General features: G+C 43.7%; 2 protein-coding genes across 6 annotated transcripts; one reads left to right on the forward strand and one right to left on the reverse strand.

Moving 5' to 3' along the window:
* Positions 1-14,445: 14,445 nt before the first annotated feature.
* LOC308670761 (cytosolic beta-glucosidase-like) lies at positions 14,446-88,600 on the reverse strand. 5 transcript variants are annotated; one of them, XR_014027079.1, is made up of 8 exons: positions 88,380-88,600; positions 70,914-71,110; positions 62,676-62,903; positions 57,130-57,935; positions 55,559-55,682; positions 20,336-20,420; positions 19,011-19,114; positions 14,446-14,484 (listed from the first exon to the last, which is right to left on the reverse strand). XR_014027079.1 is itself a non-coding variant. In XM_081332483.1 (6 exons), the coding sequence occupies exons 2-6, from the start codon at positions 71,068-71,070 to the stop codon at positions 20,365-20,367; spliced, it is 1,371 nt and encodes a 456-aa protein (XP_081188609.1). In that variant the 5' UTR covers positions 71,071-71,110; positions 88,380-88,600; the 3' UTR covers positions 19,752-20,364. The 5 variants fall into 5 exon arrangements, 3 of the variants coding, with proteins under 3 accessions (XP_081188609.1, XP_081188608.1, XP_081188610.1); XR_014027080.1 differs by lacking the exon at positions 14,446-14,484 and adding an exon at positions 17,327-17,354; XM_081332483.1 differs by lacking the exons at positions 14,446-14,484; positions 19,011-19,114 and having other exon boundaries at positions 19,752-20,420.
* Positions 88,313-118,761, forward strand: ADGRA3 (adhesion G protein-coupled receptor A3). Its single transcript, XM_081332442.1, has 19 exons — positions 88,313-88,629; positions 95,190-95,261; positions 95,703-95,774; positions 96,753-96,824; positions 97,851-97,922; positions 98,249-98,409; positions 99,215-99,428; positions 100,102-100,266; positions 100,733-100,934; positions 102,205-102,354; positions 105,945-106,106; positions 106,793-106,996; positions 107,160-107,373; positions 107,728-107,936; positions 108,853-108,968; positions 110,796-110,919; positions 112,657-112,802; positions 116,949-117,044; positions 117,178-118,761. Exons 1-19 carry the CDS (start codon positions 88,394-88,396, stop codon positions 118,421-118,423), a joined length of 3,933 nt encoding a protein of 1,310 aa, XP_081188568.1. The 5' UTR covers positions 88,313-88,393; the 3' UTR covers positions 118,424-118,761.
* The last annotated feature ends 25,418 nt before the right edge of the window (positions 118,762-144,179 follow it).

Consider the following 144,179-nt stretch of genomic DNA (forward strand, 5'->3'; position numbering starts at 1 on the left):
GCCCGTCAGAGCATCCCGAACGCCAGCGTGCACCTGCTACTGGGAGGCAAGTTGCTGGATGAGCAATACACAGCGTTGTGCAGAGCTGGTGAAAATCTGAAGCCAATGGCAAACTGCTCTTTTCACAGCGCATGTGGAAATAAATAGCTCCGGCTGAAAATAACTCACAGCCTAATTTTAGATCAAACATGAATGGGAGGCAAAACAGAATGGAAGGGAAGGGACGGTGCCTCAAATTATGAGAGGTTACGCCAGTAATTCAGTTTCTGGTTGAGTCATACGCAGACCGCATTGGCTGAACGAGAGGCCTATTTGTAAGGCAATAGATCTATAAATAGCAAAATACTGGCTTCCCAACCTTGCACACAATTAAATGTAGTTAGGGGCAGGTAATAAATCCAAGCCATCCATGGGATTGTTAAGGAATTGCTGCAAAATGCATTTGAAAAGGGCTTTTCGCCGGCTGCAGCAACGCCGTTCTATTTCAAAATCAGCTCCACTAATGTAAAAACGGTGTTGCTTTTTTTGAGAATTCGGAGAGAAGAATGTCCTACAGCAGAGGGGATGGAGGAGGTTGCCACAATCTGCCGGCCCCCAGATAGGAGGGGAACAGCAGCTCCTAGATTTACAGCCAGCTGTTGTCCCAATTTATCTGGCTTTGGGATTAGAGAAGGCTGAGCTAAACCAAAGAGCTAATAAGTTGTACTCTGTTTGGAGACGATAAGATTGTTGTCTTTGTAGACCAAAACATATTCTGTGGGAAGGGCAGTCCTCTCAACCAAGGCTCCCCAAACTATCAATAAAGGAGAATGTTTGCAAGTCAGGGCTGAAGTGAGGTGTCTTTGCTGTTTGCTGAGTTTGCTTTTCTTTCGGGTGCTTCATTACCAAACTAGGTAACGTCATCAGTGCTAGCCCTGGTGACGTTACCTCGTCTGATTTCTTCCTCTCTTGAGGGCTTGCTTCTGGTGCTTAGTGGACCCAGCTGATGGGAATGGGTCACATTGACTGTGGGGTGGTGGTGGGAAAATGGAGGGCCGTCTGCCATGGTTTAGCGGGGCCATAAAAGACTGCATTGGTGCCTGCATCTGCCTACGCGATCTGGGCCAGAACGGCTAACTAGGACAATTGGGGGAATGGCGGAAACGGAAAAGGTAAAGGGGAAAGTTTCCCCCTGTCCAATCAAATCAGACTCTAGCGGGTGGTGCTCATCTACATTCCTTAGCTGATGGAGCCAGCGTTGTCTGAAGAAGCTTCATGTGACCCGCATGACTACACGCCAAAGCACACAGAATGCTGTTAACTTCCCGCCAAAGTGGTAGCTATTTATCTACTTGCAATGGCGTGCTTTCCAGCAACATGATAGCAGTATTCCAGCATTTGAGGAAAAGGAGGGTCAACCTATTCTCCAAAGCACCAGAAGAAGGCAAGGCAAGAAGCTATGAATGGAAACCCATCAAGGAGAGAAGCAACCTGAAATTAAGGAGAAGCTTCTTAACAGTGAGGACAATTAACCAGTGGAACAACCTCCCTCCAGAAGCTGTGGGTGCTCCATCACTGGAGGTTTTTAAGAAGAGACTGGACATCCACCTGTCTGAAATGGTCTAGGGTCTCCTGCTTGAACAGGGGGTTGGACTAGAAGACCTCCAAGGTCCCCTCCAGCTCTATTCTGATTGATAATACTAGCTTGGCAGGTCCCTTTCAAATCTAAAACCTGAAACCTGGAATACAGATCACTTCCAACTCCTTCTAGCCAGCAGACTGAAATGGTGATATTAGCATCTAAGAGCCCATCCATCTGGCATGCTTACACTATGAGCCAAGGTGTGCTTTAAAATAAGGATTTTTTAAAATTAGATTCGAAATCAATTAAAACCCCATTAGAAACATAATTTCAGTCATACAAATCATGAAATAATCTCTTTTGCTATAAGCTATAAAACCAAGGAAGCTTACCTAATTGATGATGTAAGTAACACAAGCAAATCCATACACCTCCACGCTTGAGGCATGGTGAAGAGATCCCCTTTTTCTTCTTCCAGCCTGGCAGATCCAAAATTTGACGGGAGCTTCGCCAGAATTCATATCACTGTGGACGCTCCACGCAAGGGACCCTTCAAAACATGCCGCGTGGCTCCCGTAGGAGAGAAGCTTCGCTTTTAATTTCAAGGAAAGTTCAGAGGCACCGCTTGCATCTCCAGCTAAGGCGGAGCTTGCTTAATTTTACTGCTTTATTGAAGGAGGCGGAGTCAAACTAAGTTTCGATAACTTTCTATAAGCTGTAAACCAGGAGCGACACCCGATTTCCATGGGCTCAAAGGTCCGCAACAGTCTTTGCGTCAGATGTCAAGGACCAAACTACAAGGGCCTAAGACAATTTTGGGAAGGTGGGATTAGCGCTCAGGAGCTGGGGGCTAAGGGGGTCCAAACTGTGTGGAGGCACCTCACACCTCACCTAAGTTGGAGCTATGGAACAGGGTAACTTTGCTCTCTCCCACCCCCTCTCTCCTCTCTCCTCTCTCTCTTGCTCTCTTTTTCTCTTCTCTTCTCTCTCTCTCCTTTCTCCTCTCTCTCTCTCCTCTCTCTCTCTCCCCCAATATACTGAGCTAAATTTAGTTCATCTCTCAAGTGGCCCGTGCTCCCTACAGAGAGGAGATGGATCTATAATACAGCCAAAATACTTCAAAGAATCTCAGTTTCTTCCCAGACGGAGAGACCTGGAGGTCTCCATAGATCTAGAAGGAAGGAGAAATCTCCTGACAGTGAGAACAATTAACCGGCGGACCAGCTTGCCTCTCAGAGTGCTCCATCACTGGAGGATTTCAAGAACAGATTGTCTCCCACCTTGAACAGGGGGCCGGACTAAAAGACCCCCGAGGTCCCTTCAAAAGCAAGGACTCTATGTTCCAAGTTGTCATTTATTATCTTACATATTTATGCCTCCGTAAGGAGATGCTTCTCTATAGTTAGCCGAAGATGGAACCAGAACAATATTATCCAAGTCCTTCTGTAAGACGAGATGAACGGATTCGATTACAGTGGCTACCATTGCACCACAGATAGTCCTCCACTTTTACAACCACTTGTTTAGTGATGGTTTGAAGCTACAACGGAAAAGTGACTTATTGTCTGGATTCATGGGTTTAAAAACCATCAATAATGATTAGTTTCTATATTTTCATAATCAATATGTTAGTTAATATTTTTTAAATCTTCTCTTCACCCAGTAGTCTTCTTCTTACTAATACATATTTGATGTTACATAGTGCATATTACGTTCCTTTCTCTCTAGCTCGTTTTTCTAGGCATTGATAAAAATTGTCCCATGTTCCAAAGTATACTGAATCTTTTTTTCTCTTTTATCTTCAATGTCAATCTGTCCATTTCTGCACAACCTAAAATTTTCTTAATTAATTCTTCCTCTGTGGGTAGACTTTCACGTTTTTCCAATATTGAGCAAATAATATTCTTGCTGCAGTTAATACGTGTAAAATTAAGTATATGCATTCTTTCTTATAGTTTCCTACTGTTATGCCTAACAAAAACAATTCTGGCTTAACGTCTTATGTGTTTTTAATCATTTTTTTCTAACCATATTTGTATTTTTGATCAAAATCTTTTAGCTTTAGGACATGTCCACCAGATATGATAGTTGTTCTGTACCAGCCTGCTACCGGCCTTGCAGAAAAGGCAACCCCTTTACAGACGGCAAGAGGCTGGAATACGTCTGCCAAATTTATTACAAAAACAAACAAAACACAAAACAAGATAACGGAGCTTTGAAACACTATCTGAGCGGTTGCTTTCAGCAAACCAGCCCTCCCCACACAAGTCCTTTATAAAGAGTTCAGGGCGTGGCTTCTCTCTCCCTCCTTCCGAGAAGCCCCATTGCCTTCCTCTGTTTACTCCTACTTGACTGCCTCCTGCGTCGGGCGTCCTTGAACAGGGCCAGCTGTGGGTCATCTTCATCCACGCTGTCAGGCTCACACAGCTGGGTCTCCACCAGGTGAGAGGGGCCTGGCTGGGGGCTCTGCGGAGCCTCAAAGCCATCATCAGCAAGTTCTTCAACACCCCCCTCCTCCCCCTCATCTGAGTCATCCAACCCAACTGCCGAACCCACAGGCTGACCCTGAATCACAACAATAGTAAGTACCTGTTTTGTTGTTGTTGTTGTTGTTAAGGATGACTTGATGGAGCATAATCAATCGGTCAATCCAACCTTCTTCATAAGTTAGCAAAGGAGAGTCTCTTTTAATGATTCCAGGATTCGTTGCTCTGCCTTCACTTGGATATATTTTATTATATGTTTTATTTTATTTTATGGATATGTTTTATTGCCTTTATTTGCTCTATTGCTATTATTGCCGAGTGATGCTATGAGATTTCATATCTGCTCTCCCCACGTTTTCATGGCACAGCAAATAATATTGAGGCAATTACCATGCTGTCCATCTTTAATTCCCAATCCACGCTTGTCAGGAATCCCTGACCGCAAGCTGAAACTACGAACAGAAAGTTCTTAATTAAGGTTACAAAAACTCTTTAAAATTTATGCACAGTAGGCAGGCTGGACAGAACCTCTGATTTCTCTTTGCTAAAGTTTTTCACATAAATGTCTCATAATATCTAGGTCCACGGTGACGAACCTATGGCACGGGTGCCACAGGTGGCACGCAGAGCCCTCTCTGTGGGCACACACGCCAGTCCTAGGCCTTCAGCTGGGTTTTATAAAACCTTTTCGCTTTAGGCCTCTGCCACCGTGTGCACACACACACAAAAGTTCAATCACTCAATTTCAACTTCTCATGGGAAAAAAAAAGATCTCACAAAGTTGGAATTGATTGATTGAACTTTTTAGTCCCACCCAGTCTGCCGTTACCACTGCAGCCACACTCACCCAATGGGCCACGCTTACCCAATTGGCCATACCCACCCAATGGGACACACCCACCCAATGGGACACACCCACTCAATGGGCCAGGCCCACCTGGCACCCGGCGATACATAAGTGGGTTTTGGGTTGGAGTTTGGGCACTCGGTCTCCGAAAGGTTCGCCATCACTGATCTAGATGATCGGTTGACTTGTTATCCAGACAAAATGGTTGGAAACTGCTGATCAAGGCTACAGATGAATTTATTTTAATTTGCTTTTTCTAGGATTTTGGTCCACCACCACCCCGGTAGCTCCACTGCCATTCATCTTTAATATCGCTTTTTCCATGCCTTGTATGTGTTTTGCTAGAAACATTTATTTCAAATGAAGCATGCTTTTCAATTTTTTTTGTCAATGATACTTGAAATCCCTGTAAAGATTAAGTACATAATTTAATTGTCCTTGTATCTAATGGGGGGGGGGGGAAGAGAAAAAAAATGCTTCCCCACAGCAGCCTATTGACTCTTTCAACCTTGCCTCTTGAATCCTTCCTGAATGTGGCCGCTGATACTGCAGGTTTTGTTTTTAGAAAGATTAATTAATTCTCCACTAAGCAATGTTCCTGGCTGCACGAACAAAATCCACTTTAGAAAACATAAATGACAGCCTGCCTAAAATAATTAACACCGCAGTGATAGAATTGGGGATGTTTCTCTCCTTGCTTTATGTTGGAGTGTTTCAAGAGACGGTAATTACAAAATATTTCTCCCAAGAAAAATGGTTAGCATTAAAAAAAAGAAGAAGAAGCATGATTCATGTAAAGAATATGTCACTGGAGAAAGAGCAGGAGAGAGAAAAAGATATTTTAAAGTGGAGATAAAACACAGTGATTTCCACAGGAGGGATCTGTGGATGTCTTATCATAATAGAAGTTCTCGCATCTGGACCCCAATACTAATGGTATTGAGTGACCTTCTCCAGTTCTGCTTGCTCTTCTCCTACACCAGTGTCCCTACTCATCTGGTCAGATGACCTTCCCCTCAGCCCACCTGAACTGGAGGTGGAGTTAAATGCATCATTAGCTTATAATTGCTGTGTTCCCACAAGTGTTCTAAGTCCGCCTTTGCTGAATTCGGTTGACTCTTATCTGGTGCCAATTTAGCGTTGAACTTGTCGACCAGTTTCTCGTGTATAGATTTGTGAACTTACTCTGAGAAGAGCAATTCAGGAGCCCCTCTGAATAACCCACCTTGGGTAGACACGGTAGGAAAACCTTGAATTAGAGACACTGACTGGGGCAAGAAAAAAGCATTTCAGCTCCTTTCGGCATGAAGAGTCAAAGTCGTTAAACTGAGACTTGGTCAGCCAACTTTGAGCTCTTCCACCCACTCCTTGTAAAATGTTCTTGCCCCAGAGAATTCTCCTCAAAACATCTGTATCCACGTCTCCCTAATGGAATGGACCTGAGCTGGGCTCTCAAGGAGCTGAAGGTAGCCAATCAGCACATTGCTAATCTATTGGAATGGGGAAATATTTTGTGTTGTATACAAATAGTCAGTCGAAACCCTGCAAGAGTGTGAAAGCTTTACTCCAAAAATGGTACTTTTAGCCCTGATCATCATCTGGTCAACGTCTGGTGTTAGGTTTCAGCAAATGGTTACAAATAGCTATTGGTCCTTCCCCATAGCTGCCCTGTTATGAAGGCTGTTCTTACCAGAATTTGGGGATGTCAAAGCTAAGAGTCGTGATTCAAATGAGGAGCTTAATTACACAGGCTTATCATTTCTACTTCTAGATCTCAAGAAATATCCTCCCTGGGATGTCATAATTCAAATAAACTATTTCTGAATTCAGGGAAAAATTGTATGATGAACTTGCTATGGGCCAGTTAAAAACAAGATCCAGTGATCTGAGTTTTAAATGCTCTGATTACCCAGCTCAGGGAAGTTAAATAAATGTGACAGGAGCTTGCAGTGTGAATGGTGCATTTCACCACAAACAGATTATATAAAATTACCCGACAAGTGGCTGTTGACAGCTGCAGAATATGCAACACACAAATGCTGTCATACGCTTCCTTTATAAAGCTTTGCTTTTCGGATATGCATTTATTTCATATTGTCACTGCAGGGTCTTCCATTTAAAACAAAAAAAACCCTGTCCACTAACATAACTTGATATTCAAAACTGTACATGCAAACACTCAGATCATGATTTACCTGAATTAATTTGACACAGGAATTCTATGCACTCCTTTCTATAACTATAAGGTGGTTTCATTCCAATAAAAAAAAACCCACTTCTGTAATTGTATTTGCAATTAAAATTAAAAGGAGCCCTGGTGGCTCAGTGGTCAGAATGCGGTATTGCAGGTCGACTCCGCATTCCACAGCCAGCAGTTTGATCCTGACCGGCTCAAGGCTGACTCAGCCTTCCATCCTTCTGAGGTCGGTAAAATGAGGACCCAGATTGTTGGGGGCAAGAGGCTGACTCTGTAAACCACTAAGAGAGGGCTGTGAAGCACTATGAAGCGGTATATAAGTCTAAGTGCTAAGAGCTATTGTTATTGCTATTACTTATAAGTTCTTTGATGGGGCCTAGTTACCCGATGGACCACCTGTCTCCCAAAGTCAGTCAAGTAGCCAATAGCCATACAAGTAGTCAATCAAGTAGAGGTCCCAGGTCAAACTGTAGATCACATCTAAGAGCCATGGTGGCCCAGTGGTTAGAATGCAGCATCGCAGGCAAACTCTGCCCACTGCCAGCAGTTCGATCCTGACCAGTTCAAGGTTGACTCGGCCTTCCATCCGTCCTTCCAAGGTGGGTAAAACGAGGGCCCAGATTGTTGGGGGGGGGGAAAGAGGCTGACTCTGTAAACCTCCCAGAGAGGGCTGTGAAGGCGGTGTATAAGTCTGAGTTCTACTGCTATGTGTTGAGCACGCAAGACGTGAGGGTCGGAGCCCTTCCCGCTTCCCACGAGAGGCCACCGAAACCTTCTTCTCCCAATGGCTTCTTCTCCCTTTTGCCAGCCTTCCAGGGGGGAGATCAGAAGGCCCCCTGCCCCAGCACAGAAGTGGGACCTTCTTTTCCTCCCACTGCTCTCGGGAGCGAGGCCGGCCTGCTAAAGGCTGGATCCCTCCCTCCACGAGGGACGGGAGCACCGCTGCCGGCTCAGGGAAGGATTGCAAATCTTTATTAGAGACCACTGGAGGACGACGGAGACTTAGCAGAAAGCTGAAGAGGGAAAGTAGTGGGAGAAGCAGAGAAACCAGTACTGATCTTTGTCAGTGGCGCCCTCAGCTCCGCCGTACGCAGACACAAGCACACACCCCCGAGCAATTTCACACAGACCAAATCTCCGTCCATAAAATAAAGCAAAATCTATACCGTGTCTGGCTTCGCTGACCCTAGTTTGCTCTTCCAATTTGCTAAGTCCAGCTATTTCTGCTGGCTGAGCTCTTTTCTCTCACCTGGCTCCCGGCCAACTTTTATCCAAGAGGATAAAGACAAAGGCACAATGGAGAATGTCCTTCCCCCAGGAGAAAGCCCGCCCCGTTGGCTGTCAGCCCTGGATTTTCCTGAGTTTTGTTTTTTTCTTCCACTCAACAAACACCAAGATTGACAGGTTGGCTCCCTTTATTCAGCTCTTCTTGTGTCCGAGGGAACTTTGGGAGATGGCTTTCTCCCACCTTCACTGTCCATCTCGAAGTAACCTAATTTGGAGGGCATGCAGGTGACTTTGCTCCTAACCCTAGCCCAGTTAGCCCGTTCAGGAGAAAAACATAGTTAGATTTGAGAGATGCCAACAACAACAACTTTAATGATTAGCCCTTGGGCCATATCAAAGTGCAAATTTCCAGCACAAATTGTTACTAAAATTTGATAAAAGCAGTTTAAAGTGGAATTTGATAAAATACGATTTAAGATGAAATAGTAATAAAATAGTATCTAAAATGAAATTGTAATAATGTACAATAATTTAAGATATAGATAAAATATGATAAAATTATATTTCGGAGTCGCCCTTGCAATCTACCCCAATCAGCCCCACATATGCAGATCTCAACCGGACCATTTTGTTTAGGTACTGGGCTACGTTAAATGTTATTTTCAAGTTCTGGCCAGACATAAGATAAGTTGCTTTGATATGGGGATCCCAATGGGTCATTCGTTTGGTATATAGACCAAGATACCTGTCTCTCACCCTCTTATACAGGCAACAGGCAACACCCTGGACGGTATCTCTTTACTCTCCTACCATCGAGTAGGAGATATAGGAGTATAGCCAGCCGCACCAACAGGCTGAAAAACAGCTTTTATCCATGGGCTGTTAGGCTTTTGAATGAGAAATAACTTTTGTGAATTTTATGCAGAATTGACTTGGGAGGCTGGTGTGTGGTGTAGTTGGTTCACATGGTGTAGTAAGATGGAGGGTTTGTTGTCACTGTGTGTTGAGGGGTGGGAGCACAAAGGGAGGCTCAGCTAATCTCAATGTACACATGGTTGTACTCTGACAATAAAGGTTCATTTCATTTCTGTCAAATAGGATGTGAGCCAGGTCTTCTACCTCAGCCGCTCCGCAAATGCAGAGATGTTCATTATAGGGTATAGCATGAAATCTATGCCTACTTATCTAGACCCTCTTTCACAAAATGCAATTCAGTGGGGAGAAAGGTTTCACACTTAGGCAAGAAAAAGCAAATGTACAGATAAAGAATAATCTTAACAGTTCTTTTCCAAAAGGCAACTGGACTTTGTTTTTGAACTTGAAGACGTTTCTCTTCTCATCCAAGAAGCTTCTTCAGTTCTCTTCCGTTCAGTTCTCTTCAGCTCTGAACCGAAGAAGCTTCTTGCGTGATGAGAAGGGAAACATCTTCAAGGAAAGACAAAGAAAGTCCAGCTGCCTTGCGAAAAAGCCTCTTTAGGACAACCGTGACCTGGGTGAGGGAGAACCTGCGTAGATAATTACAGACTCAACAGCAGTACGTGGGAAAGAGATTTAGGTATCTTGCTAGACAACCACTTAAATACGAGCCAGCAGTGTGTGCCGCAGCCATCAAAACAGCCAACACAGTCAGAGGCTGCAACAAAGGAGGAATAGCATCAAGATCACCAGAAGTGATAGTACCGCTTTATCCTGCTTTAATAAGTCCACACTTGGAAAACTGCATCCAGTTTTGGTCACCGTGACATAAAAAGGATATTGAGAGGCTAGAAAGAATGCAGAGAAGAGCAACAAAGGTGATTAGGCGACTGGAAGATAAAGCATACAACAAATGGGGGTGGGAACTGGGCCTGTCTAGTTTAATGAAGAGAAGGACGAGGGGAGACACGATAACAGTCTTCCAATATCTGAGGGGCTGCCACAAAGAGGAGGGGGGTCAATGTATTTTTCAAAGCACCTGAAGGCAAGACAAAAAACAAATGGATGGAAACTCAACAAGGAGAGAAGCAACCTGGAACTAAGGAGAAATTTCCTGACAGTGAGAACAATTAACCAGTTGGACAGGTTGCCATCAGAAGTTGTGGATGCTCCATCACTGGAGGTCTTGAAGAAGAGACTGGACAGCCACTTGTCTGAAATGGTATAGAGTCTCCTGCTTGAGCGGGGGGGGGGGTTGGACTAGAAGATCTCCAAAGTCCCTTCCAGCTTTATTCTGATTGATAGTGCAGATTGGGAAGAATAGAATAGAATAGAATAGAATAGAATAGAATAGAATAGAATAGAATAGAATAGAATAGAATAGAATAGAATAGAATAGAATAGAATAGAATAGAATAGAATAGAATAGAATAGAATAGAATATGGAAAGAATAGAATAGAATAGAATAGAATAGAATAGAATAGAATAGAATAGAATAGAATAGAATAGAATAGAATAGAATAGAATAGAATAGAATAGAATAATGGAAAGAATAGAATAGAATAGAAATAGAATAGAAGAGAAGAGAATAGAATAGAAGAATAGAATAGAATAGAATAGAATAGAATAGAATAGAATAGAATAGAATAGAATAGAATAGAATAGAATAGAATAGAATAGAATATGGAAAGAATAGAATAGAATAGAATAGAATAGAATAGAATAGAATAGAATAGAATAGAATAGAATAGAATAGAATAGAATAGAATAGAATAGAATATGGAAAGAATAGAATAGAATAGAAATAGAATAGAATAGAATAGAATAGAAGAATAGAATAGAATAGAATAGAATAGAATAGAATAGAATAGAATAGAATAGAATAGAATAGAATAGAATAGAATAGAATAGAATAGAATAGAATAGAATAGAATATGGAAAGAATAGGAATAGAATAGAATAGAATAGAATAGAATAGAATAGAATAGAATAGAATAGAATAGAATAGAATAGAATAGAATAGAATAGAATAGAATAGAATAGAATAGAATAGAATATGGAAAGAATAGAATAGAAATAGAATAGAATAGAATAGAATAGAATAGAATAGAATAGAATAGAATAGAATAGAATAGAATAGAATAGAATAGAATAGAATAGAATAGAATAGAAAATAGAATAGAAAATAGAATACAGAATAGAATAGAATAGAATAGAATAGAATAGAATAGAATAGAATAGAATAGAATAGAATAGAATAGAATAGAATAGAATAGAATAGAATAGAATAGAATAGAATAGAATAGAATCTGGAAGGGACCTTGGAGATCTTCTAGTCCAACCCCCTGCTCAAGCAGGAGAACCTAGACCATTTCAGACAGGTGACTGTCTAGTTTCTTCTGAAAGATCTCCAGTGATGGAGCCCACACAACTTCTGGTGGCAAACTGTCCGACTGATTAATTGTCCTCACTGCCAGGAAATCAGTGGAAGGGCTTTCCTTCATACGTTGTGGGTGTTCCATCACTGGAGGCTTTTAAGAAGATACTGGACAACCATTTGTCTGCAATGGAAGAGGGTCTCCTGCTTGAGCAGGGGGCTGGACTAGAAGACCTCCAAGGCCCCTTCGTATTCCGTTATTCTCTATTCTATCTTTTACAAAGGGCCTTTAGCACAAACCCCTGCAGTGCTGGATTTCCAATGAAAATGTTCTGGGGATGGTCACTGAGATCCCAAGTTGTCTCTTCCATACTTGCTGAGCATCAGGGTGGGACATACAGGACCATCAAGCTTCACCCTCAGCAAAGCTCCCAGAAATTTGTAGGAAAATGGCTAAGTGCTCTTAGCACAAAGCTGTTAAATTTGGCATCAGTGTGAGCAGTGAGAATCCACCGATATTAGACATTCCCCTTCAAAAAGTAGCTAAATACATGGAGTTTTTCATAGTTAATCTCAGGTCTCTGAGGAAAACTCTACAGAGGTCAGAAATTTAGTTGCGAGAAGTGGAGCTGGGGAGGCCTATTTTTAATATCAGCTGATTCCTCACAATTAGTTGAATAGTGCTTTTTAAAAAGCCATTTGAATTAAATCAAATGAAATCAATCTACATTACAGTCACAGCCTACCATAAATTTGGATTAAATTTTAATAGTTCCCTTTTTGGATTGTTGGAGCGTAAGATCTTGGAGCTGGAAAAAAAAAGGGGAGGGGCAAAGAAACAGAAATGAGGTGTTGGTGTCACAAGCAACAAAAAGTGTAGAGGGTGTGAATAGAATTGTTTCTTCCTCTTTTACAATAACAGGGATTGTCCAATGAAAATGAATCGTGCGAAGTACAGAGCAAATTCTTCAGGCAACACGTTGTTGATTTGTTGGTTCTATCAACCTAGAACCTAACAGCCTTAGTTCTAGAAAGCTCTAGAAAGAATACAGAGAAGAGCGACAAAGATGATCTGGGGACTGGAGGCTAAAACAAAGAAAGAACAGTTGCTGGAATTGGGTCTGTCTAGTTTAATGAAGAGAAGGACCAGGGGGGACATGATAAGCAATGTTCCAATATCTCAGGGGTTGCCCCAAAGAAGAGGGAGTCAAGCTATTCTCCAAAGCACCTGAAGGAGAAACTTCCTGACAGTGGGAACAATCAATCAGTGGAACAACTTCCCTTCAGAAGTTGTGGGTGCTCCAATACTGGAGACTTTTAAGAAAGGATTGGACAATGATTTGTTTAAAATGGTATAGGGCCTCCAGCTTGAGCAGGGAACTGGACCAGAAGTCCTTCAATGTCCCTTCCAACTCTTCTTCTTCTTCTTCCAACTATTTTTCATGACCCATGGACTAAAGCATGCCAGGCTCCCTATCCTCCCCTTTCTCCCAGGGTTTGCCCAAATTCATGTTCGTTGAGTCGTTGACCCTATCCAACCATCTCCTCCTCTGCCGTGTCCTTCTCCTTTTGCCTTCCATCTTTCCCAACATCTGGGTCTTTCCCAATGAGTCCTCTCTTCTCCTTTGGTGGCCAAAGTATTTGAGATTCACCTTCAGGAACTGTCTTCCTAAGGACACTCATGGTTGGGTTCCTTTAGGAAGACAGCACATTAGCCACATAACATAGGACCCTAAGATCATGCATGGTCCATGCTATATAGGAGATTCGGGATAGGCATTTGATTGAGCGCAGAGGAAACCAGAATGCTGGACTACATGTTTTTTTATCTCCTCCAAAGGATCTCTTCTTCATATAAAAACAAGCAATCTGAGGACCAAATGCAGGATGCCAAATGTGTAGAATAACAATATTCTGGTATTTGACGGGCTTCCATGAAGAAAATTAGGTCAGCTTATTTTCCAAAGCGCCCAAAGGCAGGACAAGAAACAACGGTTGGAAACTAATCAAGGAGAGAAGCAACCTGAAATTGAGGAGAAACTTCCTAAGAGTGAGGACGATTAACCAGTGGAACAGCTTGCCACCAGAAGTTGTGTCTGCTTCATCCCTGGAGCTTTTTTGCAGAAGAGATTGGACAGCCATTTGTAGGGTCTCCTGCTTGAGCAGGGGGTTGGACTGGAAGACCTCCAAGGTCCAGCTCTATTCTGATTGATTGATTGATTGATTCATCTTATAAAAAGGACTTGAATTCACCATGTTCCTGCATTTTCAATGGGGGGGAGTCACATGTTTATTGCTTTTATTGCAGAATCAAACTTCTCCCAGAGATCTTTATCCAGGTTCTGATGCTCTTATTAGATAGAGGAATAGAGGGATGGAGATAGAAAGTGATAAGAGAGATGGAGATAGTCATAGAGATATTTAACAAACCAAGAAGATCCCCTGTCCAGATAAGCTATCTGAACCCTTGGGAAGAAGATTTAAAACCGCGCAGTGAATTTGAATTCTTTGCATCCTATTCATCCCATACATCTTTCCATAATAAAGGGAACAATTAAGGGGGGAAAAATTGATCCACTAACTGGCATAGACTCCCTAATGGCTATAAAAACACATACAGCATCACTCACAGGCATTAACGGAGACAGCTAGGAGCAACATAACTCAGCTGGATTTCAATGATTTTTTTTAAAAAAATATGTAATTAACTTTCACATCCAAAGGAAACTCGTTTTCCATTGTAGCCTATAAAGTACAATCTGAAAGAAATCGCTAACTCACCAGCTAATAATCAGCTCCTCCTTAGCCCCGATACTAGCGGTTGGAGGAGAGAGATGGAGGGGGTACGCCGCTCCCTTAAAGCAATAGGAAGGCTGCGGAGAAAAAACAACAACCAGTTTCAATGATTTTTGGAGTTCAAAACAAGGGCCTGCTCTAGCATTTCGGAGGAAGCTAACCAGGCAAAATGAAATGATTTCCAAGCATTGGCTGACGCAACAATAAAGCCCATCATCAGGGAAAAACAATTGCTATAATTTTGTATGGTGATCTGCTCTCGTCCCATCATCAGAAATTTTCATTTGCGCAAGGGAAGTGAACTGGGGCATGGACAACCGACAATGGACAATCATCCTCTAATTTGCCATTTTCCCTTTCTCCTTCCACTCGCTCTTTCTGTCATTTTTACAAGAACCCGTGCTAACCTGTGGGGGGGGGAGTGGGGGCTCAGATCGCCTCTCCAGAAGGGAACTGGAGAGGTCAAGCCTTTATATGCCTGCAGGCCTTGAGCGTCTAGAGTGGAGGATGGGACAGAGCAACTGGGCCATTGGTCACATTTACGTCAAGTTAAGATGGTTTCTGGGCAGCTCCAAAGCTGTTCTGGCCTTTAGCAGTCAGCGACCGACAGCTCAAGAGCCAAAGGACCTATGCTGAAAGGATCTTTCTGGCCAGACTAGAAAAGAGAGTTGGAGGTCTTGAAGGTCTTCTAGTCCAACCCCCCTGCTCAAGTAGGAGATCCTACTTGATTCAAGGTGCTGGTGATGACCTATAGAGCCCTAAATGGCATGGGCCCGGATTATCTGAGGGAGCACCTGCTGCCAGCGTCAATTTCCCATCGTCCTGTGCGCTCCCACAGGGAGGGCCTCCTCAGGGTACCGCCGGTCAAGGATTGTCGACGGGCGATCCCCAGGGAATCAACTGCCAACGGAACTCCGGACTGCCCCCAACCTTCGTTCATTTCGCCAGGACCTAAAAACCTGGCTCTTTGAGCTATCTGGTCTGGACTGAGGGGTTTTAATGTTTTTAAATTGTGATTTTAATTTTTTGGGGCTAGACTTAATTTTATTTTAATTTTATATTGTGTTGTTTTTAAATTTTGCCTTGTCAACCGCCCTGAGTCCTTCGGGAGTAGGGCGGTATATAAACCAAATAAATAAATAAATAAATAAATAAATAAATAAATAAATAAATAAATAAATAAATAAATAAATAAATAAATAAATAAATCCTATACCATTCTGGACAAATGCCTGTCCAGCCTCTTCTTAAAAATCTCCAGTGATGGAGCACCCACAACTTCTGGAGGGAAGCTGTTCCCTGGTTAAGGGGAAGGGGAAGGGAAGGGAAGGGAAGGGAAGGGAAGGGAAGGGAAGGGAAGGGAAGGGAAGGGAAGGGAAGGGAAGGGAAGGGAAGGGAAAGGAGGATTTGGGGCCCAAAGCCGACTTATAGCTTATCTTCCATTTCTCAGTCAAATAATTTTTCTATCTTGCCTTCTGCAGAGTTGGTATTGGAACAATAAATTATACGTCTGAATTACCGCTTTTGGTTGTTCATGGGCAATTTACTTTTCTTTTTTGCCTTGAATGTTTTGACACCGGTCAAATTCTCACTGGCAATCGTTAAGCCAACAGGGAAGATTAATCTCAACATTTCAAGCATGGCCAGCATTCCAAAAGGTTGGGGGTTCCCTGCTGATAAATATTAAAGATTCCCTTAACCTGTAAAGAATCCAACCCTCCCAGGGCTCTCATTTATTAAGGCTGGCATTCAATTGAGGAGGGAGGGAAATCATGGTGGCGACTCCGGTATATTCACTGGATTTGATCATCTAAAGTAACCCTGAGCACGGGATCCATTTAGCACACGCCTGCCGCCCACAGGAGTGAAGACAAATTATGGGGGAGGGTACCTACATTGCAAATGTGGATCATTTTTATAGTAGCTTAAGTATTCTCTCAACCCTCAAAGGTTGTCAACAGACAAAAAAGCTAACACAATCCTGGCTTGTATAAACAGAGGCATAGAATCAAAATCACAGGAAGTCTTAGTACCGCTTTTGAAAGCCTGAGTAAGGCCACACCTGGAATATAGTGCATCCAGTTTTGGACACCACATGACAAAAAAGATGCTGAGACTTTGGGGCAAAGTGCAGAGAAGAGCAACTAAGATGATTCAAGGCCTGGAGAGTAAAACATATGAAGAGCAGTTGCAGGAAATGGGTTTGGCCAGTCTAGAGAAAAGAAGGACTAGGGGGTGACATGATAGCAGTCTTCCAATATCTCAGGGGCTGCCCACAAAGAAGAGGGAGTCAAGCTGTTCTCCAAAGCACCAGAAGGCAGGACAAGAAGCAACGGATGGAAACTCGTCAAGGAGAGAAGCAACCTAGAACTAAGGAGAAACTTCCTAACAGGGAGGACAATTAACCAGTGGAACCACCTGCCTCCAGAAGCGGTGAATGCTCCAACACTGGAGGTTTTTAAGAAGAGACTGTCTGAAATGATATGGGGTCTCCTGCTTGAGCAGAGGGCTGGACTAGAAGACCTCCAAGGTCCCTTCCAGCTCTATTTTGATTGTAATAACAGACTGGCGAGCTGCTAAAATTGAACTCAGGGTCTCTGCTTCCTTTCCAGACAACTACTAGGGTTGACTCCGAAGATCTTTGGTGGCTCTTTTTAAGATGTTGTGTAGGTATGCAGCCTTTACGTATCTTGCCAGAACGTTGCCAAGATAAAGAAACACCTAACTTATTTGTGAATAAGAGGATGGGGCACGGACTTTGTCTCCTCCTGCTTTAACAAGAAGCATCAAAAGCGATTTATTGCAGCTTTGGAAGGGTGGGTTAGGGACAGAAATGCGGTGATTTAATTCATGCCATACAAGAGGTTCCCTCCCATTCTGCTCCAGGTAATACATACTTCAAAGACAAACAGGGTAAAAGCAGCTGAATCCATTGATTGATTGTTGTCTGGAACATTTAAAAGAGAAACACGTTACCTTCCAGGTATTGACTTTGGAAAACAGCCTTCTGCTTATGTAAGCAGAAATACGCGGACAAGAATGATATTTCTCCAGCTACGTCAAACGCTTTGGAAAGCTTCGTGCGACTTTTAAATGAGGGGGTCTTCAGACTTGGCCCTTTTATGACTTGTGGACTTCAACTCCCAGAATTCCTCAGCCAGGCCAAAGGGCCAAGTTTGAAGACCCCTGATCTAAGCCAACAATCTAAACTGCATTATCCTTACGAAGAAAGCTCAGAAATAGGAACTGAATATTTGATTTTTTTTCATCCATGAATAATGACTCTATAATAACCCAGCAGTTTAAACGGGATTGAGATAACTTCTCGGCTGAAATTGTAGGAAGGAAATTCCATTTGATAAGAATTCTCCCTCATTGTAAAAGCTGCTCTAAGTGCAGTTACTGCCAGTAACTTTGAAATTGCCCTTTGAAAATGTCCAACTTACACTCAGAGACTTGTTCATTGTGAACAAATCACTCCCCACGTCCTTCATTACCGCTTTTCTCAGGGGAGGCTGTTAACACAATGATCTACAAGTTATTTAATGCTAGGGAACCAAGAGATATATATGGCTCTGTGGACCAACCTGGGCAGTTTAAAAGGTGGCCAGACAAGACAGCTAAAGGGGCACAGCAGGAAAGTTCTCCGGTAGAACTTTTTTTTAATTTTATTTTACTGTAAATTGTAGATTCCACTTCTGTCTACAACATGCATGAAATCTATTCAGGTATAATTTGTCTGAATTTTCTCTCTAAAAAAGCATTTTGCTCGGGTGCTTTTCAAAGTTAAGAATGGAGTGGAGTGGAGTGGAGTGGAGTGGAGTGGAGTGGAGTGGGGTGGGGTGGGGTGGGGTGGGGTGGGGTGGGGTGGGGTGGGGTGGGGTAGGGTAGAGTAGAGTAGAGTAGAATAGAATAGAATAGAATAGAATAGAATAGAATAGAATAGAATAGAATAGAATAGAATAGAATAGAATAGAATAGAATAGAATAGAATAGAATAGAATAGAATAGAATAGAATAGAATAGAATAGAATACTTTATTGGCCAAGTGTGATTGAACACACACAAGGAATTTCTCTCCAGTGCAGAATTTCTCAGTGTACAGTACATACAAGCATCAAGTGATAAATCATAATCATAAAATACAATCATCAGAAATCATAAGATACAACACTCAGTGATAGTCATAAGTTACTAAATAAAAGCAATCAACATAAACTATAAGATACAACCAACAAAGTAATAGTCATAGGATACCAATAGGAGAAGGTAATAGGAAAGGTGAGAAGAATAGTAATACGGCCCTACTACAAGGTTTGACGTCCTAGGACATGAGATAGTTTTTTTGGAAATTAGTTGTTTAGCAGATCTCAAACTCTTTGCAAGACCTCATCTTTCAACGTTGACATCTTTAGTTCTGGACCACAAATTAGTTTACAAAGTGCCGTTTTAGCAACGGGTGAGCATCCCTGGCTTCACATCCTAAACAATGTTTAGCAATGCTGGTCTAATGGTGAGTTTCTTAACCAGTCATCTTCCCAAGCAGAGGCATTCCGAGGTTGTAAATGAAAAGCCAGGAGTTTTGGAAAAGAGGAATTCTTACCTTTTAGTCAGAGCACGTTGCTGAAGGAACCAAGCTCATATCAAAGCAGAAAATCCAACATGTCTCCTAACTGGAGGTTCACAGAGTCCACTCCAGGATGGTGCCTGAAGATTCAAGCAAGAGTTGTTTCCACCAAAAGATAAAGAATCTTAAAGAGCCCGGTTAAGGAAGCTGCCATCTCATCTTCTCAAAGAGATAGGCTGACCATCTCTGCTTTACTCTTGGTAGCTCCGGTGTGCTGTTGCACAAGGCAACCTCCCAAGAGCTGCTGCTCCCAACTGCTCAGGTTCATGAACGTCTGCTGTTTGATGTCACCTCCCCAAGCTGACCTCCGTCGGTCTTCCACCCCAGCCTTGGTTTGACAGGAGGCCATAACAAAATGACACCATGTGAGAATTTTTAGAATTTGAAACTTTGGTTTTCAAGCCTTGTCTAGCTGGAAAGGTCAACACCTTTGGATGTCCTACAACTATAAGGTGGCAATGGGACCAAGCTTCTTCATCCATTTATTGTCCACAGGTGATGAATGACCCAAAGGCAAATAGAACTGGACTACTTAGCAATGTTCATATGGGCTGTTCTAGGATTCTCCCAGTTAACTCTATCTCCACTTGTTTTTAAATATTTTTTATTTTTTTAATCCCATTTATATCCCGCCCTTCTCCGAAGACTCAGGGCGGCTTACAATCTAAGCACAAATCAAATGTGCTTAGCAATAGCCTTCATTCTACGTATATGCCTGCTTATTAGGGCTCTCGCCCCCCCCCCAGCAGCATTATTACAAAGTCAGCTTATTGCCCCCAACAATGGTCTCCCTATTCCTTACTTATGGATTTCCGATGAAACAATAACAGAGTCTTCTAGTCCAGCCCCCCACTCAAGCAGGAGACCTATACCATCCCAGAGAAATGGCTGTCCATTCTCTTCTTAAAAACCTCCAGTGATTGAGCATCCACAACTTCTGAAGGCAAAGCTCTTCCACTGGTTAATTGTTGTCACTGTTAGGAAATTTCTCCTTAGTTCCAGGTTGCTTCACTCCTTGATTAGTTTCCATCTGTTGCTTCTTGTCCTTCCTTCAGGTGCTTTGGAGAATAGCTTGACTCCCTCTTCTTTGGGGCAGCCCCTGAACTCTGCTATCATGTCATCCCTCATCCTTCTCTTCATTAAACTAGACATACCCAATTCCTTCAACTGTTCTTCATACATTTTAGCCTCCAGCTCCCTAATCATCTTTGTTGCTCTTCTTTGCACTCTTACTAGATTCTCAATATCTTTTTATATCGTGGTGGCCAAAACTGGACAAAATAGTCCAAGTGTGGTCTTACCAAGGCCTTATAAAGTGATAGCTAACACTTCACATGATCTTGAACACATCGGATATTTTGCCTAGAAGTCTCAGTGCTGTATATTCTGAAAAAGAGGAAAGGAAAATGTAAATGTATCAAGCAAAAATGCATGTTTTTAACAACACGCAGCGAATATATCTTGCTTTCCATCTACTTTCAGCATTGGCATTGAATGTTGCAAACGTGATGCTGCTCCAGTAAATTAACCATTTAAATTTCACATTTAATCATTCAATTAACCATTTAAATGTCACATTTGATGCTGGGCGGTGCCTTTTTGTCTGTTTCCCTCTCAGCTTGTTCTTGTGGTTACCATATTGCAGTTCTTGTCTTGGCTTCCATTGTCCACAATTTAGTTTTTGAGCATGTCATTGATAAACATCAAAACAGAAGTCACTGATAAACATCAAATGGACCATTAGAATTAATGGCTGGGTAGGCAAATAAGTGGCATCGAAGAGAACAGCCGCAAAGCAATGCAAATAATTTTTCAATTAGAGTAGGGGGGAAAAAATATAAATGGAATAAAAATAAAAATAAAATAAAAAGAAGCACTGGAAAATAGTGATCTGTATTAACATTCTAAGGAAGGAAAGCAGAACGAGTTAAGTTCTTACCGATGTTTGCAGTCTGGATTATTAGCCAGCGACAACATATTTGCAGAAAAACTGATGATTATACAAAATTATTATATGGAACATTATATTCTACATCAGCCTTTCCCCCATCTGGCATGTCTGACAAGATAAAATGAAACATATACTATAGGAACCTAGCATAAAACTGTGCCACAAAATTACCAGTAAGAGTTCTTGTTTTCTTCTTGACATGAGGTTGAATATATTCAACTTCATTAACATCATTAGCACATTACGTGCAACTGCTCAGTCGCCGTAACATCAAAATTAAACACGTAGACGGAGCAAACTTCTAACGCTGCTAAATGGCAAGAAATCTTTAAACTATTGTAATAGTCTGAGCTGGGAAAAGCTACAACACGATTCCAATGAGTATAAAATTATTATAAAACTGTCACATTTCTAATATTTCATATCATTCCTGACCGTAAGCTCTACAGCTCTAAAAGATGAGTCTTTTGTCTGTTCAATATACGGAAAGGATGATTTTGCTCAAAATGCCTTTAATTATGTTTCAGACGAACTCTTAGCAAGGAATTCTTAAAACGCCCGTCAAGGTCATTGCATTACTTTTCTTGCTGATCTCAAGATCATCCATCTGTGATTGCTGTTTCACTGACATAATATCTGTATTATGCTTCGGAAACACTATATGAGGGGCGAGTTCTCGGCAGCATCGGATAACATAAATTGTCCCTAAAGGTTTGGGTGTGATCAACTGACATCGCTTTCTCCTTTACCTCTCTTTAAAGGTCAACTACAAAAGAAAATCAGTCTGAAAACTAATATATCTGCTTATTTCATAGGTGAAGAGATAGTAATATCACGGCGTTATATGGCAGGGAGGAGATGCATGGGGACAGGGGCTATGAATTCCAGGGAGATGCTGAGTGGGAGCAAAATCTTACAATGTCTTTTTCCAGCATCCCTTTTTAATCCCAAAAATGAGCCGTGCGTGGCTGTGTCCATAAGGATCCACTCCCTTTACCCTGTTTGGTGGGGAGAGATGGAATTGAAACAATTGCCAGCTATTTGTCCCCCCCAAACCTTTAAACTCTTAAGACACCAAAAACGGCAAGGAGAAGAATCGTCTTCATGGATCACCGATCTTGTTAACAAGCATCAAATGGAATAAATTGTCTCCAAGTGATGCCACTAACAGAACACAGTCTGTTCACCTAATTCCAATATTATAAAGTTGCAGTTTAATGATAGCAGCTTGAGAACACCGTGGCTTTGTGCTTTGAGGGGCTAATTGCTCTATTTCCAATATAGGGCATTGGCTTAGTTTGGGGGTATTTGGAGACGACAACAGTCCACAAATAGGAATGACAGAGTTGGAAGGGACCTTGGAGGTCTTCTAGTCCTACCCCCTGCTCAGGCAGGAAGCCCTAGAGCAGGGGTGTCAAACTCAATTTCATTGAGGGCCGCATCAGCATTGCGGTTGCCCTCAGGGGGCTGGGTGGGTGTGGCCTGGGTGGGTGTGGCCTATTGGGTGGGCGTGGCTAGAGTGCATATGGCCTACTGGGTGGGCGTGGCCAAGGGTGCCTATGGGGGCCTGGGCAGGAGTGGGACGGATCTGAGGGTCTCTGGCAGGAGGAGGGTCTCTGGGCCAGGGCCAAGGAAGGGGGGGCCATTCCCTCACTGTTTCCAGGATGGCTTTGTGGGCCGCATGAAACCACTTTGCGGGCCGGATCCGGCCCCCGGGCCTTGTGTTTGACATGTCTGCCCTAGACCATTTCAGATAAATGGTTGTCCAATCTCTTCTTAAAAACTTCCACTGTTGGACTATCCACAACTTCTGAAGGCAAACCAATTAGATACTAATTACTAATTCAAATTACTAAATACTAATTAGTATTCATATTACTAATTTGAATACTATTCAAAGAGAGAAGCAACCTAGAACTAAGGAGAAATTCCCGGATAGAACAATTAATCAGTAGAACAACTTGCCTGCAAAAGTTGTGAATGCTCCAAAAACTGGAGGCTTTTAAGAAGACACTGGACAACCATTTGTCTGAAATGCTTTGGGGTTTCCTGCCTGAGTGGGGGATTGGACTAGAAGACCTCCAAGGTCCCTTCCAATGTTATTCTATTCTATTCTATTCTATTCTATTCTATTCTATTCTATTCTATGCTATGCTATGCTATGCTATGCTATGCTATGCTATGCTATGCTATGCTATGCTATGCTATGCTATGCTATGCTATGCTATGCTATATTCTATACTCTATTCTATTCTATTCTATTCTATTCTATTCTATTCTATTCTATTCTATTCTATTCTATTCTATTCTATTCTATGCTATATTCTATACTATACTATACTATACTCTATTCTATTCTATTCTATTCTATTCTATTCTATTCTATTCTATTCTATTCTATTCTATTCTATTCTATTCTATTCTATTCTATTCTATTCTATTTTCTGTTCTATTCTATATTCTGTTCTATTCAAACTGTTCTGGTGATTAATTGTTCTCACTGTCAGGAAGCTTCTCCTTAATTCCAGGTTGCTTCTCTCCTTGATGAATTTCCATCTGTTGCTTCTCGTCCTGCCCTCGGGTGCTTTGGAGAATAGGTGGACCCCCTCTTCTTTGTGGCACAAGTCCCTTTTTTCTGTGCTGTTGTAACTCTGAACAGCCACTCAATGAAGTGTTGTATCCACATTCCTCCACACTCTGTGCACGTTCACAGATCCATCCCACCCAAGACAATTTTTTCCCTCTGCTTTTCAGCTCCACTTCATTTTTCCTCACAATTTCCAACTTGGCTGGCTCCTTTTGTTTTTTATGTTCTGAACCATCTCCAGCCTCGCACCCTCTGCTGTGTTTTAACACGTTTTAACAATTCCTGTCATATTAGCACTAGCAACATCCAATACTTCGGAGTTCCACCTCTTCAGTCACAGACACTTATTTAGATTGCATTTGTGTTGCGTTATTTGTGCCGCTTTCAAAAATGTATATTTTTACTCTTGATTGAAACATTCAATAGTATGAGCACCCCGTAGGTACCTGTTGTTTTTTTTAATATCAGTTCAGTAGCAAAATCTTTTAGAAATTTCACGCCACGGTGACTTCATTCCAGAGTTAGTTGGCACGTCAGTTTTACTCATTTAGCAAAACACACAAATATAATTATTTTCTGTTAGCGTCGCTGCTTATGCTGCCTTACCCACCGTGCTTACAACGCGACGTACAGGGCTTTTTTTTCTCATAGAATGCCCAGAACGGAGTTCCGGCACCTTTTTTGGATAGAACCTTGTAGGGTTGTATGACGTGTGTGAGTTCTGGCACCTTTTTTTTATTTTTACAAAAAAAGCACTGGTGACATACATGCATATCTCTCCTGGAGATACATCAAATCTTCTAGTAATTGTTAAATAACAATTTAATAAATAAATAAACCTGGTGGATATTATCTCAGGCCATTGTGGGAAGGAAGCATCAACTGCCAGAAAGATTCAACTTAGCTACGTGAAATATAAAACCCTCGCAAGTAGGGCATATATTTCGCGACAAACAATAAGGAGGGCTAAAGTTTTGACGTGAGAAGCCACGGAAGGGTTCAACTTCCTATTTGCCAACATTTATTTGAAAAACAGTGGGACCAGCTTTGATCTGAGCTGTATCTCGCCTCCGAGCATCCTGCAAACTGTTTTGTATGGTTACCACTGCAGAAAGAGAACAGCTTAGGCCAAGGCTCCTAAACTCTTTTTATTGCTAATTTGAGCTGTAAACCTGTTAATTAGTTACTAGTAAAACCTTAGTGAATGAAGCAAGAAAGGCCCATCTGTTTAACATTATCAAACGGTCTTCTGAGCATCACATTTTAAAACAATGGTAGCAATCATCTGAGCGCCTATTCAGTGAAAAAAATACTCCCACGGGCATGGCTTTCCTTCCGGATTCTTTTTTTAAAATCATCTTAAATATAATGGGGATACCTTTATTTCCCCGTAGTTTTTGGTGGGACCCAGGGAAGGAGGCAAATGTAAATCCCTAAATCCAGACCTGGTTGATCTCCAGGTAAGACGGTCCAAGGAAACCAACAGGAGAAGCACTTACTAAAAGTCCAGCCCCATAACAGAATGACGCCAGGGATCCTAGGGCAGCAGTCAAGACCGAGAAGCAGTTGAAAAGAGGAGCTTCTAAGAAGGTCCAAAGGTGTCAGGCACCTAGTTTTGAAGAAAACGCACTTTTTTTTTTGAGGGGCTCATAGAAAGACAAGTGGGCCGAACTCTTCTCATAGGCAAGACAAGAAACAAAGGTTGCAAACTCATCAAGGAGAGAAGCAACCTAGAACAAAGGAGGAATTTCCTGACAGTGAGAACAATCAACCAGGGGAACTACTTGCCTCCAGAAGCTGTGAAGGCTCCATCAAGGAAGGCTTTCCAAAAGAGATTGGACAACCATTTGTCTGAAATGATGCAGGGTCTCCTGCTCTCAAACAGGGGGTTGGGCTAGAAGACCTCTGAGGGCCCTTCCAACTCTACTATTCCACGTTCTAAGAAACATGGTGAAGATTAAAGATGCGCAAGGCAAGATTTTCAAATAGACAGGAAGCTAAACTCAAGCTACCAGGCATGCGACTGGTCCTCAGAGGCTGCTTATAAACGTCCAGGTGGGTCAAGGTCTGTTCCTGGTAGCACTTAGTCTCATCTTCGCCTCCCTCCCTCCTTTTATTGATTGATTGATTTAGAAAATTCACATTGCCGCCTACTCGCACAGATATAGAACACCGTATGAAGAGAATTTTTTTAAAATAACAAGAAGATAAGAAAATCACAGACTGAATTGTTTTGGCTCTCTAAAATTGGGGAGGATTTTTCTGGCACAAGTTGTCCCCAGTCTTGGTTTGATGAAGTAGGCAAACTATCGGCCAACAGCTTCCGTGCATCCAGCCTTTCATTGAGTTTGGCTGCTTATCTGATCCAAGAATTTCCGGACCCATTTGGGCCTGGGAAATGATTCTGCCCATGTTCTTTGCTGATGAGACCAAGAGGTACCAGCCCATCTGATAAGACAGACCGATAGAATTGACCAACCACATTCATCTCTAAACCTCACCCCTCCAGCTTTGGAAAACAACCATCAGCTGCAATATACTTTTCATAGGTATTGTATTGTATTGTATTGTATTGTATTGTATTGTATTGTATTGTATTGTATTGTATTGTATTGTATTGTAGTATTATATTATATTATATTATATTATATTATATTATATTATATTATATTATATTATATTATATTATATTATATTATTATATTATATTATATTATATTATATTATATTATATTATATTATATTATATTTATTATATTATTATATTATATTATATTTATTATATTATATTATATTATATTATATTATATTATATTATATTATATTATATTATATTATATTATATTATATTATATTATATTATATTATATTATATTATATTATATTAATAGAATAGAAGCTGGAAGGGACCTTGGAGGTCTTCTAGTCCAGCCCCCTGCTCAAGCAGGAGAACCTATACCGTCTCAGACAAGTGACTGTCCAGCCTCTTCTTAAAAACCTCCAGTGATGGAGCACCCACAACTTCTGGAGGCAACTTCTGTTCCACTGATTAACTCACCTCACCTCCTTAATTCCTGGTTGCTTCTCTCTTTGGTCAATTTCCATCCATTGTTTCTCGTCCTTCCCTCTGGTGCTTTGGAGAATAGTTTGACCCCCTCTTCTCTGTGGCAGCCTCTCAAATACTGGAACATTGCTATCATGTTGTCCCTGTTTCTTCTTTTCTTTCACTAGCCAAGCCCAAACCCATATATATCAAAATGTATATGACTTTTTCATAAATGTATAGCAAAATGCAATATTCTTTCAATATGATTCACGGGGAAGCTGTCTTCAAACTGCCGAGTCAGCATCTCTCCATGGCTGAGCTGTAAAATTAAGCGGTCAGCCCATCAACATACAGAGCTTAGCCTTTGGTTCAGCTGCTGGAACTGGAAATGACAAAAGAGAAAGGAAAGGCCTTGGCAATATCTTTGAGTGATAAATATTAAAAGGTGCTCTGCTACAAAACGACAATGAAGTGAAGATTAATGTCACAAAAATTTTGGGAGCGATTCTTTTTTTTCTTTCTTTTTTCCATTGCCTAACCTTGAAATATTTGCAGGGAAACATTGCTGAAAAGTAGAGGTGTTGGCTGGAGCTGCAATATTTCATAGGATTGCTAGATGGCAGCAAGGGGTTACAGTTTCCATAGATCTGTGCTGCCATCTAGTGATGATAGGAAGTGTCACAGTTGAATGGCTGCAGGGTCCCAGTTTGATGTCACAGGAAAGAAGGAGAACTCGGAAGAACTAATTTGACGGCAGGGTAGCAGGGATAAAGTAGGTATGGCAACAATTCTACAAGCATCTTTCTCTACCGTTCATATTTTGCATCTCAGAAGGGGAGATGGGAGAGATGCAGCTTCATGCCAGTATTTGAGCTGAACGTGCACACATAGTTTCAGCCTTAGCAAGTGTTTGGCTGGATTGCTCAAAAGGGGGAGAAAAAAAATAAGATTGCTAAGTACCTCATAGAGAATAAAAGTATCTAGGGAACGCAGACCTAATGCCTTCGTGTTATGCTCACATGCTTCTTAAAAGCACATTTAAGTCTTGGCTCCAGCAGTTTTCTGTTACAGTCTTCTAACAAATGTACAGATAGATCCTTAGGTTGTATACATGTACAGTACAAATGCTCTACGGCGCATTTGTACATATGTGCAGCAGATGCAATCCTTGGTTGTATAAACAGAGGCACAGAACCAAAATCACGTGAGGTACGAGCGAGCACAGCTTTATAAAGCCTTTCTAGGCCCTCTTTGCCTTTTCCAAACTTAGCAGGTCCTTTTGGTGCAAAGAGTAACGAGGGTAAGGATGTGATTCCTAAAGTTCTATGCCTTTCATTCGTATCTTAGTGCCAGCATGTAATCAGACTGCCTTAGAAAGAAAAAATGATGGACACAGGACACACTATAACATTTGCAAACACTTATTTCTTGCCTCTTTTCAAAGCTTTGAATAAGCAAAGCATTTTTGCATTCTGAGAAAAGTGCAAAGAAGAGCAATTAAGATGATTAACAGCCTGGAGACTAAAACCTATGAAGAAGAGTTGCAGGAATTGGTTGTGGCCAGTCTAGAGAAAAAAAGGTCAAGGGGGTGACATGATATCAGTCTTCCAATATTTGAGGGGCTGCCACAAAGAAAAGGTGAGCCGACCTATTTTTCAAAGCACCAGAAGGCAAGACAAGAAGCCACGGATGGAAACTCATCAAGGAGAGAAGCGACCTGGAATTAAGGAGAAACTTCCTGACAGGGAGGACAATCAACCAGTGGAACGGCTTTGCCTTCAGAAGTTGTGGGTGCTCCAACACTGGAGGTTCTTAAAGAAGAGACTGGGCAACCACTTGTCTGAAGTGGTATAGGGTCTCCTGCTTGAGCATGGAACCATTCTTCATACATTTTAGTCTCCAGGCCTGTAAACCTCTTAGTTGCTCTTCTCTGCGCTTTTCCCAAAGTCTCAACATCATTTCTTTGTAATGTGGTGATCAAAACTGGATGCAACCAATTCAGTCTAGCATTGTGGGCAATGCAGTTGGAAATGTCTGGAAAAGTAAGTAATTCTGCCTTGTGTCCTTTTGCCCCAAAGGAAGAAAAGAAAAGGGGAGATTAATATATATATATTTGCATCGCATTCCTTGTCTGGATTCCAGTCATGTCATCTGGCAGATATGAAGCCATGAGCATATTGCTTTCGTGCTGTAACTACAACTCCTTTCAGAGCAGAGAATGTGGCCTTTCTTTTATTACTGCTTAATTCCAGAATAAATGTTGCCGTCACTCTTTTATAGAGTTATGAACAGTGCATTTATTTACTTGGAGAAGAATGCAATTTTCTCATATTTGACACTCCATTGCTCATGCTTTCCATTGTCACGGCGTTAGTGAAATGTAGCATAAGCTTTAAATTTTCAACCAGCACCCAATCAATACGAAGAGCCTGCTGTCCGAATAACGCCTATGCGGGTTGACCAAAAGCTATTCTACGGGTTCAAATCCCTTGCAACTTGCAAATGTCATCACCCTCAAAACGAACTGATCTTTGCCCTCCCCTTCCCCCCTCCCCATCCAGCTTTGATCTAATGGATATATTTCAAAATGAGGGAGCTGATTAAATAAATTTTATGTGCTGTATCAAAACAGTCATATTAACATTATTTGCGACAGCCACAAGTCCCGAGTAAATTACAAGGAACTTGCATATGCAGTACATTTAGCGAGAACAGGGGGGTTTTCATACAGCATAAATCTTGCAAGGTGTCAAAGTGCCACAAAAATGATATGTACATTTTTTCCCCCTCCATATTTCCATGACAGGAACAAAACGTATTTGTTGGCCTGGTTTTCGAATGCATCAAATTAGTATCCAAACCAGGATTTATTGCTAATACGATAGCTAAGGAAAGTGGGCCCCGTAAACTGCAATAATCGCTCCTTTATCTTCGCATCTCTAGATGCCGAATATGACAAGATCATGATTACGCATTCTCTTCTCCGTGGTAGCTATTCTTCCTTCAGCCATATTGTTTAATATGCAGCCTGGCTTTGGCAATGATATGTTCCCTCCTGCACAATCTTTTCATTAATAATAATAATAATAATAATAATAATAATAATAATAATAATAATAATAATAATAATAATAATAATAATAATAATAATAATAATAATAAACGCAGGCATCCGGCAAGAGGCGCAGGCGTCCAGCTTTCTGGGGAAATTGAATGCTACCCGATAATAACGAGATGATAGGGGTCCAGCCTCTCTTCAGAAGGATGCGGAGCAATTCAAGAAAGGAAGCTAGTCAGACCCACTGGTCCTCCTAGCCCTCTAAAACATTATTCAAAAATTGTGTTCCTCTCCAATTTCCCAATTGGTTTGATTATATTGTAGATTCTTTGCAAATTGCCAAACCTACTCTCTGCATTTATCCATGGTCAGGGGTAGGCAACCTTGGCTCTTTTATGACTCGTGGACTTCAACTCCCAGAATTCCCGAGCCAGCCATGCTGAGGGGAAAGGGAGAGGTTTCCAAGCTGAGCCATGCTGGCTCAGGAATTCTGGGAGTTGAAGTCCACGAGTCATAAAAGAGCCAAGGCTGCCTACCCCTGGCCATGGTGGTGCAGTTCGTAGAATGAGCATTGCAGGCTGACTCTGCCCACTGCCAGGAAGTTCGATCCTGACCGGCTCAAGGTTGACTCAGGCTTCCGTCCTTCCGAGGTGGGTAAAATGAGGACCCAGATTGTTGCGGGGGGGGGGGCAAATAGGCTGGCTCTGCAAGCTGCTTAGAGAGGGCTGTAAAGCATAGTGAAGCGGTGTATAAGTCTAAGTGCGATGTCTATTGCTCGCGGTCTTTGAGGAAATGTCTTGGATGAATGTAGAATATCTGCAGATGATATCAAAAATGATGCACAAATCAAAGTTGCTTTCCTTTCTCTGGTCCTGTCATGTTCCCCGGTCCCTTGTAGCAGATTAACAATTCAAAAAAACAAAAGGGCTCAGCTTATATATGTCCTCTGTTGAGCGTTGAAAAATCTGTTCAGATGTATCCTTTCGTATTCTTTATCCTGCTCCAGATGTCCAATTGTGTTTCTTGGCTATTACTGAATTCTTGCCAGGGGCAAGGAGTCAGGAAAGAGTTCAAAAGTACTACAAGTTTATTTCATGCTACCTCTACGCAAGAATCTGAACTATTAACGGTCAAGGCAAATGGGCGCCAGAGAAGAGTCAGTGGACTTCAAGGGAGGGGCTGAATTTAGGTCTCTTACGGGAACACAGAGATTCAAAACTGATGATGCATTTAACTCCTCCTGTCTTGGCTCGGCCTGCTCATCTCCTACAATTTCTTCCTTTAAAAGGCACAACTGAAGAGCTCAGGCACTCATTTTCCTTCCTGCCATTGGTCGAGTCTCTCATTTTTTTTATCATACTCCCATTGGTTTCCCAAGCCATCCATTTTCATGACCAGGATAGCGTCCCTCAATGTAGAAACAACAACAAAAACAACAACAACCAAAAAGCTATTGTCCCTGCTTAAAAGAAATCTCCTGTTTTGAAACTTTCTACCATCACTGTAAAGAATCCATTGTGCTTTAGGAAAGAGAATCCTACCAAGGTTAGATCCAATAGATCCAATCCAATTGGAAATGGGGGAATAGCTAAGAGTAGAGACTGGGGTAAAAAAGTCTTTATTAAAACATGGAAGGGACGCGGTGGCTCAGTGGGTTAGGACGCTGAGCTTGTCGATCAGAAGGTCGGCAGTTTGGCGGGTCGAATCCCGAGTGCCGCGTAGCAGAGTGAGCGCCCGTTACGCGTCCCAGCTTCTGCCAACCTAGCAGTTCGAAAGCACGTAAAAAATGCAAGTATTAAAATAGGGACCACTCCGGTGGGAAGGTAACAGCGTTCCGTGCGCCTCTGGCGTCTAGTCATGCCGGCCACATGACCACGGAGACGTCCTCGGACAAGCGCTGGCTCTTCGGCTTTGAAACGGAGATGAGCACCGGCCCCTAGAGTCAGAAACGACTAGCACGCATGTGCGGGGGAACCTTTACCTTTACCTTAAAACATGGAAGCAGTGGAAGCTTCCACGAGGCCAGCTTTATCCTCTTTCCTTTTTTAAAAAGAAATGCATGAAATAGAAGCAGAGGCAGAGCCAGCGTCTATGGTTTTTAGAGCACAAGCAATTCCCTTCACAGACCATTAAATTAATAAGAACCTTATAATACATTTAATGAGTAAATATGTGTTTAGAAGAAGACAAAAGGCTGCGGAAATATTTCCAGCATATTTTAACGCTGCAACAAGCAGCTTTGATGCAGTTAGTCCACTTGGCACTTGATTTAAAGGCTATCAGAACTGGGCTGCAAATGTCTAGAACAGAGATGCCCAAACTTGGCAATTTTAAGACTTGTGGACTTCAACTCCCAGAATTCCCCAGCCAGCCTGGTCTAACAAAAGATGTCCAATCTTGGCATCTTCAAGGCTTGGGGAACTACAACTCCCAGAATTCCCCAGCCAGCCATGCTGACTAGGGAATTCCTGGAGATACGTCCACAAGTCTTGGAAGTTATCAAGGTTGGACATCCCTGCTCTACAGAGTTGATGCTCTCTGTGGCTCTAGTTGTGGTTCTCCACATTCTTCCAGCCCAGATGTGGGTAGCCCTAAGTTGATTCCATCTACAACTCCAGGTGAAAGTTTTTTCCAAGACAAGTAAAGAAGCCGTAGAAACAATCGTGCTTGCATTTCTGGGGGTGGAGGAGAGGGATGGGGAAAGGAAGCTTTTTAAAGCAAGGTGGTTGTGATTGAGGTCTATCCGGCTAGTCCAAACAACTTGGAGAAAGATAGTAGAAACTTCTGCAGATGTTGTGGTAGGAGAAATTGGTGGCCAGTTCCAATTGCAATACGGGAAATGGATCTTTTAAGTGCACGTATCTGCAGGTTTAAGGTCTTCTACAAGGAATATTATAAACTCAGGAATACAATGGTGGCGGAACCGCTTCCGTGGAGAGAGGTTTCTGTGTGGACCGGAGGGTGCCTGGTTGGTTTTGTGTGCTGCCTGCATCCCGCGGATGGGGCTTTGCTTGTTTGTGCAGACCGGTTGCTGGCATCTTGCGGCCCGGTACCGGTCTACAGACCGGGGGTTTGGGACCCCTGCCCTAAACTCCGCTGAAGATGTTATCTAGGCTGGTAGTGAAACGTTTGGAAACCAACCCACAACCCACGAGAACAAACGTTTGCCCTCAAGCTTAGGAGTCTAGTGAACTCACTGGGGCTGTAACCCAAAGTAGAAGCGTGGATATCTAGAATTGGCAGAGGGGTCAACAGGCTTGCTGGCCATCCTGCATTCGTGTAGACCTATTTTCCTTCTCAGAATGTACCTGGAGCTGCGCAAATTGATTTTCCCACAAGGCCTGCTGGAGAGAGTCCAGTATGGATTGCCACAAGATGATGTTTATACGCCATCAAAAGTACATTATTGCTAACCTAGGACAGAAGGCTGGGAGACAGCAGGTAAAACAAACAACAGATTTATTTTCAGTTCGTGCACATATGGAACGTAGAAAAGCTTTGTTCCCAATCGTGTCTCCTTTAGCATCGATTATTCAAGACTTGGGATTTGACTTCAATTGGCTCTGCTTTAAGGAGGGTTTTTTTTAAAGCACAATGTAAGTAAGATGATGTTTCATTTGATGTTTTGCAGGAGGGCGAGGGAGTGGGGAGAAGAAGGTGCATATTGCAAAGATATTTGTTGTCTCCGTTTTGCAGAGGGGGCACTTTTAATGCAAGACTTTTCATTAAAAATTCAAAAATGGAACAAATGTACTACTTAGCAGTGGATCAAAACAGTATGTAAACATCAGTTCTAATTCTTATATTAAAGAGAACAGAACAGAATAGAATAGAAAGGGACCTTGGAGGTCTTCTAGTCCAGCCCCCTGCTCAAGCAGGAGAACCTATACCATTTCAGACAAGTGACTGCCTAGCCTCTTCTTAAAAATCTCCAGAGATGGAGCACCCATAATTTCTGGAGGCAAGCAGTTCCACTGGTTGATTGTCCTCACTGTCAGGAAGTTTCTCCTTAGTTCCAGGTTGCTTCTCTTCTTGATGAGTTTCCATCCGTTGCTTCTTGTCCTGCCTTCAGGTGCTTTGGAGAATAAGTGGACACCCTCCTCTTCCTTGGGGCAACCCCTCAAATCCTGGAATACTGGGTTTGTTCCCCAAGCTGGTTTCCGAACATTTTGTTACCAGGCTAGGTAACATCTTCAGCAGAGTTTAGGGGAAATAATATGATGGAGACACTTCGTCCATAAATGGAGAGATGGCAGAGAAGGTGACATATACATCCCAGAAAGGTAAGGAATGGTGATGAGAGAACAGAGGAAGATTTTACTTCTCAGCCACAAAGCTTCCTGAACTTCTTCCTCAAGGCAGATGGACATCCTGTGTTTCTGTAGTTGCCGTAGGCACCGTACGGCTTCCTCAGGATGCTTCCAAGTCTTCCAAAGAAAGTTAAAACTTGGTCCAAGTAAATAATCACGGAGAAAGTGGCTTTTTTGATTACCTGAGCAAAGCTTTGGCCGCCCTTCAAAAATCCGAATGCTGATGGCCTTAGGCTGCCTTCACTCCACGGGCCTAAAAGGACATTTCCCATCATCAGAAGACTCTACCTGTTGGTTTAAGGACTCAGCTGGAGAGCCCAATTCCATCTTTTTCTCTGTGGGCCTCCATCTGCCCACTTCTTCACCTTCTGGATATACCTGAATAATTTTACCGCAGTAAAAGAAGAAGAACAAAGACATCCCAAGATGTCAGAGCTTATGCCGCTGGTACAAAATGCAGCATGGTGGACGTAAGATACAGAGCGGATGAGCAAGTAGTTGGGAGGTCTCTGGTTTATTTAGAGAGACCAATTTACCTGGTAATACTGTCACTTCTATCCACCTGGAAGGTGGATAATCTAAGCAGCTTCCTATATGAATTGGTCTTGGGGATTCTATCCACCACTGCTGCTTTAATCACAGTTTTAAGAGAAGCCAATTGCTCAGACCAAGGGGCTTCTAAAATGCAATTAAGAGTACACCCCAAGCCAATTCATGGGCCTGCTCCCACATCGCCGGGCACTTACTACAGCTCACCATTACTCTCTTAATGGGCACTGCAACTAGGAAAGGTCAGGTGTAGGATATGAGCTAGGTTGCCTGCCCTCCAAAATGTCCGGAATGTGGCAGGATAATTGCACAATAAAAGATTTGCCCGGAAGCGTGTTCCATCAACGAGGGCAGAATTGGTTGTGCCTTTTTGGTGGTGGCAAATGCGACGATCAGATGAGAAGGGGAGTGAGTCCTCCTGTCCTCAGCGTTCAATAGAAGCCAAACGTTGCAGTCACTGTACTCTATTTTGTTGACCTTTTAGCTGGGTATGTATCATATTGACAGATTCTAAACATAATTAAGAATTTCCAGCCCAGACTTCAACCCTTTGTTTGATGGTCCAAAGCTAATCAATCTTGATCTTAAATGCTAATACAAGCAATTAAAAAAATAACATTAATTGAAATACTGCAGGGATTTGGTCTCTTGTTTTTTTCCCCTTCTATATAACCGCACAGCAATACTAATTTTCAGGAGTAATTAGTGAATTGCCCTTTGTCTTATAAAACTTTGAAAGAGAAAGAGGAGGGAGAGGAGAGGGAGAGGAGAGAGAGGAGAGGAGATAGACAGAGGGAGAGACAGAGATAGGAGAGAGAGGAGAGAGGAGGAGGGAGAGAGAGAGGAGAGGGAGAGGAGAGGAGAGGGAGAGAGAGGGAGGGAGAGAGGTACAGAGACAAGAGAGAGAGGGAGAGGACAGGGAGAGAGGGGAGAGAGGGAGGGAGAGAGGAACAGAGACAGGAGAGAGAGAGGGAGAGGAGAGGGGAGAGGAGAGGGAGGGAGAAAGAGAGAGAGATGTCTTTTCAACCCCAACACCGAAATTCAGAGGGATGCAGCACTTTCAGTGAGTTTGAATTTCAGTATCTGGCATATTTATTTCAGCCGATAACGCAAGTGAGTTGGAAGATGTAATTTATTAATGCAGAAACAATACCCCTTTTTGGTGGAAAATAAAATCTATCATCCATTTATTCCAAAATAGAATGTATAAATATGTCCATCAGGATAAATTTCTACCTGGTGTCCTAATTAAAGAGAGCTCTTCTTTCTTGAATAATAACATAAAATCTGAAGGGAATATAACATACAACCACTTGTAAAATCCAAGGCACGGGAATATTTAAAATCACAAACGAAACACAGGACAAAGAGAACAGAATATTACTCCAAGCCAGTCTGGCCTGGCAGCTGGGAAGGTTGCTGATGTCCATCTGATTTTGTTTAGAAGATATTCCCCATTTAAAGATGCCAGTTTGGTCTGATTTTAAACCATTTTGAAAGTCAGGTTCACGAGTACAACCTCAACACAATGAAAAACATTGTGATTTAAAGCGCATTCTGCTTGGAAGAAATAAGAAGAAAAAATGGATGCCTTATCTTCTAAAAAAATAAACCAGCAACAATAGTCAGTGAGGCTTTAGTCTGGCAGAATGGAGTGGAGTGGAGTGGAGTGGAATAGAGTAGAGTAGAGTAAAGTATAATAGAATAGAATAGAGTAGAGTAGAGTAGAGTAGAGTAGACTAGAATAGAAGAAATGTAGAATAGAATAGAATAGAATAGAATAGAATAGAATAGAATAGAATAGAATAGAATAGAATAGAATAGAATAGAATAGAATAGAATAGAATAGAATAGAATAGAATAGAATAGAATAGAATAGAATTACAGGATAGGATAGGATAGGATAGGATAGGATAGGATAGGATAGGATAGGATAGGATAGGATAGGATAGGATAGGATAGGATAGAATAGAATATGGAACACAACAGAATAGAATAGAATGGAATAGGATAGGATAGGATAGGATAGGATAGGATAGAAGCTTGAAGGGACCTTGGAGGTCTTCTAGTCCAGCCCCCTGCTTGAGCAGGAGAAACTATACCGTCTCAAGGCAAATGGCTGTCCAGTCTCTTCTTTAAAATCTCCAGGGATGATTACCTGGCTGGGACCAAGAAAGAAGAATCCCCTTCATTTTGGACGGAGTCCTGAGAGGTCTTCAGCTACACCTGGAAGCCCAAGAGAATTAAAATAGACAGCAAAATGTTGGCGCGCATAATTTTCTGCAAGACCAGGATAATAATCTCGTCTCTCTCTCTTTATGGATCGATTACACTCATTAAATTTGGGCTTGGAAGATTAAAGTGGCCGATTTTGAAAGAGTTCACTGAACACTCGGTAAAAGGCAAATGGAATGAGATGCTTTTGAAGAACGTCACGGTTTTGTTGTGGTTGTTCTTTTAATTAAAAGAACAGACCACGACTCCCTTTTCAAGCAAACCAACAAAAATGATCGAAAAGGTTTGGTCTACGTGTGTGTGTTTTCACCAACTTAGCTGTAGCTTTGCAGATCTACATATAATCTCACTCATAAGAGTGCGCAAGATAGTCCTCCACTTACAACTGTTTAGTGACTGTTCAAAGTTACAACGGCACTGAAAAACGTGACTTACAACCATGTTTTCACAGTTACCACCTTTGTAGCATCACTCAGGGTCATGTGATCCAAATTCGGATGTTTGGCAACTGACTCACATTTACGACGGTCGCAGTGTCCGGGGGGGGGGGTGTCACGTGACCCCCTTTTGCGGCCTTCTGACAAATCGATGGGGAAGCCAGACTAACTTAACAACCGGATTGCTACCTTACGAGCTGCAGGGATTCGCTTCACAATTGTGGCAAGAAAATGGGACAAAACTCATTTAACAAATGTCTCGCTTAGCATCGGAAACCTGGAGCGCCACTGTGGCCGTTGAGTCGAGGATTATCTGTATACAGAGACACACTTTTGTAATTCGACTCTGCTATTTGAAAACGTCACGCCCCAATATAGTTCTTGGAAAGTCAGATTTCGTAATAAACGTCGCAATGTCTTTGAAGATCTGAGGGGTCAGTTTGCCCATCCGCCTTACTTTAGGACTTATTTTTTTTTTCTCAAGCCAGAGTGAAAGCACACTCCTCAGATTTTATTTTGTGTTTGGGGGGGGGGGTATTTTTTCTTCCTTCCGTGAAAGATGCTAACTGGGGTTAATCTTTTCAAGAGCGCTGCTGTACTTTCTCCTAAAAACAAAATAAAAAAAGGAGAAAGTAAATGTAAAGCAACTTTGATGACTAATTTGAGAATTCGGTCACTTAACATTAATGGCTTAGAAAGTTAAGTGACTGAATCATTACTTCTCATAAGCAAGAGAAGCCTGAGACCATTTTTATTATTATTATTATTATTATTATTATTATTATTATTATTATTATTATTGTTGTTGTTGTTGTTGTTGTTGTTGTTGTTGTTGTTGTTGTTGTTATTGATCCTCGCACAGTCAGCCAGATGTTCAGACTGGATTTAGCATTTTTGTCTACCTGTCGAGTCCTTACCAAGGACCTGGGATAGGCAGATGTGGATGTTTGATGGTGTTACAGATCTCGTCGCAGGATGGAAGCAGTTCCTAGTAAGGCCGCCTTCTGCAATTGACTGATGGCGAATTTGTCAATGCCAATTATTACTATTACTACTACTAATAATAATAATATCTATAATACCATCAAATCCACATCTGCCTATCCCAGCTCCTTGGTAAGGACTCGACAGGTAGACAAAAATGCCAGATCCAGTCTGTGCGATGATCAATAATAATAATAATATTGAAGAGCAAGTTCTCATTTACAGATTCCTGGATCAGAGATTAATTTTTAATCCCAGGCTCTTTCCAATATAGGAAGGTAGCACTGTTACAGCATAAAGCTAACTGCTTTGTTTTGAAGAGAAACCCCAGAATTTTTAGAAGAATTTTAATTTTCACATCAATTGAACAAAGGGTGCATGTGAAACGGAAACATGTTTTAAGTCCAAAACAACTGGATAACATTGGGAAGTGGCTAAGATAGAGGCTTCCCTGAATAATAATAAAATAATAGAATAACAGAGTGGGGAAGGGACCTTGGAGGTCTTCTAGTCCAACCCCTTGTTCAAGCAGCAGGCCTTACCCTCTCAGACAAGTGAGACTGTCCAGCCTCTTCTTAAAAACCTCCAGTGATGGAGCACCCACGATTTCTGGTGGCAAGCTGTTCCACTGGTTAATTGTCCTCCCCGTTAGGAAGTTTCTCCTTAATTCCAGGTTGCTTCTCTCCTTCTCTCCTTGTCTTGCAGGGCAAGAAACAACAGGTGGAAACTAATCAAGGAGAGAAGCAACCTGGAATTAGGGAGAAACTTCCTAACGGGGAGGACAATTAACCAGTGGAACAGAAATTGCCTCCAGAAATCGTGGGTGCCTCATCACTGGAGGATGGCAGCCGCTCCCCTTGTCTGAAATGGCATAGAATCCCCAGTTTGAGTGGGGGGCTGGAATAAAAGACCTCCAAGGCCCCTTCCAGCTCCATTTCTATTTCCATGCCATTCCATTCTTCATTCTTCTGATTCTCTTCTCTCTTCCCTTCCCTTCTCAACTCCTCTTCTCCTCTTCTTCTCTTCTCTTGCTTTCCCATCCCATCCCTTCTTTCTCTTGTCTTCTCATTTCCAATTCCAATTCCATTCCGGAACAATAGCTGTCCAAGCTTTGGAAGCATGTTGCCTTTTTCTAATCTTTTTGCGCCCAGAAGAGTGGCTCTTTTTTCCTAATCCAACAGGTGTCCATCCATCCATCCCTGCAGGCCTTATTCTGCAATTGCTATGAGTGAAAAGCCGCCAGGAGGAGGTTTGGAGAAGGCTGCACACACACACATTCTTCCTTGTTCCTGCCCCACAATGGGCCACTTAGCCAAAGCCTTCACTTTGTCACAGAAAAAGAGTCCTTTCGTGAGCCTTTTAGACAGGCAAAGCTTCAAAAATGCCTCTCTGAGGACTAGTTTGTTTCTTTCCTCTACCTCAATCTTTATCGGCAAACACATTTCGCATTCCTTTCAGTTCTAACTAGCTTTGCAAAAGACAAACTAACGTACAATGGGGAAAAAAATACGGCAAATATGTCTAATTAGTGCAGGTCACAGCATTCATCCATTCTTGGCACAGAATTTGAATTGCCCGTATGCAGTTGTTGTTGTCGTTGTTTTTTTAAAAGTAAAAATAAAAGAGTACCGAACCACCGATGTACTACCTATTTAATCAATGCGGTTTAATTACTTTCGTTTATCCAATGAATTTCTGCCCGGTCTAATAATAAACATTGTGGAAGTACATAATAGCCACCCGGCATTTCGACTTTATTTTTTGAAAAGCCACGTCTTGCAGTATGTAGGCTTTACATCCCTTGCGTGGCTATTGTTCTGATACCCGCATTTTGCTGATCGTGCCTTTGACGGACATTTATTAAAAACCAACGTTTTGTTTTAAAAAGGGCGCCCCGTGCAGTCCGTTGATGTTCATCTGTTATCTAGGTGACTTCATCAGCCCGTTGTTGGCAATGACTTTTGCGTATTCAATTGCAGATTTATAAGGGACTCGGGGCAATGCCGAATTTTCAAAATCTACGTGGAAGAGTCCAAATCGAGAGCTGTATCCGCAAACCCATTCGAAGTTGTCCAGGAGAGACCAGACAAAGTAGCCTTTCACTTGGACGCCGTCAGCGTAAATCGCTAGAAAGAAAAAGGAAAGCAACCACTTCGTTTTAATGACATTTATATATCTCCCTTCTGTTACGCAGAACAAAACCTGAAACAGCTTCCCCATTTAAAAATTGACCGGACCTTTAATTAAAACTCCTAGTCGAGTTTTATAGACTATAGACCTCTTACACCCAAAGTGAGAAAATTAGTTATTCTGCTTTATTCCGAGCTACCAGGGTCACGTCTCTGCTTAATCGTGGTTGTCCCCAAGGTGCTTTTTCGTGGTTTCACAACCGTGGCCCGGCTGACTGAGAATCTCCAATAAATCGTGGGTTAAAGTAGTCAACTGTGCCCTCGTCAATCTTCTCGGCCTTCTCACAAGTATGGATGAAGCGAGAGGAAGTTCCTCGCGGAAGTTATCTTGAACTTCTGGAAGGGAAGAGACGTAGCTGGCTCCACCACCCACTTCCGTATCCCTGCGGTTGACCTTCTTGATTTAAGAGGAAGGCGCGAGCTCCAGTTAGGAAAGAAAAGTAATTACAATTCAGTCAATCCCGTTCCCCGAAGCTGAGAGGCTCACCAAGCAGATGAGTAGAAGACAAGCTTGACCCCTGCAAAGGCAGCCCGGTCAGGCTCTCCTTGGACGCCTCTAGCTTGTTGGAAAGTTCAAGAAACTCAGCATGACGTCAACCGGTAAAGTCAACTTTCTACGCAAGGACCGAATCGCTTAAAAGAACTGACTATTTAGTGACGAAAAAAGACTCTCCCCGAAAAGTTACAACTCTTAGAATTTTAACCTCACTATTTCTCCTTTCCATTTATTTATTTATTTATTTTGGTGGCCTAATGGAAACTCAGCTTTATGCTTCTCGTGATCTGGGCAAAATAGCAGTTGATCATTTACATTTTCAGTAGCCCTGCCCTGGGAAATTTTTAGTCAGCGTCTCTTCCTCCTCCTTATTCATCAACATAATCATCAGCCTAACCCTTTTTTTCTTTATATATATAAAAAAACATTAGCCACATTTTCCTCTGAAAAAAGTGGCTGAAGTACAGGTAATGTACAACAGTTCACTTACTGACCGTCCAAAGTTGCAACGGCCCTGAAAAAAGTGACTTATTACTGCTTTTCACAGTAGAATAGACCATTGCAGCGTCCCCATGATCACATGATCAGAATTCAGACGCTTGGCAACTGACTCGTATTTACGACGGCTGCCATGTCCCGGGGTCACGAGATTTCCTTTTGCGACCGTGTTACCAACTGAACAACTGCAGTGATTCACTTAACAAATGTAGCAAGAAAGGAAATCATAAAATGGGGCAAAAGCCACTTAATAAATGTCTCACTTAGCAACAGAACTGTTGGGGTCAATTGTGGTCCTAATTCAAGGATTACCTGTATACGTTCTGGAGATCTGCGTAGGAAAAAGGGGTGAGGCATTAGGGAATTTAAGAGTTTCAGCAAAATATAATTTTAGGTCCAACACACACACACACACACACACACACACACACACAAACAGCCAGAGAGATAAGAGTGGGCAATTTTGGTGTGGGTTTGCTGAGTCACTGCTACAACATCCCACGGGGCTCTTTCCTCACAACACAAGTGAGCCAGCCATCCCACAGTAACGGGACACTCATTTCTAGATAAAATTATCAAAAATAATCCTAAAATCCTAGCTGACATTTCACTTTGTGTGGGTTTAAAGGCTAATCCAATGGCTAAAACTTCTTAAGAGATGTTGAGTCATACGTTTATATTCAGAGAGGTGTGTGTCCATTGTAGAACTGCCAACAGAATTTTTTTTTCTTCATATAATTTACCCATAAAAAAAATCCTGGTTCATGTTGATCAATTATCCTACTAAGCATCACCCAGAATTGAATCACCATCGGGAATTAGAGTCAATGGTAATATTTGGATGGAGACTGAGTCTAGGCTTCTAAACCCCGCTTCCTTCACCATCTTGAGCCAAGAGCTTCTTTCTGTTCAGTTTCTCAGTTCAAACTGGAAGATGGATCCAAGCTACCCAACGCAACCTCCTAGTTGCTGCTATTGGTTTGCACCAGGCGCTTACTATTTTCCTTGAATGGACGTTGTTTATCATCAAATTGAGTTAGGCCTTCACGTTCTGCATATCATGCTTAGAAGCCTACAGGATGAGCCTGTAAGAGTTTATCCAAGTGCAGATCATGTGATGACATACTTAAGCAATCCGTCTCAACGGAAATGTAACTGGGCATGCAATCGATTCCAGAATAAAGGGACATTTTAGTAACATTGTGATAACAAAGTGGGGGGGGGGCTAAATTCACACTAGTGTGAAATCAGGAACTAGGATAGAATTCAAAAATGCTACAAGGTTTGGTCCCCACAATGTAAAAAAGAGGTTGAGACTCTAGAAAGAGTGCAGAGAAGAGCAAAGATGATTAAAGGTCTGGAGACTAAAACATATGAAGAACTGTTGCAGGATTTGGGTATCTCTACTTTAATGAAGAGAAGGACCAGGGGTGACATGATAACAGTCTTCCAGTATCTCAGGGGCTGCCCCAAAGAAGAGGGGGTCAAGCTATTCTCCAAAGCAACTGAAGGCAGGACAAGAAGCAACAGTTGGAAACTCATCAAGGAGAGAAGCAACCCAGAACTAAGGAGTAATTTACCAACAGTGAGAACAATTAACCTGTGGAACTCCTTGCCTTCCGAAGTTGTGGGTGCTCCATCATTGGAAATTTTGGTCTAGGTCTTTCCCCCTGCACAGAGGAAGGGTCTCACAAGTAAAGGGAGGGGGGAAATGATGGACGGATGGATTCATCATAAACACACTAACATGAGTTTTGTTTTTTGTTTTTTTAAAATGAACAATTTAAGCTACGACATTCTGGGAAACATCCGTTATGCACTGATCTTTCACTGTAGCAGAGTTATATGTGGAGAAATGTAGTTCCGGAAATCCGTCTCCCTTTCCTCACACACTACATGGGCACCACATGAACATTCAGAAAAAGAATTGTCTAGGCTGAGTCTAATACAGCGTGAGAGGAACACAACCCTCTGACATTATTAGACAATAAGCCGCGGAGAACGCCACCGTCTTGTCCGTGCGCACACCCGAGACAAAGCAGCCGAGAGAAACTGGCCACGTGACTTGTCAGCTTGATTTATGAGGTACCTAAATCTTGAGGGAAACAATCTTTTGTGTATTAAACCTCTGCTCAAAACAGTGCTGTGTAGAAAGATAACTGAGGACGACAGGGATGGCTTTGGGTCTACCGGAGCTGGAACAGATGTGATAAGAACCCGTGTTCCTACAATTCTTCTCCTTTCAAACCATCGCAAGTGGGAAGGGGGTCCAAGGAAGCCAAATGTAAAGAGAAAGGTGAGGCGCAAAAGAATACCCCACGATGAACTTTTGATGGACTGCTTCCTTGATGATAGGACTTTGGCTAAACAGAGGGGCTTCACGCCGATACGTTGATGAGAAAAACGCATCGGGAGCTCATTATTTCCCAGCCAAAGGCACGTTTTCCCCAACATCCTTGGTTTAATTTGCAGATGGCTGTCGTAGCGCATCAGTTATTCAAACTCATTTTCTCCTATCCCTTTTTCTTTCTTTTTTTGAGGGCTAGTAGAAGACTATTTAACTACATTTTGCCCTGGAAGCAGACTGTCTAATTTAGAAATACAGAGATTTCTCTTGGAGAAGTGGAGTGACTCAAGTCTTCTCAGACGGGGAGCACATGGCTCCGTTGAACATACGGGCTTGTTGAAGCAGGTGTGTTAGGACAAACACACACACACACACACACACAGACACACGAACCAGATGGCTGATGAGATTCCTATGAGGTGAAATGCTATAAGGAGAAACAGTCTATAAGACTTCACATTGTACTTTTAGTTCTTCCTGGATGTTGCTCTCAATTCCACTACAGGCTCCCTGTGCTAAAAGGTAGAAGACCAATCAAGAATCTACAGAATCTTATTTTCCTTTCCAAAGCACCAGAAGGCAGGACAAAGAACAATGGATGGAAACTAATTAAGGAGAAAAGCAACCTGGAATTAAGGAGAAATTTCCTAACAGTGAGAACAATTAACCCGGTGTTTTCAAGAAGAGACTGGACAGTCACTTGTCTGAAAGAGTCTCCTGCTTGGACTAGAAGACCTCCGAGGTCCCTTCCAGCTCTACTCTGAATTGAAATTGAATCTAATCGTTGGGATGAAACCCAGACTGAACAATCAGTAGAAAACCACATGGAAGCAATGCTGCTTAAAATCAGCAAACGGCCCACCATCGGTACAAACCAATGTTAATTGACCATGTTTCTTAGTAGGCCGTATCTTGTTATGTTCGGCTGGATATACCTAGATAAGAATGCCTTAAGATTTAAATCTGAAATCTATGCTTCCGGTGTCTAAAAGACCTAGGAGATTAAAAAGGTTGCCCAGCACTGGAGCCATTAGCAGAAGCCGATGCCAAGCCATCTTCCTGGGAGAGAAAGTTCCACCAATGGTTTCTTCTGCTCACCACCTGGCTCAGCTGTTCTTGAAGAGAAGGACCCATGAAGGCCCTCTGCAGATTAACGACTCCTGGGCCAGCAGATGTTGCCTCGGACCCCTGGGACAGAATTTTATTGGCAAGTGCCAGCATTTTGCAGTCAGCTCGGAAGCTAATGGAGCTCCTTCAACACCTGTTCTCGGCGATTAGTTCCCCCGTTGGAATTCGGTCACCTGCATTCTAGGATTATCTCAATTTTTTGAGTTGTCTTCAACAGCAGTTCCGTGTCAACCCTACTCTCTCCTGACAGGAATGAAAGACCAGTTTGATGAAAAGTGCTTGTGCAGGCACTAACTGAGAGGGGGGGGGAGGGAGAGGAGAGAGGAGAGGAATGGAGGGGAGAGGGAGAAAAGAGAGAGAGGAGAGAGGAGGTGGAGACAAGGGAGAGTGGAGGAAGAGAGGGAGAGACAAGGAAGGGAGAGAGGAGAGAGAAAGGAGAGGGAGAGGAGAGAGCGAGAGAGGAGGGAGGGAGAGGAGAGAGGAAATGGGAGAGAGAGAAGGGAGAGAGAGAGAGAAAGAGAGAAGAGGCAGAAGAGGAAGAGGGGAGAGGGAAAGGAGAGAGAGAAAGAGGAGATGGAGAGAGGGGAGAGAGAGAGAGAGGAGGGAGAAGAGGAAGAGAGGGGCGATGGAGAGGGAGAAGGGAGAGAGAGAGAGAAGGGAGAAGAGGGAAAGAGGGAGAGGAGAGGAGGGGAGAGGGAGAAAAGAGAGAGAGGAGAGAGGAGGTGGAGACAAGGGAGAGAGTGGAGGAAGAGAGGGAGAGGAGAGAGGGAGGGAGAGAGAGAAGGAAGGGAGAGAGGAGAGGGAAAGAAGGGGAGAGAGAAAGGAGAGGGAGAGGAGAGAGCGAGAGAGGAGGGAGGGAGAGGAGAGAGGAAATGGGAGAGAGAGAAGGGAGAGAGAGAGAGAAAGAGAGAAGAGGCAGAAGAGGAAGAGGGGAGAGGGAAAGGAGAGAGAGAAAGAGGAGATGGAGAGAAGGGATAAGAGGGAAAGAGGGAGAGGAGAAAAGGGAGAGAGAGAGAGAGGAGAAGGGAGAGAGAGAGAGAGAGAGAAAGAGACGAGACAGAGAGAGATGCAATCAATCATTTGTTATGCAACTCTAACTGCCATGGGAGGAGAAGGACGTGCTCTATCACCCATGTGATCGCCCTGCGTAATGTGTCCCCAGGAACTGTTGCACAGAAAGTTAGTTCTCACTCCCTAATCCTGTGGCCAGGTTCTCTGGTGACAGCTATATTATTAATTAGCGTAGATCTGTTTACATCCAGCCTGCCCATTAATCACCCTATCAGGAAGGTTGTCTAATTAATTAACCACCATAGGTGGTCACAACAGCCAAAAGAACCATTTCAGGTACAGCAAAGCACATCATTTGTCTTGTCCTACACATTAGCCACCTCCTCCTTGTAGCTCTTTCTTCCATGCTTTCTTCTCTCCTTGATCTCTGTATTAGCTCTGCCCCTGAGGACACTCCTGCTCGGCAAGGACTTTTCATTCTTGGAGAGTTACGACAACAATTTATGGGTCTTCACATCCCTTTGACGGCTCCTTTGGTCCCTTCATTGAAATAACTTTCCTTTTCAATTGTGTGGAGGTATTTTCTCAAGTAAGTTTACATATTCATACCTTTTTTGGGGAGAGAGGGGGTTGGACATTATAATATGTGATGTCTCTATGCCCAGTTTATTCATCCAAAACTTCCTTTTTACCCTTCCTTCCTTCTTCTCTTCTTCTCCTGCTTCCTCCTCTCTCCTCCTCCTCCTCCTCCTCCTTCCTCTTCTCCTGCTGATTCCCAATTGCCAGCAATTTGGCAGTTCGATTCTCACCAGCTCCTGGTTGACTCAGCCTTCCATCCTTCCCAGGTTGGTAAAATGAGGAGCCAGATTGTTGGGAGGGGGGGGCAAGAGGCTGACTCTGTAAACCACTTAGAGGGGGCTGTCTTAAAGCACTGTGGAGCGGTATAGAAGTCTAAGGGCTATTTAAGATGGGCAGATGCTTAGACAGGCCCGTGGCTAAAGCTGCCACTGAAGGACCAACCTCTTCCTGTTTCTTTGCTGTCTTCTGATTAAAAAAAAGACTTTGGTTGAGTTATACAATCATAAGGTTGGAAGGGACCTTGAAGGTCTTCTAGTCTAACCCGATCAGCAAGTTTGCATTCGAGACCTGAGTCCTGCTGTGTGGCGGGTGAGCTCCCGGCATTCGCTCCAGCTCCTGCCCACCTGGCAGTTCGAAAGCGTGCATTTGCAAGTAGATAAATAGGTACCACTTCGGTGGGCACATTAACGGGGACATGAAAGGAGATCCCAACCCGGTGCCTCCCAGGGAACACTGATATCACCAGCTAATCTGTCAAGATAATGATTGAACAGCTAACCAGTTTATGTAATCTAAGATATAAGATGTAATGATGGGAATGACTCAGCAGGATCTGTGTCTCTTTAAGAGCCTTGTGTAAAGGGAAGGCTCTGCTGATGTGTTCTCTCTCTTCCGTTTCCTGCTGTAACTGTGGTTTGTTTGATCCTGTATTAGCATGTGTATGTATATTGTTCCTGGTGTATGATATTGTAGATAGTGTAAGATAAACCACCATTTAATATAGACCACTGTTTACTGTATTTACTCCTGGGTTATCTCACGCAATAATCGGTGCTCTGACATAATCCTTTCGACCCAGAAGTGACTCAGTGCTCCCAAGGTGAACGGGGTTGGACCTTTAACCAAGGGAAGAAATCTTGTCCCTTTTCCTCGTGGTCAAGAGATGCTTCCTTATATCGAATTTGAATCTTCCTAGGCTTCAATATACAAACAATCACAGTGTCATGCTGGATTTTGTGTAGCTTTGGTTTTTTTTTAAAAAAAAAAAACTTTCCGTGTGCATTTTTTAAAAAAAACCAATCTATACATCTGGCTGCACAGTGAAACTGTCGCTGTGCAAAAGCTTTTTTGTTTAAATAAAAGACATTTTTCATATCACATTAAACCTTCCTTTCCCGCTACAAGCCAGCAACAGGTGCATATCCCAAGCTTATTTAACACCAACAGATTAGAGATGAAAGAATTGAAGGAGATTTTTCTGTATCTGAAAGAGAATACGAAAACGGACGTAGCAAAACACTGCCACCTCCAGTTGCACAGAAGGCACAGTTACAATCTCTACAACATAAGACTCCTCACTGCTGAAAAATATAGAAGGCATATAAAACCCAAATGTATTCAGAGGCTGCAAGAAGTAGAGTAGAGTAGAGTAGAGTAGAGTAGAGTAGAGTAGAGTAGAGTAGAGTAGATGAGAAATAGAATAGAATAGAATAGAATAGAATAGAATAGAATAGAATAGAATAGAATAGAATAGAATAGAATAGAATAGAATAGAATAGAATAGAATAGAATAGAATAGAATAGAATAGAATAGAATAGAATAGAATAGAATAGAATAGAATAGAACGGAATAGGATAGGATAGGATAGGATAGGATAGGATAGGATAGGATAGGATAGGATAGGATAGGATAGGATAGGATAGGATAGGATAGGATAGGATAGGATAGATGAGAAACAGAATAAAATGGGGCAAACACACATCTTGCTTAACAACAGAAAGTTTAGGCTCAGTTGTGCTGGTAAGTTGAGAACTATTCTGCAAAATTATTTGCATTTCGTACGAATATGCCATTAGTAGCCCCAAATCTATGCCTCTATTTTATCCACTCTCCTCCTGTGCTGCATTCTATTAATCAGTATTTTTGCTTTGTGACCGTAGAAAGGCAGTTGCACAGCAAATATTGTAATATGTTTTCTCTAGAACTACATTTGCATTATGTGGAAACGACTGGGACGGACAAGATACCTCTTTACGGAGACAAAAAACTGAGGAGCTCAAAATAATCATCATTAATAAAGAAGCAACTTACAGCCCACAAAAATCAAGGCCTTTAATGGCATCGAACAACATATGCCCATCCCAGGTTCTGGGGAAGAACTCAACAGGTGGACAAAAATGCCAGATCCAGTCTAAACATCTGGCTGGCTGTGCAAAATAATAACAAATGGGGGGGGAGCAAAAGAGGTACTCCTTTCCAAGTAAAATTGGTTATTTGTGCAAATTTGCCCTTTCTTCGCCTCCACAAAAGGTGCTAATTAATGTTTTACTTTAAACCAGGAACAAGATAGTGGACTCTTAGAAATGGATGATAGCTCAATATGCTAAAAAAAAAGAAGTATCATTCAAATAGGATCATCTGACAGTGGCCCCCGACCTTCGCTCCTTCTGGCGCGATCTTAAAACCTTCTTTTTTGAACAAGCTGGCCTGGTCTGACGGGATGGGGTTGGGTTTTTTATAATTAGTTTTAATTTTTAATATGTATTAATTATGGGCATAGTTGTTTAATCACTTTTTAATTTTTGTATCCTGTTTTTTATTATGTATTGCCCTGTTTACCGCCCTGAGTCCTTCGGGAGAAGGGCGGTATACAAATTAAATTATTAAATTAAATTAAATTATTAAACTTATCTCTAATAATGACTTCACAGGGCATGACTTCAAGCAAACATCCAGGTCGTGGTTAATCCCACGGTTTTTGGTTTTTCCTTGAAGACATTTCACTTCTCATCCAAGAAGCTTCTTCGGTTCTTGGATGAGAAGCGAAACATCTTCAAAGAAAAACAAAGAAAATCCAGCTGCCTCTTGGAAAAAGCATCTTTGGGTTGACTTCATTCATTTTATCATATCTACCAAAGGCCGACAGCATTATATGAAACACATGAGTCCTTCGGGAAAGGGCGGTATATAAATCTAAATAATAATAATAATAATAATAATAATAATAATAATAATAATAATAATAATAATAATAATAATAATAATAATAATAATAATAATAATACCAAAGCAAGCTAAGGCACATATTGATATCCAGGACTATCAAATTTTAGTAGAGATGTATGGTTGGGGTTGCTCTCTATGCCAAACTTGCTACACGTTCTATCTTTAAAGTTAGGCCATTTCCAATAAAAGTTGAACAACGTACGCTTGCTAAATATATAAATATACCCTAAGCAACTTAAGTAGACACACATACGGAGAAAATTCTGAAGTGGAGTCAGAGCCAAGCAAAGGAACAGATAGAACGAAGAAGTTGTAGGAAAACTTTCCACTGTAAAAGAATAATTCAGGAAATACAAGCCAGTATAAGGAGTTACATTAAATAAGATTTCAGGTTTATAGTTTGTGAAATAATCATCGCCGCAATTGAAAAGGCCTGACACACATTTCTTGACTAAATCTCTTTGTTATTTATTCTCCTTGAAAATATTTGTTCCATTATACGTTAGCTGCAGAAATTAGATTCATAAATTGGTGACTGGTTGTTTCATCCTTTTCCCCCCTTTTAAAAACAATACAGCCTGTAATATTTAAATGTGGTTCCTAATGGTTTTTGGGGTTGTTGTTGCTTTTGGAAACATTCAGGAGTGGCCAAGATTTTGAATCCACATAGATGAGAACAAGTTATCTCTTTAGAATGAACATCACAACACTCGATTTAGGAATAGCAATGGAAGATTTAAAAAAAACCTATCCTTTTAATCTGTCACTTGATTAAAGGAATTTAAATAGTGAAGTACCAAAATTAGACTGTGTTTTGTGTGTTTGGCCTTTGCAAATAGCTTGGACTCAACTCCCCATTTTCTAATGTAGGAGCTCCCAAAGCGCAGAGTTAATGGGATTTGCACAACTGCTTCGCTTCCCCCATTGTGTCCTTTTCAGCGTAAGTTTTTTTTGTCCAGATTTGGGAGGGGAAACTTCCAACTTTGAACTCCTGTAGGTTGAGATATATCAGCCTGCCCCTCTGCACACACCTTGACAATTTTTTTACTGAAGTCTTCAATAAATATCATGGCGCCTTTCCACGCATAAAGTGGTCATTAAGAACCCAGAGCTGCCCATCTCGGCACTTTGGAACCGCTGCGCTAACTCGGGCATAATTCTGCATCTAAAAAGTTGGATTTTGTTAGGAAAGTTGATAAAAATGTGGCTTGAAACCTTGCTCGCTCCTAAATTGATTGAGAGGGATGTGTGTGAAGGAAAAAAAACCCAATGGATCTGTCTTTACACAGCTTGATTTTGATGTTATTCCCACAGACACGACTGCTGAGCGTTTTTTAACATCTGAATGGGTAATAGAAAAAAATAATAACCTGACAGCGGTTCGAACTTTTGCACATTTAAAACCAGGCATCCTGGAAGACGTGGATATTATTACTTTAGCAACAAGGACACCGTTTAAGGTTTCGGTGAAAAAAGATTGAATGTTGGGGCCGGTGAGCAAATTCCCAGGTAAGATTTAAGAGGCCTGCTGTTGGATATTAAGGACTAAATTATAAAACGGTAATACTGTTTAAGAGCATTCGTCATAGGAATTTTAGTTTTATGCCTCAATAAGTAAGAGTTTTATACCTTATAATCACTGCAGCTGGAGTTTCAATAGAGGGAAAAAGTATTCATTTCCCATTTCAGCCCTCCTGACATTTTAAAAGCAAGGGGTTTTTGGTCTTCCCAATGCTTCTCTGCTTTATTGTCAATTGTAAAATAAAGGGATGGAATACATGTAATTGTTCGCCTGCAATTAATATTTACTTATTTATATCCCACTGTAATAATAATAATAATAATAATAATAATAATAATAATAATAATAATAATAATAATAATAATAATAATAATAATAATAATAATAATAATAATAATAATTTATCGAGAATGAGAGGGTGAAGATCTTGTGGGACTTCCGAATACAGACAGATCGCCATTTGGAACACAACACCCCAGATATCGCAGTTGTAGAGAACCGAAGCATATCGCTGTACCGGAAGATGCCAGAGTCGAAGAAAAAGAACTGGAAGAAATTACGAAATACCGCGACCTGGCCATTGAAACTGCGCAATTATGGATGAAACGTGGAACAGTGATACCCATTGTCATTGGGGCGCTGGGAACTATGTCCAAAAACTTTGCAAAATACATCAAGAAATTGCAACTTCCTGCAATAACTCCAGCAAAGCTACAAAAAAAACTGTGCTACTCAGAACATCTTATATTTTAAGGAGGTACCTGGTTGATACCTAGGATGCTGGCAGCAGCCCGTGTCAACCACTAGTGCCAGTCAGTCTGAATGTTCAGTTGACTGAGTTTCATGTTTTATGAATAAAAGTGCTGTAATAATAATAATAATAGTAATAATAATAGTAATAATAATAGTAATAATAATAGTAATAATAGTAATAATAATAATAATAATAATAATAATAATAATAATAATAATAATAATAATAATAATAATAATACTGTGTTAAGTATTTCAGAGAACCTATTTTCCAAGAAGCAAAGGCATGAGAGAGGCCTTGAGAGAGACCACACCCCAGACTTGGTGTTCTTGTCTGGACGGTGGTGCGATGATATCGGTGGGGGTGCCACGACTGTTATGCCCCTGTCATGGACCGATCATCACCTCGTGCGGCTAGACTTCCCCTTTGCCACCCCCCGCCGTGGGTGCGCGGTGCCAACCAGATGGTACCGCCCTAGGCGCCTAATGGACCCTGATAGGTTCCAGGCAGCGCTTGGGGACGCACATGCACTCCCTGCTCACAGCTCGGCGGATGCCTTAGTGGAAGCCTGGGAAAAGGCAGCCACGGAGGCTCTGGACCGAGTTGTACCCTTGCGGCCTCTGACCCGACGCAGATCCCAGCGAGCCCCATGGTTCACCGCGGAGCTCCGGGAGATGAAGCGTCGGAGACGGGGCCTAGAGAGCCGTTGGAGATCCAGTCGATCCGAATCCGACCGATTGCGATTAAGAATCCTCACCAGGTCTTATCTCGCTGCGATAAGGGTGGCAAAATCCAACTACTTTTCCACCCTCATCGCGTCCGCAGATAATCGCCCGGCTGCCTTGTTCAGGGTGACTCGCTCCCTACTGAACCAAGAGGTGAGGGAGGAACCCTTGCAGGGTCGAGCCGAGGAATTCGGTCAATATCTGCTGGATAAAATTGCTCGGATCCGAACCGGCCTGGACTCCAACTGGGCTGAGCTGGAAGAACAAGGCATGGACAGTCTTGTCGACGTCATCTGGGAGGAATTTGATCCTGTGACTCCTAAGGAAGTGGACAGGATTATGAGGAGGTTGAGCTCCTCCACATGCTTACTGGACCCGTGCCCTTCCTGGCTGGCATATGCAGCTCGAGAGGGGACACGAGGCTGGTTCCTGGCGGTCATCTCCGCTTCTCTGAGTGAGGGTCACTTCCCCACCGCCTTGAAGGAGGCGGTGGTGAGACCTCTCCTCAAGAAGCCCACCTTGGACCCATCCTCATTGAATAACTTTCGTCCAGTCTCCAATCTTCGCTTCCTTGCGAAGGTTGTTGAGAGCGTGGTGGCGCACCAACTCCCTCAGATCCTGGATGAAGCGGTTTATCTAGACCCGTACCAATCGGGCTTCAGGCCGGGCTACAGCACGGAGACGGCATTGGTCGCTCTGATAAATGATCTCTGGAGAGCCCGGGACAGGGGCCATTCCTCTGTCCTAGTCTTATTAGACCTCTCGGCGGCTTTCGATACCATCGACCATGGTATCTTACTGCGACGCCTCAGGGGACTGGGAGTGGGAGGCACGGTTCTGCGTTGGTTCTCCTCCTTTCTCCAGGGTCGCTCGCAGTCGGTGTTGGCAGGGGGACAGAGGTCGACCCCGAGGCCTCTCGCTTGCGGAGTCCCTCAGGGGTCGGTCCTCTCGCCTCTCCTGTTCAACATCTACATGAAACCGCTGGGCGAGATCATTCGCAGCTTTGGAGTAGGGTACCATCAGTATGCTGATGACACCCAGCTTTTCATCTCAACTCCAAACAACATCAGTGATGCCCTCGACGTGATGTCCCGCTGCCTGAAAGCGGTCCGGGAATGGATGGGGAGGAACAGGCTTCAACTGAACCCGGACAAGACTGAATGGCTGTACGTACCGGCAAGCCAGGATACTCAGAACATCCCATCCCTTAACATCGGAGACAAGTTACTACCCCCTGTTGATAGGGCCCGCAACCTGGGTGTCCTCCTTGACTCGCAGCTCTCCCTGGAAGATCACATAGGAACTGTGACCAAGGGGGCCTTCTCACGGGTTCGACTAGTTCGCCAATTACGGCCTTATCTGGACCTGGATGCCTTACGTACAGTCACCCATGCTCTTGTGACCTCTCGCCTAGACTATTGTAACGCTCTCTACATGGGGCTGCCCTTGAGATCCACTCGGAAGCTTCAACTGGTGCAAAGTGCAGCGGCACGGACACTCTTGGGAGCCTCCCGATACTCCCATATCACACCTCTCCTCCGTGCGCTGCACTGGCTTCCAGTTGCCTTCCGTGTGAAGTTCAAGGTGCTAACAATGACATACAAAGCCCTACATGGCATGGGTCCGGACTACCTACGGGAGCACCTTCTGCCAATGTCAGCACCCCACCGTCCTGTGCGCTCCCACAGAGAGGGCCTCCTCAGGGTGCCACCGCTCAAGGAATGTCGGCTGGTGGCCCCCAGGGGGAGGGCATTCTCAGTGGGTGCGCCAGCCCTCTGGAACAGCTTACCAACCGAAATCCGGATGGCCCCCGACCTCCGCACCTTCCGGCGCGAATTAAAAACTTACCTGTTCCAGCAGTCCGGCCTGGCCTGATAGCTCTAATTGGGGTCCCAGTTTGTATTTTACTATTGTTTTGTTCACTATTGTTCATTCTGTATGCCTACCTTATTCTGTACACCGCCCCGAGTCCCTCGGGAGAAGGGCGGTTTATAAAAACAAATAAATAAATAAATAAATAAATAAATAAATTTGGGGGGGGGCAAGAAAAATTCTAAAAGATCCTTTCACAACAGGATCGCCTTTAAAACCAAAGCAATCCAATCACGGATTACCAAAACGAGGCGCAAACCTGGGAGCCTTGGCCCCATCCCTTGAATTGTCTTCTGACCTTTCAACTTCCTAGCTATGGAAAAACCCCAAATCCCTTTAATTTCAGGCGGAGCCTTATCGCCGCTTCTCCCGGGAAGTCAATATTTGTGAAATCAATATTGCAGTGTTCAACTCTGTTTTCTTCCCTTGGGTAAATTCTTCCAATTAATACGACTTTTGAGCACCGTGAATTCATGAAAAGGTGCCTCCCCAACGTCACGGTACAGGGGATCTAAGCTAGATTCTCTTTCCTAAAGGTAAAGGTAAAGGTAAAGGTTCCCCCGCACATGCGTGCTAGTCGTTTCCGACTCTAGGGGCCGGTGCTCATCTCCGTTTCAAAGCCGAAGAGCCAGCGCTTGTCCGAGGATGTCTCCGTGGTCATGTGGCCGGCATGACTAGACGCCAAAGGTGCACGGAACGCTGTTACCTTCCCAGCGTAGTGGTCCCTATTTTTCTACTTGCATTTTTACATGCTTTCGAGCTGCTAGGTTGGCAGAAGCTGGGACGAGTAACAGGCGCTCACTCTGCTACGCGGCACTCGGGATTCGACCCGCCAAACTGCCGACCTTCTGATCGACAAGCTCAGCGTCCTAACCCACTGAGCCTTCTCCTTCCAAAACTTTCCCTTCCTAATTGCCATGCCGCCCTCCGGATGCACATTAACTTGAAGAACCAAACAGGCATCTAGGAAAAATTGTATTAAGTTTGCGCAATTGATCTTCCGTCCTTCTTAAACTGTACCTTTTAAAATCTCCTGTAAAGTCAGCCTAAAATACTCCCAGCGCTGGCCGTCGTCCGTGGGAGCCGGGTCACTTTGGGAGAAGCCGTTCTCGGTGATGTAAATTATGGGGTGATTATATGTGTCCTGGAATAAGGGAGCAGACATTTCCTTCAGAGCAGATGTCAAGAAAAGCCCATAAAACAAGGTGCCTTAGCCTCCATCTACTTGAAGCTACAACTGCAAAGTACTTTTCATCAAATTGCACTGACCCTATTAACTTAATTTTCCACAAGCTGACCTTTTATGATTAACAGCAGAAAAGCAAAACTGTGCAAACATCCATGAAGGAGGAGAAATTACTTACTTTAATGAGAATACTGAAATTTCTTTTTCTTTTTTCCCCCCTGCATTAGCATCTGCTTCGCTGGCATGGCGTTTTAACCCCCCTCCATCCTTGCAAGGCACAACAAACACCCCACAGCCCCTCGGACAAACCCGGCCATCCTGTGCTGTGTGACTTCCTGGGGATTTGAGCAAAAATGGCCGTGCTTATGGAGAAGCAGTTCACAGCTAGGATGGGGATCAACTGCTAAGAGTGAATGAGGCTGACCACAAGATGAATTTGGACCCAGAACTAGACATTTGCCTTATGTTTTATATATATTAATAGAAGGGCTCAACTTATTTTCCAAAGCAGGAGAAGGCAGGACAAGAAACAATGGATGGAAACTAATCAAGCAGAGAAGCAACCTGGAACTAAGGAGAAACTTCCTGACAGTGAGGACAATTAACCGGTGGAACTCCTTGCCTCCAGAAGTTGTGGGTCCTTCATCACTGGAGGTTTTTAAGAAGAGACTGCACAGCACTTGTCTGAAATGGTATAGGGCAGGGGTAGGCAACCTTGGCTCTTTGATGACTCGTGGACTTCAACTCCCAGAATTCCTGAGCCAGCCATGCTGAGGGGAAAGGGAGAGGTTTCCAAGCTGAGCCATGCTGGCTCAGGAATTCTGGGAATTGAAGTCCACGAGTCATAAAAGAGCCAAGGTTGCCTACCCCTGGTATAAGATCTCCTGCTTGAGCAGGGGGCTGGAGTAGAAGACCTCCAAGGTCCCGTCCAGCTCTATTCTGACTGATTTTCATGAAGGAAATTTTTGGGTTCAGCTGCCTTTCTTACTACAGGTAGTTCTCGACTTATAACAATTTGTTTCATGACCGTCTGAAGTTACAACAGCACTGAGAAAAGAGATGTTGTATAACTGTTTTTCACCCATACAACCGTCACCTGATCAAAATTCAGATTTGGTTGCTTGGTGACTGGCATGTACACATTAACCCTGACCCTTTGGCGACCTTCTGACTAGCAAAGTCAATGGAGAAGCCAGATTCACTTAACAACCATGTTATTCGCTTAACAACGGGCCAAGGGAGGGTGTTAAATGGGGCAAAACTCACTTAACCATCTTGCTTAGCAGCAGAAATTTTGGGGTCAGCTGAGGTCGTAAGTGGGGGCCGATCTGAATTCCCTCTGAGTCTGTTTCTCCACGCAAAGGGAAGTGGTTAGTGAGAGAAAAGCAAGAGTAGAATTCGTCACCTTGATGTAGGTCAACAGTCGCCGTAAACCCCAGGGAACGACCGCCAGCCAGGAATTCCCGGTGGCCACAGGCCAGGATGGATCTACAATTTGTTCGGCTTCTTTGTCTGCACAGAAACTCGGCTGGCCGGGCTTGTGATCTGGGTGCTTAACTTTGCGGGCGGTGTAATAATTGAGGGCAAAGAAATCGGCCGTGCCTTTAATCCTCGCCTTTTCCCGTTCGGTAAATTCGGGAAGCCGTGAGGACAGAGAGCCTGGCTCCATGCACATGGCGGAAATCTTCGATTTCATCGCAGCAGGATAGTCGCCGTGGAGGAAGATCGGGGTGGCGAACCAGTCCAAGGAAAACACGATGTGCCTCTTGGCAGCTTCCCGGTCAGCGAGGGAATTCGGATCGAAGGGTTCAGCCCAATCAGAGTTGAGGGCTACAGACACAAGTCCACCCTGTTGTTCCCGAAAGAGTTGGTGGTAACTATGCCAAGCTTCGGCATGGGCCTTGATCATGTGGTGGGCTGCCAGATAGGCACCGACACCGGGCATTGAGACACCCGGCGCTATAATTCCCTTTTCATAGCCGTAGACAGCAACGACGTGCGGTTCGTTAATGGTGATCCACAGCTTCACTCGGTCCCCAAAGGTTTGGAAACAGAACTGGGCGTAAGCGTTGAACGCCTCCACCGTGGCCTCGGATCTCCAGCCACCTTGGTCTTCCAAACGCTGAGGTAAGTCAAAGTGATACAGTGTCACCACTGGGATGACGCCAATGGAGAGCAGCCCATCGATCACTTGGTTGTAATAATGAACTCCTGAGGAAGAGAAGGCCAAAAGGTTAGTGAAATTGGCGTTTGCTTCTTTCACGTTGCTCGTCCTCACTGTTCTCTCTTGCACTGAGCCATCCTTCCTTCGGCCTCACTCTCTTTCCCAAATTGAGCCATTTAAAAACAGGCAGGCCAACCTTATTGTTGATCTATTAGGAAGGTGGAAATAGAGCCAGCGATGTGCTTAACGTGAGCGCACAGAGACTTGCAGTGATGAGCCCTGAAGGATCTGGTCAAGAGTTTATCATATTCTATAATATGGACATAATACAGAAAAAAGACTTAACTCTATGGAGAGTCTCAGTCATCCGGGTCATGGTTGTCCCAACGGTGCTTTTTCAAGAGGCAACTGGACTTTCTTGTTTTTCTTTGAAGACCTTTCGCTTCTCATCCAAGAAGCTTCTTCGGCTCTGACTGAATTGGTGGGGAATTGAAGGATTTATACTCCTTACAGACGGCTGGTCATTTGCTTCCTTTTAGAGTTGTTGAGGTCACTTGGAGGTTTGTCTGTGTTCTCAGGATCCAAGTGGCCTCAACGACTCTCTAAAAGGAGGCAAATGACCAGCCGTCTGCAAGGAGTATAAATCCTTCCATTCCCCACCATCCAGTCAGAGCTGAAGAAGCTTCTGGGATAAGGAGCGAAACGTCTTCCAAGGAGAAACAAGAAAGCCCAGTTGCTTCTTGAAAAAGCACCTTTGGGACTTATCTCCATGGCATTTAGAGCTGTTTTGGCTTTGATTCCCAAAAGTTGGTACTCTAAGCATAAAAAGTGTCCACAATGCTTTAAAGCAGCTACCTCATTCCCTAGAGACATGGGGCTACTGCAAGGACAGCCATGTGATCCCAGGAAGACATAGCTGCTTTAAAGGGTTGTGCTCTGTTGCTTTATTCATCCCTGGTACCTTTTTTTGGAATCAAAGCCAAAACCTCACCCAGCCCAAGTCTGTTTTATTTAATTATCAGCCTATTTCCAAGCAATATCTCCCGCATGTGAAAGCACCTGGTGATTAACACCAATTAACACAGAACTATTTTTGTTTTAATTTTTCCAGCTTTCTGTTCACCCGCATTAAACATTTAAACACACACATGCGCACACAGAGACAACCACACAAGGGCCAGATGTCTTGTTCTGCATTATCTTTATCCAGGCAGTGTTGGGCATTTAGATAATTCTGCTCTCACAGCTATACCATATGGCTGGCCTTACTTCAAGCCTGCCAGCTGTCCTGTTTTTCATCTACCTTCGGATGCAACAAGATGCCACCAGTGTCCCATGGGCTTCCGGAGAAGCCTTCCAGAGGCACACTTTCCTTCCTACTTTGCAACCAATCAGTTGAGTTCCTTACGGACCCCTTGCTATTGTCCCACACTTTGCCAAGCTCACTTTCCCACAAAACCTCAATATTGGCAGAAACACAGCCGCACCCACCTACTGACCCTCTAAACCGCTTAGAGAGGGCTGTAAAGCAGCACTGTGAAGCGGTATATAAGTCTAAGTGCGATTGCTATTACCATTGCTAAAATCCAACCCATGGATTTGTCAACTTGTCACAAGGATAGCTTGAGAAACTTCATCACTAGCTTTGCTGAAACGAAGATATACTGTATCTACAGCATTCCCCGTCTACTAGAATGCAAGGGACTAAAGTACCAAAGTATTAAAGGAGTCGTGGTGGCATCATGGCTGGAATGTGCAGTAATGCAGGCTAACTCTGCCCACAGTCTGGAGTTTGATCCTGACCGGCACAAGGTTGACTCAGCCTTCCATCCTTCCCAGGTTGGTACAACGAGGACCCAGATTGTTGGGGTCAAGAGGCTGACTCTGTAAACCACATAGGAGGGCTGTAAAGCACTGGGAAGTGGTATATAAGTCTAAGGGCTATTGCTATTGTCCTTCCTTCCTTCCCTCCTTTCTTTCCTTTCTTGATGGTGCAATGGTTAGAATTCAGTATTGCAGGCTGACTCTGCCCACAGTCTGGAGTTCGATCCTAATGGCTCAAGATTGACTCAGCGTTCCATCCTTCCCAGGTCGGTAAAATGAGGACCACAATTGTTGCGGGTGATATGCTAACTCTGTAAACAGCTTAGAGAGGGCTGTAAAGCATTATAAAGCAGTGTATAAGTCTAAGTGCTATTGCTATCTTCCTTCCTTCCTTCCCTCCTTCCTTCCTTGATGGTGCAATGGTTAAAATTCAGTATTGCAGGCCGACTCTACCCACAGCCAGAAGTTTGATGCTGACCAGCTCAAGGTTGACTCAGCCTTCTGTCCTTCCGAGGTCAGTAAAACGAGGACCCAGATTTTGGGGGGGCAAACATGCTGACTCTGCAAACTGCTCAGAGAGGGCTGTAAAGTACTGTGAAGTGGTATATAAGTCTAAGGGCTATGGCTAAGTGCTAAAGATGATGGCCATCACGGATAATAACATCTCCAGCATTTTTTCATAGAGGATTACCTTTGCAAAAGATAGGTTAAACTTGGCTCAATTAAAGTTTTAATTTAAAATATTCTCAGTGACGTTTAAAAATAAACACGACACTTTTAATAAAGTGTTGGAAGACAACTGGGGGGGGGAAGACACTCCAGCGAGATGTCTTTCATTTTAGATGCCAAATAGGTAATGAATCAGCTCATGTGATGCTTAAAAAAGGACACTGCGCCGAGATTTTTAATTCTCTTCCTGCTCTTTGCAAAAGAAAAAAAGAAAAAAAAACAACCCCACCAAATGCAGATGGGAGCGTGGCCTTTCCAAACTTGGCGGCTGCAATTGTTTCAACAGATCACTGCTCAGGAGAAGCGAGATCTTGGGTAATGAAAACCAGCCTCCCTCGAAGAGTTCCCGGCGCCCTTTTGATAAATTTAAAGTTCATAATATTAATCAGAATGTTTACAATGAGAACCAAAAAGCAAGAGGATATTTTTCTTTTTCTGTTTTTGCTCCAAAAAAAGGATGGACGACCGGATTGGTAAACAGGACGATGTTGCTGGCGGTGGCCTTAGAGATGTCTGTTCTATTAAACGTGTCCCGTTGCTCCAGCGTCAAAAAACCCCCAAAACAAATGTATCTCCTCTTTTGGACTGAAGTGCTGTCAACCGGCAAAAGTTATCTTGATTTCTATCTGCAAAGCGCTGCCATTTATTGAGGTTTTCTACGGATAAAAGCAAAACAAAAAGTTCCCTAAGCAGAGAGCTGCACGGATGGCAAGTATTCTTCGGCCCCACCGTTGAAATCTCTCTCACACACACGCACCCCACTGACACAGTGCCTTGTCTGTTCTTCCATCCCACGAGGCCTTTTAGCAAGTAAAGAGCAGACCTTTCCAGAAAAAAGGACTTTCGTAAAAGGATTGGCAAACCCTTCAGCACATTGGGCTTTCAAGGGGGACGAGGCAAGTGGGCGGACAGTCCAGCCAGCTGCGATTCCTCATTCTGATGGCTGCCGACTCCGTCTGCCGTCCGGCAGAAGGCCTTACAACTGGCTGCCAGAAGGCAACAAGATCTCTGGTCAAGGCCGGGGGGCTTCCAGACGCATCCGGTTTTGGCCACGGGGTGACTCCAAATGCTAGCTACGATAAAGCGGGGACTTGATCCAGCTCCAGGGCTCTTCTGGTGTTTTCTGAAGAGGCAGGTGGGGTAGAAATATTGTTTCACCCGTGCTAACTCTCGCGGAAACCACCGCAATAGGTATTGCTACCACCCAGGTTAACAGAAATGAGAGTTTGAAAACATGTAACCCAACCCCCATCTAGTCTCTCAGGAGACCTATACCACGTCTGACAGACGGCTGTCTGGTCTCTTCTTAAAAGCCTCCAGTGATGGAGCACCCACAACTCCCGGAGGCAAGTCCTCCCACTGCTTAAGCGAATCACAGAGTTGGGAGGGACCTTGGAGGTCTTCTAGTCCAACCCTCTGCTCAAGCAGGAAAACCTATACTCTTTTGGACAAATGGTGGTCCAGTCTCTTCTTAAAAACCTCCAGTGATGGAACACCCAGAACCTCTGGTGGCAAGCCGTTCCACTGGTTGATTGCTCTCACTGTCACTAAGTTTCTCCTTAGGTCTAATTTGCTTCTCTCCTTGACTGGTTTCCATCCGTTGCTTCTTCTCCTGCCTTCCGCTGCTTTGGAGAAAAGCTTGGCCCCCCTCCTCATCTTTGTGGCAGCCCCTCAGATATCGGGAGGCTGGTATCATGTCCTCCCTAGTTCTCCTTTTGTCTAGACTGATTCTGGAAACCTCCTCAGTGAAGGATTAGCAATCACATTTGTAGAACGTGGCGGATCCAAGCCAGCCTTGCACTTTGATACTTGGCCATTTTTCCTTCCTCCCTCCCCGTCTCAGGACACCCATTGCCACTTCCTTCTTTCTTTGTCCTGTGCTGTCTTTATGTTTAACTTAGGAATTTCTGCACAACGCTACTAGCATCCTCGGGGCAGAAAAGAAATGGCATCTATTGATGGCCGGTACTAAAAAAAACCCCAAAGCAAACAGTAAAGCAATAATATCCTAACTCTAACCTCATCTCTAAAGATCCCATCACCGGAAGTACGCTGGAATATTAATTAGGCCAGGATCATGATTATTTTTTAACATATAAATCCCATAATTACTGCGAACGAAGTTGCCATTTCAAATCTGCACTGCAGACTCGAACACTGGCTTAATTGTGCCAGACTGCGGCAATAACCTTGAATTAAGGCAGCACAAGTTTCTATTTTAAAGGAACAATTGCCTTTCTGGTTGATGAAACCTGTCGTCCCATCAGGTAACAGACGTGACCAGGAAAGAGAAAAACGATAATGAGTCAGCCCAAGCTGTTTGATACATTTCAAATCTTCCTCCCACAGAGAGTAGCTGCCACAAGCTACGTCGCCGGTCTGGTTCTTGAAAACTCGATCTCCTCCCTGGTGGGTGAACGTGTCCCAGACGCTGGGGCCTTTCTCATCTGCATCCCAGCCTCCTGGTTAAAGACAAAGCGATCATTACACTTTTGATGTGCGGAGAAGGCACGCAGTGAATACATACAAGCAAGCACTTCGCGTGGTTAGTTCAAAGAATGTACTGCCCCACTCGCTCGCTCGCTCACACATATCTGTGTGGCTTAGTGAGCTTTATTAATATTCCCCAGCAATTCCCTTCGCCCAAATCTCAAGAGCTGTCCCAGTTAAGTCCGGCCATGAGCAAGCCAAGGTTATTCCACAGAGCAATGGCCTGCTAGTAGACAAGGCACTTGAAAGTTCCTCAAGCAAAATAACTCCAGCGGGCAAAACGTAAAGCCACCCCCAGGACAGCTCAGGGGGCAAGAAAAGTTTGGAGGCTACAAGGCACAATTCCAAACACAGGGTCCATCTGGAGCGAAGCAGGGAAGACCACAATAGAGCAAAATATCTGGAAAAGCAACCCATTGTTCCCGGCAACGCCTCCCTCTGTCTGCTGGGATAAATAGCCAATTTCCAGTGCAGAGCCTTAAGGAGGGTGAGGCTTTCTCCTCTTGAGTAGTCTGACTGGCCTCCTCTGCTCCTGCCTTTTCTCTGCTCCGGTTTTCTTGGATCAGGTGCAGAACGCAGCTCCTTCACTGGCCATCTGCAACTGCCTGCTTTGCCCAGCTGGAACCTCCTCCAAGTCTCTTTCATACAGATGGCCGTTCAGAGCCATCAATCAACTCCATTCCTGACATGTCAGGAACGGGCTCGACCTCCCCTGAGCTGATATGTGGGGAGTTTGCCCAAAGGAGACGTCACAAACGAACAGGCCCGCTCAAAAAAAACCTTCTACGTAAGAGAGCTAATGTGTGATCTTCTCCATTCTGTACTTAGGTCTTCCCTACGTTTACAGCAAAAAGTCACGTGAAGAACTACTCAAAGTATAGGTAACCCTTGACCATAGCTGAGCCCAACATTTATGTGGCTAAGCAAAAGAGCCCCATTTGAAGACCTTTCTTGGCCGTTCAGTGAATCGCTGAACTTGTTAAGTTAGCAGGTGGATCTGGCTTCCCCATTGACTTTGCTTTTCAGGAGGTGGCAAAAGGGGATCGCGTGACACCCCCGGGACACCGTGGCCGTCATAAATAAGGGCCAGTTGCCAAGCGTCCGGATTTTGATCACGTGAACATGGGGGCATGCTGTTGCAACGGTCATAAGTGTGAAAAAAAAGGGTCCTGAGTCATTTTTTTCAGTGCCATTGCAACTTTGTACAGAAGCCAGGTTCACTTAATAACCGTGTTACTAACTTTATGACGGTTTGCAGGATCCTGGGGGGGGTCACGTGACCCCCTTTTGGGTGAAATTCTGACCAGCAAAGTCAATGAGGGGAAGCTGTATTTGCTTAACAACCGCGTTACTAACTGAACAACTGCAGTGATTTACTTAACAACGGTGGAAAGAAAAGGCCGTAAAATGGGGCAAAACTCACTTAACAACTATCTCGTAGCAACAGAAAGTTTGGGCCCAGTCGTGGTCATAAACTGAGAAACTGCCTCTAAGCTGGGATTTTTTTTTAAAGTTTCGTAGAAAAATCTCTTTCAACCGTGCTTATTTCAAACTGGGACGTGCAACGTGGTTGAAGGCTAAATTCTGTTTTACCCTAGTTGGCTGGTGCTGTTCTGGGGGGGGGGGGATGTTTTGCATGAAAAAAACAGCTTAAAAAATAGGAGCCAGGGGGACCTTATGCACAGCCTGCAAGGACACGAAGAGCCGCTGCAGGACTTTACGTATCGGCGAAGGCCACATTATGCACAATAAGACACAATAAATAAAAGATCCGATTCATGTCAAGTTATCTTCCAAATTGTGTCTGCACGGGTCATCCATGATGTTGTCAGACGTCACTTATTTTCTCCCCATCTGCTGGGATAAATAACAGCAGAGCGCAAGGATGTGAGGGACTGAGAAACTGTAATATATTCTGCAGAGAGCAAAGAAGGGGGAAACGGAGGATTTTGACACAAGGCTGATATTTATTGGGGCAGCTCCAGATTTCCCAGAATGGGCAGATCTGTCCTCAGATAACAAAATATATTAATGGCCCCCATTTTCCTCATTCACACATTCAGATGGTTGCAAACTGGAAGAAACGTCCAAATAAATGTGGAGAAAATAAAAAAACCTACAAGGCCTGAAAGGATTGATCATTTAATAATAATAATTTAAAAAATAAAAGTTGGAAGGGACCTTGGAGGTCATCTAGTCCAACCCCCTGCTCAGGCAGGAAAGCCTATACCATTTCAGACAAATGGCTGTCCAGTCGCTTCTTAAAAACTCCCTGTATTGGAGCATTCACCGCTTCTGGAGGCAGGTCGTTCCGCTGGTTAATTGTTCTAATTCAGGATCAGCACGACTCATAGTTCCTTTCCCCCATGTAATTGGAGAATTTATGAAGATGAAAAGTCTTAATACAAAAACATGGAATTGGAGTTATTATTTTTTTTAAAAAAAGTCTATGTATTAATTGTGTGTGTGTGTGTGTGTGTGTGTGTGTGTGTTCTCTCTGAATCCAGTTGCAGGTTACTAAAGTGACTTCCAAAAGTGTACAATAGGTTAAATGTTGCGTTGTTGTTTCTTTCTTTCTTTCTTTTTTTAAAAAAAGACACTCATTCAGACAAGGTGGATTCCTCCAGAAAACATCTTGGCTTGTCTGCCGTGTCCTTTAAAAGTCTTGAGTGCGTCTCCGAAGGGAAAGGGACGCCATTCTAAACCGTGGCCTCGGGCATGTATAGGAGATGGGAATTAATCTAACAGCATCCCTGCAAAATCCCCGTTTTTCAGTTAGAAGGGTGTCTGCAAGGAGAGGGGTGGGGGGGGCCATTTGGAGAAACAGCAAAGGTTTCCACAAATTAAATTTTACACTAGGTTTCTGCAACCTCCACATATATTTTTTTTGCATCCTGAGAGTTTAAAGATATTTCCTAGTGATTTCAACGTCTTTGGTAGAGGTCACTCTTTAAAATGTCATTATGGGCTGCAATGATGCATACCACGCTTTTTCCCTTCCCTTCCCCCTGATTCTCTTAAGAGCATTGCCAGCGAAACGCGTCAGAAGGAGCTGCAGTCCAGGACCTTGGCCGTTGCATGAACTGGCAAGCTAGTCCTTGAGGACCCTTGTGGTTTTCTTGGCCGCAGGTTGCTCTGCGGCGGGGAGAGGATCCTGCTGAAGGACCCCCAGAAGAGGCTTGAAGGATAGGGGGTGGGGGAAACTGACGGTCCTTTCGGGCACTTGGGCTCAGCTGCTGGGGGGGGGGTGCAGGGACGAGGGGGAAGGCTGGTTTGGAGAAGGAGGGATGTGAAGAAGAGGAAGAGCAAGGGGCAACCTTGACTGGGAGGCCCTGCTCGGCACTGGTTGAGCCTTTCTGGACCTGGAGACCCTACTCAACATCACCCACGCTCTCACCACCTTCCCCATGGAGGACTTCCATGTGTTTCACCTGGGGCGCCTTTGAGGAGCATTCAGAACTTCAACTGGTGCAGAATGTGGCAGCAGAAGGGACAGGTACAGAATAGGTGGCACCTGGCTCGGCAGTAGCAACTGTGAGGGGGATCTCGGAGTCCTAGTGGACAATCACTTCAATACGAGCCAGCCGTGTGTGGCAGCAGCCAAAAAAAGCCGACCCAGTGCTAGGCTGCGTTAACAGAGGGATAGAATCAAGATCACCTGAAGTGTTAGTACCGCTTTACGATGCCTTGGTAAGGCCACACCTGGAGTCCTGCATCCAGTTTTGGTCGCCACGATATAAAAAAGATGTTGAGACTCTGGAAAGACTGCAGAGAAGAGCAGCTAAGATGATTAAAGGTCTGGAGACTAAAAGATACGAAGAATGTTTGCAAGATTTGGGTTTGGCCAGTCTAGAAAAAAGAAGGACTAGGACCATATTGATTTAATCCAGACTTGGAAGTTAATCAGGAGTCAAATATGCCAGAACACCAGACTGTACTGCTACTCTAAAATATCCTAAAATAAATACCAGCAAATTACTTTGGCATTACGCTCAAGAAAGCCACATGGAGTTTGCTATATAATAATAATAATAATTTAATTTCTATACCGCCCTTCTCCCGAAGGACTCAGGGCGGTGTACAGGGCAATACAATAAAAAATACAATGTACAAAATTTAAGAAAGAATTAGTGTAGCCCAAATTACAATAAAAATTAATAAAATTAATATTAAAATACCCCACTCCCATCAGACCAGGCCGGCTTGTTCAAATAAGTAAGTTTTTAGGTCACGGCGGAAGGAGCGAAGGTCGGGAGCCATCCGGAGCTCAACCGGTAAATGGTTCCAATGGTCTGGCACGCCCACAGAGAACGCCCTCCCCCTGGGGGCCGCCAGTCGACACTCTTTGACCGCCGGCACCCTGAGGAGGCCCTCTCTGTGGGAGCGCACTGGGCGGAGGGAAGTTGATGCCGGCCGCAGGTGCTCCCGTAGGTAGTCCGGACCCATGCCATTTAGGGCTTTATAGGTCATTACCAGCACCTTGAATCTCACCCGGAGGGCAACCGGAAGCCAATGCAGCTCGCGGAGTAGAGGTGTTACATGGGAGTATTGGGAAGCCCCCACCACCACTCGCGCGGCCGCATTCTGCACCAGCTGAAGCCTCCGAGTAGTCCTCAAGGGCAGCCCCATGTAGAGAGCATTGCAGTAGTCTAAACGAGAGGTCACGAGCGCATGAGTGACCGTACGCAAGGCATCCCGGTCCTGATAGGGCCGCAACTGGCGCACCAGGTGAACCTGGGCGAACGCCCCCCTAGTCACAGCTCCTATATGATCTTCCAAGGAGAGCTGTGAATCTAGGAGGACACCCAAGTTGCGAGCCCTATCTATATGCATCAGTTGAGCTTCACATGTAGGCTTAGCAATTCCAGTCCTAAGATAAAACTCTTTGTGGAAATGTATCCATGCACATAGGTGTTTTTTTTCCACATGCAAGAGGCTTAACTGCATTCTAAATTTGGTGTATTCGAACAATGACCCCGAAAGAAGATATAAAGAATGCAATTATTGGCTCTAGGACCAAATGACTCATGAAAGGAGAAAACAAGAACTACATTCTTCAGACTTTTCCTCAAAGTAAACCATATAAGTGTAATAGGAATACTTTAAGGTGGTAGAAGGCCTTGGGTATAATGGTGTGCAGACGTGTGTTTGTAGTGAAGCCAGCTCTGGCTATTTCCTAGCAGTGAGCAAAGAACAAAGGGGGAAAAAACCTGAGCTAAAATTCTGCTCATATTTTATGTTCAATCCTCCTTGTCTGAAAAGTTAGAGGGCCTTTTTATGGCTTAGAATCATTTATAAATTAAATATCAGCTAATCTCCAAGATGAATATCTATGCAACACTTTTACATCAGACCTCAATAAAAATGCATTTTAATAACCAATCACTATTACAAAGATTAAAGATGGAAAAGATGTATTAGGGAAAGATCCAGCCTTGCTTCTTGGAATACATTCATCTGAAGACTAAGTTTAATGGAAGGTCAAATATATCGGAAACGGCTCAAGGGTTCCTAGAATGTGAGATTTCTCTCTTCCTCACGGATATTGAGACAGGGCTGGGCTTCCAGAGGAAGAAACGGTGGATGGAAGACATCTCCGCAAAAAGAAGAGAGAACAACCGTGGGGGAATGAAGAATCAGCCCGGAGACCGGCTCTTCATGTTTCCTCTCTGGACAAGGAAAAGACTTGAGATTACCCATAAGCGTTCCAGACAGCTGCTCTTCATGAGAAGATTGGCAGACAGTGGTCTCTGACGAGTTTAGGATGGCGATCTTATTCAACCCATGGTCAGTGTCTTCAAAAGGACACTGGGTTCACATACTTCCTGTTCTAACTACTTTCAGAAATTGCTTCTTAAAAGCCTTTCAATTACTAGGAAGCTTTGGAATGACAATTTTTAAAGCTTCCCCCCCCCCACAATCTTTACTGAAAGAAGTTTTAAAATCCAAGTTTAATGACTTGAGATTATTTTTTAATAAATAAATATTTTTAATGAATTGTAAAAGCTTTAAAACTTTGATATTTTTTTTAAAAGTTACCAATAGACTAAAGGTCCAGATAAATCTGAAATATGATTTTGGAATTGCAAGAATCGTTCCTGTGGGAAAATGCTTTAGTTTTGAAACCTTCTTAAAAAAAATATAATAAGACTTTAAATATTGGATACCAGAGGGATACTAGAAGGAACCAAATGTTGCAATTAAAAGAGAATAACATTTAAACTGGGCTTACGGAATGAAGCAAGATACTCTAACATTGGACATATGCAAGGATAATTTTGAACAAAGGACTCAGAAATGAATTTTAATAGTGTCAGAGCCCTCTGTCACTAGTGACAGAAACATCTGCTTCTGGAAAAATGGTGTCTAGAAGATATTATGGAACAAGGTTTACTTGATAAAATTGAGACCGAGTTGCAAGCAGAATTACAAATGACAGACTATAAGGATGACATGGAAATATATGTCGCAAAATGTATGTTACACTGGACAGATAAAAGAAACCAGATGTTGTCTTAACTATGAAAAGGGATATACAAACAGTAAACTAAGAGAACAACCATGGTAATCTTCTTACATTAGATTTACTAAAGACAATTATTATTATTATTATTATTATTATTATTATTATTATTATTATTATTATTATTATTTGCAAAGTCTTGTGAGAAGGAAGTAAGAAAAAAGAAATCAAGTTTTACAATACTATTTGATTAAAGATTAAGTTAAAAATAAAAGGAAGAAATATAAACTTGTTTTGTTTGAACAAGGTTAAAAATATGTATGTATTTGTACGTAACCCTTAATGGGCTTTTGCTGGCGCCGGGATTGAAATGGTGGTGCTTTATGGATTAGTTTATAGATACGGAAAAGTGTGTTTTTGTTGTATTTTAAGAGGAGGTCATAGCTAACTGAAAAACTGTATACTTGTGACGAAGGTTGAAAGTCACTTATTGATAACCTAACCCTTTTATTTTGCTTTACTGTAGTTTAACTTTTCATTCTTTTCTCTTTCTCTTTTTTCCCCTTTCTTTCCTGCACCTTCTTCACTTTCTTTGTTATTCTTCGGCATTTTTCCAGTTTGCATTTGTTTTTGTTGTGCTAACACTAATCTTTAACACAATTACAGTAAAAAAAAAAGACATCGAGCGATGTCCCATGTGCTTCCAGCAATGTCTTATGGCATTGGTAGATCTATCCAGGTTTATCTCACATATTGAACTTTAATGTATGATCATCCTCACAGGAAGATAAAGGATGTCAATTAATCAGCTCAATATTTGCCATTTTCTTTTAATTCAATAATTCACGGCAAGCCTGTTTTATCAGTGGAAACGTTTCCTAACGTATCAAGTTTGATATCAATTCAATTTCTTCCCAAAGTGTTAGCTATTTGATGCTTCTAACTTTTACTTACCTGCGATCAACTAAATTAAAAATTTTTAAAAAAAGATAAAGCAGGACTATTTGGCTTATTTTAGAAATATAATTCTTGGGATCTATTTTACTTTAGCAGCCAATGCTTCCATGTTTTTTTTATAAGATATCATGGGGAAGTCTATAATGCAATGTTTTGCAGAAGGGCGAGAATGAGGAATCCCAAGTTCCAGTAAAATATTTACTCAGCCTGGGACATTTCAGAAAATGTTCCTTACTGAAAGACACTTAAGAACAATCTTTTTAAAACAGTAGTGCAAAAAGACGTGAATTGTAACACTAAAAGGCCATTCAAAACAATTCATTAGGTCTCTAACAGAACAGTCTCAGGTTAACAGATCCAAAGATTAACAATATGTCTGTAGGTACCAGAAACAAGAATTTTAATACAAGGAGCACAAAATGAATTGTTTACAAGAAACACAAACATATCTTACACCATGAAGCATATGGTTTCCTCTCTTGTAACTGGAAGTAAAAAATGAAAGAGAACGCCAAATAAAAAAAGTTATTTTTTTTCTTTTTTTAAAAAAAAAATCATTTACCTTCAATCTGATACGCTGCTGTAGCTGAGCCCCACGCAAATTTTTCTGGGAAAGTCATACTTTCCAGACTGGAGATGTCATCATTTGGAGAGGAGACAAGATCGTCAGAAACTGCAGGAGGAGCAGAATCCATGGGAAGGTTGGCTGTTGTGTCCATCAGTAAGGTTAATTCTACTTTTTCATCCCCCAAACAGTATCTGGAATTAAAGGATCAGAAGCGCAAGGAGAGTTTTAGCCATTAGGAACAAATCTTGCTTGACCCATAATCCGAAGGGCCTACATGCAGATTGTAGGATTGTCTCTCAAGAGCTATGCGGGAAGATAGTTGGGTTTTGTGTCCAAGGAACCTCTTAATCCAACATTTCTTATCTATGCTCACCTCCCCAAAGGAAGAATCCTGACCAACACAGAACAGGATCTGTTCTTTTAAAGAGATCCAAGTATCGAATGAAGGAAACGCCACGCACCAGTTCTAGAGAATCTCAAAAATAAAGCACTGGGGTTTCCCCGAAGAGAAGCAATTTTTAAAATGAAGGCTACCCCTTTTAGTCACAAACCTGTAGGCAGTTTGCCAACAGAACGGAGCGAATAGGCACCAAGGGGATTATTGCAGCTAAAACGTGAGGGGACCAAAACCCCCCAGCGAGGTTGCATTGTTGAAGGGGTCCCAAAGGTGCTTTTTCAAAAGGCCGCTGGACTTTATTCTTCCTTGAAGGCATTTCCCTTCTCATCCAAAAAGCTCCTTCGGTTCTGACTCAACGGCGGACCACCCTTCAGTCAGAACTAAAGAAGCTTCTGGGATGAGAAGCGAAACGTCTTCCAAGGGAAAACAAAGGAAGTCCAGTTGCCTTTGGCACAAGCTTGACCTGGATGGGGGAGAATCTCCGTAGACATTGTTGAAGGTGGGCTGAAAATCTGGATCCCCAATCCAGAGAAACCACAACTGGTTTCTCCAGGGGAGAGTTTTGAAAAACTTGCTTGTGTAGGTCTTCCCTTTGATGTGTAGACTTCTATGGTGCGCCGTGATGCCGACAAATTCTATCTGTAGTAGAATTCAACCCACATAGAATATTGGATGCTTAGAGGGATAGAAAATCAGTTTCCTAACTTGCGGAAGCTGGTGCCAGAAATGTCCACGGGGATCAGTTCTGCCTCAGGAACCCAAGTTAATACGGTTATCAGTTTCCTACTTTTTAGGGAAAACTCAAGAATATTAGCTTGAATGTGTTAGCGCACAGCCCAAAGCCCTGCAACAGCTTGGCTAGCAAATATTTTGTGACTGAAAGGGGAACGCGGGCAGGACGGCTCTCAACTTACAACCGCAATGAAATCCAACATTTCTGTTGTAAAGTGAGACATCTGTTAAGTGAGTTTTGCTCTGCTTTATGACCTTTCTTGCCGCAATTGTTAAGTGGAAGACTGCCGTTGTTAAACTAGTAACGCGGTTCTTAAGTGAATCTGGCTTTCCCCATTGACCTAACTGCAAAAAGGTCGTAAAAGGGGATCGTGTGACCCTGGGACACCGCAACTGTCGTAAATATGAGTCAGTTGACAAGTGTCCCGGATTTTGATCACGTGACCACGGGGAGGCTGCAACAGTCGTTAAGTGAGAAAAACGGTCAGCGCTGCTGTAACTTTGAGCGGTCGCTAAATGAACCGTTGTACGTCGAGGGTCATGTATTTGAGATGGGTGGCTGTATAAATGGAATAAGTAAGTAAATGAAGTAGTGAGCAATATCTCGGGAGAATTATCTGCTAATCGTGGGAATCCTCCACAGTCACACAGCATTACCGTCACCCCGAAAAGGCACCGTATTCCCTACCTTTGGTTCTAACACATCTGTTTGCAGAGAAGAAAAGAGAGGGGAAACTGCTGGATGGAAGGGCCAGCAGTCCTGGCCTCCAAAGAGAGAGAAATGTTTCTTCCTTCAAGTCGAAACTCAAAAGCCGAGATATGTTTTTAAAATACGCAGCAGAGGGCGCCCTCGCAATTGCATTCTTTGGAGACTGGAAATAATATTCCTCTTCTGTTAGTATAAAAACACACCCCTACAGATTGATGCTCAGGTCATTTATTTATATTCATTAAGCCACTCTCTCTCTGTGTGTATGTGTGTGTGTGTGTGTATCCCACGGCTTAATGATTTTCTTTCTTTCTCTCCTTCCTATTTCTCTTCCTCCCTGTTCTTTCTTTCTTTCCCTCCTTCCTTCCTTCTTTTTTCCTTTCTTTCTCTCCTTCCTTTCTTTCTTTTTCTCTCCTTCCTTCCTCTCCTTCCTTTTCTTTTCTTTCTTTCTTTCTTTCTTTCTTTCTCTCTCTCTTTCTTTCTGTTTCATCCCATAGTTTATCCTCTGTTTTGTTCTCTGCAAACAGATGTGCCAGAACTAAAGGTTAAGAAATATCTAAAAGTGTGTAGAGAGGAGAGCAAAGTCTTGCGTGCACTGTGGACATCGGCTCTTCTTGCTTTCCTTTCATGGAAGCCTAAAAAAATTGTCTTCCCAGAAAGCTGATTTAAAATGGCATTAAGACTGATTTGGGCCAGAGCTTAATGCATAGATAAGTTTAGCTAACTACTTCCAAAAGATTAAAACGAAAGGCTTCAAGAATGGCTGCGTAGGAATTTTAAAACAAACAGATCCATAGGAACAACTTTTACTCAGCTCTGCGTCAGGACTATTAATTACGTTTATCTGTTACTCCTTTTGCAAGGAGTTGTTATGACTTATTGCCACTGTGAAGGTCAACACAGAGGCAGAACGTGAGCAGAAATCTCCGTGACCCAACTCTTAAGTCAACACATGAGCTTAAGATAAGCCTATGGGCCTTGGAAACTAGATTTTAGTTTGCAGTGGGGGGGAAAAATAAATACTTGGGATAGTTTTCATATCTAATCAGGGAGTTAAGTTTCCAATAGTTTGCAGCAGTAACCAAGGGAACTTTGTGAAAGCCAGCCAGAAAAATCAGTGTAGTTTTTATTGTCAATTTACACCCACCGTTGTTGATTTAGGTGATGATAAAAATTGAGCCCCCTGAGACTTCACTGGAACAAAATAAATGAGTCTAGAGGGCGTTACATTTTCTTATGCAAATATTAAATAGAGAAGTGGAAACAGTAAAAACAACGGGGTACCCATAGCACTGTTTTAATGAACACGCTGATTAGAATGTCTTCCTAAAATTGCATTAAATGGTTCGTAAACGGGTTTGCTGACTTGAGATCAAGGTGAACAAAAACAACAGATTTGAGGCGGGTGCAGAAATCATTAATCCGTGGCGGAGAAGATGGCACCTATTTAGCACCTTCATTAAAGGAGGAGGAGCAGCCAGATTAATTAGATCTGCAGCTATGAAGGGTGGGAGGGGGGTGGGAAAATTAGCAAAGCCAGGAAGGATTTAATAGAGCCAATCACCTTGCAGAGTGATAAATGACGGCGCAGAGAAAGATCACCGTGGCAAACAGAGAAATGTCCCGAGAGTTCACCATCCCACTTAGCTGAAAATATTTTAAACAAATATATGAGATGGATGGGACCTTGGAGGTCATCTAGTCCAACCCCCTGCTCAGGCAGGAAACCCTACACCATTTCAGACAAATGGTTGTGCAATCTCTTCTCAAAAACTTCCAGTGTTGGAGCATTCACAGCTCCTGGAGGCAGGTTGTTCCACTGGTTGATTGTCCTCACCGTCAGGAAGTTTCTCCTTAGTTCCAGGTTGCTTCTCTCTTCGATTAGTTTCCATCCGTTGCTTCTTGTCCAGGGACTTTGGAGAATAGCTTGACTCCCTCTTCTTTGGGGCATCCCCTGAGATATCGGAACACTGCTATCATGTCCTTCTCTTCATTCAATTAGACATACCCAATTCCTTCAACCGTTCTTCGTATGTTTTAGCCCCCTAGTCATCTTGGTTGCTCTTCTCTGTACTCTTTCTAGAGTCTCAACATCTTTTTTACATCGTGGTGACCAAAACTGGATGCAGGATTCCAAGTGTGGCCTTACCAAGGCGTTGTAAAGTGGTATTAACACTTCACGTGATCTACCACCTTCATTTCTTGACTATCTACTGTGATTTTACTGATCAAACTAGTTGCTTTAAAAAAAAAACACCCTGACAAATATTTAAAATTCCGCAGCCCAAGGTCCCCTTCCAATAAAATTTTCTCCCAAATCTTCCCTTCTACTGTAGTCTTTCCTGGTTCATTGTAACCTCTACTCCTCTCTTTAATTCTTAAGTCTTATTTGGTCTTCTGTAAACCTTCAGATGGAGAGCAACGGAAGCTACAAATCTTATCTTGTGTTCTTCATTGCTAAGACACTGAGTCAACTTAGCTGATACAAGACAAAGTCTTTCCTCTCTTGAAAAAAATGACTCCTTTGTAAGCTTTGTGCAAGACAGTGTAAAATTACACCAACAAAGCATTCATTCTATATTTGGAGCTACTCTCTGAAACTTTAAAGATCGCATGCAGAGATGACCCAGCATTCAGTAATGGGAAAATATTTCAGCCGGAAATGCAACGTTCTCAAGTCTACCCCTGCCAAAAAAGTAGAAAAATTAAGAAAATCCTTAACGTTCAATCCCTTACTGAAATGACCCGTAACCTATTGAATCATTACGTTCTAAAAAACTAATTTTACTGGCCAATTATTCAGCAAAACATGACACGATTGATCATGCTGAAGGATTCCAGCAAGATGTATTGATCAGTTGTGTGTGTGTGTGTGTGTGTGTGTGTAGGTGTGTACAAAAACTGTCAGCTCATTGGAATTCATGGCTGATAAAGTGATGTAAAAACAGTTAATGAGGTAATTCTTTGAAGACGGTGGGCAAATGTGCTAATTGATATTTTAAAAAGTCATAACACTAAAGGGTTCAATTAAGTAATCCATCTTCCTTACAAGTTGGTTTATGGCAGGATTTATCATAATGGTCTTTCTACAACAGTTTGGCATTTGACACTTTTCTAAAAGGAAGCCAAAGCGCCGTTAGTTCTTCCCACCCATTTCTATCTTTTAAGAGATGTTGGGTAAATAAGAAAATGCAACCTCAGTATATTGTTTGAACTGTTAGGTTTCCGATACTTTTTAGAAATAGGCAATGTAGGTGACAGAGGAGGGGAAGACCCAGCATTGCAAATCTTCAGAGAATCTTCAGCTTTGCAAGAGGTACTTACTGGAATTCGATGTAAAGAAATCCATAAGGTGCTTTTAAACTGCTACAGGGACTTATAGATCCTAGTATTTCTTATATAATTATCTGCAGTTATCTAGCTTAACTACTTTTGGATGTTAGACCACAGATTATAGTTCTACTGACTCCTCCCCTCATATTTTATCATTTTAAACTCAGATTACCTCTATTTTACCTTACTAATAGGATATCTGATTTCTTTCGCTTCTATTTTTTCCCCCAAAATGATTTCAACGTTGTGTGCTTTATGCTGGAGTCGTAATAGAAGCAAGCAAACCAAACCATAATATGGATGACACGGAATGAAATGACTCGATTTGGCTACCAGCCTTAATTTTTCAATCTGCAACAAGACACTGGAAAGAGAAGCCAAAACTGTTTCATGTGCCCTTTCTGTTCTTTCCAAACTATCATTCATCCCAAAATGTTTGTTTGCTGGGCAATATCTCCCTTCTTGAGACTCAAGCCTTTTCCCCACCGCCTTGTTCCTTTGTTGTTGTTAGCTGCGAAGTCGTGTCCGACCCATCGCGGCCCCACGGACAACGTTCCTCCAGGCCTTCCTGTCCTCCACCATCTTCTGGAGTCCATTTAAGCTCAGGCCTCCCGCTTCAGTGACTCCATCCAGCCACCTCCTTCTCTGTCGTCCTTTAGGGTGTTTTTCTTTCCAATTTAAATTGGGATTTGATCATGCCCTCTTAACTAAGTAGCATCCAGATCCGCCAGTAGCAGGTTATGGATGTCCCTCCCATCTCCATTCTTGGATGAGAATGTACAGAAACGTTTTCTTGTTCTACCCTAAATTTGAGTTTAATTGGAACATATTCACAATTCACTTGGGGACTAAGCACAGCCTGATTCAACTTCCTCAATTTCACAATTTCTTCCTCTTGTGACTATCTCTGGAGATCCTCCCTCATCCGGGTCATGGCTGTCCCAAAGGCGTTTTTTCAAAAGGCAACTGGACTTTCTTTCTTTTTCCCTGAAGACGTTTCGCTTCTCATCCAAGAAGCTTCTTCAGTTCTGACTGGAGTTTTTGTTTTTCCCTGAAGACGTTTTCATTTGTCATCCAAGAAGCTTCCTCGGTTCTCGGATGAGAAGCGAAACGTCTTCAAGGAAAAACAAAGAAGGCCCCGTTGCCTTTTAAGAAAAAGCACCTTTGGGACTTCCTCCCAGGAGGATCCATAGAGAAAATATCCAATAGCTTGCTAAGGATAACAAAAAATATCAAGTTAAAATAGTCCATTTCTCTCTCTCTCTCTCTCTCTCTCTCTCTCTCTCTCCCGGCATTAAAAAGAAATATCTCCTTCCAGCTGAGATTCATTGCTGAGGTCTTTATAGTCACGTTGTTGGCATTTTCACGGAAAGGGTTTGTCGTGTTATATTTTTTAAAACCTCACATCCGAGATTACTGATTTTTCTCGGTGCCATCAAGATGAAACGTCGCTTGGATTTTTAATATTTTTTTTAAGTTCAAAGAGTCCACCCCAAAGGGCCGATTTAGCTGCTTTTGAGAACCACCGTGCTATTAACAAATGGTTTTAAATCCCGTACACTTTTTACACACAACGCTATTGCTAATCAGAATCTAAAACCTGGGCCAAGAGGCTGTGAGAAGGTGGCCTTGCCCTCCTGACCGGAGGATCCCGTCAAGATGAATGGGCATTCAGCAGATTTGCCCTTGCCAAAATAGCTCTCGGGCTGCGACTGGTTCAGTCACCCGTCCTTCTTGGGTGCCTTTTAGGATTTCCAAAGCAAAAAGCAAACCAATACGAGGGATTAACGGTCGTGTTGTGAAAAATCCATTTAATCAGCGTGGCTACTTTTAGCTTTAACTAAACCTAGGCATTACGTGCCAGGCTTTCCTTTTAGAGAGAGAGAAGTGATCGAAGGCACTTTTAAAAAAGTAAATTTATCTTAACAGGGAGCCTACCTAACGCCCTTAATTGGGAAAGAAATGGTTTGAAGAGCATCGGTGTGAAGGGAAAAAGGGAAAATCCTTGAGACAGGCCATTTCAGGAGAGTCAGCTAAGCAGTTTGCTTCGTTGCCGTTCAATAATTTTCTGATTGACTACTCAAATATCGTAAAGCGCTGACTTAAACTCCCCTTCGGGGACCAGTTAGAAAAATTATTTGTTCTCCTTTAAAACGTCTTGGGGAATAAGGGAAACACAGAATGATTTTCTTTTTTCCCCATTCAAGCATTTAGGAATGCTTTCAAAATGGGGTTTTCTGCGTGTTTTTTTCCCCCTGGTGTGTTTTTATTTAAAGGAAGAATCAGCTCTTGGGATATGTTTATTCTAACACTGAATCAAGCATGAAGTTAGTACATTCTAACCCTATTATAAGCTGACCATTCGGAGGCCCAGCAAGAATCGAAAGCTGTGTTCCTGTTGTATTTATTTGTTTGATTGACTGATTGATTTCTAGAGCCATCCATCTCAACGGATGACCTTAGGCAGCTTACAATTCAAAACGTGTGTTAAAAAGTTTTTAAAAAGTTTTTTTAAAAATGTTTAAAGCAATAAAAGCGTTAAAAACAGCAGGGAACATTAAAACATCTAATTCGAAGTACGCTCAAGAACAAGGTATGTGGCCTGTCACCCTATGCGGCTTTTTTTGGCACCTGACTGAACTCCTTTGACTCTCCCTTGAAACGAATTAATGCCAGCCTGTTGGGCGCAATGCAGTGAAAGATATGGCTTTCTTCACCTATTAAATTAAATTGTAACACGGCTGTATGGCACCGGCTCAGCACGCTGCTGTTCCCTGTTCCTGCAAGCCATGAATTATTGTTTAACATTATGTGTGAACCCAGCCAGCTGGAAAAATAACCAAGGCTTAGAGCAAAATGTAAACTGATTTCACTCTGAAAGGACAGAAGCTCAAAAATAAAATAAGGACTACTTTATTGGTTTAATAGCGTTTGGGTAATGGAAGATTGATGGGAGCCAGCAAGCCAAGACCAGACGACTCCTGACGCTCTTTAACCGATGCTCCTTTTTCTAAACTTTTCACTTGCCTTGAACCAAGTCGGACGCATCTCTTTTTTTGAGCCGCGGCGTTTCCAAAATGAAAAATGTGGCTCTCCATTCAATTTAGCCTTCCATACTACAGGCACATAAATCAAATCCCCGGGTGTGCGTGTGAATCAAGGGAGAGCCACAGTGGGTTTACAAATCGGAACCCGGACAGGCGCAAAATGGTTCTTACCAAAAAAGGGGTGCCTTCATTGCCACCTCGCTTGGCAGAGAGAAACAGAGAAAGCCATCATTCTTCAGGCAGTGCTCAACTTACAACAGATCATTTAGTGACGGTTCAAAGTTACCACGGCGTTCAAAAGAGGGACTTATAATCGTTTTTCACACTTACCACCGCTGCAAGCACCGCCAGGGCCACATGATCAAAATTCACCACGACGCAAAAAAGATGCAGAGACTCTGGAAAGAGTGCAGAGAAGAGCAACAAAGAGGATCAGGGGACCGGAGGCTAAAACCTATAAGGAACGGTGGCTGGAATTGGGGATGTCTAGTTTAACGAAGAGAAGGACCAGGGGGGACAGGATAGCAAACGTTCCAATATCTCAGGGGCTGCCCCAGAGAAGAGGGAGTCAAGCTCTTCTCCAGAGCGCCCGAACGCAGGAGAAGAAGCAACGGAGGGAAACTAATCAAGGAGAGAAGCAATTGAGGAGAAACTTCCCGACGGTGAGCCCTTCTTTTTTGTAGGAGCCCTTCAAATACTGGAAGGCTGCTATCCTGCCCCCCCCCTGGTCCTTCTTTTCTAGCCAAACCCAAGTCCTACAGCCGTTCTTTGTACGTTTTAGTCTCCGGGCCTTGGATCATCTTAGTTGCTCTTCTTTGCACTTTTTCCAAGGTCTCCACATCTTTTTTGTGATACGGTGACCAAAATGGGCTGCGGTATTCCAGGTGTGGGTCTCACTGGGGTTTTATAAAGCGGTACTGATGCCTCGCGTGATCTTGATTCTGTGCCTCGGTTTATGCAACCCAGGATTTTTATCCCACTTTTTTTTTCATAGGCAGCTCAAAATGGCAAGGGTATCCAGAACGTCTCCCTTCCCCACAAGAAGTGAGTTGGGCCGAGGGGCAGGAATTGGCCCAGAGTCAGCCAGTTGGTTTCCATGACTAAGGTGGGACTAGAACTCCCACTCTCCTGGTATTCTGGGCCAGCACCCTAACCACTATAGCACAGCTAAACTGAACTTTAAACCAACAATGGAACAAAAACAAAAAAGTGCCCATATCTCAAAAATCAATTAGATGCTTGAAAGCATTCCTTAAGATCTTTACTCTTCTCTAGCAATTCCCAGGATCACAAAGAAAGAAATCCTTAAACGCTAAGCAGACAAAAATAGTGTTGCGGTCTGGAAATTAAACTTGAAATGAAATAGCCCCTGTGGATTTAGCTGTCATCAGTTAATGAACGCAGAGGGAAGTCAGGCGTTATAGTAGCTGGGCTTTTAAGAGATCAAAGCAGGATCCAACTGCCCCAGCCCTACTTAGCCAGTGTGATTTATTAACAAAGCATCCAGAAGATGGCACTGTCAATTCTTACCAACAAGAAAAGTGGGTTTGGAAGTTGCCCTAATTATAAAGCTAAAAGAAATGAAGAGGCCGCTAAAACATACAAAGGAGGGTTGGAGGAAGTGGGTGTCTACTTTAATGAAGCGAAGGACGGGGGGGGGGGCATGATGGCAGTGCTCCAAAGAAGGAGGAGGGGTCAGGCTCTTCTCCAAAGCGCCTGAAGAAGAAGCCGCGGATGGAAACTAATCAAGGAGAGAAGCAACCTAGAACTTAAGGAGGAATTATGGCAAAAGCGGGTCAGACTAGAAGACCGTGTTGTTCTATTATAAACAATGGAGGGGGGGAGGTATTCTGTTATTGAACATAAAAGTCAAACAGACCCTTGATTCTTGGAACCGTTTCATAGTGTTATATCCATCAACTTCATTTAAAGACCCCTTATACACCACTTGTTAAAATAATAAAAGTACGTCCTTCCTTCCTCATCTATCTATCTATCCATCCTTCCTTCCTTCCCTCCCTTCCTCTCTCCCTTTCTCTATTTATTGCTTTTTCCTTCCTTCCTTCCTTCCTTTCTCCCTATTGATTTTTCCTTCCTTCCTTCCTCTATTTGATTTTTCCTTCCTTCCTTCCTTCCTTCCTTCCTTCCTTCCGTCCTTCCTTCCTTCCTTCCTTCCTTCCTTCCTTCCTTCCCATTATCTCTCAATCTAGAAACGCCAATGATAGAACCAAAATATTTCAATATATATTACTGAATTTTTCCTAGAAACATCATTAAAAGATACAAATGAACAGATCAGTGTAAATACTTGAGTCATGTTTACAAAGTACTTTGCAAGATTACTGCCAAAAGTAACACTTGTTAATATTAGATGACAGTAGGTAGAACCAGCTCTATTCCACAAATGTGATTTCTTTTTCTCTCCTAGGGCTCAGAATGGGCTATGTACCGTATTCATTCCAAAAACCACATTTATTGAATCTAACACTAATTTTGTGTACAAAGGCACACAAGAGAAAGATCAGTTCTCTGGGGAAATAGCATTATTATAGGAAATTAGTATTCTCCATTCCCGGTTTATCTTGATTTAAAAGGATAGTTCGTGTCTTTATTTGGATAGTAACTATTAGTAGAACTATTAAGCATCTTATGATTAAGAATTTTAATACAGCTATTACTGAAAGTGTATATCAAGAGATGCAGTAGCTTTTAATGTACTGCAAATATGTGGAGCTGGTATTTATTTAATTTGCATGGAAATTAATTAACACGCAATAACGTTTTATGAAGCCTAAATTAAATAGACATCTAATAGAGAAGCTGTCCAGAAGACGTGAGATTAAACAAACGGCTGTTTCATCACATTCCAGAGAAGATCATCCAGGTAGAAGGGAAGAATCCAAATTCAAGGATCTTCTGTCTTAAACCCTGGTATGAAATTTCGCACAACGCGAGTGCAGCACATAAGCCATGATCAAAGGCAAGTAGTACTTTGAAACCTGACTCACTTCCCCCAAGATTAACACTTACGAAGGCAGGAGAAATTCTGTTCTTCCAGCTGCTAACAAACCCAGTCTTAAAATCCTGCATCCTGTAAGTTGGATATCTCAGAAAAGGATTTCGGTCAGAGCCCAGGAATTAGACTATTGAGGATTAAGGGCCAAGTTCAACAGGACTCTTGATGGGACACTGGATGGATGGATGGATGAGTAGATGGGTGGATGGATGGATGGGTGAGTGAGTAGATGGGTGGGTGAGTGAGTGAATGGATGGCTGGGTGAGTGAATGGATGGATGGATGGATAGATGGATGGGTGGGTGGGTAGATGGATTTTGATTTCCAGAACTAGATGAAAATCCAGATCTGGAATTGGGCTCCTTCACCCTTTTGCTTCTAAACATTTTTTAGTTTGGCTTTTCTAGCCCAGGTGCTCTTAAGAGCTATAATCAAGGAAATCGTAGCTGCTTTGGAGAATCAGGTGTTGTTCCAAAACGGAGGCACCGCGTTTGCTTCCCAATACTTCACAACCAGGCAACCGAAAGAAAAAGAACTGTGCTTCTGGCATGCCGATGATCTGGTAACAGACCCATTTAATTGCTAGCCCAACAGCTGGCTTGTGGCTCTGCAGGAGCGGAGAGAGAGAGAGAGAGAAATGCTCCTGAAGGAAAGCCACATGGGGCCTGTAATACATGGCCAGACCCTTCAAGCTATGGAAAAGGCTTGCAAATCCCATGTCATGCTCAGGACCTGTTTGGGCCTTAATAAAAGGTTTTCTTGAAAAGCCGTCTCGTACATCATGGTACGATTTGCATAGTTCTTCATTCAAGGCATTTGGCCATTAGGGTCGAAGAAAGTTCTTCTTTAAATGTGTGGTGACTCCCCAGACGCTTCCCCAGGTACCTCTCCAGACGTCTCCTGGAGGAGGAGGAGGAGGAGGAGGAGGAGGAGCCAACCCCAGGCACACCTGAAGGGGCGTTGGTCAATGGCTCTCAGCAGGGATTTGGCTGAAGCGCAGCTGCCACAGGACAGCCCCGAGGCTTCAGGTGGGGAAAACACACAGCTGCAGCGGCTCACAGATGAGGAAGTGGAACTGCCTCCCCCGCCTGATCCCAGGACACGTAGGAGAAAAGGCAGGCGCAGAGGTGGTCAGCCAGATTACTCACGAGGAGGCAGCCTTGCCCGTCTTGATGGTCTGCACCAGAAACTGGCTGTTCAGCACAGCAGACAGATGGAGGCGATGCTGGGAACAAGGTGTTTGTTTCCTAGCTGTGTGGTTTTGGGTCGTTGTGATTCCTGCCTCGCTTTGGATTCACACAGTGCCTTGCCTTGGATCGTGCCTTGTGAACTCTGGACTTTTCTTGCCTCTTGGCTGTGGATTTTATTTTGCCTGGTGGGTTTATCTTGTTTGGGGAACTTTCAAGGGCCTTGTGGACTCTTTGGCCATTGCTCCATTGATTGGCATCGGTCAGCTTGTGCCTGGACTTAACTGGGACAGTTCTGGGGTTTTGGTGAAGGGAATTGCAGGGGAATATTAATAAAACCACCAAACCATGCGTGTGTGTGTGTGTGTGTGTGTGTGTGTGTGTGTGTGAGAGAGAGAGAGAGAGAGAGAGAGAGAGAGACAGAGAGACAGACAGACAGACAGTGGGATAGCACAAAATGTTACTTTTATCCACCAATGGAAATTCAGCCCATCTAGGAAAACCCAATCAGTTTTCATATTCTTTTAGTGATAAGCAAAATGAAATAATAACAACAATAAAAGACTTTTGTATTAGCAGTTGGTCCTTTGAGCATAAAAACTGACTTTAGGAAAACTGTTTATTGTGGCAACTGTTTGTGCTAATAAAGAGGCTGTGCTTTCTTCCCATTTTATTTAAGAGTTATGTTTATTACTTTATTCACGCTGGGAGATAAGGACTGAGGTGCCACGCTACCTCATCCCACTGATAAAAGAGACCATTTGAACCAGGGGAAATGGTTCAAAATGGCAATCGCACAGTAGAAAATACCTGCATTTTTATACAACGGCCACATGTGTTATCTAAGCGAATGTAAATTTAAAGTTTCTATAAAAAGCATCTCTTCTCATGCTGAATGGATCGTCCTGTCGTTTAGCCATTCGATAAAATTCAAAATGATGGTTCGTTCATTTAAGTGCCATCGTTCCCAAGAAGATTCCTTTCAAACTGAAGCAGAGATAAGTGGCGATTTTCTCCATTCTGCAAGTGTTCTTCAGCAGAGCCGCAAACTAACTGCAATTTAAGATTTAAAAGCTACCTCTCTCTATGCAGCCGGTCTGGCTCGGCCGACACTTTGGTCAGTATCCCCCGAGAGTAAGTCGCCTCTCTAAAGCAGGGGTCTTCCAACTCGGCCCTTTTATGACTTGTGGACTTCAGCTTCCAGAATTCCTCAGCCAGGCACACAAGTGTGACAAGAAGGGTTGTAAAACGGGGCAACAAAGGTCTCACATAGCAACAGAAAAGTTGGGCTCAGTCGTGGTCATAAGTTGAGGACTAGCTGCACCGTGGACTTCAGGATCCCTTTCTCGTTCCATCCAAAAAGCATCGGTGTGATGCATAAAGGTAGCAGCAAGCAACGCCTCATCTCCTCAGGCTGAGCAGAGGAGGAAGGGAAGGGAATAGATAATGGAGGATGGGATGGGAAATAATGGAAGAGAATAGAGAATAGAATATAGAATAGAAATAGAGCTGAATAGAATATAGAATACTTTATAGAGATGCCCTATGCACGGTCACCCACGCCCTTGTCACTTCTCGCCTGGATTACTGTAATGCTCTCTACATGGGGCTGCCCTTGAAGTGCACCCGGAGGCTTCAACTGGTGCAGAATGCGGCCGCGCAGGTGCTTATTTATTTTATTTATTTAGTTACATTTATATACCGCCCTATTCCCTGAGGACTCAGGGCGGTTTACAGGAAATTAAAAAATCCACCATACAAAAGTTAAAAAACCAAATTAAAAAATATTAAATTGACCCTGTATACTTAAAACCCCAATTAAAAATTTCTCCTCAGCCTGGGCCTGAGAGCTCAAAGAGCCAGGTCTTCAGGCCCCGGCGGAATGATCGGAGGTCGGGGGCAGTCCTCAGCTCCACCGGCAGCTGGTTCCAGAGGGCAGGCGCTCCCACTGAGAAGGCCCTATCCCTGGGTGTCACCCGCCGGCAATCTCTCACCGGCGGCACCCTGAGCAGACCCTCCCTGTGGGAGCGCACTGGGCGAAGGGCGTTTGATGCCGGCAGCAGGTGTTCCCTCAAATAGCCCGGACCCAGGCCATGTAGGGCTTTATAGGTGATAACCAGCACCTTGAATTTCACCCGGAGGGCAACCGGAAGCCAATGCAGCTCGCGGAGTAGAGGTGTTACATGGGAGTATCGGGAGACCCCCATTACAACTCGCGCGGCCGCATTCTGCACCAGTTGAAGCCTCCGAGTGGTCTTCAAGGGCAGCCCCATGTAGAGAGCGTTACAGTAGTCCAAACGGGAGGTAACAAGCGCATGAGTAACTGTGCGTAGGGCGTCTCGGTCCAGATAGGGACGCAACTGGCGCACCAGGCGAACCTGTGCAAAAGCCCCCCTGGTCACGGCTCCTATGTGGTCTTCAAAATTGAGCCGTGAGTCCAGGAGGACGCCCAAGTTGCGAGCCCTATCAACGGGGGGTAACACCTCACCCCCCATCATTAAGGATGGAATAACTTGGTTAACCCGAGATGCCGATATGCACAGCCACTCAGTCTTGGCGGGATTGAGACGAAGCCTGTTTCTCCCCATCCAGACCTGAACCGCCTCCAGGCACCGGGACATCACGGAGAGGGCATCGCTGGGTTGGTTCGGGGTGGAAAGAAAAAGTTGGGTATCATCAGCGTACTGGTGATACCCCACCCCGAAACCACGAATGATCTCGCCCAGCGGCTTCATATAGATGTTGAACAGGAGAGGCGAGAGGACCGACCCCTGAGGAACTCCACAAATGAGAGACCTCGGGGCGGATCTCTGCCCTCCTGTCAACACCGACTGCGAGCGGCCCTGGAGGTAGGAGGAGAACCACCGTAAAACAGTGCCTCCCACTCCCAACCCCCTGAGACGCCGCAGCAGGATACCATGGTCGATGGTATCGAAAGCCGCTGAGAGATCTAATAGGACCAGGACAGAGGAACAACCCCTGTCCCTAGCCCTCCAGAGATCATTCACCAGCGCGACCAATGCCGTCTCCGTGCTGTGTCCGGGCCTGAAGCCCGATTGGTACGGGTCCAGATAATCAGTTTCTTCCAGGAACAGAGGGAGCTGATGCGCCACCACACTCTCAACAACCTTCGCCAGAAAGCGAAGGTTGGAGACTGGACGATAGTTGTTTAAAACAGCCGGGTCCAAAGCAGGCTTCTTGAGAAGGGGTCTCACCACCGCCTCCTTCAAGGCGGCAGGGAAGACACCCTCCTTCAAAGAAGCAGTTATTACTGCATGGAACCAGCCTCGTGTTCCCTCCCGAGCCGCATAAGCTAGCCAGGAGGGGCACGGATCCAACAAACAGGTGGTGGTGCTCAGTCTCCCCATGATCCTGTCCACATCATCAGGGGAAACAGGGTCGAACTCAGTCCAGATAACATGCTCAAGACCGCCTGATTCCTCCACGTCAGACTCTGCCCAGTCAGAGTCCAGACCGGTCCGGATCCGAGCGATTTTGTCCGCCAGATGATGACTAAACTCCTCGGCTCGTCCCATGTTACACCACTCCTGCGCGAGCTGCATTGGCTTTCGGTTGCCCTCCGGGTGCGATTCAAGGTGCTGGTAATTCCCTTTAAAGCCCTACATGGCTTAGGTCTGGGGTACTTGTGAGACCACCTGCTGCCATTGTCAACCTCCCATCGCCCGGTTCATTCCCACAGAGTCGGCCTCCTCAGGGTGCCGTCGGCCGGGCAATGCCGGCCGGCGACCCCCAGGGGAGAGCCTTCTCTGTGGGCGCACCGACCCTCTGGAACGAACTGCCTCCGGACCTGCGGACAGTCCCTGACCTTCGGTCCTTCCGCCGTGACCTGAAGACATGGATGTTCCAACAAGCGGGCCTGGACTGACCATGATTTTTATTTTATTTATTTTTTTTATTTTAATTCCATTTATATCCCGCCCTTCTCCGAAGACTCAGGGCGGCTTACAAGCTTAGCAGTAGCCTTCATTCTATGTATATGTCTGCTTATTAGGGCTTTCGCCCCCCCCCCAAGCGGCATTATTACAAAGTCAGCTTAATTGCCCCCAACAATCTGGGTCCTCCTTTTACCTACCTGGGAAGGATGGAAGGCTGAGTCAACCTTGAGGCTGGTGGGACTCGAACCTGCACTAATTGCAGGCAGCTGGGGTTACTTAAGGAGGCATTAGCCCACTGCTCCACCAAGGCTCTAGATTTGTAATTAGGCTTTTATTGTGCAAATTGTCCCGTATTTCTTATATTCATTGTTTAATTCTTTTTCAATTTTTGTATTCTATGTTTTTAAATTTTTTATTGTTGTGAGCCGCCCTGAGTCCTTAGGGAGAAGGGCGGCATCTAAATTTAATTAATAATAATAATAATAATAATAATAATAATAACTAATAATAATAATAATAATAATAATAACTAATAATAATAATAAATAGAATAAAATGGAATAACAGAATAGAATATGGAAGAGGAATAGAACAGAAGAGAATAATGGAATGGAATATAGCAGGGGTCTTCAAACTTGGCCCTTTTATGACTGGTGGACTTCAACTCCCAGAATTCCTCAGCCTGCAAAGCTGGCTGAGGAATTCTGGGAGTTGAAGTCCACCAGTCATAAAAGGGCCAAGTTTGAAGACCCCTGGACTAGACTAGCCGAGTTGGAAGGGACCTGAGAGGTCCTCTAGTCCAGCCCCCTGGGGCCGTCCAGTCTCTCCTTGAAAGCCTCCGGGGACGGGTCGTTCCCCTGGCCAAGTGCTCCCCCCGTGGAGAAGCTCCTCCGTTGCTCTCGGTCCTGCCTTGCGGGGCTTTACGCGGAGCAAAAGAAAAAAAAACCAAGCAAAGAGCCGAGCCGGGCGGAACTGCACAGGGGCGCCGGAGAGAGCCGCGCGCATGCGCCAAGCCGGGGAGAGAAGGGGGCGGGGCCGCGGAGCGACGCGCATGCGCGTCTCCTCAGCCAGCAGGCAGAGCAGAGGAGGGTCGCTTCGGCCGGCCTGGATGGCGGCCGTTACCGGCGGCGGCGCTCGGGCTTACCTTGAAAGGCGGCGATGGGGCTGCGGCTGCTCTTCCTCCTCTTCCTGCCGGCGCTGGTGGAGAGCGGCGGCGGCGGCGGGGCGGCGGGGCTGCCCGCCGGGTGCAAGCAGGACGGCGGCGGCGGGGGTCGCCCGCGGGGCAGCAAGGCCCCTCCGCCGGCCGGAGGCTCCGGGGAGAAGGTGGTGTGCAGCAGCCTGGCGCTGGCCCACGTCCTGCCGCCCGGCGCCCTGCCCGAGAGGACCGTCAGCCTGTGAGTAGCCGCGCCGCGCGGGGGGGGGAGGAGGGCGGCCCGGACGCAGTGCGCATGCGCCAGCCCCCGCGCGGGAGGCCTCCCCCGCCCCAGCTTTGTCCTCGCGCTGCGCCCTGCGGGCGGTCCTCGACTTGCGGCCGTTCGCTTAGCGACCGTTCAGGGCGGCGGGTTCCTTTCTGGGCCTGGCAGTCTTCATTTGCTTCCTTTGGTCCTGCGTTGCAACCAGAACAATATTTTATTTTATTTAATTCCATTTATATAGTCTTATTTTAATCTTTCTGGGGCCGGGGGGGGGGGGGGCTCGGCTCCCTCCCTGCAGGCGGTCCTCGCTTAGTGACCGTTCAGTGCCAGTCCACCCAGTTAAGTTCCTTCCTGACCTGGTTCCCCTCCTGGGCTGCCTCTTTTCAGGCAGTCCTCGCTTAATGACCAGTGCCAGTCTGCCCAGTAGGTTCGTTTCTGGGCCTGGTTCCCCCCCCCCCTTGGCTCCCTCCCTGCAGGCGCTCCTCGACTTAACGGCGGTTCACTTACTGACCGTTCCGAGTTTCACACCGTCTCTGAAAAATGGACTTACGGCCAGGTGGCTTCCTTCCAGCAGCTCGCTTAGTGACCATTCAGCGGGATCGTTTCTGGGCTCCTCTGTTGACTCCCTCCCTGCGTTGCGGTCCTCGACTGACGGCGGTTCGCTTAGTGACCATTCCGAGTTTCGCGCCGGCCCCTAAGAGGATGGGGCTTGGGAGGTGGGCTCCGTGCCGGGCCCGGGTCCCCCCTTGGCTCCCCTCCTTGCCAGGGAAGCGAAGCGGCGTCCGGGACGGGCTTGGCTTTGCAGACGGCAGCTCTGGCGGTTCTCGTTCCTCTCCGTAGTAGCGTGGCTTCCCGGAGTTACGACGGCCCTTTGTCCCGATTGGCCCTCTTGCGGGCGCTCCTCCACTGAAGCAGCGGTTCTTTTGCTGGCCGTTCAAGGTGGCAACGACGCTGAAAGAGGCGACTTGGGACCGTTTTCCACACTTAACGACCGCTGCAGCATCCCCCGTGGTCGCGTGATCAAAATTCGGGACGCTTGGTAAACTGGCAGGCACAGGTGGTCTTCGACTTACAGCAATTCATTTAGCGGCCGTTCAGAGTTACAACGGTCGTGAAATAAGGGGCTTATGGCTGTTTTTTCGCACTTTGCGACCGCTGCAGCTTCCCCGTGGCCGTGTGATCAAAATGTCATCTGGTTCAGATTTATGATGGTTGCTTTTGCGACTTTTTGACGAGCAAAGCCAGGGTCACTTAACGACCGCGTTGCCCTGGTTCACTTAAGAACTGTGGCAAGAAAGGTCATAAAATGGGGGGGAAACTTAACAAATGTCTCACTTAACCGCAGAAAGTTTGGGCTCGACTGTGGTCGTAAGTGGAGGACTCCCTGTCCCTTCGCTCCGTGGAGTCGCTCGGCCCTTTGTCCTGACCCTCCTCCGTTCGACTGGTTTTGTATCCCAACTTTCCGAGGCAGGCGGGGCCGAGAGGCCTTGGATTTCGGCTCTTGCGGCTGTTTTTGCTTGTGGGAAATGCTCTTTCTTTGATGTGCAGCCAGCCAGCGGAGGGGCTTCTGCCTCCCGAGGGGGGCTGTGGGGGCTCCGTCACGGGGGGGGGCTTTGAAGAAGAGTCTGGACGGCCACTGGTCTCAGATGGCATAGGGTCTCCTGCTTGAGTAGGGGGCTGGACTAGATGACCTCCCCGGTGCCGTCCAGCTCTGTTGTTCTGTGGGCTGTGGCGCTCTGCAAGGGAGGCCAAGCGGCTTTTGCACCTCCTAGGATGGGATTCGCTTTAGTGTCCGTGCCAGGCTGGGATTCCTGCGCTCTCCTTCACCGACTGATGCCCGTTTGGCCCTCTGCAGAGGAGGCCCTGAGCCGGTGGCCCTTGCTGTTTCCCCCCCTGCTCTTCTCAATCTGCTGCTGTTTGATTCCCTTTTGTACCCAATTTTATCCGTATAAAATGGCAGGGCAACAATGGATACGTTTTTTTTTTATTCACTAATACAGGCAGTTCTCAACGTATGGCCCCCACTGAGCCCAAAATTTCTACAGCGGCCCTGTGAAAAATGGTCCCAAGTCAGCTTTTCCGCTGGCGTCGTAAGTCTGAGCGGTCGCTAAATGAAGCGTTGAAAGTGAGGACCACCTGTGGTAGTACTTTGGATTCCTTTCTTGGCTGGACGCCCAACTTGACCCTTTGCGAAGGAGGCCGGGCAGCTCTGGCTCTTCTGCCTGCCCTTACAATATCCCTGCCATTATTACAGGTAGTCCTCGTTTTACGACCACGGTTCTGTCCAAAATTTCTCTTGCTAAGCAAGACAGTTGTCAAGTGAGTTTTGCCTTATTTTATGACCTTTCTTGCCGCACTTTACGACCTTTCTTTGTTAAGTGAGTCACTGTGCTTAAGTTAATAACACGGTTGTTAAGCGATCCGGGCTTCCCAAAATTTGAGCCAGTTGTCAAAACATCTAAATCATAAGTCATAAGTCCCATTTTTCAGTGCCATTGTCGCTTTGAACGGTCACTAAACAAATTCTTGTACATCGAGGACTAGCTGCGCTCGATTTGTTTATTCAGCCTACATCCAGTCTTTGCCCTATACCAAGAAGGCAGGGCTACTATGATTACGATGCCGGCTTTTTGCAAAGCACACCAGAAGCAGAGGTGTGCAGTGATATAATTATGGCCGTTGCTGCTTTGTTCATTTACTTGATTTCTTTCCTTGTCTTTCTCCTCTGGCAGGAACTGAGAAAAGCTGTTCTAATTATTGTAATTAAATTTTATTATCACCACTGCTGCTATCATTACTTGATTTATTTACAGTAATTGTGATTGCCGTTCTTGATATTTCCCACTTTCGGTGCAAATGTTCAAACTTGGGACATACCGCTTCTGACTGAAATGTGAGGCGATCTCAGATCTGTTTCTGGTTAGGTTGAAGATTACATTAAAATGTTATTTTTATTGTGGAGATTACATATTAATGGCCGCTGGATTTTTGTGCTGGTTTGGAAGATTTTACTATGTTTTAATTGTATTATATATCATTTTTGTATTGGCGACCATCAAGAATCCTCTGGGATTGCAGCTGGATATAAATATAAATAAGGATTTTAATATGAATTCTTCATACTGGCATAGTTTGTGTGGCCCAGGACCAAATATTCAAATAAAACTTCTGTTTTGTTTCAGTTGTGTGCCACCCACATTCTACTATACCATTGTAGAGATCCTTATCAATAATTCTCTTCTTCCCTTGTTCTAACATCCCATTCTGCTTTTTTTTAAAAAAAATCAGTGGTAGGTAGACAAACTCCTTTGCTTTATTAAAATGTTAAGGTATTCAAAAAGACTACTATCAGAATTGAGAAATAATGAAATTACTTACGAATGCATAAATCTTTGTAAAACCTTAAGATTAAACGTTAATCTTAATATTTAAGAATTTTTTAAAAGTAAGCCTCGCAGAAAAGGGGCAAGGAGGAGTTACAGTTGCCTGTTCTTTTCCATTATTGTTAGCCAGTAATAAAAACCCTCCTATTTGCATTTGACTAGCTTTTCAATGTAACCTTTATTTAATTTCCCACATGGCTGAAAAAGTTTGAAGCAGTTCTGTGTTCAGGGCGGTTTATCTGCCTTACCAAAAGGAAGGAGGCAGATCCGATGCTGCGGAGAACAAGAAAAGACGGCCTCGTTTGTACGGACTTGGCTTTATGATCCCATTGGTAGTCTCTGAAACAAGAAGCTGCCGGTGAATTTATAATTTCATTGGGGCATTTGTAATTTCCAAGTTAACATAGTTGAGTGTCATCGTCATCCCTTGGAGCATGGGCCAACTCCAGGGCAAAATTTACAGAGATTTACGCAAAGGTGGCCAGTAAGAGAAGAATGCTAGATTAGATAAGATATCAGACAAATTGGGGACAGATTGCTGGGGCAAAGTCGGGGCCACCAAGGGACACGGTGGATGTCAGAGGCTTCCTGGGAGAGAGGAAGGTCAAAGGCAAGTGAAGATTTGAAACAAATCAGAAATGGCAAATTCGAGAAAGGACGGCAGCCAGCCTTCCACGGACAAATGACCACTTTAATGACCACTCCCCCCCCTCCACTGAAAGGTCACTTATGACTTCTTTTCAAAGTTACCACACCCACACACTTGGCAGTTGCAAAGCATTTTGCGCACTGGGCAACTGACTCTTTTTTTCGGACACCTGACGGTGATTTTTGACAGTTTTTGTTTGACAAGTTCCAGCATTTACTTCTGGATTCCAGCAAAAAAAAACAAAAAACCCTTCCATTGGAGAAAATGGACTCACTTAACGACCAGGGTTCGCTTAATCATGGCCGCGAAACATGTCAAAAATCAAATCTGGTCACATGGTGCCTTGACTTAACAACTGCGATTATGGCTGTAAGTCGAGGACTGTCTACAGATAACTGAAGGGGCCTGAAGCAAATACGGCTCCAAACCGCAAAACTCACAATCTGCAGCCTGAAGAATCTCCGCCTTTGAGACGGGTTGATGGGCTTGTCCACCATTCCAGCCGGGCTAGAGCTGAAATCCTGAGCAGGGCCCTTGAGCTTAAAATTTCTGTTGCTAAGCAAGACAGTTAGCTGAGTTTTGCCCCATTTTATGACCTTGTTGGCCACAGTTGTTAAGCGAATCACTGCAGTTGTTCAATTGAGTCACGTGGTGGTGGTTATTAAGCAAGACAGTTAGCTGAGTTTTGCCCCATTTTATGACCTTTTGGCCACAGTTGTTAAGCGAATCACTGCAGTTGTTCAATTGAGTCACGTGGTGGTGGTTAAGTGAGTCTGGCTTCCCCGTTTGACTTCGCTTGTGGGAAGGTCGCAAAAGGGGATCGCGTGACCCCAGGGGACACTCCCACCCGTCATAAATGTGAGCCAGTTGCAGCACCCCTGGGGATGCTGCAGCTCTTGCAAGTGTGTGAAAAACGGTCGTAAGTCACTTTTTTTTTCAGTGACATTATAACAAAAGGTTGTAATTCGAGGGCGAGGTGTACTTTAAGATCGGGGAGATCCCAAGACTTTTGCCATGGAGAATGAACGAATGCCCTGCTTCTCTTTCAAAGGCCATAACTTCCCTCTCCGTTTCTTTTTGTTGCCAAGTAGGCACTGGTGGCATCTGCAGTTTACTGGCTCGCTGCAGAATGGAAAAAAAGAGGAAACTTTAAAATAAATTAAAAAAAGCTATTATCTTTCTATTCCACTGGAGCTGGGGATACAACATAACTGCTAGTACTTACAAACATACTGCTGAAAAGTTTTAACCTAAAGCCCTTTGTTGATTAAGGGCGAAGAATGAAAGTGCCTTTGGAAATTGATTTTATTTTAAATAGGTCTCTTCCGAAGTATGACACACACACACACACACGCCTTCCTCTTCCCTCTTGCTTAGCTATTGTTTGGGTTCGAAAGGACGGTAGTAGGGTTAACAGTTCCAAGCGAAATAGGCAGGACCAAGCCACAAGTAATGTTTGAGCCTATTTGGATTTTGAATTTATACTCTAAACATTGGTGAATCGCATTTAAAATTAGAGCTGTAGACATCTGTGAAGGGTTTTGTTTTTGTTTTTTTCATTATGATTCTTTCACAGTTTTTGCTGGAACTCTTCCCAGAAAAATATTTGCTTTAGAAAGCTTTCCATGTGGCCACTGTTTTCTTTGAGAAAGTTCTCTGCTTGTACATGTGGCAGGGTGTTTTCTTAGGAGACCCTTGCTTGCAACAGTGTGATATATATATATATATATATATATATCCTCGGCTGTTACTAATAGAGGTTGCTGCTCAGAAAAGCTTTTTTGAGATTTATAGTAGTCGTTCGGTACACTTTCTTCCTCCTTGCTCCTCATTCATATGATGGTGCCATATTGAAGGGGAGCTTCTCTGTTAAGGAACACTATTATTGTCTGGATTACTTCAGATGCACTGATTATTATTTTTTAATATTTAAATGCTTTTATGAAGATACCTTTGATTCTAAAGTTAGGTTGCCTGTAACCTTAAAAGATGTAAAATAATAAAATTGGTTTCTTTATCTACAAGCCTGTCTTGTTAATTCTTCTAGAAATAACCACTGCTATATATAACATCACCATTCCAGGAGTTTTAGTAATGCCTACTGAAAAATGTCTTTCTCCATCGTTTGCTTAAGTTGAGGAAAACTCTTTTCTTTCTTTAAGTGATTTTGTTCTAAATTGAATTCTGTCCAAACAAACTACTTGTACCATCCATTCCCCCTTTCCTGTGTGTGTGTGTGATTGAGAAGAAGTGAAAAGGGGCAAAGGAAGGGAAAAAAGATTCAACTTCCCTTCTGTCTTTCCTGGTGTCTTCTGACATTTAAGAATTGAGTAGGAGTCTTGGTGGGCTAAGAGACCGTGGTTCATCACATGATATCCACCTAATAAATTACATAATTACTTTTATATTAATTCACCTACTGAATGTAAGAGATTTAAGACTGGGAGAAAGGAATGAAACATTTTTAAAGGACTTCTCTTATAATGGATTTTCTCTTTGCATTGTAGAATTCTGAGCAACAATAAGATATCTGGTTTGAAGAACGGCTCCTTTGCCGGACTGAGCCTTCTGGAGCGATTGTAAGTTTTTACAATGACGTGGCTTAGCATTCTTAAAGTCAAAATCCTCCTGCCTTAATTAAACTTGTTCAAAGAAAATATTGTAGCAGAAGTACTTAAATAAGTAGGTTTCCTACCAGGAACGTAACATGCAATTAATTGCTTCAAAAGGTGTTTCCCCCCCTCTCCCAAAAAAAGTTTGGGTGAATATTTCCAAAGGATGTTTCTTAAAGCAGAGTTCCCCAACCTTTTGGAGGGGGGGGGGAGGAGAGGTGGCTTTGTGGGAGGGGTAAATGCCCACGTTTGTGCGCACAGGAACTCCCATTGCGCGAGTGGGGCCAAGAACACCCACGGTGCTCGGGTGAATGGGGATTAACGGTCACAAGGTGATAATATTTCTGTTAATATACTATTCTGTTTTGCTTTTCTATTTTTTTTCTTTCTTTTTTTTTTTTGAAACAGGGATCTCAAGAACAATCTCATTAGTGTGATAGATCCAGGAGCTTTTCTAGGACTTACGTCCCTGAAAAGATTGTAAGTGTTGACCTTATTATAACTTGAATATAAATTGAAATGTTACAATGCGAAGGTGGGCTAGCTTAAATCCACAAGCACAATTTGCAATGTCTAGTTAGCTTCGCTTAAACCCAAATGTTTTCGGTTTTAGAATCGTGTGTATAATGTTCATTCAGCTCCCTACTCGTGAGTCCGTATTCCCGAAAGGTATAGACCAGTCCTATGTTCTACAAGATACTTGAGATTTTTATTTTATTTTTAATCTTTGCACGTAGTGCCCATAGCAGTGGAGCTTTTTTTTTTTACATGCTGCTATTTAGTTATCAACATGCCACTTCTGGTAAACATGGCAAAGCCCATTTGTGCAGGTTAAAAATGAATTGTGAATTTTTTTGGTAGTTTTGTGATTTTTTTTTAAATCGGGTATTCCCTGAAATCTGAATATTTTTCTGATGGTTCCCCCAGGATAAAAGGGTGATGTGGACATATTTTTAAGACAAGTTTCAACTCCATTCATACTTAATGGAGAGTAAACTCAGCTGGCACGTAGCGTTTCCTGCAAATCTGATTTCTCCAATGTCAATATATTCATCGGATTCTTCCGTAAAGTAGAATTACTCTGAGAATGTTCCTCGAGTTGATGATTTACTTCTAGTTGCTGAATTGGCTTATTGAGCTGTGCGGCCCTAACATTCTTTAGTATGTTGTCTACAGCATTAGGGGCATCTTGTTTCAGTTCTGCAGTGTTTGTAATTACCAATAACCTCCTGCCCGGGACAGATTCGTTCTGGAACTAATGTTACAGCACAGAGAGGATGGAGAACAGGATATGAGGTCACATAAAGCTGAATTTTCTGAATCTCGACTCATTTACTGATCTGCTGCTTACGTGAGGAGGCGGGGTGGGTGGGGCTGGGAGACCTATGTTCTGTGATTTGATAAAGGCGTCTAATTATATATATAGCAGTTTTTCATATCTTGTCCCTCTTTTAACAGAGATCTAACCAATAACCAAATAGGATGCCTGAATGCAGATATCTTTAAAGGATTAACAAACCTCGTTAGACTGTAAGTTAAGTTTGATGTATTTGTTACTTCATAAAAAACATAAAGTAAAACCTTTATTAAATGAAGCGGAAAAGAATGAGAATGGTGTGTGTCTGTGGTTTGTTTTTTTTAAATCCCATTTATATCCCGCCCTTCTCCGAAGACTCAGGGCGGCTTACAATCTAAAGCACAAATCAATGTGCTTAGCAATAGTGTTAGAGGGGCTGGAGAGAGAAGAGGCCGCCTCACGTGGAGCAGAGAACATCTGGAGAGGCTGTCCCTTTCGAAAAGCAAGCGGTGCAGAGAAGAGACCTAGTTCCCAGGGGTGTTTTTCCTCCATTAGCCACTGTAGTCGGGTTTGTCCATTCCTTTCATTAACTACCAACGTCTGCATATTCTGCATCTGGTGGCTCTTTCTAAAGTTCTTCTTACCTGCATTTTAGTTCTTGCTCTCCCTTTCCATGCACGTTCCATGAATTAATTTCTATGCTGTTTCTTAAGCTGCTATTTAATCATCAAGCGCCGAGTGATGTGTTGACACAATCTTGTTACGGCTGTATCAAAATACGTAATCTTACTAAGGGTTGGTAGGGATTGTGGAATGTATGCAAAGGTATCTTACACGACTTTCTGTGTAGTCAAAATTTGTGGAAACATTATTCCGTGACTTTTCAGTCGCTTTTGCTTTAAATGTACTATCAGAAGCGCAAAATAAATCTATGCAGGATTTCTGGTGCTACGTGTCTGGGTACACTTACAGCTCTACAGGTTTTCCATTACAAAGAACAGAGTAGTATAACTTTGGGATGCATCAATTCAGAGCGCATCATATACCCTCAACAGATAGGCATTAATGAGCTTGCGTGTCCCAAAATTTTCAAAATCGGCAAAAAAACCCTTCAGGCTGCTTATAAGCCCATATATGGTATATTCTTGGCCCTTGAAAGGAAGAGAAATCATGAAATTCTGAAATGTACGTAAGAGTTGATGTGACTGGGTTGACTCATTGCAGGCTTCTAAAATGTTTGTTTTTCCATCATTTCCTAGAAATCTGTCAGGAAACTTATTTTCTTTGCTTGCCCAAGGAACCTTTGATCATCTAACCTCATTAAAAGCTCTGTAAGTACTGCTGTATGAGTTATTTGCTGGACATAATCTAATTCTTCAGTACATTTTGTAATCTCTTTATTAGGTTTCTTCATGATTCCAAGACTCTGAGGCTAAGAGTATAAACATGTGCCATTTCATACTATTTCTAATTGTCATGACTTTATACTAAAATGTAATAAAGCAATTGTACCCTATTTGATTTTATTTTTTAAAAAAAAAGTTGTTAAAATTTTAGAACTTAACAGTGAAGCTATAGCTTGATCCTGGGAATTTTAATTGCTGAATTTCAATTATTTTAAGCTTAATTATATTGATTCCTTTTTTAATTATTTCAGCGAATTCCAGACAGATTATCTGCTTTGTGATTGTAATATGCTATGGATGCAACAGTGGTTACAAGAAAGAAATATAACTGTTCGTGACACCAGATGTGCATATCCAAAATCACTACAGGCTCAGCCAATTTTGAGTGTAAAGCAAGGGCTTCTAACATGTGGTAAGAATGCTACGGCACAGTGATCATCAATTTAAAATGAATGCGTCAGGTTTCTCTCCGGCATAAATTTTTCTCTTCTAATTTTCTTACAATTTGATGTTTTATCATTGACATTTATGATGATGCTCCGCCGTCATGATTGGATTTTTTTTTTAAAAATGCTGATTTTGTTAACAAGTATTGTTCAAAAAGTGAATATTTTCTGTTCCTGAATCTCTTGGGCCTAAATTCTCTTTAACAAAACGATAGTAAAACATGTAGCTTATTTTTTCAATTCTTCATACGCTGTTTTTTCTATCTTTAGCTTTAAAAAATACAGTACGTAACTAATTCAGAACATGTAGCAGAACAACAGTAATCTTTTCCTTAGCCACACAAAAGGAAGCGCATTTCACCTGCTCTCTGTAAAATAAGTTTACTTGATAATGTTTTGAGGCCTGTCCTTTGGTAACAATCAATTCTGTTCATATAAGAATGAGAGTTTGCATATTCAGTGTCACAGTTTTTCTTGTCTTGGCACAATCTATCTACTTGTGCCCTATATTTGCTTAACCATCTGTTTTGCCAAAGCAACAAAATGAATATGCTAACAGAACAACCGCAGTGATTCACTTAACAACTGTGGAAAGAAAGGTTGTAAAATGTGGCAGAGCTCACTTAACAAATGTTTCACTTAGCAGTAGAAATTTTGGGCTCATTTTTGGGCTGTAAAATGAGGACTGCCTGTATTTCTTGTACGTCAGGGTATAGCTAAAATCACGTTGTGCATTTTTTTGTCTCCCCTCCCCCCCCCCCCGGAAAACAGACCCCCCCCTGGAGCTGCCGTCCTTCTCCATGACCCCCTCCCATCGGCAGCTTGTATTTGAAGGAGACAGTCTGCCCTTCCAGTGCATGGTCTCCTACATTGACCAAGACATGCAGGTTCTGTGGTATCAGGACGGGAAGATTGTGGAAACGGATGAATCCCAGGGAATTTTTGTGGAGAAGAACATGATTCGTAACTGCTCTGTCATTGCAAGGTAAGAAGGATAAATAACGCTGCTTCTTCCGTCTATTCTTAACCCTTTTATGAAATGGGCACCGAGACGCGTATGCTGTGCCTGTTTATACAAGGGGATTTCTCCCAGTAGGTAATTGCTACTTAAAGGAACTCTAAATAGTTTCTCTGACGGGCTTCGTAATTATCCCCTCTCCTAAAAGAATCTCCTGAATATTTTTTAAAAAAGCAAAAGGAAACTGCTCGTTCTCCCACGCTGTAGAAATCTGCTCGTCCACTGCGTTGTATAATTGTGACAGTTCCTCTCATCTCGTTTGCGCCGTGTTTTCTAACGTGAAAGCTCCGTGTTGGTTTTTAAGCAGTAGTTTGGAGAAGCTGCTGGATGGAGCGATCAGTTCTTGTGCATCGGCAAGATCCTACAACCTCGCCTGGTCGGATGTCCGGCTGGTTGTGAAGGCACATCATAGTTAGTTTTGGAGGCCTTAATGTAGAACGGGTGGGCAGCTATGTCAAATTTACACCCTGTGGACTTCAGCCTCGGGAATTCTGGGGGTCGAGGTCCACGTGACGTAGAGGTGCCACAGCCGCCCACCCCAGTATAGAATAACTCATTGTTCCTTGCCAGTAAAATAGTTGGTGTTTTGGGAGTGACTTGGTACCATTTTTAATGCTGCTTTTGCTTGTTATCACCAAAGCGCCCTGACCATCTCAAATATTCAAGCTGGATCTACTGGAAATTGGGGGTGCCACGTGCATTCCAGGCGTGGGAATAATTCGAGGACGGTGGACATTGTGGTCCTGAACAGCTCTGCCCGGTACTGCCCACCGGAGAGGGCGGTCAACAACAAAGGGGACTTCAGGTGGGTGATGAGAGGTGTCAAAAAACTAGGTCGGTAGCCCTTTAACTCGAGCGTCACCCAACCTTCTTTTCCTCCCCCCCCCCCAAAATAATGAGCTATGTCTTTCTTTTCTGAACTGGGGTAATTAAAAAAAAAACACGCAGAGCCGGTGTCTTTATTTAGCAGGCGGCTTGACACCAGTCCTTCAAGTTATGATAATGAGGATAAAAAGGAGAACGCTCCAACGTGCCCTTAAGCTCTTATGTCAGTCATTTTAATTACTACGCCGGAAATGAGGCTGAGAAAGTCACTCCTTCAGTGGTGCCGACAGGGTGAAGATGTCCTCGGAGACTCTGGCATCGCCCAGGTCACGGTTGTCCCACAGATGCTTTCCCAAAGGGCAGCTGGCCGGACTTTGTTCTCCCGTGAGGACGTTGCCTCCTGCCGCCGTGTCAGCACCTGTCCTCTCTTGTCTCCCTCTCTCCAGGTGGCCCAGAACTCTGGCGGGCCTGACTGCCCAGGTGCTCTGCACGCGGTACTCGGCTGGCAGCGGCATCTACATGGGCAGCTCTCAGGACGAGAGGAGGGCCTGGCGGAGGTGTGGCAGGGGAGGCCTCTGGGCCGAAGGGGACTACTCCCGTTGCCAGTACGCAAACGATGCCACCCGGGTCCTCTATATGTTCAATCAGGTTAGCCGTGGCCCTTCGCACCCGCCTTTTGTGAGCGGCTTTTCATACTGATGATGTCTCTTGAAATGCATTTATAATTCAACAGATCCGGGATCCCTATTGCCATTTAGCAATCTTTGTGTCTATTTAAATAGAGAATTAACGAACGTGAACACCTGCCGATCGTTGTGCTGTGTTTTTGACTGATACTAGTTTTTTGCTGCTGTTGCCAAAGAATTCTTTTACGAAGTAGCCAGTACATTTTGTTTGGTTCGTTGGTTCGTTCCTAAAGAATTCTTTACAGCAGGGGTCCCCAACCCCCGGTCCGTGGTCCGGTACCGGGCCACGGCATACCAGCAACCTGTCCGCACAAACAAGCAAAGCCCCACCCGCGGGATGCAGGCAGCACACAAAACCAGGCCCCCTCCGGTCCGTGGAAAAACCTCTCTCCACGGAACCGGTGGTCCCTGGTGCCCAAGAGGCTGGGGGCCTCTGCTTTATAAAGTAAAAGCTTCCTGTAAAAGGTAGAAGCTGTCCATTAAAGCAGCTTCTTTAAGAGGCTTGGTGGCAGAGTGGTTAGAGTGCAGCCCTGCTGACTCCCAGCTGCCAGAAGTTTGGCCATTCAATCCTGACCGGCTCAAGGTTGACTCAGCCTTCCGTCCTTCCGAGGTCGGTCAAATGAGGACCCAGATTGTTGGGGGGCGATATGCTGTCTCTGTAAATGGCTTAGAGAGGGCTGTAAGGCACTATGAAGCGGTGTATAAGTCCTAGTGCTATTGCTGTTACTTGCTGTTTATGCCTTATTCATAGTAAGGTCTGCGTTTGAAGCTTAGGAAGTCTTATTTGGCGTCTCAGTAGTTTATTTAGCGGCTTTGTATCCTTCTCCTTAGTGAAAATCATCGGAGCAGCTCAGGTATATTTCCAATAAGCAGCCCAGGATCAGCGCGCTTAAGCCCAAATAAATAACAGGTGTTGGGAGCCATCATCTCTGAATGATTCCGAGGTGGACGATGAGAAGTTACTCCGAATAAAATAGGAGAGGAAAATGTTTAGTGCTATATCTTTATGTGTTTTCTTCAATGCCCAGTGAAGTTGGATTTAGGCAGCTTTATGATGTCGCAGGAGGCCGAAAGGTTTCCTGAGTTTTTACAAAAACAAAGCTGCACTCCGTTATTGCAGCGTTTTGGCCAGCTCGGGCCGTAGGTTTCCAATCCATTTCTGATTTCTGGGATGTGTTTTGTGAGCGCCTTTTCTCTGCACCTTTAATGCGGTGTGTTGTCCCTCATTGCAGATGCCGCTGAACCTCACCAATGCTGTAGCCACCGCCCGGCAGCTCTTGGCCTACACTGTAGAAGCAGCAAACTTTTCTGACAAAATGGATGTTATTTTTGTGGCTGAAATGATAGAAAAATTTGGAAGATTTGCCGAGAAATACAAAGAGGTAATGATTTTTAGCACAGTCCAAATATTCTTCAAGCCGTATTTTCTTGTGAAAGGGCCTTCTTCATCCTGTAACATTCAGAAGGTTGACAGCGCTAGAATTCCACATTTATACAAGGGGGCTTCAGTGCGATCTAACGTGATCTAGAATGTGTGACAATATGTGTGACTGGGTAGTTCGTTGCAGTAAGATTAATATTTTTTGTGACTGTCAGACACGAATGCTAGATTTGCTACTGCTTTGACAATAGTTAACTCTACAAAAATAATAAGGAAATTCAGGAGCAAGGCTTTTGATACAAGCGTGTAATATATTTTAATCTGGCTTAGTGACACCGTGTTAGTCATTTTGCTGAGCTATAAAAATTAAGTTTACAGTTTCTTGATATACTGGTTAGCGCTAAAATAAGCAGTTTATATAGAAGCGAGAACAAGAGGTGAATGAATAGCTGTACTATTTTCCCCCCTGAAATCTGCACTTTTAAATCGGTATGGCAATCTTATCTCCAGCTTCCCAGAGTTGCAGCAGTGGAGTTCTCTGTAATAAAAGTATACAGTAGAAAACACGTACTTAGGAAATAGGGCCATGCTATGCTAGGAATACCTTGAGAACCTGACTCGGGTTCTGTTAGTTATTTTTCTAATGATACAAGATGTTTTTCCCCAATACATGGACCAGTCCTGTAGAAATTCTGCTCACTCATTGGAATATGGCCTGGATAGTTGATAGGATTGTTCTTGAATATTCTGTTACATGGCAGAAGCGTAAAGTCCACGCCACTCGGAGAACTTCAAAAATTCTTGGGAAATTATATATTTTAATGTGATGGAAGGTGACAATTGTTAGATACATAACTGAGGAGAATCGCACTAAATGTGTTCTGAATTAGATTTAAAATTTACAGGTAATTCTGACTCCCTTCGCTAATTCTTTCATGGGATAGATTCCCTCCGTTTGTCGAAATCCGAAGCACATTAAAATAAAACCAGCTGGAAGGCTAGTGGGAGATTTTGACCGTGTGTTTTGCAGCACAGAAACGCACCTGTTGCAGCTTCCTTGCCGATTCAAACCAGGGAAATAACTCGGTGAAATGTTTGCCAGACAATTTTAAAGGCCGGAGGAGGCGGGCAGAATTCTTGATAAAAAATTTCCTGAACAACTTGTTTGCTTCAGTTCAGTCAATTAGCAGGAAGGGAAGAGCCGTTTGTCTCCAGGAGAAAATTAATTGTTCCTCATGAAATTCAGATGAGTTGGAAGAGGAAAAAAGTATGCCACGTAGCTCAGCAGTTGTAAGTCCCTCTTTCCAGCCACGGTGTCCGTGGGCTTCAGCTCACAGTGCCCGGATAACTCCAGGCAAGCAAGGATGGTTTAAATTTGCTGGCCGCCCTCCGTTTGAGGGGTCCTTGCTGCTCTCTCGGCTTGCTTGTTTTCTTGCAGATGTCTCGTCGCCCAAGCTAGGAAAGGCTAGTTAGGAAGCGGGGTTTGTTCTCAGCTTATATTCTGGTGGCTTGCCCTGCCAGTGCTGGTGGGGGTGGCCTTAGAGGATCTTTGGGTGGGCTGCTTGCAGTTGGCTTCTTTGGCAGTTGCTTGGACGCAAACCGACAGCAGTCTGCACCCACTACTAGCCCTGACGATGTTACCTAGTTAGGTAATAAAACGTCTGCCAGAAAACCACCCAGCTCAGAGGGCACCCAGGACCCCTCAGGTCAACCCTGAGCTACAGACACTCTCCTTTATTGGTCTTCGGTTTAGATCTAGATTTAGCGTCGCTACCGGAATGGGGAGCGATGGGGAAGGCGACTCTGCCGATTGCTGTGCTGTCTCTGCTTTTCTCCGCCACGAGCCTTGGATTCCGTGGCCCTTCCCCTCCGCGAGGGAGATGGAGATGGAAGCCTTTTCCTGCACCGACTCCCTTCCTTTTACAGCAGGGGATCCAACCCAGATTGGGCCATGGCCTTTCCTGCTGACCCTGACGTTCAAAGCCTTAGCAGCGGTTGCGCTCCTGAGCGAAGTCAGGCTGGCCTCACAATGTCCTCTTTCAGAAAATAAACACACCTCTTCACCTAAGCTCTGACGGGACCAGTCCGGCCACTTTTAACATTGCCTGTAGATTTCCTTGGGTTTCCTGTTTCTGAGAATGCAGAGGACTGAAAAGAAATTCATTGCTTTCAGCCTTGCTAGTTTTATTGGCCGGGTTTTATTTCAAACTCCCTTCCCCCCTGGTTGAGAGGGGCAGAAAACTCGGTCTGTCCCAGGATGAACGTTTTCCTGGGTCAAAGGTTAACGCTTCACACCTTATTCTTTGGCCCGGGTTTATGGAACATTAATGCTTCATTCTGTTCCCAGCATCCTGAAAAACTTTCTTTGGATTTGACCAAACTCTTAACGCGTATTTGAAAAATTAGCTCCATAGACTTACGGACAGGAGAACTGCCTTGTGACCTTTTCCTCACTGTCTCCTTTATTTTAATTACACAACACGATCGGATTACCTTAATTTCTGATTTTGCAAGCACAAACTTTGTGCTTTAGTATTTTTAATTCATTTTTAAATTCTCTAATTTTAATTTATTGCACTGATGTTCTCAATTTCATTTTTATCTTGATTTCTGTACTTATTATATGTTTTGTTGTTAGCCGCCCTGAGTCCTTCGGGAAATAGGGCGGGATATAAATCCCATCAATAAATAAATAAATAAATAAATTTATGTTCCACTTTTGGGAGAAACCAAATTGCACATTTTTTTTTCCAGGGGTGCACCCAAAGGCTTTTAGCTCAGTATATTATTTAAATGGGCAATTATAACCAACTACAAGGGACGCGGTGGCTCAGTGGGTTAGGACGCTGAGCTTGTCGATCAGAAGGTCGGCAGTTTGGCGGGTCGAATCCCGAGTGCCGCGTAGCAGAGTGAGCGCCCGTTACGCGTCCCAGCTTCTGCCAACCTAGCAGTTCGAAAGCACGTAAAAATGCAAGTAGAAAAATAGGGACCACTCCGGTGGGAAGGTAACAGCGTTCCGTGCGCCTCTGGCGTCTAGTCAGGCCGGCCACATGACCACGGAGACGTCCTCGGACAAGCGCTGGCTCTTCGGCTTTGAAACGGAGATGAGCACCGGCCCCTAGAGTCGGAAATGACTAGCACACATGTGCGGGGGAACCTTTACCTTTACCTTTATATAACCAACTATTATTAAGAACTACGCTCCATTTGTTGGGAAGGTATTTTCTAATCTGCGGCACGGTAAGTACTGCTGAAGAATCGATTGAGTTTCGAGGGGTAGGAAAACTAGGAGAAGAAATGTGGGTATAATAAACCGCTAAAGCACCACCATTAAAAATGAAACGGCTGAAGGGACAAAAAGAGAGAGAGAGACTTAAGATATAAATAGAATATGTGACATTGCCAAGGGTTAAATTCGCACCTGCCGGAGCGTTTGTCTTTTCCTGTTTGTGAATTTGAATGAGTGATAATATAAAGGTAAAGTGCCTGTCGAGTTTCTTGAGTGGAGAATGGGGGAAATGTAATTAATCAACCTTTGGGGACCTGGGTGCCAAATTACACCAGAGCTGAGAACAACTCTTCTCCCGCCAGCTGGGGGACGTGATGGTGGATATCGCCAGCAACATCATGCTAGCTGACGAACGCATACTCTGGATGGCCCAGAGGGAAGCCAAAGCCTGCACTAGAATTGTACAGTGCTTGCAAAGGATCGCAACCTACCGGCTAGCTAGCGGGGCGCAGGTTTACTCGACGGTAAGGACTAAGACTTTGGTTTTCCATCGACGATAACGGCCGCATTTAATTTTCACTGAAATGCTTGCAAAAGGGGTCAGAATTCTGTCGTACCGGCATTGTGAGCCTCTGAAAAGTAAGCTGAAGGGGGTGGCCTTTGGCACGGGGGGAAGGTAAAATTCAGAAATGGGACAGATCAAGGCAAGGTTGCGTAGGAAAGTAAAATCCTTCCTCCCCATCCTCGTGGGAGGGGCACCTGGGTAGCAGTTCGAAAGGTGGGTGACTTCTTCCTGGCGTTGTTGCTGTTGTTCTTCTGGGCCGTATAATAGCAGTCGCACTTGCACTTACATACCGCTTCATCGTGCTTGTACAGCCCCCTCTGAGCAGTTTACAGAGTCGGCCTCTCCCCCCAACCCCCCCTCCAAATCTGGGTCCTCATTTTCCCGACCTTGGGAGGGTGGAAGGCCGAGTGGTCCAAGTAGACCTTCCTGGCGAGGGAGTAGAAATGCTTTCCCTACATCCTCTTACGGTGGACAGACAGGCGATTGATTTTTTTAAAAAAATTACGATGATTTATGGTTTTTTTAGCAACGCCTAGTCTTTGGGAGTTTTCCGTTCTAGCAAATCTGGTTTATTTGGGGAGCCGTTTGGCCTCTTTTTCCGCAGCACAGCACAGCCTTTTGTTCCGTGTCGTTTCGTTTCAACAGTATTCTCCAAACATTGCAGTGGAAGCTTACGTCATAAAGGGCTCCAGCTTCTCTGGGATGACCTGCACGGTGTTCCAGAAGGTGGCGGCCGCCGATCGCTCGGGCTTCTCCGACTACGGCCGCCGAGACCTGGACGGGGGCCTGGACAAGCAGCTGGGCTTTAAGTGCAACGTCTCCACTACCTTCTCCAGCCTAGCCCTGAAGGTGAATACCAGCCGAGCGACCGCAGGCGCCGGTGTTCCAGGCGCCGTCGCCCTGCGCCACGGCCGTCGGCCCCTTCTTTTCAGCCCCGTAGCTTCACGAAACTGCCATAAGTCGAGGGCTCTCTCTAGCTTGCATTAACGCCACTTCCCGCCCCCTTTTGCAGAACACCATTGTGGAGGCCTCCATCCAGTTGCCCCCCGCCTTGTTTTCCCCAAGGCACCGGAGAGAGATCCGGCCCGCGGAGGACGCCGTCTACAGGCTTCAGCTGATGGCCTTCCGCAACGGGAAGCTTTTCCCCACGACGGGGAATTCCACTCCTGTGGCCGCCCGGAGGAAACACCTGAGGGTGGTGACCCCGGTCATCCTGACCAAAACAGGTTTGCTCCTTAGCAGGCTCCCATTTTCAGTCCCCCGTTCTTGCCTTGCCCTGGAACGGCTCCCCCCTCCTCTTCCCCTCTTTGCCCTGGAAATGCCCTCGCCTTAATTTTCGCGTTTGTGTATAAAAATACCTCTTGCTTTCTTCCTTCTTTCTTTCCTTCCTCCTTTCCTTCTTTCTTTCCTTCTTCCTTCCTTTTCTTCCTCCCTCACTCTTTCTTTCTTTCTTTCTTTCTTTCTTTCTTTCTTTCTTTCTTTCTTTCTTTCTTTCTTTCTTTCTTTCTTTCTTCTTTCTTTCTTTCTTTCTTTCTTTCTTTCTTTCTTTCTTTCTTTTTTAACCTTTATGACCAAACAAGACGGTGTGAGTCCACCCTATCGGGATGTCCCCATCAATGTGACCCTGCGGCGCACTGCGCACGGAAGGGAGGCGCTTGCGGCTGAGTGGGACTTCGACCTGCTGGACGGACAAGGCGGCTGGAAGTCGGAGGGGTGCCGCGTCCTTTTCTCGGATGAAAACGTCACGGCCATCCAGTGTGTCTCCCTCAGCAATTACGCAGTCCTGATGGTGGGTCTCTTGGCTTCTTCAAGCGGGGCTGGGGGGACTGGTAACGCTATCAAAGTGCTGAACCTGTTGGGATCACCTGGCTATCCAGGCGGGTCTGGCGGTGGCCCTTTCCGCAGGGAAAAGACTGGAGAGAGGGTGGATTTAAGAGTTCTAGGCTCAGATCTCCCTCATCTTTTTCCTGAAATGAAAAAAACAAAACAAAACCATAGCTCAGGCATTACACAGGGAGTAGTTGACTTGGAACTGTTTGTTTATATCCTCGTTTGTACAAATCAGGGAGGTAATGTTCCTTCCTCCTCCTATTCCCCCCACCCCACCAAAAAGTGGGTTTCCTTGAAAAGTGGCTTTGGCTGAAAGAAAGAGCGGTCCAACTTCACTTGGACTTTGAAAGAGGCTCTTCTTCCGCTCTCTTAGCACCCAGGGATGCTGTTTCGTTCTTGTGTCCAGCCGTGCCGTAGTCTCCTTGTTGCGCCCTTCTTCCATTGCTGCACCAGTGCCTTTTCATCCTGCTGTTATAAGTGTGACTGCCACCATTCCTGTCTTGTCAGGGCTGCGTTCCTTCACCTCCAGCGCTAGTTTTGGGTCTAGTATGTTTATCACATCACAGTTCACACATTACGCACGCTGCCATCCTGCCATTAACGTGCTGTCGGACCTGTCTGGTGGCCGCCTTTAAAAAAAAATGTAATATGCTAATGGTGCTCTGTGCATTATGGTCCACTCTCCCACTTTCCCCTTGCTGAAAGGGTGGAAGGAAAACCGGGGGAGGAGCGATCCAGTCGCCGTAGGCCTCGTCGGCTCTACTCAAGTCGTGCGGCATTCTTGCCTAGTCTAAATGTTTAATTCCTCCTTGTGCTAGCGGGAGACCCAGACGGGACTAACCTTCTGAATTGTGTCGTGTTGTCTCGCCTGTCAGGATTTGACAGGGGACGCGCAGTCCGCTGACCTCCTCCATCCAGTTGTCTATGTGTCTGCTGTGATTCTGCTGCTGTGCCTCTTGATGATCAAAATTAGCTACATTTATCACCACAGGTAGCATCATTCCGAATGTATATTAAATTAGTTGGGTTAAATCAACAAATATTGATGAGTTGCGGGGGGGGGGTGCACTGGCACTAACCAAAACATCTTCCTTCAAAGCACCCAAGAACAGGCAGTCCCCGACTTACGACAGTTCGTTTAGTGACCGAAGTTACAACGGCACTGAATAAAGCGACTGAGGACTGTTTTTCACACTTAACGGCCATTGCAGCATCCCCCACGGTCACGGGATCAACATTCGGACGCTCAGCCACTGGATCCTATTTCCCAGGTCGTGTGATCCCCGGTTGTGACCTTCCCAAAGCAAAGCAAAGTCCGCGGGGAGGCCAGATTCACACAACAACCATGGCTACTAGAAGGTCGTAAAAAGAGGCAAAAGCCGACAGACTTCTCGCTTGGCAACATAAATTTTGGGCTGGGTTGTGTTTGTAAGTCGGGGACCCCCTATAGCCCACACTTCGCCATCTTGGCTGGCGACTTGCGTTGGGTTGCCAGGGTAGCAAAGGGCAGGTGTGTTTGCACTTGAGAGGGTGAAACAAATGCACAAACCTTGTGAAAAGCCGGCTTTGAAGGAAGATTTTCCATTTGTGCTTCATGAAGCATTTCTTTCTAACGCTTTGCACAGTTCTGATATGTAACCAGGTGGGCCTTCTTTCCAAAGATGGATAGAGAGAGTAGAACTAGATAGATAGGCAGGTAGGTAGGTAGGTAGGTAGGTAGGTAGGTAGATAGATAGATAGATAGATAGATAGATAGATAGATAGATAGATAGATGATAGACAGAGATAGATAGATAGATAGATAGATAGATAGATAGATAGATAGATAGATAGATAGATAGATAGATAGATAGATAGATAGATAGATAGGAGATAAATAGATAGATATAGATAGATGAGATAGATAGACAGACAGACAGACAGATAGATTTCCTTATACTTGGGACCAGCTTCAGGCAGAGAGATTCTGTGCTTTTAATTATTTTGAAATATTTGTAATTTTGCCGGTACATCCTTTAAACAAAGAGTTACGTAACTCTAACGTTTGTCGCCGCTCTATAGAACGCTTGCAAAATTCAGTCATTTAATTGCTTTTTCGTGGTTTAATTTATTTTGGACTGATACAGCATCCTAAATAGAAGAGGGGCAAATAAAATCATTTGTATAGCCCCCCCTCCCCCTTTGTCATGTTTATAAAGATTGAGCAACTGTAATTTATGTTGTGATTTCCAAAATTTAGCCTAAGGTAACTACAGAGAGATCTCGGTCAGAGGTGAATGATATCAGAGAGTTTTCTGCAAGAAATCAACTCGCTTGCTGAACGTCAGTTAAAATCTGAAAAGTATTGGCCTTGTTCTGGAACATTTGCATAAATTAAGCAAGCAGGATGATTTCATGGAAAGTGGGCATTTATTCTAAAACGAGCTCTAAAATCCTTGCAATTTACGGGAGGAGGAGGTGTTTTTAATCGCGTTACAGTAGGAAATCTTCCCCGAAGATTAAAAATAGCCTGCCTTAGTTGGTAACGATGCCTGATTTGGGCTTTCTTTCTGCTACTATAAAGGCATCTTATTTAATGTTTGTAAGTATGCTTTTGCGTTGAATATTTGGGTTTACCAGGATGGATCCAGGTTTTGGGGACCCTAATAGTTTCTTTGCCTAACTGAATAATGTTTAGGTTTGTCTGCACAATAACTGCTGTGGTTTTTTTTTTATTATTATTATTATTATTATTATTATTATTATTATTATTATTATTATTATTATTATTATTATTATTATTATTATTATTATTATTATTATTATTATTATTCCACAGTGTCATCAGGATCAGTCTTAAAAGCTGGCACATGTTAATGAACCTCAGTTTTCATATTTTCCTGACGTGCGTGGTGTTCGTTGGAGGCATAACCCAGACCGAACATACTAGCATCTGCCAAGCGGTAAGTGAAAGGCATATTGGGAACATTGCAGGGAAAGGAGGAAAGAAAAACAACCTCAAGGATAAAATCCATTAGTTAAAAGAGTATTTTTTAAAAAAAAATATCGGTGTTAAATGTTTATTTTCTGAAACTTTTACGTTCGGGTCATCAGTTTATTTTTTAAACAACTTCCATTCCAAGATCCACAAGTAGGAGCCCAGTAGCATATTTTCAGGTGATCCAACATACTAATTCACGAGCTCCCGCTCACTTCAGCTACGTGGAGGGGCCAAACCGATGGAATATTTGAAGGCAAGGTGTGGGGGGAAAGAAAACATGCTTGTTTAAATAGATAATGTGTGGATAGATTAGAGGAATCTTGCCGGTTAGCAACTATTCTTAGTGAAGATCTTCTGAGATAGCCTGTCACTCGTTCCCCTGCCTGCGAGTCCCTCCTCCTGTAGCGCTGGCGTCATTTTGTGGTTGCAAAACAGCCACTTTTTGAGATCTCAAGTGAAGTTCCCCGGGTGGGCGGTTAAAATGCTCTTTCCTGGGTCCTTATTTTTATTTATTTATTTATTTTAATTCCATTTATATCCCGCCCTTCTCCGAAGACTCAGGGCGGCTTACAAACTTAGCAGCATTTTGATGGATGACGCCCATTAATTCTTTTAGCCAAAAGTCAAAGGACTCCCAAGACAGGGTCCTGACAGAAACCACACTTGCCGCTTTGATTTATGGCAACCTTCTTCCCCCCCCCACCCCCCACCTGCTTTAAATGAGAGAAGTTCAGCTGCCAGATTCTGTCAGCTGTCACCAGCGCCCCTGGCGGCTCTGGGAAGGTCCCCCTGCAGGAGAAGGATCGATTTTGTTTGTTTTGTTAATCAGTCATCTAAAATCATCATCATCATCATCATCATGGGAATGTTTTCCTGGATGGCTGTTCTGTGGGTCGGGCCTCTGTGTTCTTAGCATCAGAGTTTGCAAAAGCTTCTGCTTTCTATTTCTTACTAATGTGCAACAACAACAACAACAACAACAACGTTCCACTCATGCCAGCCAGTGTGTCGTACATCATTTGTATTTCAACATTTGTAAATGGAAAACCTTCCCTTCCAGTTCTGTGGAGCAGGGCCGTAAACTTTGCGGTAATCCCAAAGCTTCGCCTGTTTTTCTGGGGTGGGGGAAAATTAAGGTGTCATTAAATGCAAGGGGGAATAATCAGGTTTAGCATGCGTAATTAAATTCTGACATGTTTTTATCGTGGTCCCTCCTCTCTTTACGGAACATGGTGTCCGGCCTGAGCTAAAATGCCCTTCCCCCCCCCCTTTTTTTGTGGCTGGAGCAAGAAGAATTTGATGATCGTTTGAGGAGAAGGTGTTTAGTGAAGAGGAATAGGAAACAGGGTATCCTACATATTGTGAAATATTAATCAAATCGCTGACTTCCTGGGTCAGCGTCATTCATTATCAGCTGCCCTGATAATTGTCCTCTTTTTCGTAAAGGGATTTCTGAGCAGTAGACAAAGCAAAAATCCACTAGAAAGATAATTCAAAGTTTAATAAGCGTATCTGTTTTGAAAACTCAGCCGGTTCTTTAGTTCGATAATAATCCCAGCAGCCGCTTTGCAAACCACCCTTTCGGTGCCTGACCCAGGTTTACCGGTTTGTTGCTTCCCAAACAAGCAGCTGAAGGAACTGGAGAGCGAAGAGGTGGAAACAAAAATTGTCTCCTTTGTTTTTGATGGCTGTTTTCCAGGTTGGGATAATCTTGCACTACTCCACCCTTGCCACCTTGTTGTGGATAGGGCTCACCTCCCGGAACATCTATAAACAAGTCACCAGGAAAGCCAAGCGGTGCCAAGACCCCGGGGAGCCCCTCCCCCCTCCAAGGCCCATGCTGAGGTGAGAAGCCAACATCAACTCTTGTTTATTGCAGTCCTCTTTCCCCTTAGCTGGGCTGGCCCAAAGTTTGATGGAGTAGTTGAATTTTTTTGTTGTTAGTTGCGAAGTCGTGTCTGACCCCACGGACAACGTTCCTCCAGGCCTTCCTGTCCTCTCCCATCTTCTGGAGTCCCTTGAAGCTCAGGCCTCCTGCTTCAGTGACTCCATCCAGCCGCCTCCTTCTCTGTCGTCCCCTTCTTCTCTTGCCCTCCACCTTTCCCAGCGTTAGGCTCTTCTCCAGTGAGTCCTTCCTTCTCATGAGGTGGCCAAAGGATTTGAGTTTCAGCTTCAGGATCTGGCCTTCTAAAGAGCAGTCAGTAGTTGAAATAGTTGTGCCAAATTGGAGTGTCTCAAAAGACCAAGGATGTTGGGGAGGTCCCAAAAAAAAGTCCCCAGGCCGGAATCCCTCACTTGACGCTTGCACAAAAGACAAATTGCTCCACGTCTCAGCTAGTTTTAACATCCAGTGAATTATGTTGAAGCTGAAATCAAGAATTGGCTTTTATTTGTTTCAGTTTTGTTTTGTCGGGGAAGGAGAATTCAAAGGAGGAAAAATGTGTTTATTTTTGTTTCTCTTTTATTATTATTATTATTATAAACTCCTAAATAAAACATATAATAAATCTTCAGCAATAGCAACAGTAGAAATGCAGGAAAGTTTCTTACTGGTAGACTCGCTAATCAAAACTCGTTTGCTTGCAATGCTTTAATCAACTTAATATGTGGAATGCTGCTTTATAATTTCCATATTAAAGTGAAAAATAAATGTAGGATATATATGTTAATTACTAGCAGTAGACTCAGTAATTAGAAGTGATTCTGTTTTGAAATTTCTTTTAATCCTTAATTAAGTCAAATACATATAATTCAGCAAAGCATATGTCATCAATCCATTCAAGGAAATTTCATGATGTAAACAAGATCGTTGTGGTAACTTACTTTTGAAGCAGACTTAAGACAACCAACCATTTTAAAGAATATAATTTCATTATTGCATTTTCACAGATTCTTTTTCTTTTCTTTTTTTTTTTAAAAAAGGCTTCTTAAACTTTTGCTTAGTCTTAACTAATTTGGAAATCATTTAAGACAGAAGTCCCCAGCCTTTCTCGCTTGGTGGACCAAAGGGGAAGGGCGGGGGAAGCATTTGATGCACGCACGTGCGTGCACAAATGGGGCTGCGAGCACACGTGATGCAAACGGGGCGGTGCTAGGTAGCACCGCCCTGTTTTTGCTGCGCGGTGCTCCGTTTGCGTAGTTGTGGCACTAACGCGAGTGGGGGTGAGTGCACGCACACATATGTGCACACTGGCCAGCCTGTTCCGCAGCCTGTTGACCAATAGGCCACGGTGAACAGGTTGGGGACCCCTGATTTAAGAGATTCTGATAGCCCACACCAGGGGTCTACAACCTTGAGAACTTTTAAGACTGGTGGACTTCAGCTCCCAGAATATATAGATATAGATATAGATATAGATATAGATATATAGATATAGATATATAGATATATATATATCATTTTGAAAGCAGCATGTTCATAACACAGACCACGTCAGATACTGTGTGCGTCTCCCATAATGTTTGCCTTCTACTTTCTTCCTTTCTCACATCCCTGTTAATGGCACACGGGCGACTCTGGGTATCTCTGCTTCTGCTGACTGTCTTTCAGTTCCTTAATCATTAATTTAATCAGTCCCTCCAAGAACTCTTGCATTTAGTTGTTTTCCTGCTCTCAAGTCTCATTAATAGTGTGTCACCAGCATTAAATCTGGTTTCAGCCCCTCACTGTGGTAAAAGGACAGTTACAGCGATTTTATTCTCATAACGGTTTTGTGTAGTAACCTACTCTTTTACGTAAAGGTTATGTTTCATTTGCTTTGTTCTTCACTGAGATTTATGACAATGTGATCTTTATATAAAGACTTTTTTTCATTTCTTAATTGCGAATGCTCACCAGAAAGGCAAAATTTAAATGTTTCGATATATAAATATTGTAGTCGGATAATTTGGCATCATCTGCATGTCAGGTATTCTTATTAACTAGATATCTGAAGTAGGTAGGTTTTTGTCCACAATACTTGCATAGAAGCCACGAAGAAAAGCAAAATGACAAATAAGGGATATCTGGCTTTAGAAGTAGAAAGGGAAATTCTTAATGGCAGAAGAGAATATTTATAAAACTGAGATGTATATGAATAGACTCTCTCTTTGTGCACCTTCAGACTGGATAACATTTTCAGAATGCATAGGAAAAGCTGCGTGCAATTTTCCAGAGACAGGATATCAAACATTTTTATCATGTTGAACTGCACTTTAGCCAGGAAAAAAAAGTCTTGTAAATGTACTTGGCTGCATGCATAGGAAGATTGCTAGCCAGCATATATTTCTGTTAAATATCATAAGCTTCTAATGAAATATAACTGAAGCTATCCTGAGACTAACATCGTGGTAATTGTGAATTATTCATGACAGCTTATTCTCCGTATACGTTTTTATTGCGGGCATATATAATGTGCTAGCTTTTCCTTTTAAAAAAGCTCAAAACTATTTGGATAGGTGTGTAAGAACAGAAAAATACTAAGAAATGAAGAGGCGATTCCAGTCTGCCTTATTTGTCATTTATCTTGCTCCAGATCACAGCTTCTCATTTGAATATTGCTCTACCTTTTTCGTTAAAAGTAATTTCCTTCATCTTTGTCCACAAGGTGGCAGAAACTGATCAGCTTTACCCACAAGTTGGGTAAAAAATATTGTAACATCGCGTTTTATTTCATATAAAGTGCCATAAAAGTGAAAGGAGTAAAACTGACGGGCAGTTTTTCCTGTGCCTGAGATGTCGAGAGAAAAATAGAAGTACTACATAGCCTGTCGTGGAATGGGACGTGACGTGCTTCCTGGCGATCCCACCCTATTCCCCTCTTCCAGTTGCAGCGAGAGCAAAGGTTTAGCCATTCTCTGCCATGTGTTACGGAGAAGCAGAACGTAGAGCCGCCCTCTACCTCTTGTGTGGGCTGAGAGTAGCGGTTGTCAACGTACTCCTCTCCCTTTAATAATCCAGCTGGCAAACATCCCTGGGAGCACGGGGAGATCCAGTCCCTTCGATTTTGAGCCAGCCATCTATCCAGTTCACACTCGCTGAAACAATATAAAGTCTCGTTAACGGTGCTGTGGCTTGGAAGCCTCCTGTAGTAGTTCATTCATGGGCACAGATAGTAAATCCTGTTTCTGACTGAGGGGTCCTTGGTGGTCTCTGAGCTTGCTTGTTTTCGTGCAGACGTCTCGTTGCCCAAGCTAGGCAATGCTAGTGGGGTTTGCTCTCAGTTTACGTAGCCTGGTGACTTCTCCTGTCAGTCTTGGTGGGGGTGGTCTTAGAAGGTCTTTGGGTGGGCTGTTGGCTTCTTTGGCAGGTCCTTGATTGGGCTATTCTTTACGGCGGTGGGTTGGTTTCTGAACGCTTCGTTACCAGGCTAGGTAGCCTCTTCAGAGGTGTTCAACCCTCGTCCTACGCCCGAGCTACAGATTTTCGCCACTGTTGTTTACTTGATTATTGATCTGACGTTAATCTTGGAGTTAATCTCTGCTGATGTGGGTGCCGATTGCTGGTGGAGAGGTGCCTGGGCCTTTTTTGTTCCCTTTTTGGGGTGGTTGATTGTCTCTTTTGCCTAGCATGTTGATATTGTTTATGTTTACGTGTCTTTTGAGAGCAGACGCCACTCGTTACCAACCAAACCTGATGTGACCTGATTTGAGTAAGGAAACGTCTGCAAGAAAACAGCCACACTCAGAGGAGCACCGAGGACCCCTCAGATTGTTGGGGGCAATAAGCTGACTTTGTAAAAATGCCGCGGGGGGGGGGGGCTGAAAGCCCTAATAAGCAGGCATATACATAGAATGAAGGCTATTGCTAACCACATTGATTTGTGCTTTAGATTGTAAGCTGCCCTGAGTCTTCGGAGAAGAGCGGGATATAAATGGGATTGTGTGTGTGTGTGTGTGTGTGTGTCTGTGTGTGTGTGTGTGTGTGTATCAACCCTGAGCTGCAATTTTGCTCCTTTATTGGCATTTCTGACCGTTTAAACCAATAGCCTGCATCTGTCTCCTTTTTTTTAGGTTCTACCTGATTGGCGGAGGAATCCCCGTCATAGTTTGCGGGATAACGGCTGCTGCAAATATAAGAAATTACGGGAGCAAGCCTCACTCAGCGTAGTGAGTATTGCCCTAGTTGAGGGGGGGGCGGGTTGGGGGGGCCTGCGGAGAACCTGATCTGAAACGCTCGTAAAGGCTTCGGTTAGATGTTGCACCAGAATGTCTTTCTTAGGATTGTTCCTTTTTCTCGCAGTTGTTGGATGGCGTGGGAACCGAGTTTGGGAGCTTTCTATGGACCGGCCGGCTTCATCCTTTTTGTCAACTGCATGTATTTCCTCAGCATATTTGTTCAACTGAAGAGGCACCCCGAACGTAAGTTTGAGCTTAAGGAGCCCGCCGAGGAGCAGCAGCGCCTGGCCACCAACGAACACGGCAGCCTGAACAATCAGGATTCCCTCTCCGTGTCGCTGATCTCCGCCGTGGCTTTGGAGAACGAGCACAGCTTCCACGCACAACTTCGGGGCGTGAGCCTCACTTTGTTCCTGTACGTGGCTCTGTGGGTTTTGGGGGCCCTCTGCGTCGCTTCGCCTTACCCCCTGGATTTAGTCTTCAGCTGCTTTTTTGGAGCCCTGTCTTTGTGCCTTAGCAGTTTTTTAATAATGCACCACGGCGTTAACAGAGAAGACCTCCGGCACTCTTGGTTGACGTCCTGCTGCCCCGGAAGGAGCGCGTATTCGGTACAGGTCAATGTTCCGCCTTCATCCGGGGCGAGTGGCCCCAACGGAGACCCCGCCAAGTGCACCAACAGCAGCGCCGAGTCCTCGTGCACGAACAAAAGCGCCTCGAGTTTAAAAAACTCTTTGCAAGGCTGCAAACTGACCAACATCCAGGCGGCAGCGGCCCAGTGCCCTTTAAGTCCGGTGGGCCCGAGTGCCGGCCCTCCTCTGGACAACAGCCTTACCGAACACTCTGTGGACAACGAGATCAAGATGCACGTGGCCCCTCTGGAGATGCCTTTGCGGACAAACGGGCACCCCGGCCGCCATCACAAAAACCGGAGCAAAGGGCACCGTGCCAGCCGACTGGCCGTCTTGCGGGAGTACGCCTACGACGTCCCCACCAGCGTGGAAGGGAGCATCCAGGACGGCTTAATTAAGACGCGCCAAACGACGGCCGAAGGGCACTCCAGGACCCGGAGAGCTTACCTGGCCTACCGGGAACGCCAGTATAACCAGTCCCAGCCGGAGAGCAGCGACGCTTACAGCTCTCTTCAGAAAGGACACCGGAACACCGACCGAGCGGGGCCGCCCGGCTTGAAAGAGGAGCCGCCGAGGAAGCCCATCGTGGTTGAGCTGGAAGGGCAGCAGAAGTCCTACGGCTTAAATTTAGCGGTCCAGAACGGACCTCTGAAAAGCAGCGCCCAGGATGGGACATTTCTGAGTGCCGACAGCACTGGCAATATCAGGACTGGCTTCTGGAAACATGAAACTACTGTGTAGTGCTACTGAAGATGCCTAAAAGGGTTTTAAAAGGGAACGTTCGTTCTCTGCTCCGGACGATTTTCTGTGCTCGACTTAACGAAGGTCCTTGAAGCGGGAGGGCCCCGGGTGAGATGGCCCTGCCACGCTGGGTCTCCTTTTGGAAAGGGCACCTGTGCCCGTTTTTACAGTACTCTGTTGCTCTTTCGCTACCATCTTTTTTGGGGTGCCAAACCTGGGGAGTTAAATTCTTTTTTTTTCCTTTCCATGTGAGATCGTTCTTTGATACGTCCAATGCATTTCATTTTTGTATTTAATTGTGTAAAATAAATAACTTACTATAAACTTCTGTTAACTTACCAGATGCGGTCCTAAGGCTGATGTCTTCCCCATGCTGGCCGTAAACTCTCTGGTTGGCTAACTATGCGTAGGATTGCATTCTCGGGATCTGACACCCTCTGCGCCCCAAATGCGCAGCGTGCTGCCAATGCCCAAGTCCTCTCTCAGTTGAAAATAATGTCGCTGTTTTGCTTGTTTAAGGACCTGGCCGTGCCTTGATAGGTTATTTATCCAGAAATTGTTACCTTCAGTGTTGGGCGCTCATCAACAGAGAAATAACCGTCGGCTCCTGGATTTAACAATTTTATGTGTGCGCGCACATACATACATAAACACACAGCGATGTTCATTCTGTGAAGGACAGGATTGACCGACTGATTGAATGACCGCCTGATTAGTTGCCATCAAGTCAATTATTGGCAAGCACCCAGACATCATGATCTCACTCCAGCTTGCTTCTACAGGTCTCCCAACGGAATACGTTACCCTGTAATTGGGTCCAGCCTCTTGCCACTGACCGTCCGCTTCTCTTCCGCCTTCCCTGCGTAGCAGAGTCAAAAGTAGCGCTTTGGGCCCAACTCAAAGGAAAAATTACAGAAACTAGCCACCTTTTCACCGGGAGAGCCCCTGGTGGCCGCAGTGGCGAGAGTGCAGCATTGCAGGCTGACTCTGCCCTCCACGGCCAGCGGTTCGATCCTGACCGACTCAGCCTTCCCTCCTTCCTTCCGAGGTCGGTGAAATGAGGACGCAGATTGTTGGAGGCAAATAGGCTGACTCTGCAAACCGCTTAGATAAGATAACCTTTATTGTCATTTTTTACAACAGCACACATCAAAACTGAGTTGCTTGCTCTCAAAGTGTACACATACATAACACCCATTTAAAACATAATATATATACAACATATGCATAGACCTACACCCTTAACATATAAGTAACATATAAAGATTAATCACTGTCCATCTTGAGTACATAACGGAAGGAGGAAGCTTTAGAGTTCAATTAGGGTGGCGCAGTGGTTAAAAGGCAGTATGGCAGGCTGACCGCCCACTGCCAGCAGTTCAATCCTGACCATCTCAAGGTTAACTCGGCCTTCCGTCCTTCCCAGGTCGGTAAAATGAGGATTCAGATAGTTGGGAGCAAGTAGGCTGATTCTGCAAACCGCTTAGATCTGCAAAACACTCTGGGGCAATATATAAGTCTTAAGTGCTATTGCTGTTGCTATTTTTTAAAATAAAAAAGACAATTTCCAGTGAAGTTCAAGGAAAACCTGAAGTCTATTTTCACTAAAGACATAAATGTTTAACTAAAATAAAATCTGGATGATATCACATATTAGGCATCTGTTTAAAATTCTCTAGGCATTTACTTAGAGAAAGGAAGAGCCAAACGTAACAATACATGAATTGGAGAGAGACACTCATCATGGTGCGGAACGGTGGGAGTCCCTGCAAAACAGTGTATGAAATATCAGTTGTAATGAGAAAGTAAAAGATTTATAAACTTGTAGTTTTACAAATAGAATAGCTGAAGATTTGTGTCCCGCAAGCCTCTCTCCCAACCCTTGCCTTCCTTTTCCTAACATTGCAGCAATTACTTACCTGGGGTTTCCTCCTATAATTTTTACAAATAAATTGGGTGGTAGTCTCTTGGCTAAGACCCCGATAATGGCATTTTTATGGTTACTTTAGAGCTGCTCCTGAGCAAATTTGATTCAGGTTCCTAACCGTGATTGTCTAGAGGAGCTTTCCAAGCCTCTGTGATCTGTCTCCTGTGATCCTGGGTGAGCCACCAGATGGCGCTATAAGGAAATAGTTGGGGACAAAACTTAAGCTCGGGGAATAACTCGGTTGGGACGATCCAGTACAGAACACCACCTGTGTGTGCTTAACCCAAAGGATTTAACGAATCAATTAACTACCCTTAACTGAATAGTCCAGGATCTAAGAAAAATCATCCAGCTTAGTTTTGGTGACCTTCACTAGCCACAAGCACCTCTCTTGAGGCAGACAGAAACTTTTTATCGGGAGATGCGCCCAAGTTATATATCTTACTACTATAGCAGGGGTCTTCAAACGTGTCCCTTGGATGACTTGTGGACTTTGACTCCCAGAATTCCTCAGCCAGGCACGTGTGCCTGGCTGAGGAATTCTGGGAGTCAAAGTCCACAAGTCATCCAAGGGACACGTTTGAAGAGCCCTGTACTATATAAAGGCAAAGGGTCCCACTGTCCAGCTGAGTCTGTCTCTGGGGAATGGTGCTTGTCTCCATTTGCAGCCGAGGGAGCCTGAAGTGTCCGAAGAGCCTTTCGGTGGTCGCGTGGACAAGCAGGATTATATGCCGAGGCTCACGGAATGGGGAATACAATGGGGCTGGTTCTAGATAGAAGACCACCACTGTATAACACTGGTCTTCTGTCTAGAACCAGCCCCATTGCATTCTGGTGGGCTTTTCTCCCGCGCTACTCTCCGTAACTCTTCCAACCGATTCATCCCCTGGAATTGGGTGGATCACGTGAAGTGTTAGGACCGCTTTACAAGGCCTCGGTAAGGCCACCCTTGGAACACTGCCTCCAGTTTCGCTCGCCACGACGTTAAAAAAATGTTGAGACTCTAGAAAGGGCAAAGAAGCAAAGATGATCAGGGGGCTGGAGGCTAAAACATAGGAAGGTCGGTGGCTGGAATTGGGTAGGTCTAGTTTGATGGGAAAAAAGGATTGGGGCGACATGATATTTGAGGGGCTGCCACAAAGAAGAAGGGAGGTCAACCTGTTCCCCAAAACACCTGAAGGCAGGACAAGTTTGTGCACCCCAATTTCTGGCATGCTGCAGCCCGATGCTGGTCCACGGCTTGGGGACCTCCGATTAGCTAATTCCAGAGAAACTCAGATAAAACTTCAATAAACAACAATAGCTCTTAGACTTATATACCCCCTTCACAGTGCTTTACAGCCCTCTCCTGCAGTTTTACAGCCAGCCTGTTGCCCCCAACAATCTGGGTCCTCATTTACCGACTTCCAAAGGACGGAAGGCTGAGTCAACCTTGAACTAGTCAGGATCGAGCTCCTGGCAGTGGAATGCAGAATTGGCCTGCAATACTGCAAGGGAGGGAGGAAGGAAGGAAGGGAGGGAGGGAAGAAGGAAGGAAGGAAGGAAGGAAGGAAGGAAGGAAGGAAGGAAGGGAGGGAGGGAGGGAGGGAGGAAGGAAAGGAAAGGAAAGGAAAGAAGGAAGGAAGGAAAAAGATAGGTGATCGATGGATGGATAATAACCATGGTGTCACAGTTTTCAAAGGAAAGCAAAAGGAATTAGCCAGTCCTGACGTCAACTCTCTCCCTTTAAAAAACACAAAATTGCGCACACCCGCAAATCTCCCAAAAAATTGGGACTAAAAGTGTAGCGATGTGGACACACAGTTCCTCCCCAAAGAGGGAATGACCGGGAAATAAAACAGTCCCCCCCCCTGCTCCTTGCTCTGCTGCGCAGCCTAACAAGTGGCCGGAGAGTGGCGGAGCGCAAGTTTGGGCGATGCCCCTGGCACCACGCGGCTTTGGCCGTCCTTCTTGCCTCGGTGGCAAATGCGGCCGAGCGGGGTGTGAGGCTTTGCGCTTGTCCTCTCGATTTCTCCAAAACAGCCTCTTTGGAGCTGGCACTCAGCCCTGACCTTTCTGTTCCTCATCCCACCTTGAATTACTTTTCTTGCAAAACTTTTTATCTTTTCCCAGCGGTTGAAAATGCAGATTGTGCGTCCACGATAGATTGTAGTCATTGGTGTTCGGCTCTGGCGGCAATCAAGTCAGCCAGGCCCGCCTTGTACATTTGAGTAGATCCAGGACTTTTTTGTCATCCTGAATGTTGTGGTTTTTCTTTAATACACACACACACACACACACACACACACACACACACATTAAGCTCTGGGAAATGCCGAAAGCATGGGCACAGCTTTTCTTTCGGGATCTTAAAGCTGCCGTGAATTTTGCTCGGATAACAACTTGTTCTGTGCTACCGTGTCGCTTTCCTCGCAGCTGTGCAGTCGATGTTGCCCCATCCCCAAGTGTAGCTGTTGTGGTTTGAAATTTACCAGCTTAGTCTGCAGTTCCGGTGATGATCTAGTGATGTCATATACAAGTATTAACTCTGCTTAATCCTAACCCTGCTTAGCTCCTGAGCCCGGATAAGCTCCCCGTGGCTTGAGCATGCCTCCTTGTAGTACATTAATAAGCTTGGGATTTGTTGCTCCTAAGATGTGTTTCTTCTGTTGTGGAGTGGCTTGCTTGTCTGCTGAGGAAGTTTCTTTGAGTTTGCCTGGTGTAACATTGGAATACGCCAATATTCCAACCTTGTTTTCAATGCTCTTGTTTGACAGCGTTTGCCATTATAATTACAGTCTTTGAAGGGAAGGTTGTTCCTCGTTTCTAAATAGGCATCAGGCGTGCCGTGCAAGAAATGTTTACAACATGCGGATAATACAGTGTTTTTGTGGCTTACAATATGTCTGTTCGCTTCTAATCACATCACTCTAGAGCAGGGGTCTGCAACTTTGACAACTTTAAGACTTGTGGACTTCAGCCCCCAGAATTCCTCAGCCTGCACAGCCAGCATTCCTCAGCCACAAGTCTTAAAGTTGTCCAGGTTGCTAACCCCTACTCTAGACTGTGTCTTTCTTTTTTTAAAATCCCATTTATATCCTGCCCTTCTCCAAAGACTCAGGGCGGCTTACAATCTAAGAAGCACAAATCAATGTGCTTAGCAATAGCCTTCATTCTATGTATATGCCTGCTTATTAGGGCTTTCACACACACACTCCAAGCGGCATTATTACAATGTCAGCTTATTGCCCCCAATAATCTGGGTCCTCATTTTACCTACCTGGGAAGGAGGGACTCGAACCTGCACTAATTGCAGGCAGCTGGTGTTACTTAAGGAGGCATTAGCCCACTGCTCCACCAAGGCTGACAGTACTCCTTCAGCTGACGCTACTCAGACTTCAGATGTGAATCAAAGCACGATTTGCCTTGTTTTTAAACAAAACCAGGCCGTGGAACTCCCTCTGCTGCATGGGGTTTTTCCAACAAAGTGAAATAAAATCCACACATCCTAGAGAGGCAGAAAGCAAATTAGGCTAAAGATCCCGTTTGGGAAGAAAGTGGAGAGAAAAGGAACGAAGCAGCTGTCCTAAAGCAGACTAAAGTGTATGGGTGTCAGCAAACTTCATTAACTAGAACTGCAGAGATCTCTTAGAAGATAAGATAGGCAACATCACAACATCTGTCGAGACAAGAAATGTGGAAGCGGGCACCACAGAGAAATTCCCTACCTGGAGAGAGAATATGTTCCTCCAGCGTTTCTACTACAGAGACCGTCGTACCAGCCTCACCTCACCAGCACTGCATAAATGCCTCCGAGTGGAGAGGACAGTTTTTACACTTCCCTGATGCTAATCCTGCCACAACACACAAGGTTGCCAAGTTTTGCACAGCAGCGCTGAAAATCCTTCAGATCAGGACCCGTGCCTCAGATCAGCTGTGATGAGGATTTGACTTATTAGTTCGTAATGTTTTGTATTAGGATAGCTTTAATTAGCCATGTATTTATTGCTATTTTGTATATTTATTTATTTTTTTAATTCCTTTTAATAGTTTTTTAGATTTTTCTTTTTATACTTTTATGAGATAGAAGCTTGCAATGCTTTGCTTCCTTCCTCCCTCCCTCCTTTCTTCCTTCCTTCCTTCCTCCTTTCTCGTGCTCTTTTCCTTCCTTCCTTCCTTCCTTCCTTCCTTCCTTCCTTCCTTCCTTCCTTCCTTCCTTCCTTCCTTCCTTCCTTCCTTCCTTCCTTCCTTCCTTCCCTAATTCTTGGTCATAGGCAACATAGATCTGCAACCAACAGATTCCGAGGCTGTAGTTTTCATTAGCTAAGCCAGAATGTTGGGTTGTTCATTTGCAGTCCTGACAATAAGTGGAATTATTTACATCTGTTCTTGGTTTGCAAGTGGAAAAAAATGAGTGACCCATGAAAAGGCCGTATTTTTTAAGTAAAAAAAAAATCTGATTTTTTTTCTCCTCCCTCCTCTCAAGGCAATGCAGAATGCTGGATGAAAATCTGGAAGACCTGAGCCAGCAGTTGGCTCTTATTTCCAAAAGAATACACAGGTTTTATTCTCTGCTTGCAGAACCCAGACGTTCTTTTCCCATCCCGAAGCCTTTGTAATCCCCAAGCATTAATTTGTATCACAGACTTCTTTCAGATAATCTTCAGCTCTCTCTTCCACCCTTTCTAAGTAGCTATAGCTGCTTAGAGTGGCCTGCTTGGAGCACCCTGACTTATTCTAGGCTATCTGATGGTTCTGGATAATTTTCAGCAACAGTAGCATAGAACACGGAACATAGGATAACCGAGTTGTAAGGGACCTTGGAGGTCATCTAGCCCAACCCCCTGCTCAGGCAGGAAACCCTATCCCATTCCAGACAAATGGCTGTCCAGCCTCTTCTTAAAAGCCTCCAGTGATGGAGCACCTGCAGCTTCTGAAGGCAATCCGTTCCGTTGGTTGGTTGTCCTCACCGTTAGGAAATTTCTCCCGAGTAGTTCTAGGTTGTCAGTGATGGCAGCGGGTTTAAATAAATAATAAAAAAGCAGTGCCAGGAAGAATGCAAGGCCAATATTACCCCCAAGTTGTCAGTTTTGCTGGAGAAGAAGCGAGAAGCTAACAGACTTATTTTCTTGAAGGCCACTTTCATGGCGAGCTTACTCAGATGGCAACCTGCAGTGTGCTGCTGTTGGTGATGGTGACTTTATCCATTCAGTCGTGTCCAACTCTGGGCGATTCTCTGTGCCAGCTGGTCCCTCCCCATCTTCCCATCTTGCACTGCTTCTTTGAGTTGCTCCGTGCTCTGGCTGGTGTCAGCTTTGGGGGTGTCCACCCACACTGTGCACTTTGGTGGCCTGGCTTGTTTCTACAATTAACTCTTCCCAACAGAATTGCTATCTCAGAACAACTGGTGCTGCTCTGTTCCTCTTTCCAATAATCCCAATTCAAAGCAAAAAGGGATGTGATGAGTGAAGACTTGTGTGTTCAGAACAAACATATCAGCTGGAATGTCTGTTTCTGCTCCAAAGAACATTTTCTTCTCCCAGTTATACAGCGGCCATGGCTATCCAAACAAATAAAACCTTGCAAGATTTATTTTTTTTAAAAAAAAAAAAAAGAATACGTCTGCATTTTAAGGAGGTGATTTGGATGTGATGGCTTTCCTCTAATGTATTCTGCACAGTTCAGTAGAACTGTAAAACAAAACAAAAAAAATAAAAGGCTGAATTCTTATTAGAAATAAGTTCCCCAATTCAATATTGAAGCAGACGCCGCGGAATGAAAATAGTCGCTTTGGGTCCGGGCCATTAAGCAAACTTACAGCAAATTCTGCATCGTTTGAAGGGAAGTGAAATGGAGACAGCCACTTCAAATGGACCCACCTTTCAAATGTCATGCAAGTTGAAATAAGAGCATTTTTATTTCATGAAGTTATAGGAAGTGTCAACCTGCACCTTGCTTGATCTCCCACAGTTAAGCCACAGGCTGGATCAGGAATTGGGGGAGGGAGAGATGACTTCCCAGAAGTGTCCAGTGATAAACTACTATTTTTTCTTGGTCACCAGAAGTCAGCATGACTCAACTGGAGAAAAGCTTTCTTCTGTCTCATAAGATAATCTTCTGAACCATGCAGTGATAACAGGATTATAGAACTACGGTTTATTGACAAATGTAGGCTTTGCATAAAGAAGATCCCGTCTTTAGCATTTCCAGAAAACAAAGAGAGGGGGGGGAAAGGCTCAATCTGGTCATTATGATTGAAATGGTCTAACTTGGTGTAAGCTATTTTCTTCCTTAGGATCCCTTCTTCACTCATCCATCTTCCCTCATTTCTGACTCCTGGATTGAGGCCACCATGTCAACAAACCGAATTAATCAGCCTGGGAATAATAAAAAATAGCCCTCCCAGTTTGTAAATCTTTAAAAAAAACATTTGTGAAAAGAAGCAAAGTGGCTACATAACTTGTAACCTGTACCTCTTTGATCTCCATTTGTTATTTTTCCTTAGGTAAAGCTAAAGTTTCCCCCGCACAGGCGTGCTAGTCGTTTCCGACTCTAAGGGCCGGTGCTCATCTCCGTTTCAAAGCCGAAGAGCCAGCGCTTGTCTGAGGACGTCTCCGTGGTCATGTGGACGGCATGACTGGACGCCAAAGGAGCACGGAACGCTGTTACCTTCCCACCGGAGTGGTCCCTATTTTTCTACTTGCATTTTTACGTGCTTTCGAACTGCTAGGTTGGCAGAAGCTGGGACGAGTAACAGGCGCTCACTCGGCTACGCGGCACTCGGGATTCGACCCGCCAAACTGCCGACCTTCTGATCGACAAGCTCAGCATCCTAACCCACTGAGCCACCGTGTCCCTTATATTTTTCCTTACCCACCCTCTTATAAACAGCAAGCAAACTGGAGGATTAGCAATTTATGGCAAGAGAAGAAGCTTATATTCCAGTTGGATTTAGGAGCACTTCCTGGATTGCTTTTCCCTGCAAAGTAGCTGGATGAAGAGGTATAAGTAACATGGAAGCGAAAGAGGGAATTACGCAAGGGCATCATAAAATTCAGCCCACAGCATGCTAAGCACATTGATTTGTGCTTTAGATTGTAAGCCGCCCTGAGTCTTCGGAGAAGGGCGGGATATAAATGGAATTTAAAAAAAATGTGGTTGGCAGAAAGAGCAACTAAGATGATCCAAGGCCTGGAGACTAAAACATACAAAGAATGGCTGGAGGACTTGGGTTTGGCCAGTCTAGAGAAAAGAAGAAACAGGGGCGACACGATAGCCAGTCTTCCAGTACTTGAAGGGCTGCCACAAAGAAGAGGATGGGGTCAAATTATTCTCCAAAGCATCAGAGGGCAGGGCAAGAAACAATGGATCAGAAGCCATTTGATTTCAAACTTTGATTTGTATCCCCTACGTAAAATATGCTGAAACTTAACTAAACTTTATGAATCCCTTGGAAAAACGTCAAACGTTCAAAATCACCACAATATTTGTGGGTCAGAAAAATAAAACAGTACAGATCTAAATCCCCAAAGTGGGTTTTGGAGGTTAAGAACCGTTTAAAAATGACAACGCTCAGATTTATCAATAAATATTTGGAAATGGCAATATCTAGGATATCTTTTATTTTATTTTTTGCTTCTGGGCCTGGAAACTAATATTTGATGAGATACCAGAGGGCTGTAGTCTAGAACAGAAAGTAAAATAAACTTGGGGGGGGGGGGAAGGGCAAATTGAATATCACATCTTTTAACTTTGTATTTTATATTGATATGATTTTAAAATGCCCTGTAAACCGCCCTGAGTCCTTTGGGAAAGGGCGGTATATAAATCTAATAAAATCTAAATCTAAAATCTAAATCCATAATGCTGACTAGAAAATGATTTGGGATGGGTTTAAAGCAGCATAAGTCCAATTTCTCACTTTTGCGCTGGAACAAGCCAACGTTTCTATGGCAACCTTCATGGATAACATCTTCCTGGAGGTATATGCTCACCTATTTAATGTTCATCTTCTTTCCTTTATTATTGGTCTTTTCAAAGCAGGAAAGAGGGACATCGGCCCCATGCCCAGGGTTTGCACAAGCTCGTATGCCCAAATTTGCTTCTATTTCTGCAAATTTGGAGCCACGGCAGTAGATACAAAGAAGGTATTTCAATAAGGAGCAGCTATGACAGCAGTTTTACAACTGGTTGATGGCTCAAGGATCTGGGATTAGTTTTGGTTTTTAGTCTCCACCTTCTCTCCCTGCTCCGGGCACCTGGCGAGGAGGAGGAGGAGAAGAAAAAAAAGATAAGAAACTGCAAATCTGCTTTCATTTGGCTAATCTAAATACCTGTCTCTGAACCAAAAAGGAAAATTAATTCCCGTCTCTGGGTAGAACCCAGCACAGTGGACCGTTTCCAAATGGGATAATTTTCAGATGGGCGGATGTGAACTCTCAAAATACTCTGCTGGCTGGATTATCCCTGCTGAGGATCCTGCGAGTTCAAATCCACCCATCTGGAAATGCTCTACCTTAGCACTTAAAATTCAAAGGATCCGAAGCTCTCGGAAGAGAAGTTTTTTAAAAATGGAACTAATATTCAATATAAGGAAGACCAACAGGTAGAAAAGCAGCCTCAGAACAGACAATGAAGATACCAAAGGGTGGGATTTTTTTTTTTACTGAGTATTCAGCCATGGGATGAGTAGTATGTATGTAGCAGGAGCACAGGAGAAAGGTGCTCTGTTGCGTCTGTGTGTCCACGGGGGATTGCTGCTCCAAGTAGGGAGTGATCTTGTATTGATTTGGGAAGTGACCGTCCCCCGCTATTCCCATCTTTTGGGACTCTGAAAGGAAACCCAGATTTAAAGACCCCAGGCCAAGAATGTTTGTGAGTCAAGGACTGCCTGTAACAAGGAAAAAAAATCCCAGCCTTGATGTTTCTTTCCTTCTCTTTTTTTTATTAAAAGTTTTACAATACATTTCATCTTTAACAAAAAAGAAAGAAAAAACCCTCCCAACCCCCTCCCCTCCCACCCTCTTCCCCCTCCCCAACCCTCCCCAACCCCTCCCTCCCTTTCCCCTCCCCCCCACTTCCCAGAGCTGAGTACAGGGTATAAAAATACAAACAATCATAATCTAACTTACGCAAACAATCCTAAACTATTTAAACTATCGCACTTTAACTCATATAGATAAACTCCAAACATATATATATCATATCAATAATTATTCAAATACAAAATAATACTTTTTAATCTAATACCCAATAAAAACAATCACAGATAAAACAATTTATATCAATTTTCTAAAACTATTCTTCTTTCCAACTGGGCTTTAAATTCATACTAAAACCAAGTTTATACAACCTTTCCTTCTCCTAATATATTATACAACTTAAAATACCATACATTACTTTCCAAACTTAAGAATTTTTTATGTAACCTTCTCTTAAGACTGTTTAGAGGACCAAGCTTGGAAAAGAAGAAGGAACAAAGAAAGAACATTTCCACGCTCCCACAGTTCCTTGTTATCTACCTTGAGTGGGTTTTAAAACTTATTTTATTCTTGCTTCCGGAGATACATGCCCTCTTTTTTTTCAAGCTAGCAGCCTTGAAAGATCCGTCCCTTTCTTCTTCTTCTTCTTCTTCTTCTTCTTCTTCTTCTTCTTCTTCTTCTTCTTCTTCTTCTTCTTCTTCTTCTTCTTCTTCTTCTTCTTCTTCTTCTTCTCCTTCTCCTTCTTCTCCTCCTTCTCCTCCTTCTTCTCCTTCTTCTTCTTCTTCTTCTTCTTCTTCTTCTTCTTCTTCTTCTTCTTCTTCTTCTTCTTCTTCTTCTTCTTCTTCTTCTTCTTCTTCTTCTTCTTCTTCTTCTTCTTCTTCTTCTTCTTCTTCTTCTTCTTCTTCTTCTTCTTCTTCTTCTTCTGGAGGTCTCAGCCCCAGGCCCGACACGGCTGGGAAAGGGCAAGGAACAAACAATGATTAGAAGTTGCAGCACATTGTTTCCTGACTTCTTCCTTCAGTATTGACAAGGATGCTGCAGCCAAACTCCAAGAAGAAGAAAAGGAGAAGAAGAAAAAAAGGGGGGGGAGGGAATGAGTCAGTGCGCCAGCGTACCAAGTTTAATTAAAATTGATTTACTTGGCAAAGCAAAAAGTTATGACTTACCAAAGGGTGACTTTTTTAAAAAAGAAAAAAAAATCTCTTTCAAAGATAAAGTGAGCCTCTGGAATTCAAGAGAAGCTACACTGCGGAAGTTACCGATGGGAAACAACTGGGAGATACAAGCAATTTAAACCTTTGACAGATACAGAGTTTTCTAAATGTGCCCAGAAACTGGGGATTGAGAGGCAGCTCAGCAGCCCCTCAAACTCAGCATACGTGGCTTTTCTGCTTGATGAATGGAGAACACTGACTGATAGGGTCGGGAGGGACCTTAGAGGTCTTCTAGTCCAACCCCCTGCTCAAGCAGGTAAACCCTATACCATTTAATACAAATGCCCGTCCGGTCTCTTTTTTGAAAACCTCCAGGACGCAGCGCCCACAGCTTCCGTAGCCTCTAAAGAACATGTGAACTAGGCCAGGGTCCCCAACCCCCGGTCCGTGGACCAGTACTGGGCCGTGGCATGTCAGCAACCGGTCCTCACAAACAAGCAAAGGTCCATCTGTAGGATGCAGGCAGCACACAAAACCACGCACTCTCCGGTCTGTGGAAAAACCTCTCCCCACGGAAGCGGTCCCTGGTGCCCAAAGGTTTGGGGGCCTCTGCCCTATGCCATCCATGCCTAGCGGTTTAAGATTCGCTTGCTGGATCACCTACTTCTCAAGCCTTGGCTAGCTCTGGCTTCAGAAAGCTGCAGGAAGCAAATTGACTCCCTGATGTTAGTTACTTTTCACACAGCAGATTCCCTGCTTTCTCCGTGCTGAAGTGTTGAAATGGTCTACCTCATCTAATCAAAAGGAAATTAGGTGCCGGGCAAGAGCTGTTGCTGACCATTGACAGGGACTCGGAGTATTTCATGGTTTTGAAGTCACCTCTAGAAGTTGGTAGTGAAACAAAAGGACCAAGGGATGACATGATAGCAGCCTTCCGATATCTCAGGGGCTGCCCCAAAGAAGAGGGAGTCAAGCTCTTCTCCAAAGCACCTGAAAGCAGGACAAGAAGCAATGGATGGAAACTAGTCAAGGAGAGAAGCAACCTAGAACTAAGGAGAAACTTCCTGACAGTGAGAACAATTAATCAGCAGAATAACGTGCCTCCAGAAGTTGTGGGTGCTCCATCAAGCACTTTCTAAAAGAGACTGGACAACCATTTGTCTGAAATGATATAGGGTCTCCTGCTCAACCAGGGGGTTGGGCTAGAAGACCTCCAAGGCCCCTTCCAACGCTGTTATTCTGTTCTGTTAAGTGCAACCTATAGTGGTATCTGCATATAGCCGTGTTAGATCCAGTTAACCGAATTGCCTGTCTGTATGATATTGGCTGGATTCACTGAATCACATTTTAACTAATCCAACCTTTGAAAGTTCCCATTATATACTGAATACATAAAGGAGCCGGTACAACAGCATAAGCTACAATGGGACAATTCAGTTTGTTATCTGCTGGACTTGGGGCTTAAGGCAGACCGGGAAGTCAAATTTTAAATTCCAGAAGGAAATCATGGCAAACCACTCCTATAATATTGCACGGACGTGTCCGTGAAATCACTGCAAAATCAGACTCCACTCGAAGGAGACTTATCCGAGCATTGCACTTTTGCAATATTGATGAAATACTTTCCCTTTTTTCCCTTTCCCACTTTTAGGTAGGAAAGAAAAAAAACAACAACCCAAAGTTTAAACTTTTATACAAGCTGCTTAGCGTCTAAAGGCTGGCACAGGGTATAAAATAATAAAACCATATCTAAAATACATATTCTCTCTTCAAAACAGACAGGGTGCTTATTAAAATAGGACATGGGGAAAGAGATAATTAAACTTTCATCCAGCTTGGGTCAAATGGAGAAGAGTAGCATCAGGGCAGAAAATTCAGGCTCAAAATCCTCCCGATTAAGGACTTGGGGGTTTCTCAAAGAAATCTCTCAAATTACTATGTTAATACGAGTCGAAAGGGCCTGCGCAATAATGAAGCTCAACCTTCATTATACTGGGCAGGATTAGAAATGAGTTCAAACTGGAGGATAATATAAACGATTGAAACATTAGCTGAATAATGAACATCTCAGGAAGGCAGAGATGTTTATTCAGGGCTTAATTTCTAATTTTAGTTTCAACCGCTGCAGTTTAAATTGCTCTCTGAACTCAAGATCACTGCAAGCCTCATTTTTAAGGGCCATTTGCCCCCGTCCTCTGGTGAAAAAAAAGAATTTTCCTTCCTCATTTTGCACACTGGTAACGCGTCCCTCCACCCGAGTTTCTCTGCCCTATACAGTATTTTCAGACTAGAAGATATTCCCAGGAGTTGAAAAGGCTCTTCTATGTCCTTCGAGTTGCGAAGTTCACGTGAACTTTAATTCAGAATAAAGAAGTGATGTGCATCCTCCGTCTTGCCACCAAACGCTTGAGCTTTCTGTGGCTCAATATTTTATATATTTGAGAAGGGACAACCTCATTTTTGACGGCTGCTTGCAGTGAATGAGAAGCCTTGGCAAACAGATTCGCCGTGTGAACTAGTTCTTCACTAGCTCTTCGCTTGAAGGTGTCCCAAAGGTTTCCTTTCATTCAGAAAGGAATTGTGGCATCGGGATGGATGTATTTTCAGTTCAACAGGGCTAGTAAAGGCTCTCTCCGCAGCTAGATTCCTTGAATGAAAATTCTTAGTAATACATCGTGCAACTTTTTTTTTCTGTCTCTAGAGCCCAATCTGAGAACGTAAGGCTTTTATCCCCAGAAAATATAGTCAATCAATCAGAGCTGGAAGGGACCTCAGAGGTCTTCTAGTCCAACCCCCTGCTCAAGCGGGAACCTTAGACCATTTCAGACCAATGGCTGTCCAATCTCTTCTTAAAAGCCTCCAGAGATGGAGCATCTACACAGTGATTCAAATATGTGAACAACCGGTTCTCTGTGTGGATGCCACTTCTGGAAGTCCATTCTGGGCCTGGGCAACAAAAAATTAGCTACCAGTTCTGCCGAAGTGGTGCAAACCGGCCGAATCCCACCACTGCATCTACAGCTTCTGAAGGCAAGCTGTTCCGTTGGTTAATTGTTCTCACTTTTAGGAAGTTTCTCCTTAATTCCAGGTTGCTTCTCTCCCTGATTTCCTTCCTTCCTTCCTTCCTTCCTTCCTTCCTTCCTTCCTTCCTTCCTTCCTTCCTTCCTTCCTTCCTTCCTTCCTTCCTATGGATTTCAGTCAAACCCAAGTGGGGAGAGATGATGCTAAGCAATTGTATTATTTCTTACGGATTTTCCATTAACCGAAAATGTCCAGCTATGATGATAGCTGCTTGGCTAAATAATGCCAACGGCTCATAGTGTCCTTCAAAAAGGTCTCGGCAGCCCATTAGACACCCATGGTTTGGGCAGGAAGATGTTCAAGAGAAGACTCTGGCAGTCCTGCCTTTGCTGCAAAAGGATCCGAGATGAGAAGAAGCAAGGACGGCCAGGCCAAGCAATCCAAACGGACAATGGTGCTGCAGCTCAGAAGAGTTTTCAAACGGGCTATCACGTCTTTGTTCTAAGTCTGCAAATTACCATTTCCAGAGAGAAAGACAATAACCACTTTAAAACGTCCAGGAGCAGGAAATGCCAGATGTTGCATGTTTGGGAGAAGATGGTGCTGGAAAAACCCTGCTTTCTTCAAGTAGGGATTGCCGTTGTGTTGATATGTGTTGGGATGCTGAATCATGTGACATGTAAAAAAAAAGGAGGGGGCAGGACTTTGTATAGTTGCAGCCACCATCTTGAACTTTTGACCCACACGTCCCCTTGTGGAGACCCCTGCACATAATTCTTTTTTTCCCCTCTTTTTACAAAACGATGAAATCTGCACAATGCCTCAGAAATGAGATTGAAACAACAGAAATGAGAAAAAGTAGCCTGACTCCGTAATTAAGGTAAGGTTGTGTGTGTGTCTCTCTCTCTGCCCGGGTGACGCAAACAAAGAGGCAAGAAGATTCTTAGAACCCGTGTCACTCCTCACACAAACATTTTCCTCCGGGTTGAGAACTGCCTGATCAAAAATTTAAAATATGAGAAACGCTTAGGAAGACTGAATAAATTGCTTTTCCCTTCGGAAACAAGCCCGACTAATTGCTATTCTTGGCCCTCATTTCCGTAGGTTGCAGCTAAGCCTCTCTGGAAGCTCATTTTCCCCAAGAACAAGGATAAAAGGATTTCTGCAAACGATGGGAAAGTGTTGATTTTGAGGAGACGTTTTGAAACATCCCAGACGAAGCTACAATCTGCCAAAGTTTGCATCTTCCTGCTTCTCTGAGCCTCTGAGGACTCAGGTGGGACTAAACAGTCAGCAGAACAGCTGCCCTCGTCTTTTTATCCACAGCGTTATTAACATTAAAATTTAAAGATCGGCAGCAAGTCTTGTTTTGAGAAATTCGGTCTCAGGCCTGACATCCTTTTCTCCAGCTTCTTAAAATTCTCCGGTTGAACTGACGGTTCCAGATAAAATGACAATAAAGGTAATCTAATCTAATCTAAATTTCTCCAGTTCCAGGTGAAGTCTGGGAGCCCCCGTCTTAAGGGACAGGCAGGTAACAGCGAGGCCAAATGGTTAACGAAGAGACCTTGATTAGTGCTGTGCACATTTTTTGAAAGACGTTCCCCGTCCAAAAAGAAAAGTGATTTGGAAACAAACTGGAATGCATATTCCTTTTTCCTCAGAGTAATTGCATTCACACCATGAATCCCGCTAGCTGACAGCTACAAAAGTGAGAGATCTCGGCCAACTTATTAGATTGTGGCCATCGAAGCTGAAGAGCGAAGCCAGTGATGTAAGAACTCAGCAGATTTGCAGCTTAAGTCAAACAGGGTTACAGCTCAGAGCTTGAATGATGGATAAAATGGATTAGGGTTCGTATTAACCTTGTTAAACAAAGAGACCTGTAATCTAAACAGAGATAAATAGACGGCTTCTCTCTCTATAACAATTCACCCAAGCTCGGAGCTGTTCAGTATACATGGACCAGCTAAAACAAGAAAACATTTCTGCCCGTTATAAAGCTAGACTGATATAATAATATATATTTTTTTCTTTTTGGCAGTGGTTTCTTCTCCGAACTTGCTGTTTAGCTCCCAGACGTAGGTAACATCTCCTGTGGGGTTTTGCCAGAAGTGTCATGCTCCGTTTTCCTTCCGTTTCTATAGGTCTCGTGTGGTGGTGTGGTCAGTTACACAGGTGATTGGTTGTTTGTGTGGCACAAAATCCAACTGGTGAAGGGGTGGTCAGTTCTGTCTTTGATTTAATTGTGGCCAATCTAGAGAAAAGAAGGGGGCACATGATAGCAGTCTTCCGGTATTTGAGGGGCTGCCCCAAAGAAGAGGGAGTCAAGCTCTTCTCCAAAGCACCCGAAGGCAGGACAAGAAGCAACGGATGGAAACTCATCAAGGAGAGAAGCAACCTGGAATTAAGGAGAAACTTCCTAACAGTTAGAACAACTAACCAGTGGAACAACCTGCCTCCAGAAATCATGGGTGCTCCATCACTGGAGGTTTTCAAGAAGAGACTGGACAGCCACTTGTCTGAAATGGTATAGGGTCTCCTGCTCGAGCGGGGGTTGGACTAGAAGACCTCCAAGGCCCCTTCCAGCTCTATTCTGATTGATTGATAGGCTGTTTGGGTGGTCTGGTTTCTTATAGGGTCATGCGCTGGTTCAAAGTCAACGTGTTTGTTGGTGGATCCGTTTGTAGAGTGCCAGACTTCGATGGATTTGCGTGGTGATGACTTTTCTTCCATCTCAGTCGAACCGGCGTTGTTTGTCGTTGACCTGGCTCGAGATTAGTCTGGGAGCTAAACAGCAAGCTCGGAGAAGAAACCGCTGCCAAAATCTACAAATTTTGAGCTACGGATCTCCTCTGCTATTTCAAATATATTTTTCTGTTTGGATAGCAAACACATATTGCATACCTTGAGATTGACCTTGGAGAGTGAGCAGAATTTTAATCCTGGCATAACGTTCTCAAAGCTACCTAAAAGTTGGTCAGCCAAGACTTGCTGAGGGACCCATTCCAGAGCATCACGACGGACTTCTGCGGAGAAGCCTTACCTGCCAGCTGTAGCAACTTTGATGTATTGGCAAGGTGGACAACCCAAAACTCTTCTCTATATGATTTTAGAGGAAAAAGTGTGCCGAAATGGGTACTCTCTTTAAAATATTACGCAAATGCACATCTTTTAGAAAGCTGTGTGTATGCGAGAACATTGGTAAAGAAAACATATTTTGCTAAGTGTTGCTAGACAATCTTTTTTTCCCCTTTAAAGAAGTGCGCCGGATCCCAAAACTGGAGAGAAGGAGGAAGGTGAAGTAAACAGGGAGGAAATGAAGGAGGGAGGGACAAAACTGTCAGATGTGCTAATTTCAAGGGTTGGGAAGAAGAATAAAAAGAATGTAGGAGTTCCTAACATTGTGAATTTGCGATCACAACCACACTTTTGTCTGCTGGAGACAGGAAGGGAAAGCCAGGGGTAAAGGAATAAATGAAATATTCTGGGTAAAGATCGCAAAAACTCTGTGACACAAAATCCTATGACAGCCTGTTGCGAATTCCAAATGTCAAAACTTATATTTCCACGTATTAAAGCTCCGGGATTCGACTGCGTATTTTTTAAAAGTGCCAAAGCAGCGGATTTTAAGAAGTCTATTTATAATATGCTAACATATGTCCTACTCAAATAAGCATACTGTGTTAATGAAAATGCTATTGAAATGCTTTAAGTGATCCTGAAAAAAGGGAAAGAGGGTGAACCAGAGAAAGAACGTGGAATACAGATTAGATGAACGGAGGAAAGAGGCCTTCGGTGAGAATCGAAGCGAAACAGGAGGGGAAGCCTGGGGATAGAATCGCAGGAAAGCCGGAGAGAAGCCAGAGACGCAGGTGGCTTTTTTCTCGAATGTGATGTTCTTAATGCAGCAAATGAGAAGCCTAATAAGGATTTTCAAAATTGCTTGAGATTTGACAGTTGAATAAATAAAAATAGCCTTGCGGTTCACAGTTACGTCAATGATAAAGCTGAGATGATCCCTGGAGCATTTGCTATTCTTTGTGGATTTCCTGCATGTTTCATTGTTATATGAAAAAGATCTATCTATCTATCTATCTATCTATCTATCTATCTATTCATCCATCCATCCATCCATCCATCCATCATCTATCTATCTATCTATCTATCTATCTATCTATCTATCTATCTATCTATCTATCTATCTATCCATCCATCCATCCATCATCTATTTATCTAGCTATCTATCCATCTATCTATCTATCCATCCATCCATCCATCCATCCATCCATGCATCCATGCATCATCTATCTCTATCTATCTATCTATCTATCTATCTATCTATCTATCTATCTATCTATCTATCTGTCTATCTATCTCTATCTATCTATTTATCTCTATATTTATCTATCTCTATATTTATCTATCTCTATATCTATCTATCTAGTCTGTTTATCCATCATCTATCTATCTATCTATCTATCTATCTATCTATCTATCTATCTATCTATCTATCTATCTATCTATCTCTATCTCTAACTCAGAGAGGAAAATGGACATCGCCAACAAATTCAGAGTGCTTGGGTACGGTTAGCAGGGCACTTACCTTTCTAGCCTGCTCTATCTATCTTTCCTGGTAAAATACACCTGTGCCTCTCAGTGAGATAAAGAAGGTTGCAGGGAACATCAGCCCAGATGCTGAAAGAGAAGGACCCTCGGCCTCAGTCGGAGGCAGTTCCTTAGTTCCCGTTTGCAATCCTGGCACAAATTCACAAAGCTAATTTCAATTTTCATTTTGTATGAATGAATTCGGATAAAGACAACAGGCGCAGAGGCCCAGCTCTGTCAATGTTTTTAAAGCATTATGATGGCTATCTTACCCCCACGGTTTTCTGAGAAGAATCAAAGTAGATATGCAGTCTTGGCAATGTGGAAACAAGGAAACTATAATTTGATAGGGATGTAACAACTTCTTTAAAGATCTTCTTTTAAAGATTGTTTAGTATATATTGGTATTTTTTACATTTGGGGACTTTAAGATCTATAGATTTCTTCATGCTGGCTGGGGAATTCTGAGGGACCAGTATATATTAAATAATAACAACAACAACAACAAAAACAACAATAATAATGTTGGGAGGGACCTTGGAAGCCCAATCTCCTGCTCAGGCAGGAAACCCTATATTATATTATTTAAGTGTCTGAGTTCATACACGCATCTTTCAACTATATTTTGTTGATATAGTGGCTGAGAATCACACACACAAAGACACACAGCATTGCAATCCACAGCTTACTGAATGGAAGAGATGGTTCAAAACCACATTTTTTCCTGCCAAATGAAGAAACCACATTGTAATTTAGCACAATGGAGTAAGTCAATCAACCTGGATTTACGATGAAAGAAGAAATGGGGAAGTGTTTTTTTTAATCCCATTTATATCCCGCCCTTCTCCGAAGACTCAGGGCGGCTTACAATCTAAAGCACAAATCAATGCGCTTAGCACATTGTGCTAAGTGCAGCGTTAGCAAGGCCACGGAGCTGAATTTAGGCCAGATCAACTAATAGTTAAAAATGCTAAGATTTAAAAACTATAGGCTTACAGCAAAATAGTCTGACTGCTCTCCACCATGTTCCTCTCCTCCGGCACCCGTGGTTCAGCCGAAAGTTTTATGGCAGCTCTCGCTGTTTTGACATCCGTGTCCTGATCTTCTTGGCTCCACTGAGGTTCATTCCTGGATCAGAAGAGCAGCTTCCAGATGTGGCCTTGGGCACATAAATAAGACTGATGTTGTGTTCCAGACATATGCCGAAGCGGTTGGGTTGTTTTTAGAACCCCCAAATGTTTTTGCTTGTCAGTTCTTTTTATCACTTATATTTTCCCATAAAGGTAACTTGTATCATTTCCTGCCAAAAGCATCATTATAGTTTTTCACCTCCTTCAATTCCACCTACTCTTTTTTTTCCCAAGGCTACGAGGAAAACATTTCGTTTTTCTTTTTCTTTTTATTTGTCATTCTGTCAAGGCTTTTTAACTATCTCAGCAGCTGCTTCGTCTCAGTAGAGGGAAAAAATCCTTTAAGACTAGATCTGTGCTTCCTTCTTCTTCATCATTTAGCAGCTCTGATTATCGAGAGGCTTTTGTGGGCACACTGCTACCTTCAACCAGATCAACTACAACATATCCCGTCAACTCTACTTTTCTCCTCCTTTCCTGTGTATTTTAGAAATAATCTACGCACGGCTGATTTCCAGACATCTCAGCCTGTCAAGGTTGCAAGATATTGTTGATGGTTTTGAATTTTGAGGTTGGAGACTCCTTGACTAGTGAGAACACCTTGGGCAACTAAGAAAAAAAACCAATTGGACAAATCAACCTACAGTTCTGGCTTGAGGGACAACTGACCAAGCTCAAATCATCCTACTTTGGACACATTACATGAAGTCCAACTCTCTGGACAAGGCTCTGAAGCTGGGAAAGTTGGAGGAAAGAGAATAACCGAATAACAGAGTTGGAAGGGACCTTGGAGGTCATCTAGTCCAACCCCCTGCTTAAGCAGGAAACCCTATCCCATTTCAGACAAGTGGCTGTCCAGTCTCCTCTTAAAAACTTCCAGTGTTGGAGCATTCACCGCTTCTGGAGGCAAAGCTCTTCCACTGGTTGGTTGTCCTCACTGTCAGGAAGTTTCTCCTTAGTTCCAGGTTGCTTCTCTCCTTGACTAGTTTCCATCCGTTGCTTCTTGTCCTGCCTTCGGGCGCTTTGGAGAACAGCTTGACTCCCTCTTCTTTGGGGCAGCCCCTGAGATATTGGAAGACTGCTATCATGTCACCCCTAGACCTTCCTTTCATTAAACTAGACATACCCAGTTCCAGCAGCTGTTCCTTGTATGTTTTAGCCTCCCCTGATCCTCTTTGTTGCTCTTCTCTGCGCTCTTTCTAGAGTCTCGACATCTTTTAACTGATATCCTTTTACCTGTAGACTGAAAGTTTTGGCAGCAACAGTTTTCCTTTTAACTTTACCCAGACTATTTTTAATCCGGTTACAAGACTGGGCTATATTTTTGATCCTAATAAAAAAAAAAGAAATCAATAATATTGATTTAGCATCTCTGCTTCTCTCCCCGTCTTCTACGTTGGATAAATAGCTTAAAAATCAGAACACTCTGGATAGCAAAAGCTATAGGATGTGCCAAATACAAAAAAATAGAGAGAGAGAGAAAAGAATTTTTTCTAACAAAAGTTATTAAGAAAAGTAATTGATCGGGATGACTTTTCACAAAGGCAGCCATCTACGTGAATTGCTAAAATCTTCTCTCAGGGCATGGTAGAAGTCGGCTCACCTTGGCTGAACTTAAGAAAGGAGGGGGGGTCTGCTTGGGAGACCCCCAAGAACCTACCATTTTCATGATACGAGTCCAATCGGTACTGATCTAAAACACCTATTTGCTTTCAACCACCCACATAATAATACTTTGTTATTTCAGACACAGCAATATTTTTATGCTACTTTATAATGCACAACACTTTATCATGCAGGTTGTCGTCGTTCACTCGCTAAGTTCCATCCGACTCTTCGCAACTCCATGGACCACAGCTTGCCAGATCTCTCCCTGTGTTCCATTGTCTTCTGGAGGTTGCCCAAACTCGCATTGGTTGGGTTGATGGCCCTTTCTAACCATCTCTTCCTCTTCTCCTTTGGCCTTTCATCTCTCCCAACATCAGAGTCTTCTCCAAGGAGTCCTGTCTTCTCCTTTGGTGGCCAAAAGTATTTGAGCTTCAGGGTCAATTAGGCATGTTTTATAATAATACTCAATCATATGTCAAATATGTTTGATGTTAGGATATAGGAATTTTGATGGTTTGGTTATTTCTCATATTTTCCCACTTTTTTTCCACTTAAAAGATTTTCATACATCCCAAGGCTCTGGATACTGTATGTAATGGATAATGCAGGCAAGATTTTAAGAGTTATTATGAAAAAAACTGGACAAGCATTTGTCTGAAATGGTATAGGGTTTCCTGCCTGAGCAGGGGGTTGGACTAGAAGACCTTAAAAGTCCCTTCCAACTCTGCTATTCTATTCTAGTTCTGTTCTGTTCTATTCCATATATTCTATTCTATTCTATTCTATTCTATTCTATTCTATTCTATTCTATTCTATTCTATTCTATTCTATTCTATTCTATTCTATTCTATTCTATTCTATTCTATTCTGTTTTGTTCCGTTCCGTTCCATTCCATGCTATTCTATTCTATTCTATTCTATTCTATTCTATTCTATTCTATTCTATTCTATTCTATTCCATTCCATTCCATTCCATTCCATTCCATTCCATTCCATTCCATTCCATTCCATTCCATTCCATTCCATTCATCCAAGGAGATTTCCAAATAGATCTGTCACCTAGCAAATTAGAGGCACTTCTGGGGATATTAAATGTTCCAGTTGGTTGCCATTGTCTTGTATACTTCCTTAATCATTTGGCATATAACCTCTGAGCATGCCTAAGTACAGAAATATTTGCTTTGGAAAAAAATAATAAAACATTTTGTGATTGGCCTATGCAGCCTGACTTTTGGTTTCCCTTGTATATGTGCCATGGAATTTGGCCCCATAAATCTGATTTTGCATTGATGAAAACCAGGTTTAATAGCTTTTGCAGTTAGTGCATCTTTTAAAAGGAGCAGTCTATCTGATCCTGTGAACTCTTTGTGGTTGTGCTTTATTAAAACAATGAAGGACTTTCCTCACAGTTGTCTAATCCCTGTTCTTTCTTCCCACGTCAATCACGAAAACTCCTTCACAGCGAGTATAAATTATATTTCTGCACTCATTCATCCAGCCATTCCCTTAATAACTTCCCACCTCATATTTCAAGGAACGTTGCCCTCGTGGAGAGGCTTACCAGGAATTGGAAAGCACATAAGCAATACAACAATGTTATCGTTAATTTAAAACGGCCTGGTTGAGAACAAAAGAGGCTTAAGATGATTTTGCATCACAAATAATCCTAGCAGAGAAAGCAATAAATGCAGCTTTGGGGTGCTCTTGAAAACTTGCAGAGATGATCCCTGTACATTTTTCTAGGAAAGCAGTTCCAGGTGACGGACAATCCAGGAGAAAGTCTGTGGCCAACACCCACCATCATAATACTTCTGATGAACAGGTCAAAAGCAGTTCTCTGAAATTTTATATAGATTTGATTGCTTGATTATGTGCCAGCGGGTCATTGTTGACCCTTAGCAATCCCTGAGATAGATTTTTTTCACGATCGTCTGTCCCTCACCTGGTCTTCCAGATCTTGCAAAGGGGCCTCCATCACCATGATAGCTGAGTCCAGCCACCTTGCTCCTTAGTCATCCTCTTCTTTTTCTTTCCACCAGCCTTTTCCAGAGAGTTTGGTCTTTGCATAATGTTATTTATAACCCTCTTTCTTCTGGCAAAGCTGTCCACTAATAAATTGCTTATTTGTGGCTCAGAACAAATGAAAGATAAAGAGTGAAAAATAAATCTAATTTAGTGTGAAGGTCATGTTCTTCCATGGTGTCAACATCCAGCTTGAGAATCCAAATAAAACTCCATTCCATTTCTAAAAGGTTTACTGTTTATTGAATACACTGCTTGGTTACGTCAAAGGAAAACTAACTCTAAGGTTCCTACACCAATTCATAGACTTAAAAATTAATTTTCCCAGCCAAACTCCCAACATCTTACACAATCCATATCAACAAGTTCACTTTGTTGTGGGAACCGTCTGCTTCAAATCCACACCTGTTATGGTGTCCTTGACAAGGCTTCAGGCTCCCACAGTCTGCAGCTGGATCAAAGGAGTTATGTTTCTCCCTCTAACCCACTTGAAAGTAACACCTCCCTCCCTTAATCTAAAGGCAAGTTGAAACGCAGAGACACGTGGCTGCCAAAGTTTCACCCGTGACACTTGGCTTCAAGTTGTACTGAATCTCTTTGTCCAATCTGTATTCAAGGGCGGTTGTTTCTAAAGCACATCCCAATAAACTGTGTTCAAGGACTGTCCCACACCTTCTGGTAAACCAGGGTAGCCTAGCTGGAATCTGCTGTAAATATGATGATGTTATCCATTCAGTCGTGTCTGACTCTGGGCGATTCTCTGTGCCAGCTGGTGTCTCCCCATCTCCCCATCTTGCACTTCTTCTTTGAGTTGCTCCGTGCTCTGGCTGGTGTCAGCTTTGGGGGTGTCCACCCACACCGTGTTCATTGGCAGCCTGGTTGCTTTTTACAATTAACTCTTCCCAACAGAATTGCTTTCTCCAGTGACTTTCCCTGCATGTCATGGCCAAAGTAAGTCAGACCCAGTTTTGTGATTTTGTATAGTGCATAGTGTTAGATACGCTAGAACTTGCCTGTTACTCACCTTTGCTGTCCAAGGAATATGTAGGCGCCTTCTCAGGCACCGCAGCTCAAACAATTTTCTTCCTGTCTTTTTTAAGGTCCAACTTTCACAATCATGGATAGCTGCAGAGAACGCAACGGAGTGGACTAACCTACGTTTAGTTGCCAGGCCGACGCTCTTGCTTTTCCATATTCGGCTCATGTTCATCATTGCTGCCTGCTGTAAATCAGAGTACGGCTCCTGTGGTCCCAGGAGAAGACAACGTCTAGGTCAACAGACATGGATCCAGGGGACTCTTGAGCAGATTTGGTAGAGACCTAGGC

This window comes from Vipera berus, assembly GCF_964194415.1.
Source record: "Vipera berus genome assembly, chromosome: 7".
Lineage (NCBI taxonomy): Eukaryota > Metazoa > Chordata > Lepidosauria > Squamata > Viperidae > Vipera > Vipera berus.

What these genes read in the sequence shown, in the direction of transcription:
- LOC308670761 (XM_081332482.1), bottom strand. Translation starts at nt 71,070, where the DNA reads ATGGACACAACAGCCAACCTTCCCATGGATTCTGCTCCTCCTGCAGTT. An exon ending in AGGTTTCATCAACCAGAAAG is followed by an intron (nt 57,936 to 62,675) that starts GCAATTGTTCCT and finishes TCTCTTCCTCAG; the next exon opens with GAGTTCATTATTACAACCAA. An exon ending in GACTGTTGACCTACATCAAG is followed by an intron (nt 55,683 to 57,129) that starts GTGACGAATTCT and finishes CCCTTATTCCAG; the next exon opens with GACACATATAATCACCCCAT.
- ADGRA3 (XM_081332442.1), top strand. Translation starts at nt 88,394, where the DNA reads ATGGGGCTGCGGCTGCTCTTCCTCCTCTTCCTGCCGGCGCTGGTGGAG. An exon ending in CTTACGTCCCTGAAAAGATT is followed by an intron (nt 95,775 to 96,752) that starts GTAAGTGTTGAC and finishes CTCTTTTAACAG; the next exon opens with AGATCTAACCAATAACCAAA. An exon ending in TTAACAAACCTCGTTAGACT is followed by an intron (nt 96,825 to 97,850) that starts GTAAGTTAAGTT and finishes ATCATTTCCTAG; the next exon opens with AAATCTGTCAGGAAACTTAT.